General features: G+C 41.1%; 1 protein-coding gene across 1 annotated transcript; it reads left to right on the top strand.

The window, feature by feature from the left end:
* The first annotated feature begins 28,548 nt into the window (after positions 1 to 28,548).
* Positions 28,549 to 114,688, top strand: KCP (kielin cysteine rich BMP regulator). Its single transcript, XM_069979439.1, has 54 exons — positions 28,549 to 29,312; positions 37,023 to 37,579; positions 41,578 to 41,650; positions 48,814 to 49,031; positions 52,068 to 52,251; positions 55,330 to 55,406; positions 58,218 to 58,314; positions 59,088 to 59,155; positions 59,352 to 59,522; positions 60,187 to 60,283; positions 60,365 to 60,447; positions 62,431 to 62,524; positions 67,215 to 67,294; positions 67,896 to 68,069; positions 68,421 to 68,514; positions 69,058 to 69,140; positions 71,999 to 72,092; positions 73,297 to 73,376; positions 73,511 to 73,596; positions 74,028 to 74,118; positions 74,227 to 74,326; positions 74,637 to 74,722; positions 75,201 to 75,294; positions 75,428 to 75,580; positions 76,292 to 76,398; positions 76,575 to 76,668; positions 76,764 to 76,937; positions 77,267 to 77,349; positions 78,600 to 78,693; positions 83,222 to 83,404; positions 85,346 to 85,516; positions 88,532 to 88,708; positions 90,240 to 90,325; positions 91,085 to 91,175; positions 93,049 to 93,131; positions 93,213 to 93,386; positions 93,746 to 93,925; positions 94,192 to 94,462; positions 94,879 to 94,961; positions 98,205 to 98,298; positions 99,795 to 99,968; positions 101,351 to 101,433; positions 101,550 to 101,670; positions 101,757 to 101,839; positions 106,237 to 106,336; positions 106,848 to 106,936; positions 107,275 to 107,377; positions 107,462 to 107,604; positions 108,155 to 108,327; positions 109,431 to 109,542; positions 110,024 to 110,125; positions 110,641 to 110,805; positions 110,938 to 111,235; positions 112,462 to 114,688. The coding sequence occupies exons 1-54, from the start codon at positions 29,195 to 29,197 to the stop codon at positions 112,677 to 112,679; spliced, it is 7,161 nt and encodes a 2,386-aa protein (XP_069835540.1). The 5' UTR covers positions 28,549 to 29,194; the 3' UTR covers positions 112,680 to 114,688.
* The last annotated feature ends 29,491 nt before the right edge of the window (positions 114,689 to 144,179 follow it).

Genomic DNA, 144,179 nt, shown 5'->3' with positions numbered 1-144,179 from the left:
TAACAAGTCTCTAATTGTTGCTTTTAAACAACAGATTGCATATAACTACATACAAGAGAGAAAGAGAAAATACACTTGTCTGACATCCTTTCCTACAAAGGACATTAATAAAAATACATACTCAACCCAATTGCCATGCTTGCTCCGGTGATGTGCCGCTCTTTAGTGTCTGGCGGAATTACTCCTTTGATATCCCATATACATTGTATGGGTATGGTCACACTGAGCAAAATGGTGTCTCTATGGGATAGCTCATGCGCTCCCACCACTCTCCGCTCAAAGAATTTATATGTCAATTCAGAAGCGGAGGCGCACAAGCCATCCCATAGAGACAATGTGTGACACTGAGGCAGACGGGATTCTGCAGCGGGGAGCTCCGTCGCAGAATTCCACCTGTTTTGGGAATGGGCCCTATGAGACCACTGCAGGTAATTACGGATCTTGTTGGCCATGTGCACTGCTGTGTGTAACTGGCCATGTGTAACTGCTGAGGCCAGTGACTGGCTGAAACGGTGAAATACAGAGTGGGGGAGATTTCTCAAAGGTTGTAAAATTTAGACTGGTGTAAACACTCCACAGCAACCAATCACAGCTCAGCTTCCATCTCTGGTGAAAGGAAAGAGGAGCTGTGATTGTGATTGATCTGTGATCTGTGATTGAGCTGTGATTGATCAGCTGAGGGAAAGCATTGCATTCTGGGAACTCCTCAACCAGGAAGGACAGAAACATAATACAGAACAAAAATCCCCAAACAAATGGATTTTTGGTAGTTTCAAATTTGGGATAGACAGGTAATTAATGCAATACACTTCTGCAGAAGTTATATTTTTTTAACCTCTACCTGGAGTTTCCCTTTAAAAGGAAACTGACATCCTGAATATACATATATACCATGCCAGTTTCCAGTTGCCTAGCACATAAGCCTCACATAGCTACTGTTAGCGCTGCTCTGTGATCCGGTGTGTTTTTAAAAAATTATCATTTGGGTCACAGAGGCCGCAGACACTATGAATCCATCTCAAAGGGTGGGTTCAGCTGACATGAGTGTAAAGTGTATGGGCACCATTAAAAGTTAGCTGAGACTTCCTCTGTTCTTCTTATCACCACAGACAGGGATACTGTGACAGGTGACACCAGGCAGTATATAGATACTGCTGCTCACAACTCATCCCCCCTTCCCCGAGGAATGAGGCCACAGAGCATGCTTACAAATGTGTCCCAAACAAGAATAGGGTCTGGAGATGTTCATTGTATTTATGCCCATGAGGCTTGCTGTAAAGCATGCCACTACATGCTGGTAAAAGCAGCTTAGACAATATGTTAGCCCCCATAATAATGTACTACAAATAAAATTGAAAAATTATAATCAGAAAATATAAACAAATTCCAAAAAAAACATCATGTCCCAGCAGGGTCGGGACAAGGAGTTTTGGTGCCCTAGGCAGAGAAGGCAAATGGCGCCCCCCTCCCCACACACACAGGAGCATGCTGGGAGCTGTAGTTCTACCTTAGTCACACAGGTGCATGCTGGGGGCTGTAGTTCTACCTCTGCCACACAGGAACATGATGGGAGTTGTTGTCCAACCTCAACCACACAGGTCATGCTGGGAGTTATTGTCCTACCTCAGCCACACAGGTCATGCTGGGAGTTGTTGTCCTATCTCAGTCACACAGGTCATGCTGGGAGTTGTTGTCCTACCTCAGTCATACAGGTCATGCTGGGAGTTGTCCTATCTCAGTCACACAGGTCATGCTGGGAGTTGTTGTCCTACCTCAGTCATACAGGTCATGCTGGGAGTTGTGCTATCTCAGTCACACAGGTCATGCTGGGAGTTGTTGTCCTACCTCAGCCACACAGGTCATGCTGGGAGTTGTCCTACCTCAGTCATACAGGTCATGCTGGGAGTTGTCCTATCTCAGTCACAAATTCCACTAACACACACACACACACACACACACACACACACACACACAGTCTATTAGTGTACACACACACACACACACACACACACACACACTCCATTAGTACACACACTCACACTCACTCCATTAGTACACAAATACTCACCCACCCACCCACACAGCAGTAGCAGTGGAGGAGGACACTGAGGATGTTTCTGAGGATGCTGATCAGTCTCCTCATCGTTCTCTGTCCGGAGGGGGGGCGGGGGTTGGGGTATCTGCCATTACACTTGTCCCTGCACTTCTCCCCTCTCCTGATTGGCTCCAGAGGTCATGTGACATTAATTAGAAGCTTTTCTTCTGCTCCGGAGCCAAGCAGAAGAGAGGAGGAGCAGCGCAGGTCCTGCCATTGCGGAGCTGGAGCAGAGTGGAGAAGGGATGCTGCTGTGTGAGGTCAGGTGGGGGGATTTTTACGTGAAGCTACATTGCGCCCCCTGTAATTCACCAGGAGATGGCGCCCTAGGCCATCGCCTACCCTGGCCTACCCTTTGTCCCGGCCCTGTGTCCCAGTATCCATCTCTAATCAATAAATCCAAATCTAAGCCATACAATTTTTAAGTAGTGTAAATGCCCTCTTTGCTACTAAAACTAAAGGATTTAGTTCATATATGTAAAGTAGAAGAAAAACAGTAAATCATTTTATACTCTGGTGAAATCGAGACAGTGGCAAACGGACCTGTGTGCAAGCTAGTATACCTTTAATGTTTGGATTATGGAAAGACAATGAAGTGTCCTGTCAAATATCATATATGAATACATAAAACTACATGCACAGGTTGACCTGATCCACCATCAAACCACTGTCTCAGTGTCTCTGTGCCTGCTACTATGTCACCATGTAGCTGACATACATATATGGGAGTTTATATGAATATTTTAGTCAGGAGTCAATTTAGGATTGTTAGTAAACTTTTCTGATAATGTACCATGCAGATTTTAGGTTTGCTGACAAGCCGACAGCCAAGCATAGCAAATTGCCTTGTTTTGATAATACTCTAGATTCGCTCATCTGTCCTGAGTCTGTCTTTAGGCCCTATTCATCCTCTGGTCAAGAGGCTCAGGACTCAGGGAATATGGCTTGTGCAGATGAATGGTAGTATTACATGACATCCTTGGCTCCTAGAGGAATGTCCCAATAGGGCATACAGAAGGTAATTGTACATAAATGTAAAGTGCAGGACAATGGAAATATTACACTATTATTATTGTCAATGGTTATGGCTAGAGACAGCACTTCCAAAAGTAGTCCTTAGAGTTTTTTACACACCAGGGCAACGTTTCGGCCTTTTTTGGCTATCATGCCGAAACGTTGCACTGTTGTGTAATAAACTCTAAGGACTACATTTGGATTTTTGGATTTCCTGATGCCAACCTGGTCCGCTTTAGTGAGGCATGCACCCACATTATCCGCTTTATACTTGTCCTTTTATTGTATGGCTCCCTCATGGTTGTGGATATTTTAAGTGTTTTTAAATAGTGCATAGGGATTATGTTTTGTTCCTATGCCATTGTATTGATTTTTTGCTCTTTGGAACTTTTAATAAATAATTTAATAGTTTTTCATACTGTACCTCTGTTATTTTCTGTTGGTTATTGGTCTGTTATAGGAAGCACCCAGTTTAGGGTTGTGCACCCCCCCCCCCCTTTCAACTTTGTTGTGAATGGTCATGGTTATATTCTCTTAGGCCAAGTTCACACAATGTTTGTTTTTTTTATTAAACATCAGCCGGTTGCAGGTTTGCAATAGCGGCAATTGTTTAATCACAGCAGCCGATCGCATTAATCCATATGGAATCCCAGCCGTAGTGTATACAAACTGACAAATCTATTTTGCGTGGCCGCTATTCAGTGAACAGCAGCCGCACTAAACAGGCTGTGCAGACAGTGTAAAGTACGGCTCCTGGCCGTACTTTACATTGTGTGCTATGGTTAATAGCACATCCGAATTTGCCCGCATTCCAATTAAGATAAAGTTATGTTCACCCACTGATACTTAAGTATCGGCTCTGTTGAACATCTCAGACAGCAGTCTTTTTTATTACACGGCCGTGTCACGGAATGCCTTATGTTTTGCGATGTGTGAACAAGGCCTTAAGGTGAGTTTAATACAACAGATATTTTACTGTGTATTAGCATTATTTAAATTGCTAGTCATTTAGATGCACAAGATATGCCCTGAATGGGATGATAGCATTTCATTCTGGGAATCCCCCACAACACAGAAGAGTTAATGTCATTGTTATTCTATGGAATGTATGAGAATGAGGGGGTGAGATACAGATGTCCCCAGCTGTAAACTGAGACTATAAGGCAAAATAAACTTGGATCCAGAGAACGAAGATACCAACATGTGGGTTGTGGGAAAACAATTCATGAAGGATAAATCACAAGCGGAAGAACAAGATAAGACAATTAGAACTGTTGGATGATTAGACCGTGAGAATGATAGCTGGCAAAAGTGGATATACTGAGCAAAGAATGCTAACTAGGAATGTTGTTTTGAGAAGAATGAAAAGAAACTGGAGATGCTTCCTAAATGTAGCTAAAACAGATTTATGGTAACATCTAGGTCAAGGCCACTCATTGCAGTCCTTGCTTTCTCTATTACCTTACAAAACTTCAAGCAAATCCCCCCCCCCCCAACTAGGCGTCTTAGAGCACGATAAGCCAATATGCCATGCCAAAAATCTCTCCAATAGGAAAGAATACCCCTCTGCAGACAGCTGTTCCAGGGTTATTTCCCTCGTCAGTACAAAGCAGGGTGCTGTCTGGCTGTTAAGAGTCATGAGGATAATAAATCTCCTTAAAGACAGTGCCATAAAGACATAGGGAGACTTACAGGCCAATCATGCTCCACTGGGAATTACGGAAGGAAGGATATGCAAAGTAGCTCTTATACCCCTTTTTCAAGGTAGTTTTCCAGTGTTTCACTCTAACTAGGAGTCTTAGAGCATGACTAGGGATATATGCCAAGCCAAACACTCCTCCAAAAGGAAAGAATACTCATCTGCAGATGTTTAGGGGTGCTTGAGAGGCCAATTTTTTAAGGGACCAAAGGACTAATAATTCTCTTTGAGAGCATCATACAGACTTAAGCCCCTATTACACAGGGCGACGTCTGTCAGTGCTTGCTTGCTCCTCGTTCCCCGCTTGCTGCCAGTGCTATTACACGCATCGGCAGTGAACAGATGAGTACAGGGGGGGGGGGGGGGGGGGGGGGGGCGCTGGGAGCTGTGGAAGGGCTGCCCGGGTGATTGCTTGGTCATCCGGGCAGCCCATAGCAGATAGCAGCGGTCTGCTGCCGCCACTCCTAATCCACAGAGCGATGACAGTAGATCACTGCTATATTATTCATTTGTCTTTCAACATGTTGAAAGACAAATGACAGCAACGATCAGCTGACATTATTTATGTCGGCTGGTCGTTGTTTTCTATTACACAAGACAATTATTAGGAGTAATGGCCGAACACAGCTGATAATCGTTTTGTGTAATAGGGCCTTTAGGGAAGGGAAAGCTACCTTGAAAAGATGTTGGGAGAGAGCTACTTTGCATATCCTTTCTTCCTAAGGTTTTAAAAACATAAACTATATCCTACTGTCTACATACTTCTGTCCTTCATTGTGCAATAAGGCTTCAGAATACTTTTACTATACAATTCAGAAGCTTTTCCAGCGTATACAACAAACAGGAACTAGTGGAGTAGTGTGACAATAGCCTAACAAGCACACATGGTAGTGTCATTCCTTCTGTGTCTGGGCTGTAAATGAGAAAGCACACTTTACACCTGGGCGTAAAACAATGACTTCAAAGATGTACAATACCATGTAGTTACAATAAACACAGGAGTATGACAACAGTATCATTCCATAGAGACATTTATTGTCAGACTTTTAGACATCAAACAAAAAGTTAAGAAAAAGAAAACAAAACAAAAAAATATTCTTAGTCATGTCATTGTCATTCTTTTGTGTTTGCCATGAGACAGGTTCACACCGTCACATTTGGTGGACCTTTCAGATGAAACTTCTGTTTGTTTTACTGAATTTTCAGTTTAAAAAGTTCTTTAATTGGGAATAGTATATGTTTGTGCAAGATGCTAAATCTTTATAATCTTGGGGATATTTATTGGAGTGGTCTGTGATCAACTGCGGCACCTCCTGAAAGCAGAATCTAGTGGTACGGAAGAGTAGACTGCCCTGCTTCCACCCTCTTGCATCCTCTCAGGAACAAAGGATCAGGCATAATGATATCCAACTAGTCCAAACCATCTCCTGACATCTTGTTCACACTATGTAAAAGTACGGCAGGGTGAACAATACCTATTGTTCTATGGGATCCCGGCCGGAGCGTATACATATCGTATACGCTCTGGCCGGGATCCTGCATGGGGCCGCAAATAACTAACATGTCAGTTTTTTGCGGCCGCAATTCAATGAGTTGCGGCTGTAGGAAACCCTGTCAGTTCACACAGTGAAGCGAGCAGCTCCGACCGCTTGCTTCACTGTGTGATATGGGAGGTTCTGATGCGGGCACACGCTGATGTGCCCGCATCAGAACCCTGCGGCCGAAAGATCATCCGGCCGGTACTTAAAGCGTAACTGTCATGTTTTTTTTTATTGCAGAAATCAGTAGTATAAGCGATTTTAAGAAACTCTGTAATAGGTTTTATCAGCCAAAAAAGCCTCCTTCTGTACTCAAGAAGCAATCTCCCAGCCTCCCCCCCTGACTTCTTATCTGTGCATTATCAGGCAAACACGTCTTCATTACAGAGAAGCCAGTGAAGACGGCTCTGCTCTCTCCATTGTAAGCCTATGAAGGGGGGAGGGGCTGAGGGAGCAGGAAGAGGTGACATGAAGGTCAGCTGTTTGTAGACTCTCTGGGCACCTAAAACACTAAATTCAGGTGTCAGAAAGGTCAGTGCTTATCTATGAACTTACTGAGAGAAGATTGCAGGGTGTTGTGCTGTGCAGGACTGCTCCGTGCTCAGTCACTCCTCTTAGCCCCTCCCCTCTCCATAGCCACATAATGGACAGAGAAATCCTGCTTCTTCTGAAGTGAGGGGGGATGCTGGGAGATTGCTTTTTCAGTCCAGAAGGAAACTCTTTTAGTACTTAAAACCTATTACAGAGTTTCTTAAAATCGCTTGTACTGTTGATATTTAATGTTTTCAGAAAAATGACCCTGAAATGACAGTTACGCTTTAAGTACCGTCCGGGATGATCTGGGCAGAGACCAGTTGTTTCGTGACCCGGCCGGTCTCTATACATAGTGGGAACATAGCCTAATGGTGTGTTTACACAGAGAGATTTATCTGACATATTTTTGAAGCCAAAGCCAGGAATGGATTTGAAAAGGGGAGAAATCTCAGTCTTTTCTTTATGACCTGTTCTCTGTTTATAGTCTGTTCCTGGCTTTGGCTTAAAAAATCTGTCAGAAATCTGTGTGTGTAAAAGGACTCTAAGAGTCGCACTCTGTTCAGTCAGGGCTGTACAGCCAGGGCATTAAAGGTACGTAAAATGGAACCAATTTAATTTTGTAGTCTTTGTGGGACAGTACAGAGACAACACTGCATCAGATGTCTGCACTGCTTTATAAAAGATTCTACAGCCTAGGAATGTACATACCATATGTGAAATCACCATCAATTTCTCTGTGTAAAAGCACCATTAGGATGCTGCTTAGGTGGCTGTTGTTGTCAAAATCATTGGTTTAGATAAGTTTGATTTATATGGGCACTTAAGTGTACCTGTCGTTATAACTTTCAAAATCTAAATCAACAGTAGATGTGATATAAAGCAAGTTTGCAATATACATTCATTATTTTTTAGTTATAATGGAAAACACAGCACTTCCTGTTTTTTTTTTTTTTTTACAGAGTCAGAAAACAGGAAGTCCTGTGTTTTTCAGGCCGCCTAAGCGCTCACAGAGGAGGCAGTGATATTGCTGACGAACACATTGAGCCATGACTCTCTGTACTGGCCGGAATTCCTAAAAATCTGCCTTCAGGAGACTGGACCTGAATTTCTGGTAGGTTCAGCTTTGTTTTACAGCATGATAACAACAAAAATAATAAATGTAAATTGCAAACTTGCTTTATATCACATCTACTGCTGATTTAGACTTTGAAAGTTATAACGACAGTGACACTTTAAGTGTTGTGCAGATATCATAAATAGGGATGCATTTGTTGATATGGTTTATATGGTGATGCTGTGATTTTGAGAAAATTTTTATCTGACCTGTATCATTAAGGGTGCGTTTACATAGAAAGATTTATCTGACAGATTTTGGAAGCCAAAGCCAGGAATGGATTTGAAAAGAGGATGGATCCCAGTCTTTCCTTTATGACCTGTTCCCTGTTTATAGTCTGTTTCTGGTTTTGGCTTCAAAGACCTGTCAGATAAATCTGTCTGAGTAAACGCACCAGCTGGGTTCACATATTTCAGTCAGTATTGTGGTCCTCATATTGCAACCAAAACCAGGAGTGGATTACAAACACAGAAAGGCTCTGTTCACACAATGGTGAAATTGAGTGGATGGCCGCCATATAACAGTAAATAACGGCCATTATTTCACTACAACAGCCGTTGTTCTAAAATAACAGCAAATATTTGCCATTAATGACGGCCATCCACTCAATTTAAACATTGTGTGAACAGAGCCTTTCTGTGTTTTCAATCCACTCCTGGTTTTGGTTGCAATATGAGGACCACAATACTGACTGAAATATACGTAGCGTGAATCCTCAAATCCTCATGTTGGGATAAGTATTTTTACCACAGCTGTAGAGCCACAAACACATTACTCATGCATCTACACATCCTTTCATAAGATCTCTCTATTTCAGGATTATGCTATGTGGTCTACTTGTAACATTATCACTTATAATTGTAGAACTTTTTTTTACTTTTTTTTCCAGCTGTAAATATTTCTTTGATTAAGAACTGTTATATGTTACCCCACACATTAAGGCAGATTTTGTTGTTGTGCAACAGACTTGACTTGGAACTGTCTTTTTGATCACTTGGACAAAGTATTTTGGTCGGTACTTTGCATAAAGTATGCATCAATCACTCAAAGTAAGGAGGAAAGCATTTGCAAATAGCAATCACACCACTTAGGCAAAGTGGTGTGAGAGCTATTTGCATTTCCTTTCCTCCCAGAATTCCCTGTGGAGAATGAATGGCCTTTAAAGGGGTACTCCATCTATTTTTTTTTCTTTCAAATCACCTGGTTTAAGAAAGCTATAGAGATTTGTAATTTACTTATATTTAAAAATCTCAAGTCTTCCCATACTGAACAGCAAGGGTGTAACTACCAATGTAGCAGCCATAGGTGCTGCTACAGGGCCCACGGCATCAAGGGGCGTGGTCACCCACCCCTGCAATACATTGGGATCACTGAGCCGTGATTATTTGCAGCACCTGGTGGCCAAGCAGACCTTCAGGGTGCCGCAAATGTCCCTTTATCTGCAAGCTCTCCTGATGAGCATTTGCGGTTAAATGTTAAAGCTCATGACTATGAGATAGTCCGTGACGCCAATTCTGTGGTGTACGGCTAGTGATGTTAGTTGTTGTGACGCCAGTACTAGTCCAGCACACAGGTGAGATGTTGGTACCTGCTTTTGTATGGCCAGCTGTATTTCCCAAAATGTTTGGTAACCTGACGGGTTGTTGTGAGTCCCTTGGCAACCCTGAGTGGCAACTGACCCACCTGGACTGTCAGTACCACCACTCACAGAAGGGGGGGGAAATAACCCAAGGTGAGCGGTGGTGTGTGTGCAGGTGCGAATAGAAGATGAATTATCGTACTTGTGTTTAAAAACTGTCTGACCTCCCAAGCCGTGGTTATCTGGGTGTAGCTAGGTATCCAAATCTTCCCAGTTTCCCGCACTACGCAGTAGGATACGTAGACCTTTGTATACTGGTTGCTTTATCTTACTGAAGTCAGTTCCTATTTCTCCAGGATACTCCTCTGCACTTTTCAGACGTGTTCCTGGCATGAACTAGAGTGTGCAGGAACTTGTTTTTTTGTGTGTCTTCTATCACTGAGAATCTAGGCACAACTGACTGCACTTCCTCCACCAGTGGTGGGGATGAGTGTGTGCACCTCATAGTGCAAAGAACACATTGTACAACACACAATAACCCATTACCTTATTCAGCTATGCACAGAAATAAGCATATTAGAAATACTGACAACTAGTGGGGCAACTTAATACCTCATCGACAGGTGCACAGGAAAAACACTAGCAGTGGGACACCACAATAAGCTGCTGTATGTCCTGCAGGAAATGTTGTTTTCTTCTTAGTCTGAGCAGTGCTCTCTGCTGACATCTCTGTCCCAGACAGCAGCTGTCGAGAGCAGCAGCAAATTCCCATAGAAAACCTCTCCTGCTCTGGATAGTTTCTGTCTCGGACAGAGATGTCATCAGAGAGCACTGTGTCAGACTGAAAATTTCCTGCACACTAAACATTTCCTGCAGCACACTCAGCAGCTGATAAATATAGGACTTCAGATTTTTAAATAAAACTAAATTACAAATCTATATAATTTTTCTGAAACCAGTTGATTTGAAAGAAAAAAAACTATTTTGCCAGAATACCTCTGAAAGTCTCCACACATCTTTATGGCAGATGCTCCTTAAGGAGAATTTGTATCCTTTTGACTCAAAGTATGGAAGGAGATTTGATACTATGATACTTATTTACATATTATGCATGGAACTTTATAGGTGCCATTTCTAACGTATGGATCATTTTATAAAACAGATTAAGGCTTCTATGCTATGCAGCTGCACACCACTAATATTAGACTGTGCCCTCAGATCCAGTTGACAGGTCCATTTTAGATACATTAATGACTTGTCAGTAATCCTTTTGTAGCTCAGATGAAGTCTCCTGCTCTCAGCAAATAAACACTGTATTCTGTATGTCATAGCAAGGATTAATTCCCTCCTGTTCTCCAGCAGCCTGAGTATTCTTCGGCAGACTGACATTAGTGAAATGTCAATAAACCTTCTCGGTTGAAGTTTCCAGTTTGTCATAGTAAGGATTCATCTAGTATTCTCCAGCAGCCAGAAAAATAAATCCTAATAAAAATAGTTTATAATCATAACTTATGATTAACCGACTAACAGAGAGTCAACATATGGTGGCTCTGCAAATACAAATTACAAAGCAGTTTTGGCTGAAATGACTCTTATAGAAAGGTCTTTTGCTTTCTTTATGTATAAAGAAATGTAAAAGAGTTTCTTTTAAAAAGCAGCCTGCTGGCTAGGATGTTCCACAGAGATTGTTGTATGGCTGCCTGCCTGTAAGAACACTGTAGTCTTCATTGTATTACATAATTATATGGGTGTAACAGATAAACCCATAACATTAGGCATTTGTACATCCCTTGTGAACAATGTTTTATAACATCTAGCTGCACTGCTTGGCTACACCTGGGGGAGGCAGATAAAGACAGAACATCTGGGGCATATTTTGTGACCGTTTGTTCTTTAATGTAACTACAGTCTGTATAGTGTGTTCTGTAATGTTAGAAACTGCTGTTTTTGGTGGGGTCGGCCAAAAGGATATACCAAAAATATCTGACTGATGCAGATCCTCTCTTTAAATCCCACCTTACCAGCACCAAAGCAACCCCAGACCATCACATTACCTCCACCATGCTTAACAGATGGCGTCAGGCATTCTTCCAGCATCTTTTCATTTGTTCTGCGTCTCACAAACGTTCTTCTTTGTGATCCAAACACCTCAAACTTGGATTCATCCGTCCACAACACTTTTTTCCAGTCTTCCTCTGTCCAATGTCTGTGTTCTTTTGCCCATCTTAATCTTTTTCTTTTATTGGCCAGTCTCAGGTATGGCTTTTTCTTTGCCACTCTGCCCTGAAGCCCAAAATCCCGCAGCCACCTCTTCACTGTAGATATTGACACTGGTGTTTTGCGGGTACTATTTAATGAAAATGCCAGTTGGGGACCTGTGAGGCGTCTGTTTCTCAAACTAGAGACTCTAATGTGCTTATCTTCTTGCTTAGTTGTGCAACGCGGCCTCCCACTTCTTTTTCTACTCTGGTTAGAGTCTGTTTGTGCTGTCCTCTGAAGGGAGTAGTACACACCGTTGTTGGAAATCTTCAATTTCTTAGCAATTTCTCGCATACAATAGCCTTCATTTCTAAAAACAAGAATAGACTGTCGAGTTTCAGATAAAAGTTCTCTTTTTCTGGCCATTTTGAGCGTTAAATTGACCCCACAAATGTGATGCTCCAGAAACACAATCTGCTCAAAGGAAGGTCAGTTTTGTAGCTTCTGTAATGAGCTAGACTGTTTTCAGATGTGTGAACATGATTGCACAAGGGTTTTCTAATCATCAATTAGCCTTCTGAGCCAATGAGCAAACACCTTGTACCATTAGAACACTGGAGTGATAGTTGCTGGAAATGGGCCTCTATACACCTATGTAGATATTGCACCAAAAACCAGACATTTGCAGCTAGAATAGTCATTTACCACATTAGCAATGTATAGAGTGTATTTGTTTAAAGTTAGGACTAGTTTTAAGTTATCTTCATTAAAAAGTACAGTGCTTTTCCTTCAAAAATAAGGTCATTTCAATGTGACCCCAAACTTTTGAACAGTAGTGTACCTCTCCCCATGCCTCTGCAGGGCTGGCTCCACCGGAGCCGACATCACAATCCTGCTGAATGACTGACCGGCTATCCATTAGCTGGTACGTCATTACAAGTCGGGGGGAAATGCATTCTGGCGGGGGTCCCAGGGCCAGTCATGCTGCTCATCACGGTTGCCTGTTATTTCCTTCCCTACCCCCTCTGCCTGTCAGATTTTTGACAGGGCCAGACTTCTCCTTTAAAGACCTAGAATGGGCACCCCTTGACACTGTCCTCCCTGGGTGCAGTAGCTGGGATTATGGAGGCATCTGAATAGCCTGTTCAATGCTGTCTCTGTAACTTCTATAAAAAAGATAGGTACATAAGCAGTGTGACACAGTGAGTTACATTGCTTGTGTAGATAGTATAGTATTCTGTGCCACACTGTTACAATCACAATAGTCAAATTTGCCAGTAGTCATGATAGACCAGATCAGGATATATCAGGTGATTCTATATCCTAATAGGTGATGCCAGAGATGTACTGTGTATACTGTGTATGGCAGAGGTTTACACTCATGTATTCCTCTGAATGCCATTTGATGACATCCATTATACATAGACTCCCAAGTTAAAAACATGCACCACACAACAGATGTTTTTATACTGTGTCCTTCTCTATGAAAAAGCAGAGGTCTACATCAAGCAAATGATGGGAACCTCAAATGGAGGCCACTCTTTTGACCTCTGTCAGGTGATGTGGGTCTATAGATGCATTTGCCATATGCGTAAGAGCCTTACTTCTGGCTGTTGATTTAAACATAGATATATATTTCCAGAGGGTGTCACAAAGGACCAGTATAATGCAGAGTTCTAAGAATAGGAGCTCTGGAACTATCTAATGGGGTATACAATTTTTTACTAAAACGGCTGTGTCAGGGTGAGCAGCACTAGACTTGTCCCAAATCGTATCTGCATACCAGCTTGGTAAGGAAACCCCCACACTCACACTAAGGGCCCTTTTACATGGGCTACAGATAACATCCACTAATCCTTGCAATCAGCGACAACTACAGAGCCTTGGCCATTTATACTCATCATTATTGCCCACACATCCTTTGTTTTAGATTGGACCTTCTTCTAGCACATCAATCACATTCACAGTCAAGAACTGACTATTCACTTGCTGCCCAATATATCCCACCATGTAATAGATGCCATTGTCATACAAAAATCAATATAATTCATGTCACCTTGAATTTAAGGTCATAGCTGATATATATTTTCTATGTTTACTATACTTATGTGTTCTAGGATGTGTTGAATGTAATGAGGTTACTACACAAGACTCTTGGAATGTAACAAAAGAACTTTCATGAGAATGCTTTACTAAATATAGGCAGTGCTGGAATGATGCGTAATAAAAACAAGACTAAGCATGTTACATCTTAAATCCAAGGCTATCAGTATGAACAATAGTCAGAAAGTGCAAATGAAAGGAAATGTAAACATATATGGACTTAGGGCAGAAATCATTTTCTTAGCAAGACTGATATATGAATGAACTCTGTCCTGACCTCAATACTCAGTGATAACCTTAAAGTCTTAGGACACCATTCCACGGGCCGACCAGGGCCCGATCAACGATGTAAACGAGCGGGCCCCAATGATCATTAAGCGAGGGCTGCAGGGACATCGTTACCGATGTCCTTGCAGGCCTTGTTTCATACATTACCTATAGGGCTGCAGGTCTTCTCCTCCTCCTGGTCCCGCACCGCAGCAGCTTCAGAGCGGAGCTGTCTGAACTGACAGACCGTTCAGCCAATCACTGGCCGCGGCGGTTCCGGCCAGTGATTGGCTGAGCACTCTGTCAGTTCAGACAGCCCCGATTCGAAGCTGCTGCAGTGCGGGACTGGGAGGAGGAGAAGACCTGCAGCCCGACAGGTAATGTATGATGCCGCTGAAATCGTCGGTCGACGCTGTGCACCGCTATTCCACCGTAGCGATGCGCTGGTGGCGAATGATGATTTTAGCTCTGAACCTAAATGAATGATCAGCCGATGACACGATCATCGGTTGATCGTTCTCTCTTTTCCACAAAGCGATAATTGGCCGAATCGGGGCCGATTCGGCCGATTATCGCTTCGTGGAATAGGCCCCTTACTCACCTATTGATTCAATATCCAAATCCAGTATAGGCTGGCTCCTCTCAACCCCAATGTTTGTCTATGCTTCATCTTTTTTCTGCTATCTTTGTTTTATAGCTGTATTGCGTAGATTTAGTTCTACCTAACATTAATAACTATGCAGAACGGTGTAAAATGATATGCTTCATCTTTGTATTGTGGCCATTTTGAATTTCATAGCAAAAACTAGGTAATACATTCTTATAAAATAAACCCCACTGTCTCTTATTGTAGTTAGAACCTTTCCTTTTGGTGAGTAATTTCCTGTGTGGTAACATATGACCCATGTTCTATCATTTTGATTGTTGTAATAGTTGAATAATGCTATGACGTCCGTTGTCCCTAGTGTTACACCATAGTTCCTGGAATTGTTAAAAAGTTGGAACCCTAATGCAGGGACCTTGAAGCCATGCATGGCTGCCTCAACAATAACTGGGCTGTGCAATATTTTGAGATGTGAAACAGCCCTACTATCTCTACTTTGGAGGAAATTTATAATCACTGTATGCCAGAAATAAGGATATAAAAGTTGAGGTTTGAATAAAAAGTTGCAGCTTTTTGCACCCCCTACACCTCTTTTCTGAAACATGGATGGATGGAAGAAGTTTGCTTGGAGAACTTTAACTTAAGGTCTGTGTGACAGTCTTAATAATCTCCATTGCTTTCTTGGCTATATTTAAAAAAAAAAAGAAGTAAAAATTAGAGATGAGCGAACCTGGAGCATGCTCGAGTCCATCCGAACCTGAACTTTCGGCATTTGATTAGCGGAGGCTGCTGAACTTGGATAAAGCCCTAAGGCTATGTGGAAATCATGGATATAGTCATTGGCTGTATCCATGTTTTCCAGATAACCTTAGAGCTTTATCCAAGTTCAGCAGCCCCTGCTAATCAAATACTGAACGTTCGGGTTCGGATTGACTCGAACCCGAACCCAGTTCGCTCATCTCTAGTAAAAATATATTAAATTGTTTTTTCTAATATACTATTGTCATTGTTTTTCTCTCTGGGGTCTTATGACGTGCAATGAGACTGCTTCACTAAAATAACAATCACTTCAGTAAGTAACTTTCACATAAAGAGCTTGTTTCAATATGACACCTCCTGTACAGTGTCATTGATTCCTTAGATACACAGGCGCCCGCAGAGCATGTTGACACAAAGTATCACACAGCAGTTCTAGACTTGTAAAGACATGACTGTACCGCCATGTCAAGTGTGTGTGAGTCTGTGTCACTCTTCTCTGTACACACACAGCTGTGTTTGTGTGGAATGTCTAGCTCACAACCTGAAGTGTGCATCACACTGTGACTCTCCTCCCTCTCACAGCCCCCTTCACTGCCACACAAGCTCTTATATCCACATGGGACAGCAGCGCAGGTCCAGATGTTCCTCCCCATACAATCTTTGTATGAAAAGATGATTGTGGACCAATACACAGTTCTAAAGCAGCTGGTATTTGCTATATATTGAGAAAAGCTTTCTATGCAATGGTAATACTTTATTCTCTGGCTGAACTGGTACAGTGCAGCTATTTTTGTTTTATATGTTTTACTCCTTTACTAAGGAAGAAGGCTTTATATAGAAAATACTAAACTCTACTATATGACGCAAAGCAAGGTGCTTTCTAGGTGGTTTGTTTGCACCACTCTGAGTATAGAGCTTACATTGTGAGGGTATGTTCACACTGAGCAAACCAGGCGGACTCCACTCGAAATCCCACCTGCCTCACTGTGATGTCTCGTGCTTCATCGCTCTCTGCTCAAACAATTGACAAAGCTTTTTTTTTCTGTTGGTTATGCAAGTTACTGACAACCATTCTGCTCAAAAGAAAAAGATCTAATGGATCATATAGAATATATAAAAATACCTATCTATATTATAATGTAGAAGATATACTGTATTATATCTTCTACATTATAGCTATTTGTACACCAACCAGACCACTGCTTTTAGAGCAGAGCGGTGGTCAGTAACCTAGACAATGAGCTGTCAACAAGGAGGGGGATAGAGCAGCATATGACATTTGCTAAATAAATATATATGCAATTTTTTTTTCCAAATCAACTGGTGTCAGGAAGTTATATAGATTTGTAATTTACTTTTATTTAAAAATCTCCAGTCTTGCAGTACTTATCAGCTGCTGTATGTTCTGCAGGACATGGTGTATTCTTTTCAGTCTGACACAGTGCTCTCTGCTGCCACCTCTGCCTAGGACAGATTTTCTATGGGGGTCTGCTACAGCTTTGGACTTTGCTCACAGACAGAGGTGGCAGCAGGGATGGAGTGTCAGACTGGAAAGAATACACCACTTCCTGTAGGGCAAATAACAGCTAATATGTACAGGAAGACTCGTGATTTTTATATACAGTAGAAATAAAATTACAACTCTATGTAACTTTCTGATAACAATTGATGAAGTGGTTAAAGTCCAACTAGCTGCATTCTTAAGTGGTTAAACCCAAGCAACAGTAATCTTTCACAAAGGGGAAGAGGAACTTACCCCAGTCCAGCTTTTCCACTAAGAGGAAGAGAGTTTAGAGTATCCTTTGCAGAGAGGAAGTGAGTTTTGTGCCAGACTTTTTTCTGCTCTCAAGGGGAACCTGGATAAGATGACTACCAGGATAAAGCATTAAAAATTACAAAATGTTGGCCCTATACAAATGAATACATTATTAGGGTGGGTACCAGAATTGCAGTGGATCTCCTGGCTCCCTGATGTCCTGCTCAGCCAATCAGTGCACTGTCCTGCGACATCCACTGATTGGCTGGGCGGTTCATCAGGGAGCTAGGAGCGACAGAAGAAGGCAGGAGCCAGGACAGGTAAAGTATTTACCGGGCCACGGTGGGTGAAGGGGGGGATGTTTACATACTTGCAGTGGAATGAAAATTCCACTGCGAGTATGTAAACCTATTCAAACTGACAGTGTCGGGAATCAAAGTGGAACTCGCAGCGTTAGATCCGCTGTGATTCTAGTAGGTGTGAGCCCACCCTTATTATTCCTATTATTCTATTACCCATAGTTATCAATGATTGCACTTTACCTCTGTGTAGAGCTGTTGAGCCCTACATCAGTTGCTATGGCTGCTGCCCTGGTACTTATAACCATGGTTCTGACTAGGGATGGTCCGAACCGAGTTCGATTCGGGTTCGTACGAACCCGAACTCTCGGTAATGATCCCCGCTGTCTGCCCGCTCTGTGCAGCGGGCGGATCAAGCGGGAGGACCGCCTGGAAAACTGGGATACAGCCATAGCCATAGGCTGTATCCCAGTTTTCCAGGCGTTCCTCCCGCTGTATCCACCCGCTGCACGGAGCGGGCAGACAGCGGGAATCTGATGCCGAGCGTTTGGGTTCATACGAACCCGAACCTCGGAGGGTTTGGACCATCCCTAGTTCTGACCATTGTTAATAACTCAGAGAAAAGCCATCTAGGCAACCTAGTAGAAAATATGTACTGACTGGAATACTGTAATATAGATGACATCCAATTTCGGCTTTTATTTCAGTCAGGTGTTGAAGCATTGCTGTATGTAAAAAAAAAAAAACTTTTGACATGTCACACAGACATGTCAAAAGTTGCAATAAGTAGGACTGAATGGTAGTGATCCGACAGTAACACTTTAGGGCTATGTTCACACAGAAAAATAATACCAAAATATAGCTGTAACTTTAAGTGAAAATAAAATAACGTGAACAGGTATGGTCATTTAATTTAATTTTTATTTTTTTGCAAAGGCAGGTCATTCATTATGAGCATCTTCATTATTTTAACAGGTCATAATTAATTACAGATGTAAGTGATTATGACCTGCTGACCAATTTCTCACTGACTTCAATGGAGTGCATTATGACTTAATGGATTCCCCCAATATCTTTGAATGTAATCTATTCCTTTCAATAATTATGAAAGACTGTACTTTAGTTGCTTATACCAAATAGCTCTTGTTCCATCAAGTCAAGTGACAAACCAGTGGTTTAGAGAGCAGCAGATGTGACCTTTCCCCTGCCCCCACCACTCATGTGTCCCTTGTCAGAGGATTACTACACAATAGAGCACTAAGGTGAGGAATGGCGTCTTTTTGTTTTTAAAACATACAATTAGTTTGGTTTCTTTTACAGAGCCCCTCAAATCATGTCTGCAAACCTGAAGAAAAATGTTTAGAGTGAATGTATCACTTAGAATTAGGGCCAGATACTGAAACGTTCATTTTTTTGTTAATCCGAGTTCTAATTTTTGATTATAGTAGCTGTACTACTGACGCTAAAGAGGTAATTTCACAGGGTGGAGGAAACTGTACGCTTCAGCTATTGTCTTCTCTATCTACTGGTGTCAGATTTCACTGTAAGGCCATGTTCACACATTATAAGTTGTGTATTAATCACGGCCGTTGTTGCCAATGTGCTCTAAAATTGTTAGAGTAAGGGCCCTATTCCACTGGACGATTATCGTTCGCATAATCGTTAACGATCTCAAACGACTGCTATTGCGAAACACCTGAAAACATTTACTCATTACCATGGAACGATAATTGTTACTTATGATCGTATTTGCGATCGTTTTTCTTCACTATTTCTTAACTATTGCGTTTGTATCTACTGCGAACGACTGAAAGACGTCTTATTCAATGTGAACGATTTGCGAACGTTTTGCGAACGAGCAATGATAAAAATAGGTCCAGGTCTTATAAAGCGATCAACGATTTCTCGTTCGGTCGTTAATCATTAACTGCATTTCAACCGAACGATTATCGTTTAGATTCGAACAATTTAACGATAATCTGCTTGGGATGACTGTTATGTTTTAGAAAGATTTTTTGGCGACACTATGTAGTAGGTATCCTTTACGGATATTCGATGGATGTTTATTCTGAACAGTGCGTCCCACATATTGTAGCTTACATGTGCACTCCAAAAGATAAACTACAAACTGTATAGAACAATCAAAGTGACCTATTGCAGGGAAGACTTCTCCAGTAATCTGAGATATAAAAGTAGTACATGGACTGGAGGTATCCAATCACAACATAGACACCTTGCATTAAAACATTTATTGGTTCCTAATAATTTCTCTCCACCACCCTTGCCACTAGTCTGTACAGCGCTATCTGTATCCTTTTTTTAATATTCTGCTCGGGGCCAGATGTTTCCGTAAGCTCTTGGTTCTACAAAAGAATATATTGGGATTTTTATAGATAATGGATTTTAAAATTGGGTCATTCTGAAGAATTGGCCAGTTTTTTTGTAAACAATTCTTGATTTGCATGGCCCCACTGTTATACTCTGTCATGAAACACAATCCAAATTCATTATTGGATGTTTTATTTTTATTTTTATTCATGTTGCTTTTCTCCTTCATCTTTTCCAATATGTTACCTTGCGTAGTACATTTATTTAGATTATACGCATTTTTTAGAATATTTTTAGGATAGCCCTTCTTGGTAAATCTGTCTTTTAAAATTTTTGATTGTTGTATATAGACAATGCGTTCCTACATGAATAAACATCGATCGAATATCTGTAAAGGATACCTACTACATAGTGTCTCCAAACATTTTTTTCTAAAACATAACAGTGATCCCAAGCACCTTACTCTAACAATTTTAGAGTATACTAGAAAATGTACCTGGCGCTGCCCGGGTATAAAGTGTCAGTGTGTTAATTAGATTTGTTCTAAGGTGCCCAGGAGGCCAAGCTAAAGGTATTGTTTCATCTGAGTTAATCAGTGGAATTAGTGTATACCTGTAGTGCATAGTTGGAGGGGTTCTGTATACCCACAATGTATAGTTTTTAGGGGTCTCGCATATCTGTAGTGCATAGTTGGGGGGGCTGTATACCTATAGTGTATAGTTGAGGGAGGTCCTGTATACCTGCAGTGTACAGTTGGTGAAGGTCCTGTATACCTGTACTGTATAGTTTGGGGGTCCTGTATACCTGTAGTATATAGTTGGTGCTGTATACCTGTAATGTATAGTTGGTGGAGGTCTTGTATACCTGTAGTTTATAGTTTGAGGGTCCTGGATACCTGTAGTGTATAATTGGTGGAGGTCTTGTATACCTGTAGCATATAGTTTGGGGGTCCTGTATACCTGTAGTAAATAGTTTGAGGGTCCTGTATAACTATAGTATAGAGTTGCTGGAGGTCCTGTATACCTGTAGTGTATAGTTTGGGGTCCTATATACCTGTAGTATATAGCTGGTGGAGTTCCTGTATACCTGTAGTATATTTGGGGTCCTGTATACTTGTAGTATAGAGTTGGTGAAGGTGCTGTATACCTGTATTATAGAGTTGGTGTAGGTCCTGTATACCTGTAGTGTATGGTTTTGAGGTCCTGTATACCTGTAGTGTATAGTTTGGGGTCCTATATACCTGCAGTATATAGTTGGTGGAGTTCCTGTATACCTGTAGTGTATAGTTTTGGGGTCCTGTATACCTGTAGTGTATAGTTTGGGGTCCTGTATACCTGTAGTATATAGTTGGTGGAGGTCCTGTATACCTGAAGTATATAGTTGGTGGAGGTCCTGTATACCTGTAGTATATAGTTTTGGGGTCCTGTATACCTGTAGTGTAAAGTTTGGGGTCCTGTATACCTGTAGTATATAGTTTTGTGGAGGTCCCGTGCACTTGTAGTGTATAGTTTTGGGGTCCTGTATACCTGTAGTGTCCTGTATACCTGCAGGGTTGTATTTACCCGTATGGCAGTGTTATTCAGTCACAGTGTGTCGGTATTGGTCATGTCTGGTATGGGGGTGTTATCCAGTCACAATATGGCGGTATTGGTCAGGTCTGGTGTGGCGGTGTTATCCAGTCACGGTATGGTGGTATTGGTCAGGTCTGGTATAGCGGTGTTATCCAGTCACAGTATGGCAGTATTGGTCAGGTCTGATATGATGGTGTTATCCAGTCACAGTATGGTGGTATTGGTCAGGACTGGTGTGGCGGTGTTACCCAGTCACAGTTTGCCGGTATTGGTCAGGTCTGGTATGGCAGTGTTATGCAGTCACAGTATGGCGGTATTGGTCAGGTCTGGTATGACAGTGTTATCCAGCACAGTATGGCGGTATTGGTCAGGTCTGGTATGGCAGTGTTATCCAGTCACAGTATGGCGGTATTGGTCAGGTCTTATATGACAGTGTTATCCAGTCACAGTATGGCGGTATTGGTTAGGTCTGGTGTGGCGGTGTTAACCAGTCACAGTATGGCGGTATTGGTCAGGTCTGGTATGACAGTGTTATCCAGCACAGTATGGCGGTATTGGTTAGGTCTGGTGTGGCGGTGTTAACCAGTCACAGTATGGCGGTATTGGTCAGGTCTGGAGGTGTTATCCATTCACAGTATGGCGGTATTGGTCAGGTCTGGTATGGAGGTGTTATCCAGTCACAGTATGGCGGTATTGGTCAGGTCTGGCAGTGTTATCCAGTCACAGTATGGCGGTATTGGTCAGGTCTGGTATGACAGTGTTATCCAGTCACAGTATGGCGGTATTGTTCAGGTCTGGTATGACAGTGTTATCCAGCACAGTATGGTGGTATTGGTCAGGTCTGGTGTAGCAGTGTTACCCAGTCACAGTTTGGTATACCTGTTGTGCCCTGTATATACATGTACTGTATAGATGGAGTAGGGGGCCCTGTATATACCTGTACTGTATAGATGGAGTAGGGGGTCCTGTATATACATGTACTGTATGGATGGAGTAGGGGGTCCTGTATATACATGTACTGTATAGATGGAGTAGGGGGTCCTGTATATACATGTACTGTATGGATGGAGTAGGGGGTCCTGTATATACATGTACTGTATGGATGGAGTAGGGGGTCCTGTATATACATGTACTGTATAGATGGAGTAGGGGGTCCTGTATATACATGTACTGTATAGATGGAGTAGGGGGCCCTGTATATACATGTACTGTATAGATGGAGTAGGGGGTCCTGGATACATGTACTGTATAGATGGAGTAGGGGGCCCTGTATATACATGTACTGTATAGATGGAGTAGGGGGTCCTGTATATACATGTACTGTATAGATGGAGTAGGGGGCCCTGTATATACATGTACTGTATAGATGGAGTAGGGGCTCCTGTATATACATGCACTGTATAGATGGAGTAGGGGGCCCTGTATATATATGTACTGTATAGATGGAGTAGGGGGTCCTGTATATACATGTACTGTATGGATGGAGTAGGAGGTCCTATATATACATGTACTGTATAGATGGAGTAGGGGGTCTACCAGTTATTACTGTGGATGTTGTGAGGCAGCTTCCCTAGCAACCATTGCTCCCTGTGAAAATGAAAGCAGTAATCCTATTGGTTGCTAAGGCTCCAACTGCCGTGTCTGCTGCAGCTAATTATATCACCTGTGTTTGCAGTGAGGAGATTTTCCCATTCATCTCTATGGGGCGCCTCTCTTTCCCCTCCCCCTCCCCTCCTATACATCTGGCGGGGACGGGACCTTTGCAATAACCTTCCCGGGCACCCAATGTATCTGTGTGCCAAATTTGAGGTCAAACGGTTCTGGCGTTTGGAAGTCTATAGAGGACAGACAGACAGACAGACAGAAGGACAGACAGACAGACAGACTTTGATTTTTATGATATAGATGTATGTCTTGTGGACTTTTATTGCTCTTTTTATTGTTCCTTCATTCCCCCTTTCTCCTCCTTTTTATTGCTAATATTCAGTCATCTAAGGGTTAATGCTTTTCAACTTTGTTTTTAATTTGCATATTGATGTCATCAATGATGTAAAGTAGGTGTGTATATATGGAGGTGGAGATTTATGTTTGGCAGATGACATTTGAGAAAGAAACCGGATCGGTTTAGAAACGTGTTGTGTCGCCATGAATGTTTTAACTAGCAATAAATTTTAAATAATATTTTGGGATTTCCTTTGGATCCGCGCCCGAACTTACCCTGGTTGGAGGGAGGTCGTTTTGTTTAGGGCTATGTTCACACTACGTAAAACTATGGCTGTTGTTGCCGATGGCAACAACGGCCGTAGTTTTTGCGGGGTGGAACAATGCCTTAGTTTCAATGGGATCCCGGCCGGAGCATATGCACATCGTATGCGCTCCGGCCGGGATCCTGTGCGGCCCCGCAAATAACTGACATGTCAGTTTTCTGCGACCGCAATTCAATGAATTGCGGCCGTAGGAAACCCTGTCAGTTCACACAATGAAGCGAGCTGCTCCGGCCGTTCGCTCCATAGTGTGCAGGGGAAGCTCTGATGTGGGAGCGCGCTGATGTGCCCGCATTAGAGCTCTGCGCCGGACAGATCATCCGGCCAGTACTTTAGGGTCACGGAACGGCCGGTCTCTCACGCCGTGTGAACATAGCCTAATACTGTACAGATTACTTTCCAGCAGCCTCTTCCTTATCATTAAATCAAAAGGAAAGAAAAAAGGTACTAATAGAAGCAGCGCTAATTCAGATAGACTCATGTACAACAGATAAAATATAAAAGATGGTCCTATCAGTACCTTTTTTTCTTTCCTTCCTATTTACTAGTATACAGGCCCCGTATTAGGAGCAATCCGTTGTATGGTTCTATCAGCTTGCAGACCCTCCTATGACCTACTGTCTTTGAGTACCCCAATATGGGTGGCTACAGGGTGGGCAAATGACTTTCATCCTATGTCATATGCCCCTACGGTATTACACAAGGCGCTATGTTCCTTGTCTCTTTTTTCCTTTATCATTGCATATCCTCCTTATCATCATATACAAAACATGAAGTCTCAATTTAATTTTAGGCATAATGGTGAGAATAAAAACTATAAGGGCCTATGTGAAAGTGTTAGCAATCAACCAATGAGTGTCTGATCTTATCTTTTCTGTGACGATAAAATTTATCCTTATTGGCCACATATCTCTCTGATAGCTGGCGGGCTGATAGCAATGAATTTTAATGGCCACATGAACAATGCAGTGATGCTTTGTGCTGGCTTTTTGCAGCTCATCTCTCCGAGAACAGAAGTGTAAAGCCCCTATTAAACAGGGCGATGGAGAGGAGCAAACGAGCGCTGTCAGGGCTCGCTTCCTCCTCGTTCCCTGCTCGCTGCTGGCGCTATTACACACAGCGGGTGAGCACAGGGAGGCCGTGGGGTGCTGCGGGGGTGCTGCCCGGGTAATTGCTAGATCGTCCGGGCAGCCCATAGCATATAGCAGCGGTATGCTGCCGCCGCTTCTATTCTACAGAGCGGCGGCTGCAGATCGTTGTTATATTAGTCGTTTGTCTTTCAACATGTTGAAAGACAAATGACTGCAACGATCAGCCGACATCATTCATGTCAGCTGATCATTGTCTTCTATTACACAAGATAATTATCTGCCTTAACGGACTATATTGGCTGATAATCGTTTCGTGTAATAGGGCCTTAAGGGCGTTGAAATCCCACATGCCCCATCCTTCTCTTCCCCAACTCCATTTGTCAGTGAAGAGGCCACCATACACAGACTGAGGGGCATAAGCTGAAGTTAGATGGGGAAAGCTCACAAACAACATAAAGAAATATTATTGAGTACAGTGTTACCTTGGTTTAAGAGTAACTTGGTTTAAGAGCGTTTTGGTTTAAGAGCTCCCTGGACTGGGTGGGAGCGCGAATGGGGGAGGGGCATGGGCTGCATAGCGGGGTCTACAGCACTGTCCTGCGACCCGGGAAGTCTCCACCTTCCAAATCATAGCATATCCACTCCAGGCTGGGGCTTACATCAGGGGACAGGACTGTGGGGGTAATCTCTTCATAGCTGTAACCCCTCTCTCCCCAGACAGAGAGTGCTGCCATACTGTGCCCACATCTGCCCTGCTCATTCCTTCATGCTCCCTGCAGTCTCTGTCAGCCCTTGTGTTTTCCATCCTCTCCATTCCTGTACAGTAACTTATAATATCACATATTCGGCTGTTTCTGAATGTTTGTTTCATTAGATTTACCTGTTATTCAGAATAATAAATCATTATTTTTGGGGTGTGGAACCAATTGTCTGCATTTCTTTGATTTCTTATGGGAAATTTTGCTTTGGTTTAAGAGCGGATTTGGATTACAAGTCCCGGAACAAATTATGCTCGTAATCCAAGGCACCACTGTAGTAGGTGTTTGGAGCAAACTTTCGACAGAATGTAAGCATGACTGGGATAAGTGTATATCTATTGTAGGAGAACAATAAAAAGGAATTAATAGCAGGGTGGACTAGATAGACCATGCAATCTTCTATTCTTCTAGCAATAGACTGTTCATGTGTTTCAGGCACTGAATGCTTTCCCCTAAAAGCAAATTTACATCACATTTAGCCTTAGATTACAGATAAGCCTTAATAAATCCTGAAACCTATTTAAAGCTTTTGACCTATCATCAACCCCACAGAATATTACCAGTATTCTTGATTTTCTTAAAATTGGATATTACTGCTTTTGCTTTTCCTTGCCCTATGTCTGGCATACAGCTGAAAACCTTCTTTGATGTATTGTGACTGGAAATAGTCTCCTTCTCTTATGACCTTTGCCCTCAACCTGCTAAAGTCTTTAATTGTCTCTGTACATATATTCAACAGATTTCATATTTTTTTCAATTCTCTTTGAAAACTCTGTTGAATTGATTCATAGAAATAATATATGCTTCACTAATACATTTTATAACAGCTTAAGTTATACCCACAAATCATTACCCGCTAAACCTCATCAATGGTGTGCAAAGTATATTTGTGTATGAAGTTTATAACACTAGGATATATTTCAAAAGTCTATGACCAGGGGTGTAATTATAGGCCTACATAGAAAAATAAGATTGCCCTCCACCGCCTAATAACAGCATAAATAGTAATAATTCAATGAATGGATAACAGCATAATGTACTAGAGAAGACACGAACTAGATAACACAAAGCCCCCAACTTGTCATTCCCTACGAGGTTCTTGCATCTGACTTGGCCCCCTTAGTCTCTGAGCTTTCTAGCAGCTGCTATGGCTGTGGTTACATCCAGATCTATGAGGTTGTCTGTAGAATGGTTACACTAGGGAATGTGTGTGGAACTATATGCAGTAAGTAAGTTCACATCCCTATATGTAGTCACCTGCCTGTTCCTTAAAGAAGTCCCACACAAGGGACAAAATACAGACAGGCAGGGGAGTGGAGGAAAAAAATAAACCATGTAAACGTCCTCTTGCCTCGTAGCACCCCTATGGGTTTTTTTTTCTCAGCAGCCGGTGACCTGCAGCTCTGCAAGCTGCAACATCATGGCCCGCTCAGCCGGCAGAGCCAGATACATGACATACTTGGTTTCCAGCGCCATATGACACCCTGGAACTGGACCCTGGAGTGGCACATGGACAGGTGAGTTTACTTGTTTATTATTTTATCACCACCCCCTGCCTGCCGATTTTCTCTTTTTAAATAGGACCTACTTATTATGAACACAGATTTTAATCATTAAAGTGTCACTGAAATGAAGCATGTTTTCAACTTACATTTATTATTATTTCTATTGTTATCATGCTTTAAAGGGGAACTTTTAACATGTTAGGGCTCGTTCACACAGAGCAAAAGCAGCTGAATTTCTGCGCTGAAATTTCAGCCGTTAAAATAGGTGCAGAGCTAATTTCCATTGTGTTGAATGGAAATTCTGCTCTGCAGTTCACACGGTGGAATTTCCGCACTGAACTAATCCGCTTTCCGCCAGAAGAATGAACATGTTCATTCTTCCGCTAGCGGAAGCCTATACAAACCAATGGGGCTCTGATTTTCTGTTTCAGCGCTGAATACGTGCGTATTCAGCGCGGAATACAAGCGTAATACAAGTGGAAATTACGCGCTGAATCAGCACGGAAATGGGGAAAAAAAGGGGGGGAGGAGGATTCTAGTATATATTCTGGTATAGTCTAGTTTACTCGCCAAATACTCGCTGAATTTCAGCGCTGAATGCATGCGGATGCATGGAGAGTTGATAAAAAAAAAATCACAGATGCATCAATTTCTTCTTTACGAAAACTGGAAAAAAAGTTCCCTATTATTGTGCACTGTCCAGGAACTTACAGACAATTCTGTTTCCACAATGTCTGTGCAAATATGAGTAAACTCCCTTCACCCAAGGACAATAAGGTATGGAATAGGAACTCATGCTGAATTTAGAAGCCTGACTGATTAACTGCCTTGAATCTGTGTTCTTATTATGACTTATAATATGACACCAGCATGCCTTTGGATGAGGTCCAGGAATTGCTATTTTACAGCCTGGATGCATCCTTAGAATGGACATGTAGAGAAATAGAACAGAGAGTTCATGCAAGGGAAACATTTTACACAGTGGCTTCTATTGTAAAGTTTAATGGTGCCACTTCCAGGGGAATGTAAAGGTGCAGGCAGATAGGATTACAAATTCAGTAGCTTCTAATTCTTCATGCTAAGGAAAGTAGTGTACAGTTTCTTATTCACCCCCAACTAATAACTTATACTGTACAAAGATGAGAAAAGGAATCTGGTGTGAATATTAGAGGAGGAACTCTGGACATGAGGAATCGAAAGATAATGAGAGGGAGGGTAGACTATATCATCTGAGAAGTGTGGGATAGTATAGCAAAAAAAAAAAAAAAAAACTAGGAGGGATGAGGGGGAGGAGGGACAGGAGGAGAGCTAGGGAAGGATTAGAAAGACATAGAGAGTGTTGAGGGAGGGAATGAGAGAAAAAATTTGAGAAAGGGGAGGGAGGAAAAGAGGCACACAAGGGAACAAAGTTACAAAAAATAACCAGTGTATTGCTAATGTTTCTTTATTAGCAGAGGCTCTGCAGCTTCTCCTAACAGACAGGAGCTACCACTAAGAGACAGCAGGGGCTGGCACCGGCAACACATCTGCACCTTACTACAGGATAACTTTACCCCATACCAGACCAAACTTGTGAATGTCTGCCCATCGAATCCAAGACAAGCCTCAGTTTTCACTTTTCTGCAAATGGACTGAGTGGGGCAACATCTCTTCTCTCTTCTCTGCTTGATCCTTCAGGTGAAGCTGCTTGGTTGTGGTCCAGCCCAGGTATTCTTACAGAAACCTCACACTTCTGCAGGTCCTCAGATCAATTCTTCTGAAAAACCATTCTCTTATGAGCCCTAATATATACATACTGGCACTGGATGCAAACCCTATGTATTGCCTGCAGCATACACTTCTATAGAGACCTCTGGGCTTCTGGTGTATTAAAGGAGCACTTCGTGTTAGTTGTCTTTACAGCTTATTTCATAGTGTGACATTAATGTGTTCACCTTTGGGCTGCAGCACTTTTAGGTGTGATGCCCTTCAGCTGTTATCTGGGGCCACTTTACCGACTCCATCTCCGGATTACAATAGCTGGCACTTCTCACCATCACAAGGAAGTGGTCCTTCAAGTGGAGTGAGCACTGTCAGTTTGGCATGTAGTTTGCACTGCTGATGCACTAATCTGCACAATGCTGTCGCCAGGATGGACATTTGTTCTGCTGCTTTTATTTATGACTGTTTGTTGCCTGAGCCAAGATCCAGGTGACCAGGATATGGAGCTTCCACTACAGTACTATGATGACAATGGTGAGTATTGGCTACCGTTATCAGTATTGGCTACCGGTAGTATTGGCTACCGTAATCAGAATTTATTGAACTGAATGTACAGTTGGTATACAAATAAATAGAAGATTTAACAGAAATATTCAAAAACCTATTCATGAATTTGTAACAGTATACACATATGTATGTATATAGTATATATAAACAGTTTTTTAAAGTGCTCAAATATCTAGCTATAATGAAATCAGACTTCACAACCACCTTTCTTTATCACAGTACTAAAGAAGTGTGTGTATACTTTCAAATATTTCCATGTTCAGATAAACTAATGTTCTTTTAGATGCCGGGAAGTGTTTCCATGGGTGCAGGGGTGGTCTTGGCATTTCTGGGGCCCCAAGCGAAGTTATGTCTGGGCCCCCCCCCCTCGACACGTGTTCCAAAACAATAGACCGCTGTGTGTTGCCCCCAGTAGTATATACCCCTTGTGCGCTACCACCAGTAATATATACTCCTTGTGTGCTGCCCCCGATAGTATATACCCCTTGTGTCCTGCCCCCAGTAGTATATACCCCTTGTTTGCTTCCCCCAGTAGTATATAGACCCCTGTGTGTTCCCCCAGTTATATATAACCCACCCGTGTGCTCCCCCAGAAGTATATAGACCTCCTGTGTGCTGCCCCAGTTGTATATAGACCCCCTGTGTGCTGCCCCCAGTTGTATGTACCCCCTGTGTGCTCCCTCACAAGTATATAGGCCCTCTGTGTGCTCCCTCAGGGGTATTTAGCACCCCTGTGTGCTCCCCCACTTGGATATAGACCTCCTGTGTGCTCCCCCACTTGGATATAGACCCCTGTGTGCTCCTCCAGTAGTATATAAACCCCCTGTGTGGTTCCCCCAGTAGTATATAGACCCCCTGTGTGCCCCACCAGTATTATATAGATCCCTTGTGTGCTGCCCCAGTAGTATACAGAACCCTGTGTGCTCCCCCAGTTATATATAGACCACCTGTGTGCCTCACAAGTAGTATATAGACCCCCTGTATGTTCCCCCAGTAGTATATAGACCCCCTGTGTGTCCCACCAGTAGTATATAGACCCCTGTGTGCTCCCCCAGTAGTATATAGCCCCCCCTGTGTGCTCCCCCACTTGGATATAGACACCATTCTGCTGCCCCAAGTAGAATATAGACCCCCTGTGTGCTGCCCCCAGTAGTATATAGACCCCTCTGTGAAGCCCCAGTAGTCTATAGCCCCCCTGTGTGCTCCCCCTGTTATATAGCCCCCCTTTGTGCTCCCCCTGTTATATTGCCCCCCTGTGTGCTCCCCCTGTTATATAGCCCCACTGTGTGCTCCCCCCATTTATATAGACCCCCGATGTGCGCTCCCCCAGTTAAACAGACCCCTGTGTGCTCCCCCTCCCATATAGTATATAACACAATAAAACAAACACTTTTACTCACCTGGGTCCGGGCGTCTCCTCTTCTCTTCACTCTTGTGGCCGCAGGAAGGGTTTTCCCTGTGATCACAAGAGACCGCACTCCCCTTGTCCTGGCGGCGATGCTCCAGTGATGTCACTGGAGCGCTGACACCACAAGCACAAAGCTGCCACTTGTGCGGCCACAAGATTGACTGACAGGAAGGGGGCCAATGTCTCCAGCCCTGTCAGTGCTGCTGCATGTAACTATCAGCGCTCATTACGAGTGCTCATAGTTACAGTCCAGATGGCAGCAGTGAGCGGGGCAATGGCCCTGTCCAGCAGTCTTGAGCACAAGAGCGGGGCGTGGGGCCCCCCTAGATGTTGGGGGCCCCAAGCGATCGCTTGGGGTGCTTGGTGCCAAAGACCGCCACTGCATGGGTGTATAACATGTATTAGCTCGGAGGAACCATTCAGAAACATTTCTTAACTAGTGTAAAGTGTAATTATGGCACTGAACTATTCAAGTTTACATATTCCCCAACAAATGATTGTGTCCATAAATCAAAGGAGCCGGACGTGTGCACGTCACACAATTGTCAATGATGACTGGATACATAAAGGGATGTGATGTGGGTTACTTCTGGAGATAACAGTATTATAAAAGAAAGTGTTTTACAGTGGTACCTCTGTTCTCAAACTTAATTGGTTCAGGAGGGCAGCTCAAGAACCAGGCAGTGTTTTCCCATAGGAAATAGTGTAAATGTGTTTAATTGATTCCAGCACCCACCAAAAATTACCTACAATACTCATTTATTACATTAAAAAGTATTTTACAGAACAGCACTATATACTGTACAGGACATTATACACAAGAAACATTCAACAAAACCAGCAATTATAGTACAGTAGTCACCAACTCCTCATTCATCCTTTACTATAAAGAGTCCCCCCATCCAAGCACTGTAACAGATGGGAGATGGTGGTGCACTGACTGTACTACTACTGTACTGTATATGCACTCCAGCAGTCTTATACAGTGCAGGATGGGAGATGGTGGTGCAATGACTGTACTACTACTGTGCTGTATATACACTCCAGCAGTCTTATACAGTACAGGATGGGAGATGGTGGTGCACTGACTGTACTACTACTGTACTGTATATGCACTCCAGCAGTCTTATACAGTACAGGATGGGAGATGGTGGTGCACTGACTGTACTACTACTGTACTGTATATGCACTCCAGCAGTCTTATACAGTACAGGATGGGAGATGGTGGTGCACTGACTGTACTACTTCTGTACTGTATATGCACTCCAGCAGTCTTATACAGTACAGGATGGGAGATGGTGGTGCACTGACTGTACTACTACTGTACTGTATATGCACTCCAGCAGTCTTATACAGTACAGGATGGGAGATGGTGGTGCACTGACTGTACTACTACTGTACTGTGCTGTATATACACTCCAGCAGTCTTATACAGTACAGGATTGGAGATGGTGGTGCCCTGACTGTACTACTCCTGTACTGTATATGCACTCCAGCAATCTTTTACAGTACTGTACAGGATGAGAGATGGTGGGGCACTGACTGTACTTCTACTGTACTGTATATGCACTCCAGCAATCTGATACAGGATGGGAGATGGTGGTGCACTGACTTTACTACTACTGTACTGTATATGCACTCCAGCAATCTGATACAGGATGGGAGATGGTGGTGCACTGACTTTACTACTACTGTACTGTATATGCACTCCAGCAGTCTTATACAGTACAGTACAGGATAGGAGATGGTGGTGCACTGACTGTAATACTTCTGTACTGTATATGCACTCAAGCAATCTTATACAGTACTGTACTGTATGTGAAGCATGACCAGTGCTAAACTCACCCCATACAACCCATGATCCACACTCGCAAAAAAATCCAAATACCGAGCAAAGTTTGAATTCTGAATGTTACTTCCAGGTTAATTTTTGTTCGAATACCAAACAGTTTGAATTTGGAAGCGTTCAAACACCAAGGTATTACTGTATATCAGGGTGGTGTCCACCAAATATGTGTCCAGCCATAAACATATGTACTTATATTGCTTGCTTGGCATGTTACTTTCAATGTTCAGTGTTAATTTCAATAGGGTTAGGGGAGCAAGGCACCGTGACACCTATGGCAGCAGCTTATCTCCCATGGGAACAAAGGATCTGGCATGCTGAAATCCAACAAGCTGATTCCATTTCCCCTAACATCTATCACCAAGAGAATTAGTTGGGTTGCCCCATACAGAATACATAGTTCATAGAAGATCCCACTGAAATTGTAATTTTTAGCTGATGTGTATTAGCAACTGGTGTATATAAAAATTGACCTATCTCCAAGATAGGCCATTAAAAAAAGATCAGTGGGGGTCTGTCTCTTACCACCCCCACCAATCTGTAGTTGAAGAAGACTGCAGCCTTTTTCCTGTTTACATGTGGTCATGCACACACACGCGCGCACACACACACACACACACACACACACACACACACACACACACACACTGATGTAATTTTTTTTTAGGATAGGCCATCAATTGTTCTGGTGATTAGCATTTGTGGACATGTCATCTTTACACTAGATACTGGGAATAGTCTGAGGCAGGAAAACCTAGCTGTCCTTTTGCATTAAATGAGCTTAGCTAAGGTGTTAGCTTATCTCGGTAGCATCAAGCCGAATTGTGAATGCACATCAGGACTATAATACAGGCTGCACAGCAATGATACAGGAGTACAGCAATGTATTTACATAGGTATTGAGTGTTTTATTAAGATTATATTTACACGTCCATTATAAGATTATGTTAAAAGCTAAACATCTACAGTATTTAACAGTAAACCATGTGATACCAACTGGATCTGATTCATGAAAATAGACAAAACAGAGCAGTAAGCAGCAGTATTTTGTCAGTTAAAAAGCTGGACATCTTAACAGAGAACAACTTAGTCATGGGTTATGGTATGCTTCTGACTGTTGTACCAATTTCAGTTGTACTATGACACCTTGTGAGCCACTGCTTAGGAACACTGTGGTTGCAGGCTTACAGTAGGGGATATTATATACAAACATACCCCAAGTTGAAAACTGAAAATGTAGGGTTCTTTTAATCACATTTACTACCTGGTAAAATAATATATGTATCTACTAAAAAGGCTTCATGATAATTTATTACACTACAATAATATACAGCTATAATATGTGGACTCACTAAGGTTATGCTTAAACAATACAGACTTGTGATGTTGTTTTCTTGTTCCCTCACAGAGGCTAGCATTTCCCAAAACCTTACATTAAAGGTCTTATCAGTGGGCTAATAATTGCTAGCAGACTAGAAGGGACACGTTAGTAACATGCACGCCTACTAAGTGCCTCTATTTCCATCCTGCTTTGATCACTGATTTGTAGCATTGTGGGAAATGAATGCCATGACAATGGTGTTTGGAAAATACATGAAGTTTTTTTCAGCCTGCAGCTTTGTCTTGATGCTTGACCCCATATTCCCTCTTAGTATACCCCAAGGAAAAGAAACGCAAACAAACATTAAATGGAACTGTAGTAAAATTCTGAGATTTTGGATGAAACTGATGTGGAATGTTTATAGTAGGGGTGGTCATGTGTGAGGAAACATTGACAGTAAGCAGTTTGCAGTTCTGGGGCTAGAAGATCTATGTTTAGCAGAGTTATTCTGTTTTTAATAACATTTTCACTTCTCATTCACATAAAAAAGCTTAGTTAAGCTACATTCAAATGTTCAGTAGTTTTTCAGGACCGTATATTATGCACAATTGTCGTCTGCAATTCATCCATAGTGCATTCATAGTGCGTCCATAATCTGTATTTTTTTGCGGATTTGCAAAAAATGGGAAGGTAATAGTTAAATTAAGGTGATCTATAAATTTTGCAGACATTGTGAGACAATCCGTGCAGCAATTTTGGCCCATACTAGAGCTTATCAGTAATTTTTGCAGTAGCAATTTTTGCAGATTACGGATCCGTAAAACTACACGCAATGTGCATGGCCTAGTTGAAATCAATAGGCCCTAAATTTGCTCGTTGACAAGCTTATGAATGTGTGAACAAAGCCTAACTTGTATTGCTTGTTCTGATCGGCCCAGTTGTGAGTGTTCAGACCCGTACCGATCAGGAGGGCTGCAGGGGAAGGCTACAGCTGCAGGGCTTCCTCACCCCACACTGAGTTTAAAAAAAGTGTGGAGACCATTATAAGCCTGACTCTTTTTTTTTTAATTCAGAGAGGAGAGTGTACGCAGTGCAGTGTGTCTTCTCACGACTCAAGACTTTTGATATGTCTCTGACACGTCAGAAGTTTTTTTTATAACGACAGGTACACTTTAAGGTTCTAGTAGTCTGATCTATGATAGGTTGCTTGAAGGTTGCACTCTACTAAAAGCAATTTGTGTACAATAAGGTTTTAACAGTAAATTCCTGAGTGGTATGGTTACACTATTTCTTCAAACCAGGTTTTTCTAGCTACCACGTGACATTGGTACCACCAGGAGACCTGAGAACCTGGGATTGAAGCCAAACCCCTTCCCATCATAAACTAAACAGTACTGACTCATTGCAGCTGTGTCATAGACCGCAGACAGACCATACCAAGCAGTTATATGTAAATTAGCCCAAGAAGAAAATAATTATCTTTCTAGTGTCACTTATATGGTAACTATCTACAGTACTTTTTATAGGGTACTTACCTACTTTTTATACCAACTTTTTTCTAGGGAGCATTATTTGTAAGCCTCCTTACACCAGCTGGATCTAGACAAGGAGAACCAGGACCCCCTGAAAGCTGTGGATAATATGGGGAGACCATCTGAAAAAGTTCTTAGCTTATGTAAAGCAAGATACCTGCACAGCAATTCAGTTCTAGAGGCTAGTGAGATCAAGAGACCTTTGTGCATTTAACTGCATTGATCTAAAAGTGTTGGCTATGTTAATATTATATGGAGTGAAGACTTGCTGAATAGCCATAGCTGTAGTTAGTTCTATGCTGTTGTGTCCTTTTTAATGCACAACTAGAGCATTCCTAGAAAACTTTCCCATAGACGTTGCTGAGTCTCCCCAGTCTCTTGTTTCCTATGTCAATGTAGCTACACATGGTTAAAGGGGAACTCCGGATAAGAAAAACTTGTTTTCTATTAAAAGTACATTAAAAGTTATATAGATGTGTCTATACAATGTATTACTGTATCTGTACGGTTCTGCTTTACTGGTAGCTGATAGAAATCCAGGAAGTGAAGAAAAAATGGCCTCTGTGCCAATTCACATTGTCTCCTGCTCCTTCTGTTCTCCCCCCTTAGGAGACAAATATTCCATCCCTTTGTCTCACATTGTGTGTGTTTGCTGAGCACAGGCTGATGATGCAGACAGGAGGCTTGACTAGATGCCCCAATCCCCTGAGTGATCACCCATCTCTGAATAGCCAGAAGCAGATGCAGCACTAAGTTTACTGATTAAGATGGGCGGGGGACTGATGATCAGCTGAGGGAAAGCATTGCATTCTGGGAACTGATCAACCAGGAAGGACCGAAACACAAAACAGAACCAAAACCCCCCAAAACAAATGGATTTTTGGTAGTTTCAAAACTGGGATAGACAAGTAAGTAATGCTATATGCTTCTGCAGAAGTTTCATTTTTTTAAACCTCTACCTGGAGTTCCTCTTTAATCTTTTTACACATAACTATAGTAGCTCAATATATTAACGTGCAATTTTTTAAATTTCCAAGTAAGAGTATATTCATGGTTATATGGTCATAAACTGTGTGGATTCTGATGCAGAAGTGTGACGATTTCCACATAAAAAACACAGTTTCTCCTAAGAAAAAATAAGGAATCACTTTTTTCTGTGCAGTCCTGAAACAATTACTTTACGATTTCACTGTGCTATTGTATTGTAGGATTAGCCGTCAAAAAAACAGCATTATTCATAGAGTTAGGATAGTAAAAGATGGAACAGATGTTGTACATGCTGTGCATTTGGAGGGAATCTATCATTTTCTTATCATCACGGTTGCTTTCTGCGTTGTCTAATGATGACCACAGAGAGAAAGCAGCCAGACCTTACAATAACAGATTTTTTTTCTAAATATGTGTTTCTAAAATCTCCGGATAACTTGCCTGCATCTTCTTGATAAGGTCATTCATTTGTCTTAAATCATGTTTCCCCTTGGGTATATCAACCAGGAACCTTAAAAAAGTCAGTGCAGTTTGGTCATTCATTGATCTACCTTTGTAATGATTGTAATTCTTTTTATTTCAGTTATTGATCTGTTGGAAGCTCTGAACATTACTCGCTCTATCAAGGGAGTTACTAAATCCAAAGGGCGGGATCCTAGCTCTCCAGCCTGGAAATTCCGTCCACGTGTTCCTCATTTAATACTACCTTGGGACTACTCAGTTTATCTTCTGTCTAGCACACAGGGCTCTATTGGCTTACATTTTGTAGCTAAGCAGGCTAAAAACAACCAAGGAACATTGCTAGCCTTTTTGTCTCCAGCAGCCATGAAGAGAGATGGTCACTCTCTTTTACGTCTGGTCTCTGATACTCAGGCGGACCAATTGCGTTTGGAGTACCGTAACCCTCAGACCATGGAACCAGCTTCCCTGTTGCTTCCAGGTGGATCACCATTTTCTGGCTCCAAATGGGCACAACTTGCACTGAATATTGACATCCACAAAGTTACCCTTTTTCTGGATTGTGAGGAGCCAGTAGTGTTTGGTAAGGGTGGAGAAGAAGAATTACTCAGCCTTATTCTCCCTCTGGATCTTCAAATCAGCTTTGCAAGCACACCAGGAGATAAGGAGAGTAAATTTTTGGTAAGTGTCACTCGCATTTTTCAGTATCTTTCCACCATGTATGCCCCATACTGAAATTGTTATATCACCATCACCATCATCAAGAGTGTGGAGGCCTGGAAAGTTATTTTAGGATGGCTCTGGCAGCTACTTGTGTGACTATCTTTGCCAGGAACTTGTACAAGTGTAGGAGGCCACTAGTTACAGTAAGCTCACACCACTTTTTATTGTAATTAAGAGTTAATTATAATTATTATAATGTTATTTGCTGTGAGATATAACTGTAAAACGTGCACACGTCTGCTGTGAGGCGGCCTGTTCAGGGTTAAACATTAAACCAATCTCAACTTTTATTATAATACAATATGGAGAACAGGAGAGTAGCAGGATGCCTAAAGGATATTTTTTTAGGTGTCATGTGAACCAGCTATACTATGTTCTATCAAATTATATCAAACAGGCCAGATACATCTTTAAAGAAGGCCACAACTTAAGATACAACACAATTTTATGTGCAATAGTATAACAACAGATCAGGTTTGAGCTAATAGTGTAATATTAGTAAAATAAATTGATTGTATGAAATAGTTTGATATTGCGTACTTAAAGAGACTTTGTCAGCAGGTTAATGTTGTCCTAGCATGAACTAGTGTCAGAGTAGGTGAACAGCATGATGTATCACTCACATTGTTCTGTGCAGCTGATGCAGAGATATCCTCCGGAATAGCATGGACAATAAGTAGTCCTCTCCATTATGTGCGTGAGACCAGTTGTCCTCAATATTCATGAGAAGCAGAAAACTCCGCCCACCAGCTGCCGATTGGCGGTTATCTATCCATGCTGTGTATAGGCAGTCAACTGTAAATCAGCAGCTGTAGGCCGGGAAGAGAAGTGCAGCAAGAATTCTATTCTTCTGCATATTAGGAGAACAGCTGAACAAAATGATGTGATCTGTTCAGCATTTCTGTCACTAATTTATGCTGCCCTCATTTAAGGTGGAATAAATCTAGTTAGATTCCCTTTAAAAATATAATACTAGACAGAAAGGTTAAGGGCTTACATCATCACCAGAAGCTTAATACTTCATCTGCCAAGGAAACTTCAGCTGTGGGAGCGCTGGCAAAGACAAAGAACTTCTGGGAGATCAACATGGTAATGATGTGCCATTATATATGGGTACAAAGCAACACCATGAGACACGGGTACTACCAACACTGTACAGATGCTCCTGTTTCTGTCAGGACCCCCCTAACTTTTTATATTCATCAAAAATTAGTCACGCAACCTACTATTGCATAAGCTTGGACTACACAAATGTATCTTGTCTATTTTGTCCATTCCTTCAAGGAAACAAGCTCCCAAGTCTCGGACAAGATAGCCAAAACACTCATCCTACAATTAGAATCGCTTGATATGTAAAAAATGTCAAGGGCAACCAAATCCAATTGAAGAAATTAACCCTTATTGACACAACACCAAACAATCAAACTACTTAAATATAATCTTTTTTTAAATCATGATTCCCAAATACCTATAAAAACTTATACACAAATGGACATTTAAAAACAGAGTGAAAGGGCCAATTCACAAAATCATTGCAAATGATATGCCATTCAAGGGGTTATCCAGTGCTGCAAAAACATGGCCACGTTTTTTCAGAGACAGTATACAAGTCTCCAGTTTGGGTGCAGGTTTTAGAACTACACCTGAACTGGAGACAAGAGTGGTGCTGTCTTTAAAAGAAAGGGCCATGTTTTTCTAGCACTGGATAACCCCTTTAATTGTACAGAATAAATATGAATCATGATCACAATATAAATCCACATGTGTGACTAGAATAATCCAAACATGATTATAAAGTTCAAGTGCAATAATTGTCAGAGGTTTGGTCATCCAATTCATTGGGGCACACAAATAGCATCAAATAGTCAATTCCTCTGCCCCAGTATGAACACCACTGCCCACAGCCACAATAGGGGTCATATACCTGAACACAATACAGCCCCTCCAACACTTTTCATTAGACCTTTCTCAAGAAAAAGTGAGCTCCTTGAGAAAGATCTAATGCATTGGAAACGAATTGGAGGGTGAGGTGGAGGTTAAACTGCTGGGACCCTTATCGATGACAAGAATAGAGGATAGCTGTCCCTTGAGTGAATGGAGTGGCAGCAAGCAGGCTGGACCACCTTTCCATTCACTCTGTTTTGGACTTTTGGATTTATTGGCTGGCGCTGAACTTGGCATTGCTTAGAAGTCCTATAAACAAAGAATGATGCAGTGGCAAGAGGAACATTTGACCTCTGTTCTAATGAATGATGGTGGTCCCGACAGTTGCACCCCCACTGATCAGCTACTTACCCCCTATACTTTTGAGATAACAGTCTGCCAAACTTACCCATTTCATCAGAGTCAACTGTCAGTGTAATTTGTAAGGGGACACTCCAACTGTACCTGTAGGTATCAAAGAATTGAGGGATTGGGCATAGGCTACTAGAGGTGTGACAGTGACCTATTCTCAAATCCATGAATGGTAGAGCACGGCATGCTTTGGAGTGAAGAAACATAACTGGTGGCCAACAGCTAATTGTTGTACATGGTCAATTTAAAAGGACTCTGTCACCTTCAACCCACTTCTCTCAACTCTAAGGGCCCTATTCCACCGGACAATTATCGTTCGCAAAATCGCTAACGATTAACAATCTCAAACGACCGCTATTGCGAAAGACCTGAAAACGTTCACTCATTTCCATGGAACGATAATTGTTATTTATAATCTTATTTGTGATCGTTTTTTCTTCGCTATTTCTTCGCTATTGCGTTCGTATCTACTGCGAACGATTTGCAAACGTTTTGCGAACGAGCAACGATAAAAATAGGTCCAGGTCTTATAAAGCGTTCACCGATTTCTCGTTCGGTCGTTAATCGTTAACTGCATTTCAACCAAACGATTATCGTTTAGATTCGAACGATTTAACGATAATCTGAACGATAATCGTGTGGTGGAATAGGGCCCTAAAACTAAAGCCATCTGTAAATCAGATAAACAATGCTGATTCCAAATCTGTAAATTTGTATCTTTCTAATCTTTTGCATTCCCAGTCTGTAAGCCTGCAAACTGGGCTTGTTGATGCATAGAGAGGACTACTTAGCTCAAGAATACAATGGAGAGGACTACTTCCTTTGTGGGCTTATAGCAAAGGAATTTAGGTACATAGAGAAATAAAAATTGCAGATTCAGAATCAACTTTGTTAAATCTATTGATTGATAATTTACAGTATGTTTAGGAAGTGTTTTGGAGGCGACAGAGTCCCTTTAAGGCGACAGAGTCCCTTTAATGCTAGACATGCAAGAAAATCTTTTACCTGCAAAGACCAAATACAGATTGAAGGGGGTATCTAGCGCTACAAAAACATGGCCACTTGGGGTTTTGCTGCTCAGTTCCATTAAAGTGAATGGAGCTTAATTGCAAACCGCACCTGAACTGGAGACAAATCGTGTTGTCTCTGAAAGAAAGTGGCCATGTTTTTGTAGCACTGGATAACCCCTTTAAAGTAATGTGCATAATGTTGGTTTAATCAGATCTACCCATTGCTGGAAAAACCCTCAAGCCTTCCATTATGGAATGATGAGTAATTATTGGGATACCTGAAAGTGTATCTTTTTATACATAAAATATGTAAAAACAGACAGGCCTAAAGCATGCAACATCTGGAGTTATTGTGTCTACTCTTTGTCTTAGTTCTTGCCTTGAGTGGTTCCTATAACAATCTACATCAATATTAATACATATAACATATCCCTATGTCATGGGATGGGCTCAGTCTTAGTACATACAAGAAGCGTTGTCATGGATCAAGTGGTAAACCATAGGCTTTATGCTTCAAGCTTAAAGGACTGATAACCTTGAAATTAAATATCACATTAAAAAGGTTTTAGCAAAAAATATTCACAGTCCTTTAAATAGAATGGGAAAACCAAATAAAATACATGTACTGATAATCATATAATGTTTGCCCAGGGTTATTGGCAGACAGCTGAGATCTCCCCAACTGGATTCTCTAGAAGACCTTGGCATTGTGAGAACCGGTCAGGTGAGTGATAAAATAGTTTTTTTTTTAAATATAGTTTATATATTTTTTTTTTATAAAAATGTTTTATGTTTTACATGTTTGTATATAGATTGATGTTGTAATTCTTCTTCCAGTGCTCTGTAATATTATGTCCATTATAAATAACGACAATCTTAATAATCTGTACAGCTGTTTATTGATGGAAATAATAATGCGCTACAACCCTAAAGAAGTCCGACGAATTGAAAAATTTCAAAGCAGGCAGGGGATTATATAATAAACAATCATGATTTACCTTTACCTGTGCCCGCAAAGTGCTGGTTCACTGGCTCCAGGACTCCCCACCAGAAGGCATGAAGACATTTTCCCCCGAGTTCTTATGACTCGGAGCAAAAGGCCAGTCTCAGCTGATAGATAACATTCAGTTGTTATTAATTCAAGTTCACACAATGTAAATTTTCTATTAACCACGGCTGCTGTTGTTGTTGTTGCAACAACGGCCTTGATTAACCCTTTGAGGACCAGGCCCAAAATGACCCAGTGGACCGCGCAAATTTTGATCTTTGCGCTTTCGTTTTTCCCTCCTCCCCTTCTAAGAGCTCTAGCACTTTCAGTTTTCTATCTACAAGGCCATGTAATGGCTTATTTGCTACAGGAATAGTTGTACTTTGTAATGGCATCTTTCATTTTACCATTACATGTATGACGGAATCCCAAATATATTATTTATGAAGATATAAATAGGTGAAATTGTAAAAAAGAATGCAATATGGTAACGTTTGGGGGGTTCCTGTGTCTACTTAATGCACTATATGGTAACAGCGACATGACACTATTATTCTATAGGTCAGTCCGCACACAACCATATGCAGGTTACCCAGATTTTCTAATGTTATATATATATATTTTTTAATGAAATCCTTTTTTTTGGCAATTAAATATTAATAAAATGGGCCTATTGTGACGCTTATAACGGTTTTATTTTTTCACCTACGGGGCTGTATGGGGTGTCATTTTTTCCGCCATGATCTCTAGTTTTTAATAATACCATATTTGTGAAGATCGGACGTTTTGATCACTTTTTATTTTTTTTATTTTTTTATATATAATGTAACATAAAATCGGTAATCTGCGCACTTTTTTTCCCTCTTTTCGTGTACACCGTTCGCAATGACGCTTGTTATAGTTCGGACAATTACACACGCTACGGTATATTATATGTTTATTTATTTATTTTTATATGTTTAATTTGTATAATGGGAAATGGGGGGTGATTTAAACTTTTATTAGGGGACGGGTTTTGGGGTAGTGTGTTGGTGTTTTTAACTTTTCTTTTTTATACATTTTAAGTCCCTTTGGGGGACTTGTACATACACTAGTTTGATTGCAGACACTGATCATTGCTATGCCATAGGCATAGCATTGATCAGTGTTATCGGCGATCTGCTCATTGAGCCTGCCTGTGCAGGCTCAGTGCAGCAGATCGCCGATCGGACCGCACGGAGGCAGGTGAGAGACCTCCGGCAGTCCGTTTTACCGATCGGGAACCCGCAGTCACACTGTAAGTGACAGGGGACTCCCCCTGTCACTTACACTTAAACGCCGCGGCCACGCCACGATCGCGGCGTTTAAGGGGTTAATGACATGCGGCAGCGCCATCGCTGCAGCGTGTCATTACCGGTGAGGTCCCGGCTGCTGATTGCAGCCGGCCCCCACCTGCTATGAAGCGCGCTCCACTCCGGAGCGCACTTCATAGCTCATGACGTACCGGTACGTCCAGGGTCGTCTGGGGACAGACTTCCAGGACGTACCGGTACGTCCTAGGTCGCCTAGGGGTTAACAGAAAATTTATGTTGCACTGCAGTCAATGGAATCCCAGACGGAGTGTATACACATAGTACACACTCCGTCCGAGATTGCTAGCAGCCGCACGAAAAGCTAACATGTCAACTTTTTGCGTCCGCTATTCATTGAATAGCTGCCGCACAACACTGACAGCTCACACAATGGAAAGTGTGACTCCCCTAACCACCTATATATCAATTGAGCACAAATTAAGTTCATCTGGCCGGTACTGCAGTAACGGTCAGGATGATCTTCACTGACACCGGCCGTTCTGTGCCGGGTCACAGAACGCCCGGTGTCATACAGCGTGTTAACCCAGTCTAAATTCCCCCACAGACATTGCCAACACTATACCACCACCATGTCATAGCAGTTTGTGTTACTCCTTTCAGTACCTTAAAAAGTTTAACAAAGTTTTTTTTTAAATTAAACAATATATGGTAATACATGTGTCAGATACTTACCTGGCCACACTCCAGTGCTGTCCATGGCTGGAGCGCCTCTCCAGGCCTACACCACACAATGGGTGAGCTGCAGGAGCGTGCTCTGTAACTTCTGTGTCTTGCTCCTGGACAGGTGCTGTTACAAATACCTGACAGCGTCCCTAGCAACCTGGGACGCCACAGGTCCGCTATTGGGTGAATTCAAATCAGGGTGCTGGCCCAATCACATTGTGGACCAGACCCTGACCTCCTATATATCGTCCCCTTATTTCCATAGTCATTGCTGGCTATTAGATTTATTCAAGCATGCACATCGTTCTCATACTTTTTTTCTGTATCGATTATCTGGCTTCTCCTTACTTCGGCTCTGTTTCCTTACTACTGGATCCCGTTTTTGTGGTTTGCTGCCCTTTGGTTTTGACCCTGACTTGTTGACTACCCCTTGTATGTGAGTCTGTTCTGTTTTTTCAACATTATTACAGAAAAGGAACATCTCTGTTGTTTTCCACAGTGTCCTATTACTGATGAGGCAAGTAGGCAGGGTCAGCTGGTGGGACCAGCTTAGGGCTTACTGTCCATGTCTTTCCTTGATACGTTCTTTGGTCATATACTACGTACATTGTGATAATATAGTGGGATTTAAAATAGTCCAGAGGAAATTTAATCTTCCTTAAAAGATCTACTGTAAATTATCCACTCAACGATGAATTATTGCTATGGCTAGACATCTACAACACTAAATAATTCACATGGCACATGATAACAAATAACACATGGATGCAATGTTAAAGCAACTGTATGCTGCACAAAGGAAATTCAGGCTCTTTTAAAAATTGATAAAAGATTAGACCATTGAGACATTAAAGTCCTGCATAAGCCTATGAGTTCTAAATAACTCTTTAGATGACCTATGGTATTTATCGCCAGGTCCCTGTCTTACAGTTGCTGAGGCCTTTCTGGTTACGCCTCATTACTCGAATTAAAAAGCTTTAGAAACGTATTCATCTTTGCCAACAAGACCAGCTCATCTTCCCTGCCTACTTCCCACATCAATCAGAATTCCTGCTCATCCCCCATCCCCCGGACCTTTCATTGCCTCATCTCTATTCATCACTTCAGGATGTTTCTGACACAACTACTTGTAGGAAGGTTGGTGTGGGCCTATCTGTCCTACAAAGTCATGCAGTACTTCACAAGGAGGCAGCTGTTACCTGGTCTACACTTTGGTCACTAAATATCCTGAGACCCTGTGGACTGTGTTGGGTGCCTAGCTTTCTGTAGCTGATGCTTTTGTACAAATATGAAACACAAGAATAAAACCAAGGGTGTGAAAATGCCGTCATTTATCTGTTTATCTGAGAGTACAGGAATGCCAGATGTCACTGTGCTGCTTTTAAAGCCTGTTAGAGGATTACATGCTTTTATACTAGTTATGCTAGTTTATACTATATTCTGTTGATATACACAGGGCCGCGTCTGCCATGAGGTGAAGTGAAGACTTTGCCTCAGGCAGCAGATCATACAAACCAAAAATTGTCAGATAGAAAATGCCAAAAAAGCCAAGCATAGCACCCATGGACATGATTTTTTATCTAGTAACAATATGGTGGTATGAAATCATTAGACTGTGGTAATATGTGGTCAGGATTTGGCAATCAGATTTGTCCCTTGTATAGTGTTTTTATTGGCCTTTAATATACTTGGTTTTCTGCTTTAACAAAACAATGATAACTAGCACAATTTGATGGTAATACAGGTTCACGGTCTGGATGGTGTGGTGGTATTATTTTTATATGACATTGCTCTCAGTATACTAGATTTGGCCAGTAAGTATGGTGGCAATATGTATGGTCATATTTTTTGTATACTATATAGACCAGTTCTTCTCAAAGTGTGAGGCAGGCCTCAACAGTAAGGCGCCCCTTAGTTTCTGGTGAGGCACAGCTTGGCAGGCAGTTTTCACATAAGTGACTATAAGGTGCACAGTTCTTTCCCTGACTTCAAGATTATCTGGTTTTGTATCTCATTTTGTACTTATTTAATGTTATACAGAGATTAGGACATAAATGGAGGGTAGACTGAGCAATGGCTTTTATATTTGCATGGACTTCCACCACAGATAGTGAGGCCCCAGCATCCTTTTGGTCAGTCTGTTGAGGCCCAGGCATCATTTTGTCTGTTGGATGAGGCTCTGGTAGAAAAAGTTAGAGAAGCACTGATATAGACTATACACTTTGATGGTACTGTTAAACATGTGACGAAACTAAAATGCAGTTGTTTTGGTGCAGAAATACAGTACAGTAGAAATGCAGCAGGTCCGCAACGTCTGCAGAGGATCTGGTCCACTTATTTATGATCCCTAGTGTGAGAGGGGGGCATCATGTCAATTCTTACCTCAGAAAAGCTAGAATCGTCCCTGGATATACCAATGCTATTGTCAGGCTTAGTGTTCGACTGGTCACTTGCCAGATGGTGCTGTGTGACGACACTACTGTGGTGGTTGGTTGGAGTTTAGCTCAGCCAGATGGTAGGTTGTTGTGACGCCAGTCCCGTTTGGGCACACAATGTATGGAGGCACACCTGGTTTTATTTTAGGATGGCTTGCTATACCCCTTCCCCTGTCGGTGACCTGCCTGGCTGTGAGGGGGTCCCTTGGGTGCTTATCACTGTGGTCCGGAGTGGAGTTATGACCCACCGGGACTATCGGTACCGCCACCCACAGGACAATGTAACTACTGTGTAGGTGTTTGAGCAATAACCAGTGAGTCCTGTTAGCATTAATGAACTCTTCTTTACTAAAGGAACACTTAATACAACAGCTGACGATAGACTTCTTACTTGATGGGACAGAATCTGTGCTGAGAGCTTCAGAGGTAAACTAATAGTGCTGACTTGGTTGCATTCTGAGAAAAGTAGAGAGTTCAGAGTAGTGGAGAGGAGTTTGTCTCAAGAGTTCCAACCCAGTTTAGAAATGTGCTCTGCCGGAACCTTAGAAAAAGAAGAAGTAGTTGAATACTTGAGAGTAGAAGAATACTAATGCCCTTGTTTCGACCTCTGTCGTGATACCACCTTTTGCCCTGCAGTGTCGGGTGACTTGTCCTAACAAGATGACACAAGCCCCAGTCCTTGTTACCTGAGTTGAGCAAGGTGGCCAAAATTACCTGGTTACACCTGTGCGAGATAGAGCAAAGTTGGTAAAACCCTACGTACTCTATCTGGATCGGTTCCTCCACTTTAGGATACTGTCCTAAAGAAAATTAACGGCGTAGGCTGGGATGATCCCTGACTTGTCCTCTCTTGAGTAGTTTAGCAGTGCATAGTTAGAAGAAGGGTTGCTTTTAAGAAAAGAGCCTCTGTGTCTCCCATATGTGTCCGTCAACTACCACACTCCAGACTAGACTACACTGGACTTGCTGGGGGACCTGGAAGAGCCAGGGCCCAGCTGGACTACAGCAGAGACCATCTTGTTTTGCTTCCTCTCTCTACCAAGACTTAGATAAGACTCCCTAAGTGTGGGTGTGCACTTCCTCTCCCCATGTGACAACTTCCTACAGGGTGTGTAATAACTCCTGTAAGTGGTGGAAAAGGAAGTGTAAAAAAAGAAGAGGATAGAGATGGGTGGAGAAAAGAAAGAGCTCTCATTGGAACACAGATAAATAAACAATAACCCTTTGCTTACTACAGCTGTACAATATACAAGTACAGAGATACATACTAGTGACATATAGTGGCAAAACTTAGGCATAACTTCATTACCACTTTTACTTTGAGTACAGGCTTTTGCGAGGGGTGTACAGACTTGCAACACCCGTGGTGGGATACCACACTATGTCCATGCAGTTTGTGTAGATCAGTTAGTAATTATAAGCTATACCCACTGCACATCAAGGCTCAGAATATATTCTGACTTCCTAGGGAAAAAAGCTTTGCAGTTTGTGAACTGTTGCTGCGTCGCTCCCAGTACTGAGTATGTCCCACTGGAGGTATCAGCCCTATTGGTGATTTGAGTGAAGTCAGAGGGTGTGTGAGGAGCCTGGTTATTCTTCATAATGACATGGAACCCCCTCCAGGGCTAGAAGCCTATTATAGACAAACACAAACGTTTCCACGTACTGACACAAAACCACTCTGATCTGTATAAACAGGACACAGTTGTGTATATGGAAACATTCTCTTCTATGCCTAGTAAAAGCACAGTGGTAAATATTGTAGAAGATAGATATATTATTGTTTTGTATACCATAACTTGTCCTTTGCCATATTGTCTTGTTGTTATTTTATGTACAATATGATGAATAACAAACATCTCTGCTATATGCGAATATATAACTTACGTGCAGATGTTTCCTATAGCTCAAACTGTGTTTGCAAATCATGGTATCTAAATACATTCACTAGTTGGTCTTGACATCTTGGCTTAGATATTGTAATACACATCACAAATCTACCTATATCAAGGTTTCACTATACCTGCAGACATATACGACTTTAAAGAATGGAAAAATTAAATATGTCAGTACTTTCATACAGCCTAATATGTAGTGAAGTACACAATTGCTTTCAAGAATTACATTACTTCATCATATTGTGTCACCTTACACTGTGTATATATATATATATATATATATATATATATATATAGTGTATATATATATATATATATATATATATATATATATATATATGCAGCATAAATATAGATGTAGTTCTAATTACTCTATATATTTTTCAGCATGTAAATGTAGGTGTCTTGTCCAGTGCTTATAATATTAATACACTGTCATGCTAAAATAGATGCATGGTAGATTGGTTGAATGATATGAATGTGTTGATTCTCAGTAATGTACTTTATATATGCTATCATAATGTAAGCACAGACCATGATTTGTTCCACAGATTCTCTTCCTCTTCCCTATTCTTTGTCAGAGGAGCGACACATGGATGATGAGGATGTACAGAGGCAGCCTCGAGCTCCAGACATGTCTGACACAAGACATTATCAGCAACAGCAGAGTGAAGTGCCCTCCACTTTCCTTTCTCAGGAAGAAAGAATGAGGAGACTGGAGGAAGTTGTTCAGGGTTTGACTAATATGCTTGACATGGTAAAAGTTCAGGTCAGTTGAATCAGACAGTAATGGGTGGTTTTTCCCAAGGTTTATTCATTTTATTGGTTTTGCCACATCTTCTTATGGTTTCTATTTTGTACTGTACATATTGCTTGTATTCATCAAATTTACGTAATCTGTACTTTGCAACTGAATATGTTGCATCTTGGTGCAGTAACATCTTAGGTCATTGTAAGATCATCTGAAGAAAGAATACAATGAATATAACATGGGAAAGTTCTGTTAGACTGGAATTATTAACAGAAAACAATTGAATACCTGAGTTCACACTGGAACGAATTAGCTATTTGCAGTGAGCAAAAGGTCACCAGAAAACAGGGCATTCTTGGCCTCTACATGCAAGTGGTATTTGTCTGTGTTTTCCGTCCAGGTATTTGAGAAATCCCAAGAGAGAACACATCATTTTATTTCTTTATTTGAAAATATAAACTTCCTAATAAGGAATATTAAAAAATTCCATAACAGAGCATGAATCAATACACAGTTTCATGTCACCACCACTGTTTATCACAGTCCAGGTGGCAGTCAATGGAGATGTGGACTTTGTGATTCCTTACTTGTAGAACACCATGTCCTTCATGAACATCATGAATAATAATAATAATAATAATAATAATTTTTATTTATATAGCGCCAACAGATTCCACAGTCTATGTACATACATAGACAAAAATCAGACATTACAGAGATCTACATATAGTTATTCATACATGAGTAGTGAGGGCTCTGCTCACATGCATGAGCTTACATACTATTAGGAAGGGGTGCGAGACAAAATGGCAGAGGGGCAAAGTCCTTCCTTTTTACCATAGTACGACCATCTTTATAAATAAGGCAGTGCAGGTAAAGGTGGGTAAACCAGTCACCAACCAATGCCTGCCTGCTACAGGTCTAAGTGCTTGAATGCCTGGCGTATGTATTTGGGGGAGGGGGGGTGCAATTTAGGGAACCTGATATGCCTGTTTGAACAGATGTGTTTTGAGGGCACATTTGAAGCTTTGGGTATTGGAGGCGAGTCTGACAGTCTTGGGTAATGCATTCCATAGAACTGGTGCAGCTCGGGTGAAGTCCTGGAGACGGGAGTGAGAGGTGCGGATCAAGGTGGATGTTAGTCGTAAGTCATTAGAGGAGCATAAGGCACGGGTAGGACGGTAGACAGAGATGAGGGAGGAGATATAGGGAGGTGCAGCACTGTGGAGAGCGTTATGGGTGAGCAGGAGGACTTTGTATTGTATCCTGTGTTTAATAGGGAGCCAGTGTAGTGACTGGCACAGGGGGGAGGCATTGGTATAGCGCCTGGACATGGAGATTAGCCTGACCGCTGCATTGAGAATGGACTGGAGGGAGGAGAGTTTAGAGGAAGGAAGGCCGATTAGTAAGGAATTGCAGTAGTCAAGACGGGAATGAATAAGAACGACAATAAGAGTTTTAGCAGATTTAACAGTAAGCAAGGGACGGATTTTAGAGATTTTTAGATGCAGATTACAGGAACGTGAAAGAGATTTAATATGATAAGTGAAGGAGAGATCCGAGTCAAACATAACCCCAAGGCAGCAGGCTTGTTGTGTAGGGGTTATGGGGTTAGGGGTTATGGTTGCACCACAGACAGAGAGGTGGGGGGCAGTTAGCAGAGGGAGGGAATACAAGAAGCTCAGTTTTAGCAAGGTCTAGTTTTAGGAATAGGGAGGACATAGCGTTAGAGATGGCAGACAGACAGTTACTGGTATTCTGTAGAAGAGCGGGGGTGATATCACTGGAGGAGGTATACAGCTGGGTATCATCAGCATAGAGATGGTACTGAAAACCAAACTTACTGATGATTTGTCTGAGGGGTAAAGTGTAAAGTGAGAAAAGGAGAGGGCCCAGGACTGATCCCCGAGGAACCCCAACTGTAAGGGGAAGAGAAGATGAGGAGGAACCAGCAAATGATACGCTAAATGAGCGGTCAGAGAGATAGGAGGAAAACCAGGAAAGAGCAGAGTCCTGGAGAGGAGGAGCTGGTGGTCTACAGTGTCAAAAGCTGCAGATAGATCCAGGAGAATGAGCAGAGAATGGTTACCTTTAGATTTGGAGGTGAGGAGATCGTTAGAGACTTTAGTAAGAGCAGGTCGATAATTGGCAGCACAGGAGGGGGTCTAGGGAGGGTTTTTTCGGTAATGGAGTGATGATGGAGTGTTTGAAAGAGGTTGAAGATTTTAGTAAGGTAAGTAGTGACAACAGGAGAGAGAGACTGGACCAGGTGTGAGGGAATAGGGTCACTAGTGCAGGTGGTGGGACGAGAGGAGGAGAGGAGTCTGGAGACTTCCTCCTCTGTTACAGGTTCAAATACTGAGAGGGAAGAGGAGGAAATACAAGAGGGAATAGGATCAACACTACTTGGGGACTGGGAGGTGATCTCCTGACGGATAGTATCTTTTCCTTGAAGTATGGTGCTAGGTCTTCAGGGCAGAGGTTAGTTACGGGTGTCTGAACTTTGGGTTCGACGAGGGAGTTGAGGGTATCAAAGAGACGTTTTGGGTTATGGGATAGAGAAGAAATGAGAGAGGTAAAGTAAGATTGTTTAGCAGAATGAAGAGCAGAGTAGTAGCTTTTAAGCACATGAGACCGGTTTTATACAGTCTTCTAAGGATTTTTGGCATATTTTCACATTGACCTTAACGTCTTTTTTGAAATCCTAGTAAACTAAAGTTTGAAGATATCCATTCTTGAACTCAGGACAAAGGCTCTTGTTATTTTACTGAATCACATCATCTCAGAGTTGGTTAAAAGCTCTGAGCTGATAAGGTTTTCCTGAGAGATTTAGATAATTGTTTATTCTCAGCCTCAACACGACAGGGGCCAGACACATGAAATCCATTATAGCTTAATGTGATATGATCTGTTAAATCTTAAATTCTATACCTATATATAGAAAAAATACCTTCAGTTCAGATTATTTAACATTAGGCCATGCCTCTACTTCAGATGAAGTTCAGTTGCCAGGTGGGTGTAGAACTGAAGCTGACATTACCATTATGTCCACAGAATGCTGATCTCCAGGCCAGGGTAAAAGCTCTAGAGAGTTGTGAATGTCGCCGACCCACATGTTTATGGGAAGGAAAAGAGTATCAAGACAGTGAAACCTGGAAGAAAGACACATGTAACATCTGTGTGTGCGTTGGAGGTTCAGTAAAGTGCTCACTACGTAAAGATTGGCCGCAGTGTGTGGGTAAGTAAATGTATAAACACTTAACCCCTTCTTTACACTGTGCTCTGGTAAAGCATAATTAGAGAACAGAAAATGTTTAAAATTCTGACGAAGAATAAGTAGAAGGTAATCAGAACAGAGGATTTGTGAGATAAAGCAATGCTTTTGAGGCAGATATTTTTCAGATATTATGCAGATATTTCCTATTAATAATACACTTGTTGAGCAATAGGTCAATTTAATACTTTTAGGATCTGCTGGAACATCCACAATAGAAATCTAAGTTTCAGCCACAGATTTCTGCAGCAGATTCTTTGAAAAAATCCTATGACACGCTATAATGCTATAAAAGAATATAAAGGATATATTTGCTATAGTGTTGCTACTAGTACTTCTCTGTCAAGGTGTCTGAGATATGTCCTTGACAAGGAAAGGCTTAAAGGCTTGATAATAATGAAGAGTCTATGCTTACCTCTCTGCATTCCCCCGGTGTCCTACTACGGGTCTCTGATGTCCCCCCACTGAATGATCCATCCTCCACCTCTGAGACTTACTTATCATGGAGGTGAAAGCCTGTTTAGCCAATCATTGACTGAGTGAGCTGCCACTGTTGAGATGTCAATGCCGTCTCAGAAGTGGAGACGGAAGCATTTAGTGGGGGACACCAGAGACCTGTAGGAGGATGTAGTGACCCAAGGGGTGCCAGTTGTTGTTAGCAAGAGCAGGTGTTGCTGTACCGATGTGGCTACTGTCACAGGGCTTGAGTGGTATATGCCCTCCCTGGGTCCCAAACACTCGTTCAGCCAATCACTGACTGAGAAAGGACATTGATACGGCCAGTGTTTGGCTGAGGGGGCTGTAACTGCCTAGACATGTCGGCCTCAGAAGTAGAGTTGAAGCATTAAGTGGGGGACTCTGGAGACCTATAGGACGAAGTGGTGACCCAAGGGGTGCCAGTTGTTGTTAGCACCCCTCTGTCACGTGTCTCCATTAGAATCAATGGAGCCACGTCACAGGGGGGGAGGGGTGTTCATTACACTGGCCCACCTCGAGTTCTTCAGGCTGGGCTGGTGCCCGGGAATAGACCGACTCCATGCATGGGAACCGGGCCCGCCGTTCAAAGAAAGTACCGCGCCACCAGCATCCCCACGCCAGCGCCAGTCTATGTAAAAATCTTAAAGCGATGTACCTGACAGTACGTTTGCTTTAAGTGTTTGTACACCTGTGCACAGAAGTGACACATACCATAGACATGTAATATGTTCTACCAAGCTATTCTACATGCATATCACATGTAAGCATTTATGAGAAGTTATGTATATAAAATATTTTAATGTGTCACATTTCTAACCTTTATAGATCCACTGAGAAGCAATGATAATAGAGTATGCAAACAGCAGAATCAATGCTAGTTCTTTGACTGAATGAACGCATAGTAACTGGTGTTTCATGGTATCTATGGTTACATTCAATGTAATAACTGTGCTGGAATCCCTTTGCCAGTCATCCTATAAGATATGTATGTGTCTAGGGCAAAGATCATGTTAGTGACTCTCGCAGCCTTTAAAAAAAAGACAAGCATGCAATAATATATGTAAGTCATGTTCCTTGGTGTGCATGAAGCTGTGCTTAAATCTCCTTCATATTCAGAATGAGCGGTTTTCTACAGTGACAGTAGACATCTATGGCTGTTACTTGGGTCACTATAGTTGACTGGAGCCCTGTGGATGGCATGGCATCTGTCGTTGGTATAAGCGTGGAAGAGGGATTCCTTAGTAAGACACTCAGTTGTTGCAGTTTGCCAGTTTTATTAACTATATGTGGTATGATCCTATAGTCATGGATCTCAACTCCGCAGCCTGTTCCATTATACTGCTATGATTCTCCCCACCACATCTGGCCCCACCTCATACTTTTTGTGGGAGTGCATCAACCACCTCCAGTTGACCTTCCAACACCTCCATGGGTTATGGTGGGCACTACCCCATTATCTTGTTTAATCCATAGTAATCTGTTAATATTATCAGAATATTTCCAACCCTTCTATATGTTAGATAAAGTGATCTGTCTTTTAGGGTCCTTTTACACGGCCACATGCTTGCAGTGCCTCAACAAGGCTTAAGAAATCACGTGGCCGGGCTGCACAAACGATCACGGTATCATTCATGCTGCCAATAACATGCATTGTTATAATACACACATCTTTACACGGACAGATGTCTGGACGATAACAATGATTTTTACAGCCAGGCAAAAGATCAAATTAGCTGGTGAACGGGCATTTGCCAGATTATTAGCTCTTTCCTAAAGGGGTACTTAAGGCCGGGGGGTATTTTGGAGGATCGCCAGGGAGGGGGTGGAAATTGAAGCCTGAGGTCACTTACCTCCCCCGTTCCAGCGCCGGTGCCCGGACCACGCCCCCCCCCCCCCATACTCCCGTCTTGCGGCCGCTTCCTGGTCAAAGCTGCCGCATGAGACGGGACATCTCAAGGCAGCTCTGCCATTCAGCGGCCGAGGTGGGACTCCGCTACAGCCGCTGATTGGCAGAGCTGCCTTGAGACTTCACGTCCCATGCGGCAGCTCTGACTATGAAACGGCCGAGAGACGAGAGTAAGCGGCAGCGCGATCCGGGCACCGTCACTGAAACGGGGGAGGTAAGTGACCTCCGGCTTCAATTCCCCCCCCCTCCCCGGCAATTCACCAAAATAGCCCCCGGCCCGGAGTACCCCTTTAATAACTGACCCATGTAAAAGGGCCTTTAGACTGCAAATCTCCAAGTCAGGAGTTGTATAGTGCAGAGAAAAATTTTAAAAAATTTCAATATCCCTAAGAATCTAACATTGTAAAAGTCTATGCAGTATCTATTTAATATATCTGCTCTATCCAAATAAAAATATTTTAGATGTACGTTGTACCTTAGAAAATTACTTCAGCCTGCCTCAGAATAAGCACACCCATAACAATAGTGAATGCTTTATAAGTCAAGACCTTGCTTTGGCTCTGTGACATGGTTTTCGTTTGTTTATACAACAATGATGTCCAGCATGTAGGTTTTTTTTACTTAACTTATAATGTTTCCCTTTTCATTTCCTGCCACAGCTTGCTCTTATGAGGGGAGGTCTTACAATAACAAGGAAACATTCTCTGTTGGTTCCTGCACATCATGTGTCTGCCAGGTGGGAAATCTCTTATTGACTTCCATAGTGTTATTGGTTTGTACTCTGCATTGTTATTCTGTTATTCCTGCTGTAACTGTGTGAAAAATTGACAACTGGTGGGGAGATTCATCAAACTGGTGTAAAAGTAGAATTGTCTTAGTTGCCACTAGCAACCAATTAGATTCCACCTTTCATTTTCCAAAGGACCCATGATGAATGAAAAGTGGAATCTGATTGGTTGCTAGGGGCAACTAAGACAATTCTACTTTACACCATTTTGATAAATAACCCCCTAGGTTTTATCAGAACAGGACATTATTAGCACTTGCCAAATGTATCAGAATGTGTAGGGACATGCCTCATTGGCATATGGAGTATGGTAACACCCATTTGTCAAATAATTTAGTTTTAAATATTAGACAACCAGCACATTGAAGATATTTTATTTATACTTATTTATGTATTTATTTATCCAAAATTTTAATTATTGAAAGTTTCAAAATATAACCAGGGATAAATAATGAAATAAGAAGAAGTTGTTTGAAAAGATAGTGATCTTTTACCAAAAGAGGACATGAAGAAATGTATTTTAGAAAAAAGACCAAACATGTAGTATTAGTAAGCAGTAGCCTCTTTTCACATTTTCTTTCTCCATAAAACCTATTGCGTTTATAGACTTTTCTTGAAAGAGGGATTTGCATTAAGAATAAGGAAAAATAATGGGTATTGTCTGTTTAGTCTAAATTGTTAATTTGTGATTTGTATCATTAATATTTCCATAGCACCGCAAACTATATGGTAATGTACATAGCACAATGTTGGAAAACACATAGTAACAAGGAATAGGGAATCAAACGATTTGTCAGGGGAATGAGTAAGCAGCTCTAGACATGTCAGATGAATGCATTGTTGGAATACCAGATGATGGGATCTTTAGACCCTGAGAAATGCTTGATGGAAGAGAAATTTTTAGTGACCATTTAGGTTTGCAGCGTTGGAGACCGTCACATTGAATAAGAAAGAAAGTGAAAGAGGTTATCCAAGACTAGAGAAACATAGGTGACTTCCTCCAGAAACAGCACCACTCTTGTCTTCAGTTTGTGTGTGTTCTTGCAGCTCAGTTCCACTGAAGTGAATGGAGTCATGTAATAGAATAGCACACACAACCTGAGGACGGGTGTGACAATGATTTTGGAACAAAGCAGCTAGGTTTTCCTAATCCTGGATAATCTCTTTAGAGAAGAGAGACAAGTTTTGTTTGCAAGAGTGTGAAGAAGTGATTAAAGTGGTAAAGAGGAGATTGCCATTTACTTAGATTGTATGTTGGCCAGTATCTGTGGGTTACAAGAGGGAGTTAGGGTTCTATTCCACAGGCTGATGGGGGACTCGATCAATAATGTAAACAAGTGCCGATCTACTAGATCGGCGCTCGTTTACTGGGCCTATTCCACGGCTATCCACAGCCTTGACATCATGATCACATGCATACATAGGCCTGTGACCAAAAGTATACCATGCAGTGTATTGGAAAGCACTGTCTGCTGCAATTTCCTAAACAAATGAAAAAGTTCTGCTGATGCATCCAGCCCGGTGGAGGCTACGAGCCCTCTGTTAGGTCAATGTGAGTCTTTATATATTCTGCTTATGCATTGAGACATACACCAAATTTAAGCATTAAATGTGTTGTGATCATAGGCTAAGACTGGTATGGAAATGTAAAGAAATCTGTATGTTGGATAACTATACAAACTGATGTGTTGGATAACTATACAAACTGATCTTTTTCAAAAGCAAATGGCTCTTCATAGTTTATGAGCACGGCCAGTGCCTGTGAAGTATGTACGCAGCATGTTCAAATTCTTTTTGGACAAATTGTAAATGTTACTTTCTATGTTTGTTTCTAACTGCTAGCAACACTGCTATTTTTATTGTGCGATGCAAGGTAAACTATCATTCCGCAGATAGTTTTTTACCAGTACATCTGTTTCTTATAATGCTCTTGTGTTATATGACGTTACATGAGGACTGATATTTATTACTGCTTAACCTTTTGGAGACATTTATCATAAGATGTGTTATAGATAATCATTATCTTATGCTATAAAAGCAATTGGAAACCAAATGTGGCTTGACAAGAGTCCGTGTAGTGAGGGGTTTCTTATATATTAGTGGGCAGTAGAGGCAAGAGACCCTGAAGCAGATTAATTAAGTAGATTACCTATTTTTATTTTATTTGTATGGCGCACACAGATTCCGCAGCGCTTCACCTATCTGTATGTCTTTGGGTGTGGGAGGAAACTGGAGTACCCAGAGGAAATCCACGCAAACACAGAGAGAACATACAAACTCTTTTGCAAATGTTGCCGTTGGTGGGATTTGAACCCAGAACTTATAGTGCTAACCACTGAGCCACCATGCAATGTCTGTAACATCTGCAAAAAAAATGTGGATCCTCAAAAAATACTGATCTGCAAAAATATCCTGATGTGTGAATGAAGTCTTAGGGCTTAGTCCCATAAATTACGGGCCCTATGGATGGGGAAGCCCTGTCATGGAATGTTTCCCGCCACACAGCTCTGTCACTACATTGCCGCGGAGATTCAAAGAGTTTCCCCACTCCTGGCATCATATTGATACATCATGCCAGGCGGGGAAACATTCCATCACAGGGCTTCCCTGCCCGTAGGGCCCGTAATTTGTGGGATGTGGGAATAAGCTATGCTGTTATGAGCAAATTTACTATCCTTGATATACGGTAATCCTTCAATGAAAATATACTTAGTCACCCATCAAAAAATTATTTTTCTTATTTTTGCTTGTTCTTTTTAGAATGGAGAAGTCAAATGCATCCAGAAGACTTGCCCACCAGTGGAGTGTAATCATCCGGTGACACCACCTGGTGAATGTTGTCCTCGCTGTCTAGGAGGTGGGTATTGTCATCTTCAGATTTAAAGTTATTAGCAAATAAATGTTAATTGTTCTTTACTCAAATGTTAGACAATATTCCAATATTGATTCCTCTCAGTTTTAAAGATCTCTGTCCTATTCATTCAATAGGAAGCTTAAGGGGCAGATTTATCAAACTGGTGTAAAGTAGAATTGTCTTAGTTGCCCCTAGCAACCAATCAGATTCCACCTTTCATTTTTCAAAGAATCCATGAAGAATGAAAAGTGGAATCTGATTGGTTGCTAGGGGCAACTAAGACAATTCTACACCAGTTTGATAAATCTTCACCTTATTGTTTACTTCTAGTGGAAGTAATCAGTCCTTTTCATGTTAAGAAAACATTGGTGCTGTACTGTAAGTAGCCAAGCACATGTGATAGCCCATTCAACATGATGTGGTTCAACCTCACAAAGAGCTGTGTACTGCAAGAGGCCCAAGTGAGTGGTATCAATCAAACCATCAGTACAGAAACCTGGGTAATTCCACATGGGTTTGGTTACTTTATCTCATTGCATTTTAGGTGTTTACTCAGTAAAATACATGAACTGTACATTTGGTTAGCATATGTTACAGCTAAATCATCTTAATACACCTGTTTTCATACAATCAGTTATATTATAGGATTTACATTTAAATGAATGTAATGGATTCCTTTGGTGCGTGCATTAGCTTTGGTGCTCCTGAATCACACATCTTGTGAGTACGACCGCATAAATATTTTTTGGCAACTTTTAAGCGTTTCTTTACATTAGGCTGCTCTGATGGCCACCTGGATGGAGATACATGGAAGAAGGATACTTGTATAAGCTGTACTTGTCAGGTAAGACATAGAGTAAATCTTTGTTAAAATACCTTATGTGTTTTACGGTTTACAACGGTTTAGTATATATTATATTTACAGATATGCACAAACTCTATTGTAATAAAACTGTGCACATTCGGAGCAAGTTTCATTTAAACGTAGAAAAAAGTGTCTGCATTTAATATAACATTTTGTTGTACTGTATTTTAAACAGGGAGGCACAGTGAAATGCGCCTCTAACATTTGTGAGGCTATAACCTGTGAACATCCCTTCACTCCACCTGGAAGATGTTGTCCAGAATGTATTAACTGCCAGTACCATGGGCGGATTTTGAACAATGGAGAAAGGTTCCAACCAGATCTGTGTACCACTTGCACATGCAAGGTAGTTGCAATACCAAGGTCCTATTTTTGGATTTAAGCTCTAAAAGGAAGTGAAAATGCATTTATGAAGCCTTCACGGAATTTAATGATAAATTGGTCTTCAACATGATTCAAAGCTCCCTCTAGTGGTGACTGAAGACAGGAGGAAATGTATCATTTAAAATGAGTTTGTCAGCAATTTTGACCCCTGAAAACTTCTGACAGTTCTAGATATATGAGGGGTAAATTAGTTAAACGCAACTTTCTGAATGTTCATTTTATTGGTCTTGCAGGACCAAGAAAAATAGCTTTTTAGTGCTGTACAAAAAAACATGCCATCTTTTTAAATGACGGGGACACCTTAGTGGCTTCTTCCTTTTTATAATTACACAAAACAAGATTTATACAAACCCTGGAAGAAAAGGAACAGGGCAGTTACAGACATAAAGAGAAAAAGACAGACGTGGGTTGTACTGTATTAAATAGGACTGATTACAATAATCGGAGGGCACAAGTATAACAATAACCTAGAAGGACGACTGAGATACAATTGCTATCCTTTTTTGTGTTATATTTATACATGTCTTTTTTTGCCAAGTGTGCTTAGCGGCAGTTTAAGAAGGCCAGGCTTAGCTGAAAATGCAAAAAGAATTGAATATATAATATATTCTAATGTTTTTTGTAAGAACGGAACAGTCCAATGTGTAAGGGAGCGCTGCCCAGAAATGACCTGTATAAAGAAGTATACCCCACCTGGACAATGCTGTGCAGTCTGCAAGCAAGGTAAGACTAAATCCTGAGCTGAGTAATATCATGATCCCTTTTATCAGTCATAGGGTTGACGTGTGACTCTGTTTATTCTAGGATGTGAATATGAGGGAGTATCTTACAAAAATGGAGACTACTTTCTTTCACAGAGCAATCCTTGTGTGAACTGTTCCTGTTTGGTGAGTGACCCACTTCAGTCTTGTGACTCCTATTACATAATGGTCACACTCTGTGATCTCCAGAATACAATATATGTGCAATCCTAGGACCCAGAGTGCAGACATGTCCCTTAGTATATTGAAGCCCCAGCACTGAACGGTATTTTTTCAAATTTTAAATTCTAATCATAAAGGTCTTTTGTAATGTTATGTTCTTGTTAATGGCATGGTTCTACACAATGTATGGAGTGAATGGGTGCACTGTGTGGTGGGAATAACTAAGAGGATAAGGGGCGGTGTGCGCTTAGTGCAGATTAGCAAACTAAACTCCTTTAAGAGTTAAAGCGTAACTGTCAAATTTTAAGAAACTCTGTAATAGGTTTCATCAGCCAAAAAAGCCTCCTTCTGTACTCAAGAAGCAATCTCCCAGCCTCCCCCCCTGACTTCTTATCTTTGCATTATCAGGCAAACACGTCTTCATTACAGAGAAGCCAGTGAAGACGGGCTCTGCTCTCTCCATTGTAAGCCTATGAAGGGGGGAGGGGCTGAGGGAGATGAGGGAGCAGGAAGAGGTGACATGAAGGTCAGCTGTTTGTAGACTCTCTGGGCACCTAAACCGCAGGATTCTGGGGTCAGAAAGGTCAGTGCTTATCTATGAACTTACTGAGAGAAGATTGCAGGGTGTTGTGCTTTGCAGGACTGCTCCGTGCTCAGTCACTCCTAACAGCCCCTCCCCTCTCCATAGCCACATAATGGAGACAGAAATCCTGCTTCATTTGATGTGAGGGGGGAGGCTGGGAGATTGCTTTTTCAGTCCAGAAGGAAACTCTTTTAGTACATAAAACCTATTACAGAGTTCCTTAAAATCACTTGTACTATAGATATTTATTGTTTTCAGAAAAATGACCCTGAAATGACAGTTACGCTTTAAACAGTGGTTGTTATCTGTTAGGCAATTATACTGGCTAAGTGCAATGGTACAAAATACATGGAACCATTTAAAATATTGTAACTTTTACAATGTTCGAAATAGAAAAGGGCAATTAGCTCCCCTGGCATGATTGTTTTAGCAAAGAACTATATTCCCATTAAAATAATTCTGTGCTGGCAATCTTCTGTTATTTCTCCTGTATTCTTGCATTATCAATATATGGCCATTTTGATCCACAACAAACACATTTCAGACACGAAATCTATTAGCTCAGTTTCTTACATGTTAGAACAGTCTCAAGTTGTGCCAAGTGCACATTCAGGTCTACTGTTGGCATGTAAAGTGTATTCACTGCTGCTCACACTGGGATCCTCTTGCTGTTGTCCTCAAGAAAAGGTGCAGGATCCAAACTTTATTATAAGTAGTAATCAGAACAACGTTTTCTGTTCAAACTGGGACCTTTGAGCACTTCTGGACCACAACCACACTCTTCGCACTATAATCAGTTGTGAAAAAGGTCCCATAACAACAGGCAGAATTATTTATTGAAAATCAAGGAACATTTTTTGACGCACCACTGGCTCCACTGAGACCTTCATCAGGATAACTTATAAAGTGTCAATAAATACTGTACTTGAAAGTCTATCTATTGTAATGTGACCTACTATTATAATGGAGCATATTGCAAAGGCCCCAAACACCATGTAAGTCTCAATTATTCAGTTAGAACACTGTGCCCTGGTTGCTATCCTGTACATATGCACAAAAGGGGCTAATAAAATGGCTGCACAGCCAGTTTTTGCTATGCTGCCATGCATCTCTCAGACGTTACCTACTGCTACATGCTGCCCATGGGAGTGCACCAAGAATCCTGCTGGGCTTTGTATGTATGTATGTAGCCACAGCCAAATGACACACTTATCCTGAAACTTTCTTCTTTTATTACCCTTTCATGCTCCTGCCATCCCTGTTATTTTAGAGAGATAAAACTCCAAAGGACTCTCTTTTAGTACAGTGTAAACTTCCTTTTTTGATTTTCCTCCTTCATTTAATGTTTTTGGTTTTTTTTTTAGAATAATCTGGTGCGATGTTTGCCTGTGCAATGTCCAGTAGCTGCTTGCAGAAATCCAGTACCTGCACCAGGCCAGTGTTGTCCCACCTGCCCAGGTAAAGACAAGTCTTTTAGTGATCAATCTAATGGTTATCACCTATCCAATAACCAGACAATAAGTTATTATAAATGGAATCCATTAGGCTATGATCCCACACAGTATTTTTGCTGTGTGTACTGTATGTACAACCCTAATTCCAAAAGTTGGGATGCTGTGTAAAATGTAAACTAATGTAAATAGAAACATAATGCAATGATTTGCAAACCTAATTGAAAACTATTTTATTCACAATAGAACAGATAACACGTATCAGATGTTGAAAGTGAGACATTTTGCCATGTCATGATTTTTTTTTTTTATAATTTAATACCCGAAGGCAGCAAAAAATGTAAAACAAATATCTCTGGACAGGGGCAACTAAAGGATGGAAAAGTAAGTGATGGTAATTAAAAAGAAGAGAAAATAGCTATAAAAGCAAGCTGCAACAAAGTCACATGACTAGTTATAAAAAGAGAGGTAGAGTCTCTCAGAAGGGAAGATGGGCAGAGGTTCATCTAAAAATTGTTGAACAATTTCAGAAAAAAAATTCTCAGTGTAAAGTTGGGAAAGACTCTGAATATCCCACAATCTACAGTACATAATATCATCCAAAGATTCAGAGAAGCCCGAGAAATTCAGGTATGGGGTTGCATTAGTGCCTATGGCATTGGCAGCTAACACATCTAGAAAGGCACCATCAATGCTGAACACAATGGGGGAGATCAAACAAGGTGTAAAGTGAAAGTGGCTCAGTTGCCTCTAGCAACCAATCAGATTCCACCTTTCATTCCTCACAGATTCTTTGGAAAATGAAAGGGGGAATCTGATTGGTTGCTAGGGGCAACTGAGCCAGTTTCACTTTACACCATGTTTGATAGATCTCCCCCTATATACAGGTTCCAGAACTAAATATGCTGCTTTCAGACAAAGCCTTGCATTGTTCAGCAAGATAATGCTAAAGCGCATACTGTATCGATCACAACAGCATGGCCTCATAGAAAAAGATCCCAGGTGCTGAACTGGTCTGCCTGCAATCCAGACCTTTTACCAATTGAAATCATTTGGAGCATCATAAAACAAAAAGGACCCAGAATGAAGCAACTAGAATCCTAGATCAGGCAAAACACAGGATAACATTCCACTCCCAAACTCCAGCAATTGGTCTCCTTACTACCTAGAAGTTTACAGAATGTTAGTAAAGGAAGAGGAGGTTGCTACACTTTGGTATTGGGAATCTAACATAGCTTTTGAAATCTGCAAATCATTAGATTTTTAATTGCATTTATTTATATTTTACAGACATTTCACCCAACTGTTTTTTTGGAGTTAGGACAATAGATGTAAAAACCTTTTCACAATTACATGAGTGTTCTATTTTTTTTTTTATATCAGAACTTCTGTTAGCAAGGAGGCATACAGAAAAAGTTATTTTGTACAGTATGTGACTTGTGCATCTGCATAACCCAATTTGTATTTTGCTCAAATGTCAATAGTCTTAAAAGCTAAAGGCCCTATTCCACGGAACGATTATCGTTCGTTTTCGGACGATATCGACCGCTACGGACGATAATCGTTCCGTGGAATAGAGTGCAACGATCAGCCGACATCGTTCATGTCGGCTGATCGTTGCAGTCGCTTGTTTTTCAACATGTTGAAAAACAAGCGACTGATATAGCAGCGATCTGCTGCCGTCGCTCCGTTGAATAGGAGCGTCGGCAGCAGATGCTGCTATATCCTATGGGCTGCCCGGACGATCAGCGATCCCCCGGGCAGCCCCCCCGCAGCTCCCCGCCGCCCCTCCCGCACTCACCCGCTCGCTGCAGCCGCGTTGAATAGCGGCGGCAGCGAGCGGCGAACGAGGAGCAAACGAGCGCTAATAGCGCTCGTTTGCTCCTCTAAAACGACCCGTGGAATAGGGCCATAAGTTCACACACAGTAAAATAAAAGCTAAATACAACAGTAATTTTAAGTTAAACAACATAAAACCATATATGAACAGTTTAAAACAAAAGTCTGTATTTTTCAAAAGTAGGTAGTAAATAATGAGCATGTTCATTATATGATTGGTTGTGATCAATTACGGTTGTTAGGCTATGTTCACACTACATAATTTTTATTTAAGAAATGGATGCTGATTGCAATGGATTCAGCGTCTGTTCTTTACTGCAGGGGCGGGATTGCATTAACCCTTTAAGGACATGGCCCATTTTCGTTTTTACGTTTTCGGTTTTTCCTCCTTGTGTTTAAAAGGTCATAGCACTTGCATTTTTCCACCTAGAAACCCACATGAGCCCTTATTTTTTGCGTCACTAATTGTACTTTGCAATTACAGGCTGAATTTTTGCATAAAGTACACTGCGAAACCAGAAAAAAATTCAAAGTGTGGTGAAATTGAAAAAAAAAACGCATTTCTTTTATTTGGGGGAAATGTGTTTTTACGCCATTCGCCCTGGGGTAAAACTGACTTGTTATGCATGTTCCTCAAGTCGTTACGATTAAAACGATATATAACATGTATAACTTATATTGTATCTGATGGCCTGTAAAAAATTCAAACCGTTGTTAACCAATATACGTTCCTTAAAATCGCTCCATTCCCAGGCTTATAGCGCTTTTATCCTTTGGTCTATGGGGCTGTGCGAGGTGTCATTTTTTGCGCCATGATGTGATCTTTCTATCGGTACCTTGATTGCGCATATACGACTTTTTGATCGCTTTATATTACATTTTTTCTGGATTTGATGCGACCAAAAATGCGCAATTTTGCACTTTGGGATTTTTTTTGCGCTGACGCCGTTTACCGTACGAAATCAGGAATGTGATTAATTAATAGTTCGGGCGATTACGCACGCGGCGATAGCAAACATGTTTATTTATTTATTTATTTGTTTACTTTTATTTAAAACCTGGGAAAAGGGGGGTGATTCAGACTTTTATTAGGGGAGGGGGCTTTTTACTATTAACAACACTTTTTTTTTTTTTTTTTTACACATATACTAGAAGCCCCCCTAGGGGACTTCTAGTATATACACTTGGATCTCTCATTGAGATCTCTGCAGCATAGATATGCTGCAGAGATCCATGAGATCGGCACTCGTTTGCTTTCGGCTGCTGCAGCCGAACACGAACGAGTGCCGAGCCGAGGACGGCGCCATCTTGGACGCGTCCCCGGCCGGCATCAGTAACGGAGATCGCTCCTCCGGGACAAGGTCCCGGAGGAGCGATCTCCCCCACTAGACCCCAGGGAAACGTTGCCTCCGGTAATCGGAGGCAGCTGTCAACTTTGACAGCTGTCTCCGATTAGCTAATTAGCGGGCACGGCGATCAGACCGTGCCCGCTAATAGCAGCGGTCCTGGGCTACTCGCGGCACCCGGGATCGCGGCACTTCAAAGCGCTTTGAAGTGCAAGTGAGGACATATGACGTACGCATACGTCCTATGTCCTTAAGAGGTTAAATTCAAAACAATGCAGCCACTGTGTTCATACATTATGTTAACGCCTATTCTTTAAAACGGGCATTAAATTAATGTACCTGTCTATTATTTCCGGACCCTGTTCAGTGAACAGCATCCGGAAATAATAGCTGTTCACACAATGAAATGTGCGGTGGGGGCCGCACATTACATTAAAGTGAATGGCTAATTGATTTGTGGGCACACCCGACAGTGCCTACAAATCAATAATAAAAAGAGAATGTTCCTGCAGCCTATACAGAGGTATTGGCTGTGGGAACACCTCTAATGTGGCGCAGAAAGGCCGGTGTAACTGTAGTACAGGCCAGATGATCTTTATTTCTGATGAATTGGAATGTGAGCGCATCCGTGTGCACCCGCATCCCAATTTGCCGCTGCACATAATGTAGCATGCGGTTGGAGCCGCACGCTAACATTGTGTGAACTGACAGGTTCTCTGCGGCCGCTATTTAATGAATAGCGGTCGCAGAAAACTAACATGTCAGTTCTTAGCGGCACTTCTAACGATCCTAGCCGGAGTGTATACACTCGGCCGGAATTCACTCTAACTGCACTGCACATAGGTTGTGTATTAATCACAGCCGTTGTTGCACATCGGCAACAACGGCTGTGATTAATACACAATTTATGTTGTGTGAACATATCCTAATACTGTATCTACAATGTCTCACAATGGCAGGATGGACAGAATCACCTATCTTGACATTGTACTTAATGTTGGAGGCTAGCTTTATAATCCATTTGTAATTCATTTGGGTTTTTGTTTTGTTTAATTTAGTTTTTTTCTTGAAAGTGAAAACATTTTACTTTGTCAGTTTTGAAATTCTTCGAATGAACAAACAGCAACAAACAAGATCTCTGATATTTGATATTTTTTGTATGTAACTGATTTATTCTGAAGATTCCTATGTATTGCTTTTTCAAGATCTAGAAAGAAAGAGTCTCCATCTTTTATATCTCATGTGTTATTTGTAATGTTCATGCTACAAAATACAGAAAGGCTTTATTGCTTCAATAAAATTTACTGGAAATGAAGTATTATCAGCAGCTGATATAGCAACATTTTAGCCCCCTATTAATTAGGAAAATTAAGGGATCAATAGACCACGGTGTCTGTCCCTCTCACCACAGGTTGACACAGTGACAGACGTCACAGAGGTCTATGGTCTGTGAAGACTTTCCTCAAGATGGCAGTGACATCACCTATATGTTGTTCCCTTTATTCCTCCTAGTGTGTGACTTTCATGGGCATCCCTTGTTACCTGGTCAGAACATTACCACTGCAGATGGTTGCCAGCGCTGCATTTGTCAGGTTAGTATTCAGAGTCCTTAGTTCACACAAGTAAGGACGTCCCTTCTTTGTATATTCACACACTTTCCCTAGCAGTGAAGGTGCACCTGCTCCTATGCATGAAGATATATGTATATACTCTATATCTTATATATCCTTGATAATGGCTGACCAGATTTTTTAAAAGGAAAACAGTGTTGGAATCAGGGTTACATGGGCTACTACATGAATAAATTAGGTTAGTATGCATTAACCCAATGATAAATTCCCTTGGAATGTTTCAATCATGCTTCCCCTTCCTTCTTTTCTCCAGACAATATGGATTTAGTTCCTTAAGTCTTTCCTCAAATGTTTTATGCTTGAGGCTATTAACCATCTTTGCGGACCTGTTCCTTTTTATCAATATCCTTTAGTAGGTTAGGCCTCCAGAATTGGATACAGTATTCCAGATGTGATCTAGTAGTCCAGCTATATAACATTTTATTTGAAGGGGGAGGCCCCAAATTTGACAAACATTGACTATATAAACAGCACATATAAATGATAGCAACTTTGTGTTAAACCTTTTAGATGTTTACTCTTTTATTTCCTCTTTATTATTAACTCTCTCTGTGACGCTTAGGACGGTGAGGTGAGATGTACTGATGTAATGCGTTGTCCACAAACCTGTACTCATGGAGTAAAAGGAGGTTCGTGCTGTCCAGATTGTTCAGCCTGCGATCTTCAAGGGGACATTATACCAAATGGTGTCACTTTTGAAGGCAATGGTGACCCATGTGAAAGCTGTATGTGCAAGGTAGTTTTCGCTTTTTTTCTTTCTATACAGTGTTAGAATTTGCAATTTGTATTCAACAAAAATTTTTTTTTTGATGTGTCGCACAGACATGTCAATGTTTTGATTGGTTGAGTTCTAGATATTCAAACCCCTATGAGCCGAGAAGTGAAAAGCACTCAGCCACATGCTTCTCCCACCTCTATCTTATGATTGGTGGAGGCCTGAACACCCGCACCCAAATAATCAGAACCTTTTTTTTAAACTAACAATAATTATGCTGTTTTTTTTTTAAATTCTAAACATAAAACTCTGTTCTATGTCGACCACGTGTGTTAATTCTATACATACTGTGTTTTTTTTTTTTTTTTGCAGAATGGTAATGTCAATTGTATACGAGTATCTTGCCCCAAGTTGACTTGCGTTCTTCAAGAAGAGGTTCCTGGAGAATGTTGTAAGAGATGCCAAGGTAACTAGCAGTGTTGAATTGTCTCTTATATTAGCAAGTAACATAACTTTTTTTTTATTACTATATAAAGAGCTGAGGTGTGAAATAGTATGATAATATCTCTAAAAGAAAAGGAGCAAGGCCTCCCACAAGACAGGGTGACGACTGTTTCACAGGTTAACGATTCAACACAGTAACCCACAAAGTGGCTGTCATTCCACGCCCTGTAAAACCCTGCACTGTATCCTGCAATAAAAAAAACTGTTTGCACAAGTATTAAAGCACCCATGCTGTTAAAGGAAAAAAGATCAGGTTAGCTGAAGATTGAGTTGACCTAAGATCGGGTGGGTATACCAAAGAAAAAGGTAATTAGGACATAATAGACATTTTGGTACATAAAAACCTTTAAAAAATGCAGTGATATTGCCAATGCAAACAATGACCTGACTGGTCTCTAAGGAAAATATTTTTTCTAGTTGTGAATTTCCAGAGTTTGTCTGGCTCTTAACCCAATAACATCTTGTGTTAACTGAACCATACCTCATCCATTCCTTCCACCTGTAGGCTGCATTGATGGAACAATAACACGCAGACATGAAGAGGAATGGAAACCACACGGAGAGCCATGTCATAGTTGCCGTTGTGTGGTATAAAACTAAATATTTTTGTAATCTGTTGGGACAGCTGTACAATCTGCCCCTAGATACTCCTTTTACACTGAAATTACTGAGCCTCCACTGTTCTTTACCTTCTGGCTTTATTAATTTCATGGCATATTAACTTTCTATTAGGGATGAGCGAACTTTTGAAAAGTTCGGTTCGGTTCGATCTGGCGAACTTTCGTGAAGTTCGGATTGGTCCGAACCGAAAACGAACCTTGCTCTAACGGCTGAATAATTGCAGCTTCAATAGTGGGAGTGTGATAGGGTATAGTTTCGTTTAGTTGCAGTTGATATTACAATGAAAAAAGTGTGGGGGGGGGAAAGTGCAAAAATAATGACAAAAAAAAATTAATTATAGAAATAATAATAAAATATAGTAAATAAAAATGCCAAAATAGTGACAAAAATATTGAAAAAAAAAGTTTACAAGGAGGATGCGGCAGCACTTGATTGCACCCAGGCCAGTATTGTTGAGAAGAGACAAGTTGAGCAGCAGGAGGAGGCAGCAGTTGATTGTTCGCCTCTCAGGCCAGTATTGTTGAGAAGAGACAAGTCGAGGAACAGGAGGAGACAGCAGTAGATTGCTCGCCTCTCAGGCCAGTATTGTTGAGAAGAGACAAGTTGATCAGCAGGAGGAGGCAGCAGTTGATTGATTCCAGTCCAGTATTATTGAGGAGAGGCTACTTGAGGAGGAGGCAGCAGTTGATAGATTCCAGGCTAGTATTATGGAGGAGAGGCTACTTGAGGAGGAGGAGGCAGCAGTTGATCGATTCCAGACCAGTATTATTGAGGAGAGGCTACTTGAGGAGGAGGCAGCAGTTGATTCCAGGCCAGTATAATTAAAAACAGACTACTTGAGCAGCAGTAGGAGGAGGCAGCAGTTGATTGATTCAAGGCCAGTATTACCGTGGAGAGGCTACTTGAGGAGAAGGAGGAAGCAGTTGATCGATTCCAGGCCAGTATTATTGAGGAGAGGCTACTTGAGGAGGAGGCAGCAATTTATTGATTCCAGGCCAGTATAATTAAAAACAGACTACTTGAGCAGCAGTAGGAGGAGGCAGCAGTTGATTGATTCCAGGCCAGTATAATTAAAAACAGACTACTTGAAGAGCAGGAGGAGGCAGCAGTTGATCGATTCCAGGCCAGTATTATTGAGGAGAGGCTACTTGAGGAGGAGGCAGCAGTTGATCGATTCCAGGCTAGTATTATGGAGGAGAGGCTACTTGAGGAGGAGGAGGCAGCAGTTGATTGATTCCAGGCCAGTATTATTGAGGAGAGGCTACTTGAGGAGGAGGCAGCAGTTGATCGATTCCAGGCCAGTATTATCGAGGAGAGGCTACTTGAGGAGGAGGAGGCAGCAGTTGATTGATTCCAGGCCAGTATTATAGAGAGGCTATTTGAGGAGGAGGAGGCAGCAGTTGATCGATTCCAGGCCAGTATAATTAAAAAAAGACTACTTGAAGAGCAGGAGGAGGCAGCAGTTGATTGATTCCAGGCCAGTATTATTAATTCAGGCACGATTCATCTTCACAAAAGTCAGCATCTCAACACTGTGGCAAGAGAGCCTCGTTCTTTGCGGTGTTACGATGTTACCAGCTGCACTGATTACCCTCTCTGACGCCACACTACTAGCTGGGCAGAACAGCAGAGCCAAGGAAAACTCTGCAAGGTGAGGCCAAATCTCCAGTTTCTCTGCCAGAAGAGCAGTTGATTGATTCTAGGCCAGTATTCTTAAAAACAGACTACTTGAGGTGCAGGAGGAAGCAGCAGTTGATCTATTCCAGGCCAGTATTATTGAGGAGATTCGACTTGAGGAGGAGGAGGAGGAGGAGGCAGCAGTTGATTGATTCCAGGCCAGTATTATTAAAAACAGACTACTTCAGGAGCAGGAGGCAGCAGTTGATCGACTCCAGGCCAGTATTATTAAAAAAGTTTTTTAAAACTTTTTTGGTTGCGGGCAGCTAGACGGGGTTGACGGCAACCAGCAGAGCACAAACGGACAGCTTTTGTGGGGCGCTGACTTAGCGTCACCTAGAACAGCTTATCAAAAACAAACAAACAAACTTTTTTTTAAAAGTTTTTTTAAACTTTTTTGCTTGCGGCTATACGCGGTTAACGGCACCCAGCAGAGCAGCAACGTCTAGCGTCTCCTCTCTGTCACGGAACAGTAGCTGGTTCAATGCTACGTGTCCAGAGTGACTCTTCTCACTTTTCTCTCCCTATTTCTTTTTTTTATCTCCCTATCTCTCCCTAGATATCACAATTTTTGAGTTAGATGCCTATCTATCTCTCTCTCTCTACCTAACTCTTGATTTCTCAGCCTCTTTCACTATGTATGGGCTTATCAAGCTTTCCCTGGATCTTGCAATTTTTTTTTTATCTTCCTCTCTCCTGCTTCTCTCACAAACAATATATACTCCTTCTCTATCTCTCCCTGTACTTATCCAGTTGTTTGGATATGTAATCTATGTGTTTTCCCTCTCTGCCTAACGTACACACACAATGAGAAAGAGCATGGACGCTCAGGCACTTCCTGTTCCTGTAGTGACGTCACACACCTTGATATTCACATAATAACAGGATAAAAGGGATTATAGGAGTAATAATTCCTTATATCCTCTTCCATTCTGTGAAAACAATACAGTTTTGCGACGCCGTTGGGGTTTTAACTAACTTCGTCACAAACTTTTTGCAAAGTTCGTAACGAATCTGGTTCGTAACATATCGGTTCGCTCATCCCTACTCTCTATCCTTATGACATGCAACCATATCACTCATTTCTGAAAAGCAATGTTAATTTATAACTTTCTCTACCACTGACCATTCATATTTTCTCAATGTAGGAGGGGAAGGTTCAATGTAGAAAGCGTCACTGTGCCTCTCTGTGTAGGAATCCAGCTCCACCAAGGCCAGGAACCTGCTGTCCTGTTTGTGATGGTATGCACCAACCAGATTTCTATGGCTCTTTAGCGATAAATGTCTTGTATAACATAGATAGAACATTATGCATAAAAAGGTTAAACTATCAAGAATAGATGAAGGCTATGCACATATGCACGGTAAGTCCAGCTACTTACACATTTTTTTCACATTTTTTATTCATATGTCACTCAATGGACTACACGAGCACATTTCCATATTATTATCAAGTTTACTAACATGCCTTTCCTGCATTTTTGTGTCAAAAACATTAGTTCAACTATGTTATAAACTATGTTATGGCATTAAAATAGAGGTTATATGTAGTAGTGTAAAACACCAGTCCTCAAACAACCCAAGAAAAGGAGAGTTGGTGCTTGTCTGATCCATTTTTCTTTGAATAATTTCTTAGAAGAGTAAATCTTTCAACATCCTTGTGTTCTAACAGTGTAGACCAGGGGTGTCAAACTCAGGTTTCAGAACTACAATTCCCATCATGCCTGGACAGCCAAAGCTAAAGCTTTGGCTGTCCAGGCATGATGGGAATTGTAGTTTTGTAACAGCTGGAGGGCCTGAGTTTGACACGTCTGGTGTAGACCCTTACAAAGAAAATTCCTGTTTGTCACTGCCCATTAGGGCCCTACTATACTCCAAAAAGGGTCTATATCACCCTGTGTAGTAGGGCCAGTGATCGGCCAAAGAACACCAAACACTCATTCATCACTCAATTCCAAAACACTTAAAAATGATCGGCCGCATATCTTTCTGTGTAATACAGCAAAGGGTTTTACGAGCACCAATCTACAAGATCAGCACATCTGCATTTACTAAACAGCTCAGGCCATGTAATATGGCACGAGCTGGCGATTTATCTCCGGGGGTCTTTTATCTGACAAAGGGGATGCCTTAGGGATACTTATACCCACAGGAGTGTGTCTCTGCTGGATAGGGATGAGGTATATGGTATATGGGTATAGGTATATAGTTATATAACAGTTCAGCTCAACTTATTGCTTAAAGTAGGGAGTTAAGGGAATAGCCCTAGGTGTTACTGGTTTTCCTAAGGGGAATACCCCTTCAACTAATTCATCACAGGTCAAAGGGTCTGGGAAGTTTGGAGTCTGGTGACCGACTTTTAAGTCTTGTCTTAATATGTTTGCCCTTCAATATGAAAAGATAACAGCTTTGGAAATTGTCTAACCATTTTATCTTTCTTCTTCAGGTTGTTCACATAATGGTCGAACTTACCAGAATGGGCAAGCAGTAAGAAGCTCCGACTCTTGTACACGCTGTGTCTGTGAGGTGCAGCTTTCTCTTTATATATGGAATACTTACCCTTGAGTATAACTTTTTATTCATTTATTACTTCTAGATTCGTATTATGTATACATTTTTAATACCAAGCTCTTGTGTTTTGTACACCTATTGTTTTGCAGAATGGAAATGTTCAATGCAGTCCAATACCATGTAGCCCCACGCTGTGTAGAAACCCTGTCCGAAAATCAGGAGAATGCTGCCCAAGGTACGCTGTAAACTGTTACTTATGTGGGGGTATATGGTTTTCATGTTGCAGTATATATAAAAAAAAAAAAAATTTCAACGGTTTTATTGTGGCTTGTCATTTGGGTGATTTGAAGATTTACTAGTATTATATGGGAGATATGGACCTGAAATCGGACTAACTTGCCCAAAATATACAGTACTTTTGGCTCAAAATGTATTCATGATTTCAGGTGTAAATAAACACAGCACATTTGTTACAGACATTTCTGTGAATAAAAAAAGTGTATTTCACTCAAGTCAGTGGGGTTGTTTCTGCATCATGTGCATTGATTTCTGTAAGGCCCATTCAGATGGATGGAGCAGTCACAAGAGTTTCCGCAGCAGATTGGCAAGGTTTGAACAAAGCCTTCATATTCTGCCAATGCAACCTCCGCTGTCTCCTCTTATTAGGTGTGAGGGATGTGAATTTGATTCTCGCTCATATGCAGAAGGTGACGTTTTTACAGCTTCCCATGACCCCTGCCTGAGCTGTACTTGCTCTGTGAGTATGGTATATTCTTTAGACATTACAATTAGTATTATTAGAAAGATCTAAATATATTATTTATGTTAAGTAACTGTTTATGATACTTGTCTTTTCATATGTAAGGCAGGGGAGGTGTCCTGTGACCATCTAGACAGACGGTGTCCTCCAGCACAGTGCAGTCACCCGGGCAAAATCAGTGGACAATGTTGCCCAAGTTGTGAAGGTAAGAATAAATTAATAAAAATAAAGTATAACAAAAAGCTGGTACTGCCTTTAGGAAACATGTAAAAGCTAGAGCGAGAGCACAGAGCAACTAGTGTATAAAATACATGCAGCCAGAGAAAGTATATAAATGTAATGTAATGTAAAAATACAAGGTATATTTTTTTCCCTTTTCTTTGCCCCCCCTTTCCTGTTAATTATGTATTTACTTTTGATGACATTCTATAAATTGATATAACTTTTATAAAAATTTTACACTGTTTAAGCTTATATTGAAATAAAATACAGAGTGTAATGTTTGTTTAAAATAGTGTGTGACTTTGAGCGAAGAATATATTCTGATGGACAAACATTCCAACCCCCTGGACATGGACCCTGTCTCCAGTGCACCTGTTCAGTGAGTATAAATGCAACATCTCAGTTTCCAAACGTGTTTTCCCTTGCTACTTACACGCCATAGTGTCTGTGGAATCTAGGAGGTGAGTTGTATGGCTTGTTTTTCACTCACCTGCCAGTCAGGGCTGTACAGCCAGGGCATTAAAGGTACTTAAAATGGAACCAATTTAATTTTGTAGTCTTTGTGTGGACAATACAGAGACAACACTGCATCAGATGTCTGCACTGCTTTATAAAAGATTCTACAGCCCAGGAATGTAAATGCCATATGTCAAATCACCATGGGGGGCCTCCAGGCCATGAGGCATATTGCTAACTAAAAATAATAGTGTCAAATAACCTGTAGAGGGCTATACTAATTCCTATTCATATCCTAATAATTATTGGTAAACCTCTGTGGTGGTAACAACAGACTGCTCCACATCTTTACGTATGAACATTTTCACACTCTTATAATTGACACATCTTTGATGACACAGAAAGGAAATGTCCGTTGTGTAGAGGAGACCTGTCCCCCAGTGTCCTGCTCCAATCCAGTGAGAGAACCAAACAAGTGTTGTCCAGTCTGCAAAGGTAAGTACTGTGGAGGAAACACTGGGTTATGTATTTATGTATTTTTTGCATCTGCACTCCCTTCACATTTCTTTTTACCCTGACTTAGTTTATTGTGACTATGTTTATATGTTGTATCCCTGTTTTGCTGCAGTCTGTGTTCAGGATGGAGTGGAGTTCTTACAGGGAGTAGAATGGGAACCTGAAAATGATCCATGCAGCACCTGTGCTTGTTTAAATGGTGACACAGTGTGTGGGGTCAGTCAGTGCCCCCCATTGTCCTGTCATCACCCAACCCACAATGAAGGTAAATCCCTCGTTTTTATACCACGTGTTTAGTGGAATACAGGACCAAGCTTTAAGAAGTGGAAAGAAGCTTTAGTGCCCAGGGGAGACACGGGTAGAGACAATTATACTTAGTTAAAAATGCAGGTGGGGGTTCCTTTTACAGATTTTGCATTATAGATCAGGAATTTCAAGTTACATCTCTAGTAAAATATATATCATTTTACAGATCCCATAGTTGACCACTAATGTTAGTAGACATTAGAGCAAATTTAAAGCAAATTTACATGCATAGTAATTTAAATTGGGTAACATTTATCTTTGGTGGTGTACAAAACAACTCATAGAAGTCAAGGATATCAGCACAGTCCTCCTAAAATTTGTCAAGACAATGCATGATAGGTTTGGTGCAAACTACCAGGTGTACTGGACACATTATCACATGCAAAGGTGCATGTAACCCAGCAATTTTGTCAATCACAACAAATGCTTGCAGATTAATTGTGATTTATTGTAATTTAGTTTGACAGAATACATACAGCATAGATGCTTTAAAGGGTTATTACTATAATATAAATTAATGGCATATCATTAGCATATGTCGTCACTTTCTGAGTAGGGGTTTGTCCTTTAGGACAGGCACCAACCCTAGTAATGAAGGGTCCAAAGCACTGGGTCACTGGCCACTGTGACGATCATATTTTAGCAGTAAATTTATTTTCTCAAACATTAGGTGAGTGCTGCCCAGTGTGTGATACATGCACCTACAACCAGAGAGTTTATAGTAATGGACAGGACTTCACAGACCCAGACAACCCATGCCAGAACTGCCACTGCCAGGTGAGAACGTGGATTAATTTTTTTTGCCTTTGTAGGGTTGGCTATATATATATATATATATATATATATATATATATATATATATATATATATTTCTATCTAATAAGTAAATAGCTTTGAGGAACAGGGGTATATAATCTTACACATCCATTGCTAACATATTCATTTACATTCAGGATGGTACTGTCCTATGTACTCCTGTTGTTTGCCCCCCTGTGTTATGTTCCAGGCCAGAGACAAAGCCTGGCCACTGCTGTGCCACATGCCCAGGTAAGAGTCAGGTTGATGTGTATATTAGAAAGCATGCTGTTATGCATGTGGTTTCATGTTTTAAATAACTGTATATGGCGGCTGATGCTGCTCAGATTGCAGGTATCATGAAAATCTTTTCCTGGAAGGAGAACAGTTTTCCAACCCAGACAATCAGTGTCAGGAATGTGGATGCCATAATGGACATGTGACCTGTGCAGACCGTGGATGTCCAGGACCTCAGTGTTCATACCCGCTGCCAGGAACCTGCTGTAACAATAACTGCAATGGTAAGCTTGGTAAATAGTACTGAACTGAAAAAAAAAAACAACACTTATCACAGTGTGGTAGAAATATGTTGCAGGAAAGATTATTTTACAGAACTATCAATAGTACAGAAAGGTAAGTCAGCTTAACTTTATATAACCTTTACCACTGGGGCTAAAATTGTAAGTGAGGCAATGATAAGTAGTACTACTGATATATAAGGAATACATTTCCCCATTGAATGACTCTTAATTAAAAATGGAAATAATTTGAGAAGAAGAATGATATGACAGACACAAATGCGTCCCTGAGATGACACTCACTGTGGTGACTTTGTGCCAATTTGTAACAGGTTGCAACTATGCTGGAAAAGAATATCCTAATGGTGCGGACTTTCCCCATCCTACTGACAAGTGCAGACAGTGTCACTGCATTGTAAGTATGAAAAAAACCCTGAGGGACCAACATTTAGTCACAATTTACCTTACTCTTATTGTGTAGTCTAATCCTGCAGTCATACTTCTTTCACTTGCCCACTACTTCTTGTTTTAAAGCGACTCTGTACCCCCAATCTGACCCCCCAAACCACTTGTACCTTCAGATAGCTGCTTTTAATCCAAGATCTGTCCTGCGGTCCGTTCGGCAGGTCATGCAGTTACTGTCCTAAAAAAATACTTTTAAACTTGAAGCCCTGTGCCAAACGGGAGTATCTGTGCCCTAACTTTACACAACCTCTCTGTCCCTCCTCCCCACCCTCCTCATCATTAGGAATGCTCCAGGCAGATTGCCTACTATTCCCCACCTGTGACAGCCCGACAAACGGGCTGGATCGTTAAGGACCTGTGCAATGTTCAGCATGGAGAAAATGTTTCAGTGGCATTCCTAATGATGAGGAGGGTGGGGAGGAGGGACGGAGGGGTGATGCAAAGTTAGGGCACAGATACTCCCGTTTGGCACAGGCTTCAAGTTTAGAAAGGATTTTTTTAGGACAATAACTGCATCACTTGCAGAACGGACCACAGGACAGATCTTGGATTAAAAGCAGCTATCCGAAGGTACAAGTGGTTTGGGGGGGGGGGGTCAGATTGTCGGTACAGAGTCGCTTTAAGGAGTCTTCCCACCATTGCAGCTACATTTATAGACATGGAAAGCTATCAATTGGTAATGCAGGCAATGCACTGTAGTAAAAGTCTTAGTATTGCATCTACCATGTTATATCGATAGTTTCTGTGGATCTGTAGACAAAGTTCCCAGCACTCCCTTATAATGCTAGCATATGGATCATTTATTTTAAATAGTACTGTTGTAGAGAAGCAGGAAGGAAGGTTTTCAGGTTATAGCCTTTTTTAACTACCTACTACAGTGCATTACTAATACCATTGCAGTGTTTCTGTTACAAGCTGCCACCTTTACCTCCCGTTCCATCCTCTCTAAAAATCATGTCTAATGTTCAGTATATATTTTCATAACAGATTCTAAAACTAGACCTTTCTTACTTAAATTGTGGTGAATTGATATATCTAGGGATAAAGGTAACTAGCATAACGTATATCACATATAATGTATAGCACATATAGGCACATCTACATTGCATTAAAAGCAGCGTGCTGGCTTTTTGCATTATTTTTCTGTATGTTCACTTTGTCTAATCTAAATCGTATTCTCATTTGTGAATATATCTGTAGAATGGCAATGTCCAATGTCTTACAAAACGATGTCTACCTGTTCTCTGTGCTGAGCCATTTCCAGTCCCAGGAGAGTGCTGTCCCCAGTGCCCCGGTAAGACAGGATATGGAATTAAGTCAAACACATATTTTTTTCCTATTTTTGTAAAGATGCATGTAGCCATACATTTTATAGCAAAATTTTGTTTTCTATGATTATTATATGACCTATAAAAATATATATGTTCATAATGCACTTGCTACAAAGTAATATTTTATTCATAAAATCAGATTTGTGTATTCAGGGTATTTCTACAAACATTGGCGTAAATGTTTTCCCTATTTTAATTTCATCCAAATGGGTTTTTTCCCCTAGATTTACTAATTTGGTGCATGTCCCATGTAGCACTCCAGTAGGATTTAAATAAAGCATTAGCAAAAAAATAAATAAAAAAATAAAAGTTTTTTCTACCTGCACAATTTTGTTAAATTTTTCTGACCACTTTAATATTTGGGGATAAAACTGCAATTCTGTGTGCCTAAATTGTGTTGCAAAAACCGACACTAAGCTGTATAATGGGAATAGTACATACACTTTTTTTTAGGCTGTGGGGCTCTTCTGACCATCCACCGACAGATAATGTTGGTGGAGATAGGGGATTTTTGCCTGGAGTCTTTCTATTTTGGTGAAATAAGTTGCCACCAGAGCAGTCTGGTGGCTTCTTACCCCTCCTCATAGAGAACTCGCTTAGCCGCACCATACATTCCTGTGTTTATAGGAAGGACATCAGAGATAACTGATGGCTGGACGTCAAATAGTGAAGGATTATATAAAAATATACATAGTAAAATGCACACATGCATTCTTAGGAAATATATATATGTAACATCAAGTTTATACTTTTTTCGAAAAAAGTGCAGAAACACCATAAGTATACATAAAAAACCATATCCTTCTGTCGTCAAAAAAGTTAACTATGCTCAACTGCACTTCATATGTTCATATTACACTTGTCCTTATAGTAAAAATAACATCACAGCGACAGTGTGTGAGTTTAATACATGACCATACATTGCCCAGGGCAAGCACTTTTTAATGGCTCCCACTGAGTATAGTACATTTTAGATAATGAGACCCAACCTGAGCATATATTTGTATAAGCCTTGTTACCGCCCTTTTATTACTGTAGTATAGTTGCTGTTGCACTCATTACAGACTTGTTTTTATATCATGGTTACCAAACCTCACAAACATCACTGACCCCTTAGCTTACCACATTAGCCTCTGCACCACTAGCTTGTTCTTTAAGTGGTCATCCAATTTGTCTCCTGTCCATACGACAATCATCAGGGTCCTCACTGACAAGCAGACATGGAAGTAAAAGACTACATGTCCCTACGGCTGTGCTTTTGGCAGCACAGTGAGAGCGCTCAGTGGAGCTCCATATATATATATATATATATATATATATATATATATATATATACAGTGAGTCCAAGAAGTATTTGATCCCTTGCTGATTTTCTTTGTTTGTCCACTAATAAAGACATGATCATTCTATACTTTTAATGGTAGATGTATTCTTACATGGAGAGACAGAATATTAAAAAGAAAATCCAGAAAATAAATCTAAGGAATATATATTAATTGATTTGTATTTCATGGAGTGAAATAAGTATTTGATCCCTTGGTATTCATTAGCAGTTCTGGCTTTTACAGACCAGTTAGACACTCCCAATCAACTTGTTACCTGACCTGAAGCCACCTGTTCTCACTAATCACTTGTGTGAAAAACAACTGTCCACAGAATCAGACAGATCACACACATTTCAAGTCTCCAACATGGGTAAAACCAAAGAGCTGTCACAGGACCTCAGAGTCAGAATTGTTGACCTTCACAAAGCTGGAATGGGCTACAAAAAGATTAGTAAGGTGTTGGATGTGAAAGTAACAACTATTGGTGCAATTATCAGAAAGTTTAAAGAGTATAACATGACAATCAACAGACCTCGGCCCGGTGCTCCAAAGAACATTTCGCCTCGTGGGGTGGCAATGATGCTGAGAACAGTCAGAAATCGTCCTGCAACCACTCGGCAGGAGTTAGCAAACGACCTGAAGGCAGCTGGGACCACAGTTTGCAAGGAAACAATTGGCAACACTTTGCGCAACAATGGATTCACATCCTGCAGTGCCCGAAAGGTACCCCTGCTGAAGAGAGCACATGTGGAGGCGCGCCTCAAGTATGCCAATGATCATTTGAAAGATGAACCAAGTTATTGGGAGAAGGTTTTGTGGTGAGATGAGACCAAAATTGAACTTTTTGGCCTCAACTCCACCCGCCATGTGTGGAGGAAGAAAAATGCTGCCTATGACCCCAAGAACACTGTGCCCACCGTCAAGCATAGAGGTGGAAGCATAATGTTTTGGGGGTGTTTCTCTGCCAAGGGTACAGGGCTACTTCACCGCATCACTGGGAAGATGGATGGAGCCATGTACCGCACAATCCTGAGGGACAACCTCCTCCCCTCTGCCAGGTTTCTGAAAATGGGCCGTGGTTGGGTCTTCCAACATGATAACGACCCTAAACATACAGCAAAGGCAACAAAGGATTGGCTCAAGAAAAATCACATTAAGGTCATGGAGTGGCCCAGCCAGTCGCCAGACCTCAATACGATCGAAAATCTATGGAGGGAGCTGAAGGTCAGAGTTGCTAAGCGACAGCCCACCAACCTTTATGATTTAGAGAGAATCTGCAAAGAAGAGTGGGCCAAAATTCCCCCTGGTGTGTGTGCTAAACTTGTGGTTAACTACAACAAACGTCTCACCGCTGCGCTTGCAAACAAAGGCTTTGCCATTAAGTATTGAGTGTGTTTGGCAAGAGGGATCAAATACTTATTTTCCTCATTGAAATACAAATTAATTAAAATATATTCTTTAGGGTGCCTTCACACCTACAGAATCGCAGCAGAAAAATCTGCTGCGGATCCGCAGCAGATCTGCAGCAGATTTAACTAAATGGATGAACACAGCATTAAATTCGCACGGATTTGTAAGTGCGGATTTGATGCTGTGTTCATTCATTTAGTTAAATCTGCTGCGGATTCGCAGCGGATTTTCTGCTGCGATACGGTAGGTGTGAAGGCACCCTTAAAATTATATTCTGGATTTTTTTCTTGATATTCTGTCTCTCCATGTTAGAACATATCTACCATTAAAAGTATAGAATGATCATGTCTTTATTAGTGGGCAAACAAAGAAAATCAGCAAGGGATCAAATACTTCTTGGACTCACTGTATATATATATATATATATATATATATATATATATATATATATATATATATATATATATAGTACCCCATAACCACACCCTCTGTAACAGAAATGGTGCATGGCGCTTCAACTGGTCAAGTACGCATATGTCATATGTATTTATACAATTTGCCAAGAGGAGCTATAGCCAAACATTAACTGATCTTGTTCTCCCATTACACTGGACACTGATCTGATGTCCAACCTGAGGATTTTGCAGTACCTGGAAATAATTAAACTAACCTTTTTTGCTTTTCAATCATAGAAACCCACAATATGAGTGCATACTCTTTGGCCAAGATGTTAGTTTCACAATAAAGCTCGATAAACAGTGTAAAATTAGGTACAATGAAGCGCTATGATGACATAAATTCACGGTTTTAGGCTATGTTCACACTACATAACCTACATAGTAATCACGGCCGTTGTTACAATAGCAGTGATTACTAAGTAGCTTACGTAGTGTTGTCTTCTATGGAATCCCGGCTGGAGTGTATACACTCCGGACGGGATCCCTAGCGGCACCGCAAGAAACTGACATGTCAGTTTTCTGCGGCCCCTATTCAGTGAATAGTGGCCACAGAAAACCCTGTCAGTTTACACAATGGAGTGTGCGGCTCTAGCCGCACACTCCATTGTGAGCAGCGCGGAATTCGGATGCGGGCATGCACAGATGCGCTCGCATCTGAATTTAGCGGCTGTAAAGATCATCCAGCCGGTACTGCAGTACCGGCCGGGTGATCTTTTATGACAACAGCCGGGTCACGGAACGAACGGTCTCTTACTACATGGGAACATGGCCTTACATGAATATTTATGGTGATTGTGCACTTTTTGGTATAAAGCATGAATTTTATTTATTTTTTTACATATGTTTCCTATGAATGCCTTAGGGAAGTAACCTAATTTAAACAATACAGTTACAATTGTAATACAGTTACAATTTTCTGATGACAAGTTCTCTTTAAAGGGGTTATTCTGCCTTAAAAAATCAATAACCTAACTGAAAAGTAAGTCATCACTATTAGATCAACAGAAGTCAGTCAGCTGTTGAAGAGGCTATGGTGCTCATGTTCGGGCTACAGCCTCATCTTTGCTTACATCAGTTGCAAGCCTCTTTGCACTTGCAAGCAAACGGTAGCAATGGTGCAAGGTATGGCAGCATTTTTCCGCTTGGTTTCCTTATGACATAGAATATGTCCAGGTATAACTTTTTACTGAGAATTACAGTATCTGGCTTCTAAAATTATTTAGAATAAGCAGTAGTATTGAACATTTGAATGTTATTTCTTGTTTTTTTTATGTAACCAGTGAACTTCTGTTTTACAGTACCACCAGCTGACTGTCCTTACTCTGGAATCACTTACAGACACATGCAGCGATTCTATGACCCATCAGACAAATGTCGTGACTGTATATGTAACAATGGCACAATCACCTGTCAACGCAAGCCCTGTGCTCCTATAGCTTGCACCCACCCTCTTAAAGGAGACTGCTGCCGATCCTGTGATGGTAACTTCAAATCCATACATGGCAAATCGAAACATCTATAAAAATATGTATTTACTTTACACAGAAAACATACAGGGGGAAATTGCTAAGACCAGTGGTTAACACAAATAAACCCCTACCAGTGTTATATAACATGGAATTTATGCACACCTCTGCATAAATCCAGACACATGTGGGGTTGCCCATGTGGTAGCCTCAGAAATCTATGTCAGCTTAAGTGTTTACAATTTTTAATATGTTAGCAGGTGTAATTTAGGTGTCAATTTAGTGAACAGGGTGACAGCGCTCCCTTTACGTAAAAGACATGTCTCCTTAGTGGCTAGCCCCACTCACTCGTGGAATGCAGTGCAGATCGGCCAAAGGTCACAATGTTGTCAATCCAGGGGCAAACCGCGCTGGGTACAGACCTTAATAATCCCCCCCCCCCCCCCCCCCCCCCCCCCCCTTCAAGTTTAGTTAAAAGGGTATTCCTTTATCAAGTAATACTTATTCTTGTATGGCTCCTCGAGTTAAATGTGGCTGCTGGAGAGGATGATGGCAGAGGGATGCTCAGTGTCCCTCCAGTGCCCTGTGTCCCTCAGTGTCCCCCTCCCATCATCCTCTCCAGTCGGGTCGTGACATCACCATGTTATCCAGGAAGTGAAGCCTTGATGTAGTAGTAAGTGCAGGGAAAAAACACTTTGGGCCACATGTATCATCCGGCGAACGGATGATTTTCGGCAGAAAGTGCCGATTTGCGTATCTTTTTATTCGCAAATGGCCGATTTGCGAATAAAATATTCGCAAATCGGCACTTTCCGCCGAGTACGCCAGGGGGGCGGAAAGGGGGTGTGTAGTGGGCGGAACGGAGGGCGTGGACTCAGAGTCCGCGCGATTTACCATCCGTTCCGCCCAAATGTACGCCGAAAACCTACTCCAGTCCTCAGCTGGCGTAGGTTTTCGGCGGTGCACACCGGCGCGCACGGGATTTATGTAGAGGCGGACTGCCTCTACATAAATCTCCGTAGCGCGGGGGCATTTATAAGTCCGGCGTAAAAAACGCCGGACTTAATAAATGCCCCCCTTTATGTGCATTTCCTGTAATAAGTGTATATTGGTGATTTGTTTAACTTTTGGGGGGCAATACAATACTTCAAAAAAAAGTTTACAAACATTTGTATACTTTTTCATTCAGGCATGCAATCACATATACAGGATCTGCTGCAGATTGATGCATTCAAACATACAGGATCTGCTGCAGATTGATGCATTTAGTTACATTGATATCTACAGATTTGCAGCAGATCCTGTATGTGTGACTGCATCTTTAGGTCCCATTCACACATCAGTAACCCTGTCTGTAATTACGGACCCACAACTGAGGACAGCATTACGAATGTGTTTCAGTAACTGTCCGCATTTGCAGGGACCCACTGTCATGTAAGTGACACAGATGCACGATGACTTAATCATTGTTTTGTGCCATGGATCATTTCCCCAAACAGATCCGTAACACCTACAGATGTGTGTATGGGGCCAAATAAACTTCATGTGTGAAATGATCAGTGAAATGGGCCATAATGTCACATAATTCATCTGAATATAACAATTTTTAGGATCCAACTTGCGCCACATGATAGAATAATATGCAAGTTTGGGTCTATTGTACAGTAAGAAACCAGACACTTTCTAGAGCAACATAAAAAAAAGTTCATTAATGCAAATGCAATTCCTAGATCCAAAAGAGGGACACATACTGTAAGGGGCAAAGAGGGACAGGGGGACGTGGGTCAAAAGTAGGGACTGTCCCTCCAAAAGAGGGACACTTGGGAGGTATGCTAGACTAAGGCTCCACAGCCTATGGTAAATTCCACTATTGCTATATTTTGCGACTCAATATAATATATTTGAAGACTATAACTATATACTGTTACTAAGATGTATTTTCTATTCATTTTTTAGGATGTCTTGTGTCTGGAAAAGAGCTTGCCAATGGGGAACAGTTCCTACAACCATCAGATCCCTGCTCGGTTTGTGTTTGCTGGGAGGGTAGTGTGAACTGTCAGCCTAAAACTTGCCCTGTCCTAAACTGCCCCTATCCAGCTCCTGGTCAATGCTGCAAGGAGTGTCAAGGTGAATATTTTAAATTTTTCCTAAATTGAAGCTTAAAGAGGACCTGTCACCCCCAATGACGAGGTGACAGGCTCCCGACCCCCGGTAGAGCACCCTATACTCACCTAATCCCGCCGGGTCCCGCTTCTGGAGATGGTCGGGTCACGGAGATATCGGCGCCCGAAGCCCGGCGCGCACGCTCCTCAGATGAGTCCAACGCTCATAGAGAATGATGGAGCGCTGGACTCTCCTGCCATTCTCTATGAGTGTTGGACTCATCCGAGGAGCGCGCGCACCGGGCTTCGGGCGCCGATATCTCCGTGACCCGACCATCTCCAGAAGCGGGACACAGCGGGATTAGGTGAGTATAGGGTGCTCTAACGGGGGGTCGGGAGCCTGTCACCCCGGCACGGGGGGTGACAGGTTCCCTTTAATGGATCTCTGTTGGCACCATATGACAAAATATCATTTATTTATTCTGTACATTAAACAATAATAGCTGTCTTGCCTTAAATAGGCATTGTCACTTTAAAAGAAAACAACAAAAAAAACATTAGAAATGTTGTAGAGATGTGTGAAAAGCTTTAATCAGGATCTTAGTGCTTAGACCCAAACCGAATGCTAGAATGAGCTGGGACACGTGCAGCAAAGTGCTTTGTTTTCCAGTTCTGTGTCATGTGGCTGAGATGGACTCCCAATGTAAATCTATAGAACTGTCTTGTTGGGTGCACAGAGAGCGAGGAGAGAAGCATTCACCTGCACACTTCTCCCCACCTAGTTCTAGTCTGAATCAAAACACCAGATTTTGAAGCCAAAGCCAAGAACAGACTATAAACAGAGAACAGGTCATAAATGAAAGACTGAAATTTCTCCTCTTTTCAAATCCAGTCCTGGCTTTGGCTTCAAAAATCTGTCATGTTGTCTGTGTAAACACATCATAAGCTCACACTCATCTGAATATTCCCTGCAATGTCAGACAACTTTTAAATCCACATATCATGGAAATGGGAGGGTTTATTAAAGGGAAACTAACAGCAAATTAGAAGACTCTCACCTAGTGTTATGTTTCCATAGGGGATTCTGAGAATCAAGGTAATTTTTGTGATCCACTACTGGCCAGCCCCTTCTCCTGAATATTGAGGGCTCACCCTGCAGTGACGTCACTCCTGCAGAGCGCCAGATGAATATTCATGAGGAGGAGTGGGAGGGTGGGGTGGCTTAGTGCACTGAGGCAGGTAGTCCAGGTCCCAGTGCACCAAACCATTTGCATAATAATTTATCTGAAGTTTTGATGAAAAAGGGGCTGAGGTAGGTAAGAATATTACCTTCATTCTTAGCATCCTGAGTGCTATGGAAGCATAACAGCAGGTTAGAATTTTCAAACCTGCTGTTAGTTTCCTTTTAAGAACCTGTAAAAAGGTGTGTAATCAGGGCACCCTATGCTATTGAATAATAGCAACATCCCACTTTTTTTTCCGATTGGCTACAGGTTCTCCTTCAATTCCTTTTCTTACTTTCCTTGTTACTAGTAGACCATCATTAACTTTTACTGAAGCATCTGTTTACTTTGTCTCATTTTTATTGTGTCTCAACCTTCCATTGGCTTTGTCGGTTCTTACCTTCTTCTTCCATCCAGTTCTGGGACAATGCTTCTCTCTGCATAGTGTTACAATTTTCTTTAATAATTGATAATATCTTTAGGGTGTGAGGCCCTGAGGGAGCCTTGTCATGTGAAATACAGCAGTAGGAGTGAGAGATTGTGATCCTGCTGTATAGAACTCTAGTGGGACCACATCTGGAATACTGTGTCTAGTTCTGGAGACCTTACATAAAAATAGATATTGATAAAATAGAATGGGTCCAAAGATGTGGTACAAAAATGGTGGAGGGTGTCAGACATAAAACATATCAGGAAAGACTTAAAGTGTACCTGTCGTTATAACTTTCAAAATTTAAATCAACAGTAGATGTGATATAAAGCAAGTTTGCATTCATAATTTTTTTTAGTTATCATGGAAAACACAGCACTTCCTGTTTTTTTTACTATTTTTCCCCCACACAGAGCAAAAGCAGCTGAATTTCTGCGCTGAATCAGCGCTGAAATTTCAGCCGTTAAAATAGGTGCAGAGCTAATTTCCATTGTGTTGAATGGAAATTCTGCTCTGCAGTTCACACGGTGGAATTTCCTTGCTAAAAGTTCCGCGGCTAATCTGCTCTCCGCTAGCTGAAGTCTATACAAATCAATAGGGCTCTGATTTTCTGTTTCAGCGTGGAATACGCGCATATTCAGCGCATAATACAAGCGTAATACAAGCGGAAATTACGCGCTGAATCAGCGTGGAAATGGGGGGAAAAGGGTGGGGAAATCCCAAGACAACCCAAAGGAGGTGATACCAGGGGCCAACAAGAAAGAAATTACAATGTCAGCATGCACACAGCATATGACCTCAGCAAAAGGGTCCCCCAAAAAACATACATACATACTGTACATACATACATACCTCTGAAATTAGTGCATCTCCATCAATTGCAAAGCGGGGATGTTTTGCCATTTCTGCTCAGTTCTGCTCGCGTAATCCGCCCCTTTTGCTCTGTGTGAACGTAGCCAGAGTCAGAAAACAGGAAGTCCTGTGAAGACACAGTGAGAGGTTAGTTGGGGGAAAGAGGAGAAGCAACATGAGAAAATATTACTGTACTGAAAGGGTAGTAGATGCTTGGAACAAACTTCCAGCAGATGTGGTTGGTAAATCTACAATAACTGAAGATCCTAAAATAAGGGAAATACTAAAAGGGCAGACTAGATGGACCAAGTGGTCTTTTTCTGCCGACAGTCTGCTATGTTTCTATGTTAACCCTTTATTAACAATATACCAAGATGATAATACTTGTCATAAATGTTTAATGTTTTGTATGTTTTTAAAAAAAAATGTACATTTCAGAACAAAATAGCTTACACATTATTTTAACATATGATATGTATATAACATTGTGTGAACATCATTGAATTTGAATCAATCGCTTGTGCTTAATCCACAGATTGCCAGTATCTGGGGGAGGTGTATCTGAATGGTCAGGAGTTTTCATCACCACAGGATTCGTGCAGTCGGTGTGTCTGCGCTGATGGATTTGTTACATGCAATAAAAAGCCTTGCTATAAAGCTGGTTGCACTCACCCTAGTACTCCACCAGGAAAATGCTGTCCCATCTGTGATGGTTTGTGAAAAGTTTAGGTTTTTTTATATGGCTTCCGCTATTTGCAATTATATATCCCTGCCACTTTGTTGCCTCATTTTTGCATGTATATAATATCTCACTAAAACCAATAGAGCTTGTTTTATATCAGTGTATTGCATCAGCCGGCAACTGCTACAGTACATATCTATGTGTTGCACTCTTTGCATCATAAAGTTACACTGTCTGTGTAATAAAGCATGACAGCTTTAGACCCTATATTTACACATCCAAAAAGGAATATTTTGTGATGGCTTCTTTGAGTTTATTATCTGTATAAATGGGGTTCTCCGGGTATAAAAAATATTCTTTTTTACATCAACTATTGCCAGAAAGTTATACAAATTAGTAAATTACTTCTATATAAAGGAGAAGTGCAGCCTCCCAGATAGGGTATAAAAAAAGGCAGTGACACGGGAGGAAAGTTACAGATTATTAACTCACCTCTCCCCGTGCCTCTTCAGCCCCGCATCACCACTCCAGGACTACCTCCAGGCTCCGGGATCCCCGGTGCTGCTCACATCAAGACCTGGCTGATGGGCAGGCTGCTCACCCAGTCAGTGACTGGGGTGGGACGGTGTTCCAGTCACTGATTGGCTGAGTGGCCAGTCCATCAGCCAGGACAGGCATTTTCAGATAGATGTAATTTACAAATCTGTATAACTTTCTGGCACCAGTTGATTTAAAGAAAAAATATTATTTTTTTAGCCAGTGTCCCCCTTTAATGAAGTTTTTCCACTATAACATCTATTATAGTTAATGAACATGTTATGCTGTAGATGATAGATGTGTATGAATATATATCTATTGAGGCCACTATTAATGAATTAGGAATTAACCAACATTTTTCACCACTTAACTGACAGAGAAGAGTAGTTACAGTGGACCTGGAAAGCTTGCCTGGGCTTTTACTGTGCTAGGGAACACCCCCTGGGCACATGGACCTCATTTACATATTAACAAAAAGGCTTCAGAAAGGGTCTGTAAAGATAAAAAGAGGTGTCTAAAATCAGGATGACTAGCCTTATCTATCCATGGGTTGATTTACACCCTGTTGAAATCCTGCCCAATGTTACGCCAAGACTATCACTTGACAGAACAGCTAAGGCCCCATATTCATCACAAATTCAGTTCTCTGTCACTGGTATACATTTGGATAGTGTCAAAAAGATATGCCAACATAAGCTTTATGAGATCACTGTTTACTAGCATAAAACAAACCAACTGGTACATATAAACCTATGGGTATTTGTTTTCACAATATTCTGATGTATACCACTGGCAGATACCTAAAACAAAATCTCCGAACAACTGAACTCAAGTAGTGACCTTGCTCTGCATTGCAGTGTTGAAGTCATTCTGGTCCTTAGAAATCTCTAAAACCCTTTTTTATGCTGCTCTAGAATATCTTGATGGTGTCACAATACTTGCTTTACCTACTTTACCACTAATTTAATTATTCTGTCCCCCCCCCCCCCCCTAATACCTTTTCCTTTCATGTTTCCTATAACAGGATGTACATATAACGGATTGGAACTGATTAACGGACAGTCTATTCCTGACCCTTTAAATCCAGCATGTTCAGAATGTACTTGTAGGGTAAGTTGAGGTCCCAGCACAAGGAATGTGTACAGTCTCATCATATCATAAAGAGTAGATGCAAGCTTATCCCCCGACTCCTTATTTACACCACTCAACTAGTACTTTGTTTTTAGTTTAACAGTAGAGCATTAAACTGAAATTCTTAAGTTCATTACAGAACAGTAAGGGAATATATTGTTACTGAAACTATAGAGCATCTTTCCTGACTGAGGCTTGGTTCTCATAGGGCACTAGTACAGTTACATTTGTGTATGGGTAGGGGCCCAAGGGAACAATGTGGAGGGGAGTTTCTCTGCATAGTGTTCTCTGAATTCGTTATAGTTAATACAAGGATTCATTGTACGTCCACCAACGTCCACAGCTCTCCTGGGTGAAGTTAAATCAGTCAGTCACCTGTCCGATTACATCAGTTGGCCTATTATTAAACTGTGTCTGGCAGCAGAATAAGTGTCATTGTCAATGACAGTTATTCTGCTGCAGGACACGGTTTTACAACAGGCCACCTGACATAACCTGACAGGTTGCTGACTAACTTAACACAGGAGAGCTGTGGACAGAGTATACTGGCAACAAATTTTTGTCCTTAAACGTAATCAACTTTCAGTGTGAACTTTTAAAAAATTTGGTTAGTTGCCAATTCCGTAATGAAACGCAGTTTGGGAACTTCGGTTTGCTCATCTCTTCTGTAAATCTTATTATCAAATGGCAGAATTGAACATGCAAAGTGCTGAGTGCAATGTCTTCTGATTTATTCAGGCAGGATCTGTACAGTGTGCACGCAAGCTTTGCCCTCTGGCTACCTGTCCACATCCAGTAACTGGACCTTGTGACTGTCCTCTGTGCCACGGTGAGATTCTAAATGCAGTGCATAGATTTTATTTGTCTTTAGGTTATATTTACTGTAAATTTAAAATGTAGTACATATATCACAGATAATAACAATATAAAAAGAACACATATAGTATATATACTTTCTGTTGTGGGAAATACACTTTTTGGATTTTTATATTTCAATAGAGAGTCAATATATATTACATGCAATGCTTGTGCAATGTACAGCACATTATACTGTAATTTAAACCAGTTGCCACTGTATAAGGGATCAGTTAAAACATACCTCAAGTAATGACTATGAATAATTTAGTGATACTTTAAATTTTGTGAAGTCTTGTATTGAGAAGCCCACATTATAACATTTTTCTCTGTAAATGATCAGGTGTATTCTCATCTCAACTATTGTAAACTTGTCGAACTTGTCAAAGCCCTACAAGTTTACCCATATTAGTTGAGATGGGAATACTCATTTAGGCTATGTTCCCACAATGTAAAAATAAGGGCAAATAATGTCTGTTGTTGCTAAATAATGTCCATTATTAAGGATCATGATCATTAATAATGGCTGTTATTGTGCAATAACGGCCGTTATTTGTTCTTATTTTTACATTGTGGGAACATGGCCTTAAAGCATTACTTTTATTTGTAGTAACTTTTGATACTCCTGAGACCTGCTGCAAACCCGAGATACAGCTGGGAGGGGGAGTGTGCAGCAGTATGCTGTCAGTCAAACCTGGCTTGTTATCTCTATTACAATCTGTGGGGCAAATGTTAACACAAATGACGGTGACACTTTAGTTCACTAAAAACAGTAAATACAGACATGGCCTATAGGTGGGGAAAGCAAAAAGTATTCTTTTCGGTCATGTTCCAACCTTTGAGACTTGAGACTCATGTTGTGAGTGGAGATGCATGAAAATGGGGGGAGGGGTGACACCTGAGCAGAATTTCAACACCACACCACGAAAAGCCAACCCACTACTGTACTATAAGAGATAAAATGTACATTTACAGAAACTAGCTTTGAAAAGCAGGCACTAAAAAATTAGCCAGGAAACTCCTTTAAAGCCAGGTTCACACGCAGCATGACAGCGGTCGTTCAGTGACCTGGCCTTGTCACAGAATGGCCACTGTCTGTGAACTTCATTTCTTTTGAATTGGAATGCGGACACATTCGGGCGTGCCTGCATTCCAATTAACCATAGCTGACAATGTAAAGTGCGGCTGGGGCTGCAATTTACATTGTCTGCTCTGTCAGCCTTGTGTGGCCGTTATTCAATGAATAGCAGCCACACAAAACTGACATGTCAGTTTTTTGTGCGGTCACTTGAAATCACTGTGGCCGGGATTCCATAGACTTCAATACGATTGGCCAATTCAATAAATAACGTCCGTGGTTGCAAAACTGCAACTATGACCTTTGTTTAATGAATTTTCACATTGTGTGAATTTATCCTTAGACTGATGATAGGAAGGCTACCTTTACCAGAAGATAATTCAAATCTTAAGGCTGTATTGGACTTTAGTTACTCAGTAAGCAAGCACCGATCTCACTGATCGGCACTTGTTTACTGATCTTATTACATGGCTCAGCCATTTAGAAGTGCCCGATTAGCTGCTTCTTCTGCTGATTGCTGGCCCTATTACACTTGATAACTTGATAATAAACCTGTGTTATAGGGCCTTATTTTCCAATCTGCATATCTACACCAAATTATGCAAATTTGTTACCAATTTTTTACTGTAGAATTTACTTCCGATTATCTTAGTTTAAAAAAGTCAACAGGAAAATCTGCAACAAACTTGCAGTGTATGTGCAGCAGACTTTCCACACAGCAAAAAATTTGCAAAAAAAAAAACATTTTTTTTGTTCTTCTCGCTATTAGGATGCCATTTTCAAGGTCATAATTACAATGATGGTGATTCTTTCACTTCACCACAAAATGAATGTGAGCAGTGCCGATGTATGGTAAGTAAATGAGCACATAGACGTCAAAGTCACTTAGTAGACAAGAACAAACAAAAATAAGTTGATGGTTTTGCTTCTCAGAGAGGCCATGTCACATGTGGTCCTCGGCCATGTGATATAGCAAACTGTCCTCATCCAGGTGAAGACCCCTGCATGTGCCCTGTGTGCGATGGCTGTAATTATAATGGACGGGATTGTGTCAATGGAGAGAGCTTTCCTGATCCCGATGATGAGTGCAATCGCTGCTCATGCAAGGTTAGCAATCCACACTTCTTTATCACGCTATGCTGTTATACTGCTAAAACTCTAAACTAAAACAAAATGCCATCAGAAAAATTGTGGAAATATACTAGTAATAGAAGAGACATATCTCTTACTATACTATTATTATTACTATTTTTTTGATAGAAAATGAAACTAAATATCAATGATAAAAACATTAGTGTGAACAGAAACAAATATAACTGTGTGACCATCATCAAACCGTTATGTGCAGTTTACAGTGGCCCAGAATTGGTTATATTGAAAGCACCTGACTTTACTATATTTTACATCATGTTCTCTTTTTCACTTCAAGCCGTGTAATGTCTATTTACGTTCTTTGTGTTTTTCAGAAAGGAGAAGTGACCTGTGTGTCTATTCCTTGCCCACGAGTGTCTTGTTTGCACCCAGTGACTCCACCAGGGGAGTGCTGCCCACGCTGCACAGGAATATGTAAGCACAATGGACGGGTGTTTCAGAATGGTGAAAATTTCCAACTGCCTGGAGATATTTGTACCCAGTGTTCTTGTAGGGTGAGTTGATAGTATAAAAATGTGACTGCTATGAGAATGTTTAGAGGAAAAAAGCTAATTTTATAACTTGCCTAAAATGCTTAAAGTGAAGGGTGCAGGGTCTTATTAAGAACATAATATACCCCTCTACCCCTCTATATTAACTATACCCCTTCTCTATGTATCTATTGCACAAACAGAGCCTAACATAGGCCTAACCTAACGTAGCTAAATGTAGCTAAAAATTTGTAATTTCTATAAAACTGAAATGCTTCTTCTCTTTTTAGAATGAGATGGTTACATGCCAACGTGTCAAATGTGAAAAAGATTGCAGCCATCCAGTGCCCTCCAAATTGTCCTCCTGCTGTCCTGTGTGTGATCGCTGCCTCTATGAGAGCAAAGAATACTCTAACCATCAGACATTTCCCTCTGTGTCTGACCCATGCCTCCGTTGTGTATGTGTGGAAGGCAGTGTTACATGCACCCATGTAGTGTGTCCTCAAGTCTTCTGTGCCAACCCAATCAGCAAGCCTGGCCAATGCTGCATGGAGTGCCCAGGTAAAGCTGAGCCGCAGAATAATAGAAAAAAGTGGCATCAATGAACACCTACTAGTGATGAGTCAGAATGGATTGAACATGTTTATAAGCCTCAAAAATAGTTCATTGCTAATAAGAGAACCTTCCTCAGTTTTTAGGATTTATTCCTTTGGGTATCCCGTCTTTAATTTGGCATGTGTCTAATGGGAGAACATGGCAACTTGAAGGGGTTAAAAGGGAAAATGTTTTTAAGTCAACTGGTGTCAGGAAGATTTACATATGTAAATTACATATAAATTACTTCTTTAAAAAAAAAGAAAAAAAGGCCCAAAAAGCTTGATCGATGCTCCACAATGTATATAAACTATCAGAAAAGTATTGCTCTCATTCATTAACATTTGCACAGTAATACATTTGTGCTTGTAATTTCTTTTTAGTGTGTCACTATGAAGGAAAAGAGTATAGTGATGGTGCTCGCTGGGTTCCCGCCTCAGATCCATGTCTGCAGTGTATATGTACAGTAAGTACCAGATAGGTTGTCCTATGCTTAAATCATATCTATTTGTAGCTGAAATAACTTCAACTGAATTACCAGTAAACATTAAGACGTTACTTTATATAAAAAATGAAAGATGGATTACAGGAAGCACTGTAGTACAAGCTGTATTCTTAGGTTTGTAAATATATTGCATATCAGTTTCCACAATATAAATAATAAGGAAAATATTATGTATATTTTACGGAAAAAAATACTTCTATATCAGTCCATATAAAATTGGATGCATACAAGAGATACAGTGAAGTCGTGGCCCCATGCACCTTGTCTTTTGGCTGCTATGTTGTTAAAGGGGTTTTACCATCTGGCAAAGGTATCCCCTATCCAGGGTCAGACCTCACACTGATCTTAAGAATGGGACCCAAGTTTCTTGTTAGAATAGAGTAGCAGGTAGGGCATGCATGCTATTGCTCCTTTCACCCTCTATGAAAGCTGCCAGCAATAGCTGAATACAGAATTCAGTTGTTTTCCCCGGCTGCCATAGAGAATGAAGGCAGCAGCGGGGCACATGTGCACGCCACCGCTTCATTCTAACAGGAAACTCGAAACCCCCACGGTCAGATAGTTGTCCACTAGTCACACACATTGTACTCAATCTTATGTGCATTTGATGCTGCATATTTGATGGTGCTGATTTGTTGCTGCAGATTTCAGCAATATGATCTGATCTGAAGCATCCACAACAGATTAAGTACATGTGAATGTACCCTTTCGGTGGATGGTCCTAATCAATGACCGACAGCTATTTTTGTGTGAATGCTCATATAGGTAAGACTGACAGCCATTTGGTGGCATCACCCACTGGACTCATGAGCGAAGATTTCAATCATGTTATACTGAATGATTTTTCTATATCAATCTGCTTATCCCTTCTCTCTCGCTCTGTGACATACTCCTAGTGTATTGGATAAAATGGGCTTGTATGAGGTTGCCCAATGTCCCCCCTTCTTTTTGATTTAGCATTAGAGCCCTTAATTAGATTTCTTCCCCTGACACCTGAATTTAAAGGCATTCAAGTAGGCAGTGAAGAAGTACGTATAGCTTGCTTCGCTGATGACACCTTATTATTCCTAGAAAATCCCACATCACACATCCCTGGTGTTTTAAAAATCTTGAAAAACTTTGGCTCATTTTCTGGTTTTAAAATTAATATTACTAAAAGCCAATTGTTACCCTTAATACCACACTTGGCTCCCCATATTTACCCTGAAGGTATAGGTATAGCAAAACAACACCTTTTATATTTAGGAATTAAAATTGGACATACCCCTTCTTCTCTCTACTCATTAAATTATATCCCAATCTTCCAAAAAATTGAACAAGAACTTGATAGGTGGAAAAATTTACCCCTTTCAATCTTAGGCCGTATTCATCTTATTAAGATGATGTCATTTGCTAAATTATTGTATCCCTTACAAATGATCCCCTTACTACTAAAACAGTCGATATTTCTCGACTCAGATCAGCCTTCACCAAATTTATTTGGAGGTCAAAACGACCAAGAATAGCATATGATACTCTCAGCCTCCCCAAACATAAAGGTGGTGCTCAATTACCTAATATCAGATTCTATAATTTGGCCTCCATTTTCAGACACATCAGAGACTGGATTAACGGTACTTCTTTCTTTTCTAATTATTCCTTGGAGTCTGCTCTTTCTTCTCCTTGGCCTTTGGCTTCGCTTCTTCACTTCTCTATTTCAGAACTACCCTCACATTTAAAACACAATGTTATTATCACTGATACCGTGGCCACATGGAAAGCTTTAAGAAAATTGTAAAAACTTCCATTTAGTCTTTCTAAGTTTTTCCCATTATGGGACAATCCCCTTTTTCTACATGGTAACATCAATCCTGACTATATGGTATGGAAACAAAAACAAATCACTGACTTAAGTAACTTACTGGACTCAGATAAGGGAGAGTTGTTATCTTGGGAAAAATTTAGAGACATGTATGATATCCCTCCCCATCACCAGGTTTTATTTGAACAACTGTGTTCTTTTGCTATTAATAGAGTTAAATCTTGTGCGAAGGCAGAAAAAACTAATGACTTTGATTTTCTATGCTCCAATTCTTCTCCCACCTTATCTCTTTCACAAATATACCGTAGGATATGTGTTGATTCCTTACACAAATCTCCTCCCCCTTTTCTTCGGAAATGGGCTGCAGAAATACAAACAGATAATTTGGAACAAAAATTGCTAAATAGCATCCAATATGTTACTGCAGCCACTCCCAGTGTGAAATTGAGAGAAATCCACTTCCGGCTACTCCATAAGGCAATTTACGCTTTTAACTTTTCTTACTCCACCATGCCAGATGATTTCTTGACATATTGTCCAAAATGTAAAGAACCTAGCGCAGATTTATTACACTGTGTTTGGTCTTGTTCTCAAATTCAGACATACTGGCAATTAGTACAAACCTTTATTCAGAATACATGGAATGAATCCATACCTCTAACTCTACTCAGTTATGTTTTTCATGTTGTGGTGGCCGGGGATGGAGATCCCTCTGAAAAACCTATAGCCTCAAAATGTATTCATCTTACTCTGTTATTGGCCTTAAAAGGCTTACTAAACCACTGGATCTCTGACACACTTCCCACTATTTCTGAGCTAACAACCTCGCTTAAAGAAACTCTTCATTGGGAAATGCTGGATGCAATCCGCAACAAAGATGTTTCCACAAAAAATTTCATTAAAAAATGGAAATTTTTTCTCATAAAGGTTATGTCGCAGGAGGAGAGGGAAGCTGTTATGAAACACTTTTGTAATACTGTTTGGTATCAGACGGCGGAGGCAAGGGGCACCCTAGGAGTACTCAGAGTTCCTTAATTATATTAAGGATAGAGATTCTTTATCTACATTTCTTTCTATCCTGTAGAGCATTAATTTTTGTTCTTTAGATTCTATTGTTGTTTATAGCAAAATTGTTTTCAAACTAACTATATTGTATCCTATTTATGTCTTCCTTTGATATGTAACTGTAATTGTTATAGATAACATTTGAAAAATCTAATAAAAATATTTTTTTAAAAATGGGCTTGTATGTAACTTCCTATTACTAAATATGTCACAGGAAAACTTCTGTTAACAATCCAGTGACAGGATATACAGTACTGGAAGGCAAAATGCAGTACATGTAATATTCCTCTGAACACATTATGGATAGCTTGCTGATGCTATCTGCTATTCCCTTTCAGACAGGAAACGTACAGTGTGATCCTCCCACATGTCCCCCACTACCTTGCACCCAGCAGGTGACAGACCCAGGAGCATGTTGTCCTCGCTGCAGAGGTAAGTCTTATGATGAGGCGGATTAACTTTACCATAGGCCCCGAGTTGTTCACCAAGCCGGGCCCCCCCCCACCCCACTGTAGCTATAGCAACGCTAGTGTGTTGCTCATAGTATGGGATAGATAATGTTATATTTTATGTTTTGAGAAAAATGATTATTAAGCAGCACTGTGCTCACGTTTCACTTTCTAAATTACTTCAATTTTGTATTTGGTGCCTAAATACCTTAACAGAGGCGCCATCGTCTCCGCTCCCCACTGTTTGTACCTGTGAATTAGGAGGCGGAGTTTCCTGATCAATCTCCAGCTTGAGTCCCAGTGTAAAGTTATTCTATGGTGCATGTCTGGAGATGGGTGTCATCAAGGGGATAAAGTATAAAATAATGCACTACCCCCTCCCAATTCAGTTGACAACAGTATTCCGCACCTCAAGCATACCCCTTAATACCCCCTGTCCTCACACATACACTGCTCATATGACTCTGTTCTGTTTTTTTTTTTTTTTAATTTGGAATGTGTCTTCGTAGCGCTCTAAGTTTGGAATGTTTCTTCGCTGTGTTCTGATTTTGGAATGTTTCTTCGCTGTGTTCTGATTTCGTAATGTTTCTTCGCTGTGTTCTGATTTCGTAATGTTTCTTCGCTGTGTTCTGAGTTCGGAATGTTTTTTTTTTTGCAGCATTCTGAGTTCGGAATGTTTCTTTGCAGCGTTCTAAGTTCTGAATATCTCCTGCCCCACCTTAAACTGGTCCCCCTCTGTCCCCAACCCACACTGGTCACCGTGTATCCTGCCCCCTGCCCCACCCAGACAGGTCACCCTGAATACCCCTGCCCCCACCCCAGACAGGTCACCCTGCCCCCCTCTCTTCACTGATTGTTCTACCTGTCGCTTTTCCACGTACCTGTAGTTTATTATTCCTCCTCCATAGTGCAGACTCTACAGGACCTGTGATGACATCATAGTCACATGCTAAGGTCCCTCAGTATGTTCTCTTATGTTACTGAATTGTCTCTTGGCTGTAGTTTTGCCCCGATTTGTGCAAAATCACAGCACCTCAAAGAGTTGTCATAAGAGTGTAAGCGTTACCTTGATCCTGTCCTGATCATGTAATTGTCTATAATAAACATATTAATGTATTAGATGAAGCGTATTCAAAAATGTTTAGTCACTAGCATTTAATCAGAAAACATATTGCATTTAATATAGGTACCGAAAGATGACATGCCATGACATAGCTCAGTCTGGTGCAGGTTAAATTGTTGTTATAGAATGGCATCTTCTAATGTTTTATATTAGGGGTTTAGAGTGGTTTCACACAAGCTTAATATGGTTGTATTTTTGTCTCTATTGTATGGCCAGAATCCCCAGCCCAAATGCAGGTCTAATGACCCCAAATGACAGTAATCTGTCATTTCAACTCTCTAGACTTGCTCCTACTAGACTAGATTTGCTGCTGTAATATAAGAATTTTGCCTAAAAATGATGATTGTTTATTGCAGGTTGTGTCTATAATGGCCGAGAATACAAAGACAACAGCAACTGGATTTCCACTGTGGACCGTTGCATGTCCTGCATGTGTGTAGATGGAGTTACCACCTGCTCCAAGGTGCAGTGTATCACTTCCTGCACTAACCAGATAACACTGCCGGGAGAATGCTGTCCACTATGTGCAGGTTGGAGACGCAGTGTAAACAAAAATTGTGATGTGAAAAGAATAAGCTGTCGAGTTATAATTCTCTGACACCTTTTGTATCCTCAATTCAAAGTATCATTAGCAAAATCATTTGGGGATGAATTTATACCACTGGTCTAAAAAAGCCTCACCTGCACCTTACCCCATCAAAAAGTTGCTTAGTAAGGTTAGGACATGGTCTACCATAGGCTGACACACTTAGTATAATCTGGGCAAGAAATTGGCATACATTATAACAGAAAACCTTGCTAGTTTGAGTAGTGTGAGCCCGCAGGGCAAACACAGCAGATTCCACTTTGATTTTGAAGTTTATCAGAACATGCCCTTAGAATTTATTAGCTCTGGTGCAAAAATTTGTCTCCTAGTTGTCTGTAGGTGTAGGTCACAAAGCTAAAGCTTTGGCTGTCCAGGCATGATGGAAATTGTAGTTTTGCAACAGCTGGAGGGCCTGAGTTTGACATCGCTGGTAGATGATGGCAATTTACACTGGTCTAGAGAAGTTAAGTGGTTAATGGTGACAGCTCTATTTGTCTGAGAAGATGGGATTAAAACCAACATCTCCAATGGTCCCAGGCAACGAAGGAATTAATATTCCTGAGCAGGGGGAGTTTTCCTGTTTTAGGCAATGTTCTCACAACGTAGGTTCCGCAGTAATCGCGGCCGTTGTTGCAACGACCATGATCAGTACGGAACTAACGTTGTGCTGAAGGCTGAGGAAATCCCGTCTGGAGTGTATACACATAGTATACACTCCGGCTGGGATGCCTAGCGGCGCCGCAAACAACAGACATGTCAGTTTTCTGCGGCCGCTATTCATTGAATAGCGACCGCAGAAAACCATGTCAGTGCACACTATGGAGCGAGCGGCTCCGGGCACACACTCCATTGTGTGCAGTGGGGAGTTCTGATCTTTAGCGGTGTTAAACATCATCCGGATGGGATGATCTTTTCAGAGACTGGCCGTTAGGTGACCCGGCCGGGTCAGGGAACGGCCGGTCTTTTACAGCATCTGAACATAGCCTTATTGTACATTCACACTACCGAATCCGCACAGAAACTTCAAGCAGATTCTGTCGGATGGCCTACGCTTGTAGCTCTGCAGTCTATGGAATGGGCAGAACCTCAAGTGGAGGCCGTCCCCGCGATCTGCTTGGAGTTTCCGTGCAGATTCCGTAATAATGTACCCTTACTGGTTAACAAGGAAAAGTCAGATGGAAGAAATACACATGTGGCATAGAAACACATCATTAGTACAGCATTAGTACAGATGTTTTATATTTACTTCTCTATCATTTGTTTTGTGTTATCATTTGTTGTGTTATAATCACAATCTTTAAAAATATCTTTTTTTTTGTCCTTTAGATTGTATATCAGGCAAAAAAGTATATTCTCCAGGAGACAGTTTTCATCCATCAGATGACCCTTGTGAAATCTGCACATGTGAGGTGAGAGGAGGACATATTATATGTTTTATTATTACAACTTCAGCTTGATTGGTTTATATAGCATGCTTAGTTACAGACTGTTATAATGAGCCCACTTTATTTATTGCTGTATTTAGCGTTTACTAGATGGTCGTCAGTATAGGCGATGCAGCAAGAAGCAGTGCCCCAGCTTGGTGGATTGTCCTCGACATCAAATTCTTCCTCCTGCTTTTGGCCAGTGCTGTCCTAGCTGTGCCCGTAAGTCTTAACCACTACCATACCTTACTTGATGAATAATTTGACAATCTGAGTTTTTGAATCCTTTTATTTTATCTAATTTTCAGAGGCTCTGAGCAATTGTACGGATCTACTTGTGGGCAGTGAGATACAAGCTGTGAACGACCCTTGTTACATGTGCCAATGTAAGGTGTGTAAATAACATTCCAGATAGCAATAGTATTTATAAGCCATTCTTCAGTATGCCAAAATTGCCACAATACCTGGGGAGGTCTGAAGAATGTCTATAGGGCAGGAGCTACTACTCTTATAGGGTAATGCTTTCATTTAGGTTAGGTTCACACTATGTAACTGTGCGGCTGTATTTTTTATGCGGCTGTAAATGTGCGGATGAAACTCCGGCCGTGGGAAAAAATAGACATGCGGCTGAAAACATACGGTCATTTACTTGGAAATCTGGTTCAACTAAAAATAACAAATAAAATCTTAAGAAAGTGATGCAAACACCTCTGGATGCATCTGGGAAAGCAGGGAACACAGTTTACATGAATTGCTATTACCGGGGTTTGCGATCCTCTGCACTATAGCCGATGTCTCTCATGGTTAATCTATTAAAATAATAAAACACATTTTCGTTGTAATAAAGTGCCTTTCGTTGTTCAATAATTAAATTTAAACTAATCCATCATTTTGCAATTAAATATACTGTTAAAATAAATATATATATAAATAAATGTATATTTATATATATATTTATTTTTTGACAGTATATTTAATTGCACAATGATGGATTCGTTAGAATTAAATTATTGAACAACGAAACTGAATTTATTTCATCGAAAATGTGTTTTATTAATTAAATATTAATTAGTACAGGAAGCTCCATGAGCCGTTAATTCATATTGCCGGCAAAAGAGCATTCTGTACTAATCATCACTTTACTTTAATGAAAACATCAAATGTTTCTTCTAATTATGTTATCACAATAGCATTATTAGAAGAAACATTTAGAATTATATGTGCGCTCAGCTGATTGGCTGATCGGCTGAGCGCACATATAAAGAGCCGGTCCGCAGTACAGTGACTTCATTGTGCTGCGAACCAGCGAAGAGGACACATCGGGGTGAGTATAGAGCTCTCCCCTCCCCCTCCCCAGCACTGCACCCCTCCCAGCAAGGAAGGGGGGTCACTTAACCCCTTCCTTGCTGGGATGGGTGCAGTCTGACATCAGTCTGGCCCCCAAGGGGTTAAGGGGGATGCAATACATCCTCCCTTAACCCCTTGGGGGCCAGACTGTAAGCAGCGATCTGTAAAGATGCTGCATACTGTAAGGTGCACAACACCGCTCACAATGATGGGTGTTGTGCTCCTGTTTGTGTGTTTTTTGTGTGTTTCTCCCTTTTTGTTTTTCAGATATCGGTATCCTGGGGATTACGTCGGATTCCGTGGACTACGTCGATGACCAGCGTTTTTTTTTTTTGTTTTTTTTTAATAAAATGGTCAATGAGGGGTGTGGGGGTGTTTTTATTTGAATAAAAATTTTTTTTTACTTGTGTCTTGTCTTTATTTCTTTACTTTATAGACTTAGTAGTGGAAGCCGTCTAATAGACGGAATCCATTACTAAGTTGGGGCCTAGTGTTAGCCGGTATAAAATGGCTAACACTAACCCCCTATTATTACCCCAGTACCCAATGCCACCAGGGGTACTGGGAAGAGCCGGGTGCCAGTGGTCCCGGAGCGTCAAAATTGGCGCTCCTGGACCGGGCGGCAGCAGGCTGGTAAGATTTAGGCTGGGGAGGGCCTAAACCAATGGCTCTTCCCACCCTGGTGTTACCAGGCTGCTGTCGTTTGGTTTTTAACCCGGCTGGTTATAAAAATAGGGGGGACCCTATGCGTTGTTTTTTTTTTAAATAAATAAATAATTTAAAAAAAACGCATAGGGTCCCCCCTATTTTTATAACCAGCCGGGTTAAAAACCAAACGACAGCAGCCTGGTAACACCGGGGTGGGAAGAGCCATTGGTTTAGGCCCTCCCCAGCCTAAATCTTACCAGCCTGCTGCCGCCCGGTCCAGGAGCGCCAATTTTGACGCTCCGGGACCACTGGCACCCCGCTCTTCCCAGTACCCCTGGTGGCATTGGGTACTGGGGTAATAATAGGGGGTTAGTGTTAGCCATTTTATACCGGCTAACACTAGGCCCCAACTTAGTAATGGATTCCGTCTATTAGACGGCTTCCACTACTAAGTCTATAAAGTAAAGAAATAAAGACAAGACACAGGTAAAAAAAAAATTTTATTCAAATAAAAACACCCCAACACCCCTCATTGACCATTTTATTAAAAAAAATAATAAAAAAACGCTGGTTATCGACGTAGTCCACGGAATCCGACGTAATCCCCAGGATACCGATATCTGAAAAACAAAAAGGGAGAAACACACAAAAAACACACAAACAGGAGCACAACACCCATCATTGTGAGCGGTGTTGTGCACCTTACAGTATGCAGCATCTTTACAGATCGCTGCTTACAATCTGGCCCCCAAGGGGTTAAGGGAGGATGTATTGCATCCCTCTTAACCCCTTGGGGGCCAGACTGATGTCAGACTGCACCCATCCCAGCAAGGAAGGGGTTAACTGACCCCCCCTTCCTTGCTGGGAGGGGTGCAGTGCTGGGGAGGGGGTGGGGAGAGCTCTATACTCACCCCGATGTTGTCTCTTCGCTGGTCTGCAGCACAATGAAGTCACTGTACTGCGGACCCGCTAATTATATGTGCGCTCAGTCGATCAGCCAATCAGCTGAGCGCACATATAATTCTAAATGTTTCTTCTAATAATGCTATTGTGATAACATAATTAGAAGAAACGTTTGATGTTTTCATTAAAGTAAAGTGATGATTAGTACAGAATGCTCTTTTTCCGGCAATATGAATTAACGGCTTATGGAGCTTCCTGTACTAATTAATATTTAATTAATAAAACACATTTTCGATGAAATAAATTCAGGTTCGTTGTTCAATAATTTAATTCTAACAAATCCATCATTGTGCAATTAAATATACTGTCAAAAAATAAATATATATATAAATATACATTTATTTATATATTTATTTATTTTAACAGTATATTTAATTGCAAAATGATGGATTTGTTAGAATTAAATTATTGACCAACGAAAGGGACTTTATTACAAAGAAAATGTGTTTTATTAATTTAATATATTAACTATTAGAGGCATCGGCATTCGGCATCATTGCCGGCTAATTTTGAAGTACTCCGTACGGACCGCCTGTCAATCCACGGCTGCGTTTCCAGCCGCAAACAATGGTCTTGTTCATTTTTTACGGGTCCGTTTACGATCGGGCCGTAGATTCATACATAGTGTGCACTGTGCAGCCGTATATCCTATACTTTCCAGCGTACGCATGAACCACCAAAAATACCGCCGCACAATTACAGCCGCAAATACAGCCGCACAGTTACATAGTCTGAACCTGGCCTTAAAGTGGATCTGTCATCAAACTGTGCTTTTCTTTGTAAGGACAGCATAGTATGCGGACAGGTCTGCCCAACTGTGCAAGGCCACATACCTGGCATGTGTACGCACAGATGGCCAGGCACAAAGTATATAAAACAGGGACGGGATAAATATGGTAAAAATAGAGTTTTGTAACAATATTTAAAGTGAGCTGAATTAATAAGAATTGACCTCCAAGAAATAGCATTTAGATTTGTGGTAACACACATAGGGGGCATTTATCAAGTGTTTTGTCCGTGTTTTTTGATGAATATATGGTTTTTGCTCCCATTTTTTGAGCTAAGTTCTATTAATAAACCAGTATTCGAGGGGCGAATATTTTTTAGATGCATTTTTTTTAAATCTGCAAAAGTATTAGCCCCAAAAATTCACATATTTTGTGATGTGTGCTAATATGTATCATGTGCGAATTAAGTTTTATTAAATTAGTCCTATCTGGCTGGGTAAAAAACAAAAGAATATTCTGAAGAAAAATGGCATGCTTAAAGTGACTGTACCACCAGGCCCAGAATGAAGCACTGGAGGCGGGCTGACCCACCCTTAGTGGGAGGAAACCCTAGCCCCTCTATGATAGGGTTTCATTTATTCTAATGGAGTCACGTCATGGAGGGGCTGGGGTTTCTTCCCACTAAGGTTGGGTTGGCCCGCCTCCTGTGCTTCAGCCTGGGCCTGGTGGTACAGTCACTTTAAGACTCGATAGTAAATGTCCCCCATAGTCTTTACAGATCAGTGCTACAGAGCCATAAGCACTCGGTGTGCCACCATATGAATCCTCCGCACAGCACTGTATTACAGAAATTGGTTTTCCCATGAGCAATAAAATACACGCTGTTATATAACATCCAATAGAGGATGAATTCTGAGATACAGTGGGATCATATAAACTTGTGAAGGTGCCATTACAGACCCTGTAATTACATGCACCTGCCTACTCCTATGGACTATACCTGGGACTAAAACAGGCATGCTACAAAATCTCTCCATATAGCCCCAATATGGTAGTATGAAAGCTACAATAGCATAGTTGCTAACTTCTGCTATTGCTTCAGGATTTGACATGGGTATGTGAGCACAAACCATGCCCCGTTCTCAGCTGTCCCCGTTCAGAACAAATCATCCCACCAAGATCATGCTGCCCTGTTTGCAAAGGTAAGAACTAGGCGATGAGACGTAGCTTTTGATTATCTATCCTACTGCATACTTTTATGGTTGTTTTATTGATTAAGGCAACTTTGGCTGCAACATGGGTCACATAACCAAATATCACCATGTCGCACTGCAAGGATTGGCATGCATCACATTTAATATGGGGTTATATTACAAACCACAAAGAAATCCATCTCAGATATATTTTTTTAGACTGTTGAGCTGTGGCAACTGCATGGATAACAGTCCGACCCCAATTGCCTCCGTTGTATTGCAGCATGATGCCTGAGGTGTAACACAGCATTGTTTGTTTGTGCAACCCATTTACCAGTGTAAACCTGGTAACAGTTTATTATTGCACTATAGCATGTGCTGTATTCCCCCAAACAGCATACACTGATTGGGGAATATGATGCACCTACTAACTTATCACCACTTTTAATCACTGAAATAAATGTTGGAAAATGTAGCAAAAAAGATTGATAAATCTGTCACTCTTTTTTTTTTCTTACAGAATGTGTGGTTGAGATTGAAGGGCGACGGGTTCCAGATGGAGAAACATGGACAGACAGGCAGGATTCATGTATTACTTGTACATGTACTGTAAGTATTAAAATATGGGACTAATGCTAAAATCAATGGGTTCTATGGTTAAGGATTTGTGCTGTGGTCCCTAGCACTGAGGTCTAAGGGAACACTGTGGGTTCGTTCTTGCAACATTATAATACTGGCATCAGCACTTTGGGATCTTGCTAACAACATTATAATCCTGGCATCCGCACTTTTTAGAACATTGCAGGAAATTTACTAACTGCCTAGTTAAAACAAGGATGAACAGTCTTCAAATGCACCAGATCTAAGGTTGTCTGATACGTTTGTGCTGCCTTATCTGGGCCATTGTTATAAGATCCCATAATGTGTCCATATTCTGTTTTTCACAGCTAGGGCATGTTGACTGTCAGATACAGGAATGTCCCCCTATTCAGTGCCAACCAGGGCAGCTCAAAGTCAAGACGTCGGGCACATGCTGCCATGTTTGTCAAGGTGAAAACTGTTATTTGATATCTGTTTTAGCAGACAAAACTCTTCAATCTATATTAATAATAAAGTATTCTCTTGTTATAACAGCTCCAGCTGTAGCCTGTTGGTATCAAGGCCAGAGATATCTTTCTAATGAACATTGGCAAGTGGATGAATGTACAGCCTGTACCTGTGTTTCTGGGGAGGTGCACTGCCATAGTGAGAGGTGTCCGCAAGTATCCTGCACTGCCGTGAGTACCAGCATATGTTCCCAACATGAAAATGTGTTGATTGCTCAGTGGTTAGCATTGTTGCCTTACAGCACCAAGGTCTTGGGTTTGAATCCAACCAAGTACAACATCTGCTAGGAGTTTGTATTTGCTCCCTGGGTTTGCATTGCTTTCTTCCCACAAACCAAAACATACAGATCTGTGAATGTGGAGTTTAGGGGGGCAGGGACTGATCTGAGAGATGACGAGCTCTGCAGAATAAGTTGGCACTATATAAATAAAGAAATTATTATTATTATGATTATTTGTCTGAAGCAAATAGGCCCCCTACTTATTTGAATTTTCTTTACAACCAAGGTAACAACATGTTCTGCTTGAGAGCCCATTTAGACACAACAGGCCGTGTTTCAAGGCATACCACTCAAATGTTATTTTGAATATTATCCTTTTATTGTCATGTAATCCAAGAAATAGGAATTCAGTGCAGAAATTTTTATTTCATTATTCCATCTCTTTCTGAATACATTCTAAATGGTTCAAGATAACATAGCTGGAACTTCCTCTCTCTTAGGATGAGACTCCAGCCCTGATACCTGGTATGTGCTGTCCACACTGCATCCCTCGTCCAGCCACTTGTATTGCTTTTGGTGACCCACATTACAGAACTTTTGATGGAAAGATGTACCATTTCCAAGGTAGCTGCACATATGTCTTGAGTGAAGACTGTGAAGGAGGAGACTTTAGGTGAGTGATAGCTTCTGAGCAATGAGGTCCAGATTTAAACAGCCCATCGTGTCAGTATATAATTTGTCACTTATCACCAATAAATTCCATATCTATGTTCTTTACATCCCATGTCAAGGGTATCATACTCTTATTCTGCGTTTACATGGAACGATTATCGTGCAAATAACGATCTAATTCGAACGATAATCGTACGTGTAAACGCAGCAAACAACGAGAGAGAAATAGTTCATTTTGATCTTTGAACATGTTCTTAAATCATCGTTCGTCATTCACAAAAAATTCGCAGATCCTTCCGTGTAAACAGTCGTTCACCGATTTTACCTATGTGCGAGATAGGCTTAAGCGATCGCAAAACGATCGCAAAACAAATTTTCTGTACGATATATCGTTCCATCTAAATGCTGATCGTTATTAAAAAAACTTTATTTCGAAATCGTTAATCGTACGATCGGGCGATTATTGCTCTATGTAAACGAAGCATTAATGGTATCAATCTAACCAGAACAGCAGTACAAAACCCCAAGGGTTTTTCCTTATGCCCCCTAGTCTGCCCCCGGTATGTCCAAACTCTAGTCTTATAAGTCACTTTATGTAAAACAATAATTACTTGTTAAATTCCAATGTAATATATATATATATATATATATATATATATATATATATACTGTGTTTCCCCGAAAATAAGATAGTGTCAATTTAATATTAACTTTTGCTCCCAAACATGCGCTATGTCTTATTTCTACAGGATGCCTTATTCTTCCATGAAGAAGAATAAAAACTTATAGTTGAACAAGAATTAAGAAGATTTATTATATACTGTATAGTAGTTGTTATCACAAACCAGCATAACCAGACAAAACAAACCTACTCCCTCCTACTAACCCCCCACCCCGGAGTGGCAGCGGGGGTCTTACTTTTGGGTGATGCCTTATTTTGAGGGGGATGCCTTTTTTAAGCTTTCCTGTTAATCCTGCACTATGCTTTATCTTCGGAAGATGTTTTATTTTCGGTTAAACAGGGTGTATATATATATAATTAAAATATACCATACAGTTTACATGAAGAGGATCATTCTAACAACTCTTGTAATGTCCTCATAGTATCCATGTGACAAATGATGATCGTGGACAGCGAGGGGTGTCATGGACAAAGGAAGTGACTGTGTTGATTGGTGATGCAGTAGTGCAGCTCCTTCAGGACTGGGTAGTAATGGTAAGTAATGAGATCAAGAACATTTGACTTTTTTTTTATCAATACTAATACCTTTGTGCAATATTCCCTATATGCCATCCAACACTACACCCGCCACAAATCTGTATTTTCAAAGGGAAATCATTCTTCTTCCTCAATGCCCCATGTACTGTGTTAGATTCGTCTAATCTGCTGATATCTCCCCACACAGCACATGGGGTGCTGAGGATAGGTAAGTATCTGTGTAATTTGACATTAAATCACTATGCTAAAAAAGTGGTTTGTTGCCGTGGGGCGGGCCAGCAGGTGAATTGGTGCACAGGCAGACTGGTAGATAAGGACAAAAGACCCTGCCAATTGTGACATAAACTATGAGGAACTCTATGAAATATACTTTTGATGCATTCTTATGACATAAGGTCCTTTAGGGTGTAATGTGTATATGGGAAATATCACTGACCACTTTTGTGAATCTTTATTTACAGTCTTTTTGTGTTCACAGGTTGACTACCAGACTGTAGAGCTGCCATTCCTAAAAGAGCCATACATTTACATTGAGAGGAAAACAAACACTATTCTGCTGAACAGTAACATTGGAGTAAAGGTATTGAAACAAATGCTCACAATAAAGAATGCCACCATGTGCACATACTGTGCATTTCTTATGTAGCTCAAAACTAGTATAAGCCAGGAACTGGCTCTTAAGATGGAATCATGGTGGAATCAAAAGGGTATTTTACACTTAATATGTTGCCGCCCTGGCAAACATAACAAACAGGCTATTCTTACCTCTCCTTGCTCCCCTGATGTCCTACGCTATCTTCGGCTACCCAGGTGAACAATCCTTCCTCCACTTCCAGGATGTTCTTGTCTTGGAAGTCACAGCCCGCTTAGCCAATCACTGATGAGCAGACTGTTCCTGCCAAGTCAAGTCCGTCTCAGAAGTGGAGGCAGGATTGTTTAGCCGGGGACCCAAAGATACCGTAGGAGGACAGGTAAGAATATGAGGTGTAAGAGTAGCATGTTTGTTATCTTTTCTGCCAGGGTTGCAACATATTAAAAGTTTTAAATGAGTGGAATACCCCTTTAACTACTGTATTTTGGATTCACATTTACCAGGTGCAGTGGAACGGACGTTCTCACCTAGAGGTCAGTGTTCCAGGGACATATCGTGATCATTTATGTGGTCTATGTGGCAATTTCAACAATTATCCTCAGGATGATATGCGTGATCGTAGGGGCCAGATCCTCCTTTCAGAAGCTGCTTTTGGGAACAGCTGGAGGGTAAGTTTATCTAAACTAGACATAAAAAGGGTGTTGTCCAAGTAGTTACATTATCGTAAAAGAAAACAAAACAAGTGAAGTATTACAGTTGATATCCTTAGTGTCACAATCACTGCTGTATATTGTGCCCAGGTACAAAGTGGTAATGACTCTGTTACCAGCTGCTGGGATGGACAGGATGTGGATCCCTGTAAACAGGCTGGATATCGTGCCAGAAAAGAAGCCAATAGCCGCTGTAAATTGCTGAAGTCCAGTGTGTTTGAGCCATGTCACAGAGTTGTGCCTCCAGAGATGTTCTTTGCCTCGTGTGTTTATGACCTGTGTGCTTGCGGGGCTGGAGATGAGTGTCTTTGTGATGCTTTGGAAGCCTACGCATCAGAGTGCAGAGAGGCCGGAGTCATCCTACAATGGAGATCTCCAGCATTATGCGGTAATTACATTTTATTTATTTATTTTATTTCTAAATCTCCAAAAACAAAGGAATAAGGTTTGGTTCATGTCTGAATTGGGTGCACAGATTGGGGCCTCTAACGCAGATTACATTTAGCAGCACAAAAGAGAGCCAACCATCTTGCTGCATAAAGGATTTATCAACGGAGCGACGAACCTTGTTGACATTAGTGGGGTCTGTCAGGTTTCCCACTAGCATCCATTATTTTACTGGATTATGACAGGACAATAAAATACGTCTGGGTCTGGTTCCAGTTATTTCGATCAGTAGTCTGGCAGAAGTAGTACTAATGTGACTTTAACTTGTGTAGCTAGGAACAGGTAAGTACAAAAAAACAATGATTTCAGTGCTTTAGAGTGCCCTTACAGGTTCAGATTTTGACCAGGTGTGTGCCAGCAACCTCTGATTGGCTGCTGCACTCCAGCAACATGGGGCTGAAAGCCTTTGTGTTTTCAACCAATGAATTAGATAACAGAAGGAACAGGTGCTATTCTTTTTTAAATAACTCTTGGTGTGGATTTTTTTATGTATTTTTTTTACCTGGCTTTGACTTTAAAACTGCATCACAAACAAGCCATAATTGTGTAAGAGCACCCGAAAAAAACCTGAACGTGTATGAGCACATTTAGGTGAATTGTGTTTTGTCAATAATTCTGGTATGTATTAAATCCCCTCTTAACTTTACTGTGTAAAACGGCATGTGTTCTTGAGGCAGTTTTTTTTTTTAAACCACAGTAAAAACCTTAGCTGTGTAGAGTACCCTTAAAATGACACTATAAAGGCCCTTATTCTCATTGTGGACATCCAGCTAAAGGTTGCAATTCTTTCCGGAAGGAAGAAAGCTTTTACCTATTTGTGACTGGTATCTTATAAACTACAGATGGCAATACTGTATAAGCAATAACATAGACTCTGTTACTCAGGCATGCATTTTACATTTCCCTGTCCACACTACTCTGTCTACGGAGATTGGATCTGAACCCTATGCATGTGCCCCTTAAAATATTAGGAGCTGATTACTCCATCCCACATTAGCTAAAACACCAGGCTTTAGTAAGTCCGCTCCTCTATCTTTCTTCTCTTAACCATACTGTATACAGAGCATATGTTTAAAAATAATGTCCACCATAAGAAAGAATATAAAATTGTGTTTCAATTATTACATTGACCGTATCATTTTTAATTAAATTTTTTTTCTTTTCTAGCTGTTGGCTGTCCCTATGACAGAGGATATGTGTTCGATGAATGCGGCCCTCCTTGCCCTAAGACTTGCTTCAATAAAGATGTTCCGCTTGGTGTTTTGGAGTCTCACTGCTTCAAACCATGTGTTCCTGGCTGTCAATGCCCAGCAGGCCTAGTGGAACATGAGTCCCACTGCATCCCTCCAGAGTCATGTCCGAAAATCATTCATGGCAACCTGTGAGCTCAAGGAGTCTAAATTTCAGAAGTCAATGTAAACTAGTACTTTTGTATATCTCTCTGCAATACGATCCAGTTAGGACTGTTGACTGTGTTCAAGTTATGCAGAGTTGAGTTGAGAAGCAATGAGAGTTGAGTGAAATAAATCTCCATCACCTAATAATTTCATTATGTTCCTATAGCTTGCCACTTATCTGCTCCTACTTTGTGCCCTTTCCCGTTTGCTTCTTGTTACCAAATCCAGAAAGAATGGAAGTGGAATCCATACAGCAGGACATATTTATCTTTTCCTAAGGACTAGTACTATAGCAATGGGACAGAATTTTATGGTATTCTTTTATGTGTCCTAAGGATGTTGTAGGAGCCCTCATTTCTTGGATTACTACCAGAAGATGTATTATCAGGACACTGCTATCATTTATCGGAAGACACAAATTTATACATGGTGCTATGAAAATAAATGGACGTTTGAACTTATATTATTGGCAGTGCAGATAATCACATATTAAAGTTGTTAACCAATGCTAGAAAAACATGGCAGCTTTCTTCTAGAGACAGCACTGCTCTTGTCTCCAGTTTGGGTGGGGGTTTTGTAACTCAGTTCTATTAAAGTGAATGGAGCTTAATTACAAACCATACATGACCTGGAAACGAGAGTGGTGTTGTCTTTGGAAGAAAGTGGCCATGTTTTTCTACTGCTGGATAACCCCTTTAAGGGTGGTGCATAGCCTAATTATTCTGAATGGACAAGAGTGGAATAAGTGCAATTACTAATGTACACAGAATAACAAACCTCTAGGTTTAGATGGGGAAAAAGCTTCATTGGCTATAATGTGCATTTTCCATTTCTTTAATGCTACTTTCTCTTCTCTGGTAAAGCCTGAAGGGGATCAAACACATTTTAGGCAGTGATAGAACAGCAAACCCAATGATATAAAGTATATAGAAGGAAACAAAGCAAATATATGCCCTTCTGTTTCCACTGGATTCAATTCACCCATTTCTGAGTTAGTAATCTCGTGACTGCAGTTAAGATTGCCAAATCAGCTGTGTTAATTGAGTTATGGTGTTGACCCCCTGAAGGCTATGTTAGACTTGGCATCACCCCACATTTGAGCCTCATGTTTGGCAGGAGTATATACAAATGCTGAATGTGTGCCACAGAAGTATCGAGCTTTGTGACCATACAGATGAATATGTCTCCCATTAACTCATAAATTAAAAAGCAAAATGTATTATGTTTTTTGATACAGATTACTCAAACTTATGCCAAAAGGATAAATAACCTTTGGGCAAGAGGATTCATACATATGGAGAAATTCCTTTTATATATGATAACGTGACACCCAAAAGTGCTGTGAACCTAGCCTTATAAAGGCCTGAAAACTGGTGCATCCAGTAAAAGTGCATTGACTACCACAGGGTTTTTGTGATTTTTGTACCCAAAACCCATGAATTCACTGTATTATGTGAATACAGCCTAATCTGAGCAATCATTCTGGTCCATCATATGTTTCTCTTACTTTATCATAACATACATAACATAACATAGGTGTTTATACATACACCTTCAATAACTGACAGACAAGCAATAGTTCAGCCAACAGTTCTGTCTGCCTACCTTCCCATACACATGACTGTCTGGCATGGGAAGGGGATGGGTAAGTCACCACCAGACTACTCATCATGCCATCATGCCTAACCGTTCTCTCCCTTTGGCCAACTTTAGTATAAAGTGTATGGACACATTTATTGTTAAACCAACAAAGTCACTATCCAGCTGAAGCTGGCTGCTGCCGTAATGATGGTAAGTATATTGAGTCAGATGACATAGGCCTTTCTCTAATGACATTGGAATCAGGACCACCCCTGTATTATTACTGTGAGAGGAACATAGGCTGGAACCTGTTGCTCACTATTTTCTTCTAACGTGAAACCACTGTTTTAATACATGTAGATTTCTATATTTATATACTGTATTTACTTTTTATTGCTGTATTCTGAGAATTGTGCCATGGGCCAATTTATATTTATTGTTCTGTATTCTATAAATAATAAAGAATATTTTAGTTCAGTTTTTTTGTGTTTTATCATTAGTTACTGGTATTTTGTTTAGTGTACTACAGTCATGGTCATGGTCATGTGATAGTCCACACATTATGGCTATGTTCACACACAGTAAAGCGAAATACAGCTGCAATTTTGAGTGTAAATAAAACAATGTGTAAAGAGGTAAAAAACAAGTGACAATACATGACACTCTACCTCCTGTATAACACTACACTGTGCTCAAGCACTGTTGTTTCAGCAAAATTTATTACAATTGTATCAGACAAAAATACTTTATCAAAATCAGTTTAGCAACAATTTTTGTTTACTGGTTAAAACTTGTTAACTGATCACCTAATAATAGTGAGATATAGTGCTACTCTTCATGTACACACAGCAGCTTTTCTTAAAAAGTCACCAGAAATGAAAGAAGCTTTTAGGCTATGTTCACACACAATAAAATAATACCAAAATTTGGCTGTAAATTTGAGTGAAAATAAACAATATTTCAAAATGTGGACTATTAAGGCTATGTTCAAACGCAGTGAAATAATACCAAAATACAGCCATAACTTTGAGGTAAAAATACAACCGTACTTTTTTAATATAATAATGCAGTACATTGGAGTCAATGAAAACATTAAACATTGCTTCATTTTCACTCAAATTACATGTGAACAGGTCGTAAAAAAAATCAGCACTTTGCAAAAGTATGTCATAAATAATGAGCATGTTCACTATTTTGATTGTCATAATCAATTAGAGCAGCTGTTCTCTACTGTGTGTACACTACTGTTTCAGTAATACGAAGTGCAGGCGAATTACTGCTGACGCTAGGATTAAGTGAAACAAGTTTAAACTTTACTAAACAGTTCTTGTATAGAGATAAGCAAGTATACAGTAAGTCCTGGTTTACGAAACCTCAAAAGCCTGGCATTTACACACACAAATATGTAGTTCGGTATACCAGCAGTAGCCAGCACACGAGGACGCGCCCCCACCAGGCACCTCGCACAGACAGTAGATGACTCAGCATCTCTGAGACCTCACAGCAGACCCAGTGCATGCTCCACAGCTCATCACTCTGCAGGAGAAAAACTATCTGGATTAAACTAACTACATCTGTCTACTAGCACCATCTGGGAACTGAGATTGCTGGTTACCTATCTACTACAGCTCGTATTAATACTACACAGTTGATCATACTGTAAAGGCAGAAAACAACTAACACACAAGACCAGACACAAATCTGGATAAAGTGACCACAACTTATCCACCAGACGTATCTTTATACATACAACGGTGACCCCCTACAACAGACTTGGGAACACCCACAACATTCATCTGTAAATTCAACTTTTCCTGGATCAGACTGAGACATGTATCAAGGCACCTTCCTACTCCCTGAGGAACTTGTCGCCATAGAACAAGGGAAACGCGTTGGATAAACGGAAGAAGGGATATCAGAACCACGACTAAAAAACATCTATACCTGCCTTTCATATGCTACACACTTTGTATATTACCAGACACAGTGACAACTGACATCTGTGACGGGAAAGACCTACACAACCCTAGCACAGGGTCAGTCCCTCCTGTTGTTTGGGGACGCCTAAACCAGGGGGTCCCACTTCAGCAATAGGCAGGGTTAAACTAGGGGTAACCCATCTCGTACCTTTACCCCGTACCCCCTATATCTTTACCTATAATCATCTAATTATAAAACCTGTCTTTCATGTTTGTGTTTAATGTACATATTAATAAATACATGCTATAAGACGTATTATAGCATTTTCACCACAGTCCCTCCACTTTGTTTATTTATTCTTAAAAAGCCTAGGACTGTGGGAACTCTCTACCTAAGTTTAATCATTAGGTTCCCCGACCCAACTGCTAAGCTCGGTATACCAGTGGTCAGCATGGGAAAGATAGCAGAACCACGCACAGTTTACATGGTTACAGAAGCCAGCAGGATACTTAAGTGTTCAACTGATATATTTCTAATTAATCTGTCAGTGTTTGATTGTACAGTGGTACCTTGGTTCTTGAACTGCTCGGTTATCAAACTGCTTGGAACTCAAACTGTATTTTCAAGAAAAGTTTGCTTTGGTTCTCAAGCTCTGCTCGGTTCTCAAACACTTTTCGGGCACCCAGTCTTGAAGTACTCGTTTTTTCCGTGCGTGGATGGTGGGTTTGTACCTGGTGAGTTTAGCACTGGTGATGTTTCTCATACAGTACTATATAAGACTGCTGGAGTGCATATACAGTACAGTAGTAGTACAGTCAGTGCACCACCATCTCCCATGCTGGGATGTGCTGGGATGGGGGGGACTCTATACAGTAAAGGATGAGTGAGAAGTTAGTGAATTTTGTACTATAATTGCTGGTTTTGTTGAATGTTTCTTGTATGTAATGTCCTGTACAGTACGTACTGCTGTTCTGTAATGTACTGTAGAGATTACACTGGGTACTTATCAATGTAATATATGGGTACTGTAGGTAATTATTGGTGGCTGCTGGAACCAATTAAACACATTTACATTATTTCCTATGGGAAGACACTGCTCGGTTGAAAACTGAGCAGTTTGAGAAACTGCCTTCCGGAACCAAGGTACCACTGTACTTAGGGGGCGTTAAAACGATAGCTAACAGTGATCCGACTACAAGGTAAATTGCGCAAAGTGAGCAGATACAATTAAAACCAGAAACAGAAGAAAAACAATGAACAAGAGAGAACAAAGGTAAATCGCCTGTAAATTAATTCATAAAAGGCAAGCAAGATTAGTATATATAAACTCAGATCCTGGGAACATATATGTATATATACAGTATATATATATATATATATATATATATATATATATATATATATATAGGTCCTTAGAAGGGATGCCCAGTAGAGATAGACGAACCTGCTGAAAGCTTGGGTTCACACGAACTGAAATGATCAGCATTTGAGTCCTGCATGGAGAACATGAGTGCTGTCTGGAAAATATAGATATAGCCATAGGGTGTATCCATGTTTTCCTGGCAGCCCTAGTGCTGCATCCAAATTCTCCGGACAGCGGGAGTCAAATGCCAAGTGTTTGGGTTCAAACAAACCTGAACCTTCAGCAAGTTCGCCTATCACTAATTATAAATGGAGATTTTACAATAATAATAACTAGAGATGAGCGAGTAGTGAAATATTCAACTTTCGAGAATTCGAATCGAATAGGCACTGATATTCGACTATTATAGTCTATGGGAAAAAAATTGGCGGCACTTGCAAATCAAACTTCAACCACTTGGAAGTCACCAAGTCCCCCATGAAACCTCCCTAAACGATGCGAACACCTTTGGAATGACACTGGGACATTAGGGGGAGCATGCCTGGGTGCACCCAACACCCCAAAATCGCAGTATAATGCCACTCTCTGCAGTTGCGAATGGAAAATATTTGCCAACGCTTTACAAACATTTATGGCAATGTTCACACATTTCTTTCATATTTTTTGCGCAGTATTACATACATGATTCCAATGTGCGTCCGCAGAGCGTCATGTTATTCGTGCGTATCACACGTAATGCTGTATGAACGTTACTGGAACAGTATGTATGACATGCCTTTTTCTGGGCTACTGGAACAATATGTATCACGTGCCTTTTACTGGGCTACTGAAACAGTACAGTATATTTCAAGTGCCCTTAGTGGGCTACTGGAACAATATGTATAACGTGCCCTTAGTGGTGTTAAACAGGGACACTATAAGTCACTTGTACACACAGGGTACTGGAATAAATACAGCTGCTGATGCTGATGATGCTGTTATATCATCTATTTCTTAGCACTGAGAAATGCTTTTGATTGAGATTACTTTTTCGCTTGATCTTAGCCCTGAAAAGGACTTTTGGGTTCTGTAGTAATCCTGCCTAACCAAAACGCTACTAAAACCTATCTCTCCTTGCTCCAAGAACTCTCCCTGACTAGTTGAAAGCTCATCTGCGGTCGAGAGGCGGGAGCCAAATATTTAAGATTCGAGGTCATGTGGTTCAGCTATCCAATGAGGGTAGACGCCGTTTTCATGCTGCGTGCGTACTCCCAAAGTCCCTCACGGCCTCCCTGCATGATCATTGGATTAAAAAGAGCGCCAACTGCGATGGAACGGCTTTCGAATGTTTGCCGCGTATTCGCCTCACTACTCCATTGAATTCGAATCCATAGAATATTCAATCGAATACCTACTTGATCGAATCGTATTCGCTCATCTTTAATAATAACTTTAAAAGGAGTAAGGAATACCATGTCTGTACATCAAGATGGCTGGATTGGGCAGTGGTCAATTCATCTAAAAAGACCCTGAAGTTAGTTTCACACTGCCGTAAATCTTTGAAAGATAGCCCCAAAAAACCACATGGCATTTATTTTTGCAAAAACACCCGCAGCCAGATTTTAGCTGTAAGTCAATGAAATATTAGGAAATGCCATTACGTACTTGGCGCTTTTTTTTCCTGTGGTGTTTTATTTCCGCTCTATGGTGTTTTTGGGTTTCTGTGGCAGTTTTTCTAAAACGTAGCATGTTCAGGGTGTGGCTAAGGTGGGACACCGCTGCATGAGATGGGGGGTGTTTTTTTATCAATATAAAATATTTGTCAATTGTGTATTGTCTTGATATCTTTACTTAGTAGTGGTAGCTGACTGATAGATAGGTAAAACGGCTAACACTACCCCCCCCCCCCCATTATTACCTCAGTACCCACTGCCATAGGGTTACTGGAAAGAGACTGGTAGTCTACTGGAAGTAGTCCCAGAGCGTCAAATAATGGCACTCCTGGCCTGGACAGGCTGGTATTATTAGGCTGGGAGGGGCCAAAAAAATTGCCCTTCCCACCCTGGTACTACTAGGCTGCTGCTGTTTGGTTTTTTACCTGTCTGGTTATGGAAATGGGGTGAACCCTACATGTATTTTTTCCTGGCTCTGGCTCCTGCGATGTCTACTGAGCCAATCAGTGGGTGAGGCAGACACTGCAGGAGAGCCAACACGGCACACAGCAAGCTCAGTGTGCGGGGTCTGGTGTCCGCCCTAGCAGGGAAGGGGGTCACTTAACCCCTCCTTTTTGATGTGGGTGTGTCTGGCTCGGCATTCACACTTGAACACAGAATTCAGCGATGAAGTTCAGGTCCGAACACCAACCAGAAAAAAAATAAGAAAATAAAAACACAATTCACACATAAAAAAAGCCAAAAAACACATTGAAAAAAGGCAAAGATTAGTGGGCAGTTTTTCTTGTGTTGTTTTTAGAGGCCAGAAACTTGTACCCTGAAGTATTGTAATGATGCAATATTAGAACTTATATATATTGTTAAAAAGAGGAATTAAGGTGGCAGGTCAGCAGACAGAGTAGTTTAAGGACCCCTATTGTGATGTCTCCTGTTTCATTTCTATAAAGGCTGACACGTATACATTAGCCTCATTGTGTTGCAGTGCTCCTCTAGAACATTCTGGCTGATAAACAGGAGAAATACTTACATTAATTACCACTGAAATAGTAATGTTCTTTATAGTGAGAGTATCCATGAGATAAAAAGGATTCAGTTTCTCAGCTCAGAGACACCACTGAATAATTCAGCAGCACAATAAGGAACCAGGTGGAAAGAGTGTTTGCAGGCAGGTAGAAAGACAGCTCAAAGGACGTGAGGAGAAAGTCAGCCAGAGACAAATTACAAAACTAAGAAGGCAAATCCATATGAAATTGTCTTCTTAATGGGACAAACATGTAGAGAGCCTTGGAAGATAGAGCACACAACAAGCAGCTATCTACTGTATGACAAGTAAGTGACCATTCATACCTGTTTTTAATCAGACTGGGGGTATATTACTTTATTTCAAAGGGCCCACTTTCCATCTTTACAAAACCATTGCATGTTAAAGGGTTTATCCAGTGCTACAAAAACATGGCCACTATCTCCCCGACTCTTGTCTCCAGTTCAGGTATGGTTTGCAATTAAGCTCCTTTTACTTCAATGGAACTGAGTTTAAACCCCAAGTGTGGTGCAAAAGTGGCCATGTTTTTGTAGCACTGGATAACCCCTTTAAGGTTTGTTATACAGCACTATGCTTGCTTGCTTCTGTTACTTCTTATAGCATTTAAATTGAGTGTGCTGCTCCATTCAGGCTGCTCCTCACCACTGTTGTGTAGATGAGGATTATTGGGGGAATCACCACTTATCCATTCTAGTGATGACCAGGGGACCCAGTTGTGGAGTGCTACCCAGATGCTATCATTAATTTATTAGCTATCTTGCATATATATGTGATAGATGTATGTGGTTGAAAAATCCTATTAATTTAAATGGGTTATCACAATATCATAAGTATACAGGATAACAAATACACTTTATTCAGAGACCCCTTAAAAAATGAATGGAGCATTGGCCATGCATGTGCGCTCTACTGCTCCATTCATCCAGGGGACCACTGACTTCCCATTTGTGGGATATGGGAAAAACATCTGATCTTGGATGAGCACTAGTCAGACTACACAGTATTTTTTTTTTTTTAAATAGAAGCCCTTGGCTATACATGTAACTGTATATGTTTGAGGAAATGAAAATGGAATGTTTCTATGGTTGGACTTTAACATGAACATATGTAGTACATGAAAAAAATAGCTCATTCAGTGTGTTCTTGTGACTTTGTAGCTGTTTACTCACCATGGACCCACACTCAAAACCTCCATGCTGCAGAGTCTCATTGGCAGAGATCTGCTCCCTATACCAGAAGCTTTTCCACATCCCAACAGACATTAGACATGTACAGGCTGCTGTGGACAAGGTAAGATGAAGGAAGACTATACCTGACTGATATCTATCTATCTATATCTATCTGTTTATAATTATACCCCATCATAAATATCCTGGGCACTGCAAGAAACTGAGCTAGTATAACGAGTATATATTTTATATGGTTTTATATAACTCTTTGTATTGACTATAATACAAGCTTATGCATTAACTTGCACAGTACAGTAGATACACATACATAATTCTTTATGCTGACTTCTAAAGAGACTCTATTCTATTGAGTAGCTACACCTACAGTACATCATGAATTGCTCAAAAAAACAAATTTCCACCCAAAACCTTTGTCTAAGTTCATGTGTCCCAGTAGGTATGCGGAACAAGGCCCCACCATGGTTTCTGCTGTTCTTCCAAGCTGCTCGATGTGCTGGTGGAAGTAGAGAGACAGCGATGGGTGAAGGAGCAGGTGAGAGATACTAGAGTTCTTGTAGAATAAATAAACATCCATACAGCATACAGTACCTAAGGCTTGTTTCCAATATTTTACAGTTTATACTTGGGGAAAACATTCGTTTTGACGAATGAAAATCTATGTGGTTGAAACACTTTAAGTTCATACTTCACATTTTAAGAGAAAATTGCATGTGGCACAAATTGCCGTCCATATTACATAAGCTGTTCATGAATATTCCTTTCAGATTAATTTTTTTAACTGTAAAAATGAATAAAATAATCAGAATGTTTCAGATATATCAAGCAATATCTAATGGCAAGCTGATATATCTGGGTCAAATCGTTACCATATCAACATACTCTTAGAAAGTGACCTAAATAGTCATCAGTACTCCTAAAAAAAAAGGAATTAGGGTACTCATTGCCCTTAAAGGGGATGTCCTATGATTAACACTTATTCCATAGTGAAAGTAAAGGAAATACATTCTAGGAGATCGAACTGCTGGGACCAACAACAATCTGGAGAACAGGGTCCAGAGTCTCCCATCTGAATGATATGGCAGGGTCATTATGTTACAAATTGTGAAAATACAGCAAACACTAGCTAACAGAAAAATCTAGTAATTACTATTAAGGATATGTTCACACAACGTTTTTTCAGCTCCGTTTTAAATGTTATTTAGCTGTCTGGCCTCACCTTAGTGCAATGACTGTTGTTTGTACATTATTCTAGTTTGGGGTTACTAATTGGCCTTTGGCTGTGGCTTAATTGAAAAGTCCATTGAATTTAATAGTAGAAATGGAGAAAGAACGGTGACAAAAGAAAAACTGTGTGTGAACAACTAATAAAAAAACGTCCGCTGTTTGCAAAAGACGTCCGAAAATAATCATCATGTTTATTATTTTGACGTTCGTGCAAAAACGTCTGTTATTCAATACTTTAGAACAGTGAACAGCCAGTTACAATATAATGTATATATCCCATATAGTGTATATATCCCATATTCTGTCTTTGTAAACAAAGGTTGGTAAATGGGTTCATTGCTAAGGACAAATATATGTTTGCCCTTACACAGGATATAAAGATTTAATAATAATGACACTTATTTCACTTTCTGTCTAATTTAAGATCTACTGGGATTTCCAGCTTTTGGACTTCAACAAAGATTCTTCCCTCAGCTTAAATGATGTCAAGATCCTTTTACAAAAAGCTCAGGAATCTCAAGTTACCTCTATGTCTTGGGTTGATTTCTTGACCCAGCGCCAAGAAACCTCCAACAGAGTCACTTGGTCTGAGCTAGAGGTAAATGCCTGATTGTAAATGAACATGACAATGTAGCAACGATCAGTTGTCGATTACATTCACCCCACAGTAATATTATATCATGAAAGTAGGGCATTTAAGTAGAAGCAACTAGAAGTAGAAGCAACATTAGAAAGTCATTTTCTAATCGTAACTAATTTGTTGAAAGACAATGAGCCTTTAGTAGTGGTGGTGGCGGTAGCGGTATTACAGTTTGGGCAGGAGTCTCTAGTGAACACAGAGCTGCCCTACACTTTGTGTATGGCAGTGACAAGCCCATTCTACTTGAATAACGCCATTGATCCAGTCATTATGCCTCTGCATGAAAAATACAGGCCTAATTTCATGGATGACAATGCTTAAGCTCATCAAGGTTGCATCAATAGGCAATAGCTGCTGAAGACTGGGGTACCTCAAAGGGAGTGGCCTGCTTTTGTCCAAACCTATGGGATCAGCTGAGTCGCTGTATAGAGGTTCATAACTTTGTACCACATAACCTCGATGACCTTCAAGAAGAGTAAGATGTCATGCCTCAGCAGACAGAAAGCAGACAGTTATTGAGATATTGCCATTTTTGTTGGGGTATACCCACCTCTGCTGTTGGCTTTTGCTTTATGAATCCCCTTCTGCAGAGAACAAACAGCAGGACAGATACCTTATGTGTGCCTCTCCAGCAGTACAAAAGATCTGTCAGCTGTCATTATATTCCTGGCTGTCTAATAAACAAAGATGGCTCTGAAGCTCCTACCTAGACACAGCTAAGCTGCAGACTATTATACATGCTACTGAAATAAATAAAAAAATGCTGTCTAAAAACTACAATTAAAGACCGCTCTGTATGAGATGTAGCTGTGCAGACAGCAGGACATGGGCCATAGAAGAGAAAACCAGTGCAACATTTGTTTTCTGCACTAGGCATTTATAACATTATTTTCTTGTACAGCTACAGCACACCTCCTCCCTGCCTTGCCCCACATGACTAATATACAGGGCTTGGCTTCCAGCACAGGGCCCATGTAAATCAATCAAAGAAAGCAGAAAAGTGCTGCTTCTCTGTACTCTGTAGCTGTACAATGAATTATAAGGATTACAACTTTCTAAACACTCATCATAGTAAAAAGGGTGCAGTTAGTTTTATGTTACTACAACCAGGGCCGTTTTAATACATTGGTGAGCCCAGTGCACAGCCCTCAAGAGTGGGCCCCCCCTTACCTTTCTGCACATTGTATAATGTACTGAATTTGCCCCCACACTGTATCAAGAGCCCCAATACATACAGTAGTTACCTTATAACACTATTTCCACCATACAGTGATTACATATTACATGAAAACTGCACTGAACAAAACAAAGATATCGCCAATGATACCTTTACATAATACCGTCACACCATGACCCCTAACACTACAACCCTATAACAGAGTGCAGTTACATCCAGTGACTCACCGGGGGCGTCTTCTCCGATCAGAGTCTGTCACCTTTTCTTTTTCTCTCCATCCAGCCTGGGCCACCTTGAAGTCTTCTCCTGGCTGTGAATCTTCTCTCCAGAATCTGCCAGACAAATATTTTAGGCTCCAACACATACAGTAGTTAGGTCCCCTGTACCCCTATATAGTAGTTACACCCCTCCGTGCCCCTACATAGTTACACCCCTCTGTGCCTCCATAGTTTTAAGGTGTCCCTGTAGTATATAGCCCCTCATGTGCTCCTCCAGTTATATACAGCCCTCCTGTGCGCTCCCCCATTAGTATATAGCCCCTCATGTGCTCCTCCAGTTATATACAGCCCTCCTGTGCATTCCCCCATTAGTATATAGCCCCCCTGTGCTCTCCCCCAATAGTATATAGCCCCTCATGTGCTCTCCCCAATAGTATATAGCCCCCCTGTGCTCTCCCCAATAGTATATAGCCCCCCTGTGCTCTCCCCAATAGTATATAGCCCCCCTGTGCTCTCCCCAACAGTATATAGCCCCCCTGTGCTCTCCCCAATATATAGCCCCACTGTGCTCTCCCCCATAGTATATAGACCCCTGTGCTCCCCAATAGTATATAGACCCCTGTGCTCCCCAATAGTATATAGCTCCCCTGTGCTCCCCCATAGTATATAGCCCCCTGTGCTCCCCCATAGTATATAGCCCCCTGTGCTCCCCAATAGTATATAGCCCCCTGTGCTCCCCAATAGTATATAGCTCCCCTGTGCTCCCCAATAGTATATAGCTCCCCTGTGCTCCCCAATAGTATATAGCTCCCCTGTGCTCCCCTATAGTATATAGCCCCACTGTGCTCCCCCATAGTATATAGCTCCCCTGTGCTCCCCCATAGTATAAAGCCCCCTGTGCTCCCCCATAGTATATAGCCCCTGTGCTCCCCCATAGTATATAGCTCCCCTGTGCTCCCCCATAGTATAAAGCTCCCCTGTGCTCCCCCATAGTATATAGCTCCCCTGTGCTCCCCCATAGTATATAGCTCCCCTGTGCTCCCCCATAGTATATAGCCGCCCCCCATAGTACATAGCTCCCCTGTGCTCCCCCATAGTATATAGCTCCCCTGTGCTCCCCCATAGTATAAAGCCCCCTGTGCTCCCCCATAGTATATAGCCCCTGTGCTCCCCCATAGTATATAGCTCCCCTGTGCTCTCCCCAATAGTATATAGCCCCCCTGTGCTCTCCCCAACAGTATATAGCCCCCCTGTGCTCTCCCCAATATATAGCCCCACTGTGCTCTCCCCCATAGTATATAGACCCCTGTGCTCCCCAATAGTATATAGACCCCTGTGCTCCCCAATAGTATATAGCTCCCCTGTGCTCCCCCATAGTATATAGCCCCCTGTGCTCCCCCATAGTATATAGCCCCCTGTGCTCCCCAATAGTATATAGCCCCCTGTGCTCCCCAATAGTATATAGCTCCCCTGTGCTCCCCAATAGTATATAGCTCCCCTGTGCTCCCCAATAGTATATAGCTCCCCTGTGCTCCCCTATAGTATATAGCCCCACTGTGCTCCCCCATAGTATATAGCTCCCCTGTGCTCCCCCATAGTATAAAGCCCCCTGTGCTCCCCCATAGTATATAGCCCCTGTGCTCCCCCATAGTATATAGCTCCCCTGTGCTCCCCCATAGTATAAAGCTCCCCTGTGCTCCCCCATAGTATATAGCTCCCCTGTGCTCCCCCATAGTATATAGCTTCCCTGTGCTCCCCCATAGTATATAGCCGCCCCCCATAGTACATAGCTCCCCTGTGCTCCCCCATAGTATATAGCCCCTGTGCTCCCCCATAGTATATAGCTCCCCTGTGCTCCCCATAGTATAAAGCTCCCCTGTGCTCCACCATAGTATATAGCCGCCCCCCATAGTACATAGCTCCCCTGTGCTCCCCCATAGTATATAGCCGCCCCTCCATAGTACATAGCTCCCCTGTGCTCCCCAATAGTATATAACCCCCCATAATATATAGCTCCCCTGTGCTCCCCCATAGTATATAGCTCCCCTGTGCTCCCCCATAGTATATAGCCGCCCCCCCATAGTACATAGCTCCCCTGTGCTCCCCCATAGTATATAGCCGCCCCTCCATAGTACATAGCTCCCCTGTGCTCCCCAATAGTATATAACCCCCCATAATATATAGCTCCCCTGTGCTCCCCCATAGTATATAGCTCCCCTGTGCTCCCCCATAGTATATAGCCGCCCCTCCATAGTACATAGCTCCCCTGTGCTCCCCAATAGTATATAACCCCCCATAATATATAGCTCCCCTGTGCTCCCCCATAGTATATAGCTCCCCTGTGCTCCCCCATAGTATATAGCCGCCCCCCCCATAGTACATAGCTCCCCTGTGCTCCCCCATAGTATATAGCCGCCCCCCCATAGTACATAGCTCTCCTGTGCTCCCCCATAGTATATAGCCGCCCCCCCATAGTACATAGCTCCCCTGTGCTCCCCAATAGTATATAACCCCCCATAGTATATAGCTTCCCTGTGCTCCCCAATAGTATATAGCCGCCCCCCCATAGTATATAGCTCCCCTGTGCTCCCCCATAGTATATAGCCCCCTATGCTCCCCCATAGTATATAGCCCCCTGTGCTCCCCCATAGTATATAGCTCCCCTGTGCTCCCCCATAGTATATAGCTCCCCTGTGCTCCCCCATAGTATATAGCCGCCCCTCCCATAGTATATAGCTCCCCCATAGTATATAGCCACCCCCCCCATAGTATATAGCCCCCTGTGCTCCCCAATAGTATATAGCTCCCCCTCCCATATAATATTGAAAAAAAAAAACACTGTTACTCACCTAGGTCCACACGTTCCTCTTCTCTTCCCTCTTTTGGCCGCACTTCCTGCAGTCACAAGGCTGCACTCCCCTTACCCTCGCGCCGACGCTCCAGTGACGTCGGGCGCTAGAGGGAGAGTGCGGCCTCTTGTGACTGCAGGAAGTGCGGCCACAAGTGTGACTGACAGGGAGGGAGCCAATGGCTCTCTCTCTGTCAGTATCGCTGCTGCTGAAGCGCTGAAGCGCCGCAGCAGCAGCGGGCGGGCGGGGGCAGCGGCGGACGGGGGGCCCTGCAGGGGGCGCCATGGAGGGGTAAGTAGATTACCCATCCATGGCGCTCCCCCCTGACAGGCTGGTGGCCGGAGCCCTGTGCGACCGCACTGGTCGCACATAGCAACGGCCGGCCTGCTCGGGGGGGGCCCCTTTAACCAGTGGGCCCGGTGCACGTGCACCATGTGCCCTCTGGTTGAAGCGGCCCTGACTACAACCTACCTGCAGGGGTCTACAGATCTGCACCTGATACAGAGCTGAAAAACTCCCTTTAAATATTCACTTTTTTTTTACAGATAATACATTCCATCAAAATTCTTGCTTGACTTTACGCTTGAAACACCTAAACAAAGAATATCAAGATAAGGCTTACCATAATTTTAACACCCCCCTCCCCCTCTTCTTTTCTTTAGGCATGGCTCTTTGAGACACCTTCACCCATTAGACATGAGACAGCTGGAGCCTCTTCTCTGTCATCAAATGCTCAGATTTCATTCCACGAGGTTTGTTGCCTCCTTTGCTGCATTTTCAGGGCAACCAAGACTAGAATGATTACCAAGTACATGGTGACTCATTTGCTGGAGGGCTGGAAAAACTGATATTTGGCAGATAAATTTTAGTAACAATTTTACAAACATTTTTAGTGTTAAGTGTGTTTTCCTAAGGGCTTATTCCCACATTGTGTGAAACATGGAAAGCACGGACAGGGAAACCCTATTGTGGATTCTTTCCCCACATGGCAAGATGTACCAATATTATCCCTGGAATGGGGAAAGTGTATTTGAATATTCATGGCACGGTTATGACACACCTATAGAAAAAGGTTTTTATTCCCCATAAACTTTGCTTTTGTGGTCTGCATGGTGATGTTAAGAAATGTACAGTATGTATTATGTATTTTTTAAATATTCACAGAATATTCAGTGCTGAGTATAGGCTTCTAGAAGTTCCTGAATTCCTGAGATGATCAAGAAGCCTTTAGAACTGTTCAAAATTGTTATTAATTGAGATTAACCTGAACATCTAAAAATTCTGTTACCTGATCTAAAGCTTGACTTGTTAATATCATATTATGTTCATTATTATTTATAAAGTAGATGAATGCAGAAAAATCTGACACCATGCCACAGCAGACGATACTAGAAATTTTGACAAATGGCTACCAATGGAAAAATATATATCATCATTTTATATTCAACACCACTCAGGATTAAAATTTTGAAAGACTACTGTACAATAATTGAAATGATTCAGTAGCTTATTTTACCATTTTTAATAGACTGACCAACTGCAGTACCAAGAAGAGCTGATGGATGAAAGCAGAAGGCTGAAAAAAAAGTAAGTGCAAAATGAGAATTCCTTACACAATATGGGATTACAGGATGGTTGATCACCACATTAGAAATAACTTAGCTTTCCTTGGCTGATCTTTGTCTTTATTACATGATTACATTATTACCTGCCTGATTCTGCCTGATTGGGCAGATAATCGTTGCATGTAATAGGACCCTAAGTCAAAGTTTACCTCAGAATTAGTGAATTGAAATTCTTCAGTTTTTTTTTAAATCTCAGAATTATGGGTACTAACAGGGGCGGATTAACTTTACCATAGGCCCCGGGCTGTTCACCAAGCCTGGGCCCCCCACCCCACTGTAACTATGGCAGCACTAGCCTGGCGTTTATAGTACAGGACAGATAATGTCATGATGTCCTGATTTGTGCAAAATTGCCATAAAAAAACTGTGATTTTTTTGCAAGTCATGGCGGAAGTGTAGCCAGGAGTCAGTACAACACTGAAAGTATAAGTCTTTTTGGGTGGTCATGGGCCCCCTAGGAGCTCAGTGCCCCGGGCTGCCGCCCGAAACGCCCCATTATAATCCACTACTGGGTACTAACTAAAACTGGACATTTTTTTCCCATGACCCCAGGGATCAAGCTGTTCTGTGTATGTGAAGGGCAGTTGTGTTATATAGAAAAAGTTTTATAGTAATAAATGTATGTAAGTAAATAAATCGTAAATTAATTTAAAAAAAAAGGTGAAGAAATGTGTTTTAGAAATTTTATTTTCAACATATTATTCTCTGTTCTTTTCCAGATGGGATACTGGGGGTCTTGATGTCATGGTTAAAACTGCAGAAAATACAGTGAATGAAAGAGGCTATCTCCTCATTAATAAAATGGACCTGAGGGGGGCTGTAGACCACAAATACGCTGCACTAAATGAAAAGCTGTTTTGCGATATGTTACAAGCTCACTATGGTATGTTCACTGACTGCCTAGCATTGCCAGAATATTACAGGAGCTCATCACATGAGTAATGGTGAGCCACACTGAATGCCCTTACTGGCCATGTGTATAATATTTGCTATCAATGGCAGGATCACAGGCCTGGGCTTCCATGAATAATGAACAAAAAGAGCAGAGTATGAGTGAGTTGAAGACGCTGGCAGAATTTGGTCTAAAGAGGAAGAGTGAACTAGTACTGTCGCAGCTACCAGGGGCAACACACAATTTCAGGTGAGCGGAATAAATGAAGCAAGTAATACCAAGATATATTATAACAGAAATTGTATTTTTAATCCCAGATACTCATTTTACCCTGTGTTTGTATTTACTAAAAGCAGTTCTTAAGAAGGAACTCCAGTATACTACTAGAGTAATAAAAACTTTAAGCCTTCTGAGCCCAGGCTATACATTTTTTCTCCATGGCAGATTGTGAGTGAAGATCTGGAATACATACCTCAAGGCCTTCAAATACAATTCAAGATCTCCTTAAAAACGGAGGCTAGTTGGTTTGTTTGCTATGCAACAAACCAGGCAAAGTGAGACCAGTGCCTAATAAACAACCTAAAGAAACTAAATATTATTAGGAATGTAAAAATCTTTCTACTGGGCATTTTCTACTGTATCCAATACCCCTGATGATGAAGCTGTGTCTGCAAAATTTTAATGTGTAGTATCAGTATTGGCGAGCTGCACATACAGGGTGTCTAGCCAGTGGCAGAATTCAATTAAATTTTAAAAACCTCAGTGTTTTTTATACCAATGTGAATATCCATCAAGGATCATGTTGTAACAATTTAACCATACAGCAACACTTTTTTACTGTTTTAAAAAGGACCTTTGGTCAGTATAAAAACCTCTAAACTTTACTGTCTATGTCTTCAATATAAGTCATATACCCCTACTAAAGACTCAGTCCTCCACTAAGCAGGCTATTAAAACTCTCCTTACCATCAATAATAAAAATATATAGCGTATTTTTCGGACTATAAGGCGCACCGGACTATAAGGCGCACATTCAATTTTAGCCTGCTTAGCCATCTAGGTTCATATTTAAGGCGCACCGGACTATAAGGAGCACCAGACTATAAAGCGCACCGCATTATAGTGTATAAGTTTGAACGAACGAAAAACGTAAGTCACCTGCTGATCACAGTACTGTATTTACTGAAGCTCCTTACTATGTCACAGTACTGAGGCTCCTAACTATGGTGGCCATAATGCACCAGGCAGGATAGGAAGAATTCTGCCAGCGAGTCCCGTTGGCAGAATTCTGCATGGAGCATTGTGGCCACCATAGTTAGGAGCCTAGGTACAGTACAGTGTTGCTCTATAACCTCCGGCCACTAGGTGGCGCTATTGAATGAAATTCTATGCCTGAAGCCTAATGCTGAGCCTGTATCCGGGCTGCGGAGAGCAGGGAGAGCGGGACAGCGGTACAGTGCTACAACGGGAGAGCGGTACAGCGGTACAGCGCTACAGCGGGAGAGTGGGACAGCAGGACAGGCCTGCGGAGCCATGGGCCGGGAGTCCAGGTGAGGGATCGCTGCGCTGTGTGGCGGGGAGATGTGAGCTCAGCAGCCTATCTGCGCCATGGAGGCTGGAGCTGTCCCGGTCCATATATAAGGCGCACTGGACTATAAGGCGCACTTAAAATTTCTTAGAAAATCATAGTATTTTAAGTGCGCCTTATAGTCTGAAAAATACGGTAAATAATTGGGTCAAGTATGAGACTTGCTAAAGAGATCTGTGGTTGGTATAAAACATGCTTTTTGAATCATTTTGTAGCCTTGGATGCCTTTATTCCAGTGCTGTTTTTATTTTGTTGCTATACACTTTCTCCACTTGTCATGAGATATAGGGGATTTACTATCTTGGGAACAAGTTACATAGAATCTAAATAAAAAAATAGCTTTGGAATTAGGGTGATTAAGTCTATAAAATAGTATAAATCAGGTGGGGTTTTTTTATTTTTATAATGACCACAGGTCCTCTTTAGCAAGTATTATACTTGATGCAATCACATGTTCTTTTATAGGATATTAATCCTATAAAAGCAGAATTTCGATTGCCTTCTATTCACTAGGCTCCAATGTTAGTCTGCCTTTATACCTTTTGTGATATAATAGTTCTATAAATAGCTAGGTCTGTAAACATTATTGAATACCAATTGTCATAGATCTATAATTCTTTTGGATCTCAAATTGTTCTAGTAATACATGTTACATTTCAGCCTCTGCTAAATATCCAGCCCAAACCTGAACTTATTAATATTGTTGCAGAGATGAAGACAGCAGCTGCACTTGTGAAGAGCCAAAAAAGACATGTATTGCAGTCCAAGGGTTAAGGGAACTGCAAAGACGACTAGAACTGGAGAGGGATCATTTGATCAATTATGATGAGGGACAAAGGTGACTTTTTGTAATTAAGTCCAGTGAATAAATATCCAAAAATGTCAGTAAATGTAATAAAAAAATGACAAAGCACGTCCGCTTATATTAGTAGAGGGTAAGGATATTGCTTCATTTGGTTTACAGGTGTTAAAGAGATTGTAACTCAATAAAGTGATATTCCCATCCGGACAAGGTAGTCCTATCCACAGTATTCACTAAATTGGACATAACTAAGAAAGCTCTAGAGTGGTCAGCTCTATCCATTCTATGCAGATATGCTGAAGCTGCTTTTGTTTATTCCTGGCGGCTCCATAGAGATTGAATGGAAAGGCAATGGCCCAGAGCTCCATACAGCTGGGATTTCAGGGTCCCCATACTCTATTATATATATTATATATATTATTATATTATATATATTAAAATTTATGGGCTGTCTATGTAACGTAAGGACATGTTTAGTAAAGGATGCTCTTCATAACCATTCTTAGTCTAGATGATAAATGAGGGATATGAACCAGGGACTGCCCCATTAATGCAATATTAATATATTCCCTAGTAAACTATTTTAGAATGAGTAACGCTGAAACATTTTAAGAAAAGTTTCTTGTTTCCTAATCCCATGTTTTTTCTCCTAAGTGACTCAATTTGCCATGCTCGCCAATATCTCCTGTTATTTGCTCAGAGAATCAAAGTAAAAATGGAATGCAACTTCAATGCCGCTTTGCTGGTGGTTGAACCATATTGGAATCAGAGGTGAAACGTATTTCTCATATTATATGAAACATAATAATAATAATTTTTATTTATATAGCACCAACAGATTCCGCAGCACTTTACAATTCTGAAGTACATACATAGAATCAGACATTAAAGAGATATACATATAATTATCCATACATGAGGAGTGAGGGCCCTGCTCCCATGCATGAGCTTACACACTATCAGGAGGGGGTTTGAGACAAAATGGCAGAGGGGCAAAGTGCTTCATTGTTCTTATGGTCCGGCCATCTTTATAAATAAGGCAGTGCAGGTAAGGGGGGTGAACCCGTTAGTAACCAATACCTGCATGCACAGGTCTAAGTGCTTAAATGCTTGGCGTGTGTATAAGTATGTGTCTGTGTGTGCGTGGTGGTGGTGGTAGGGGGGAGGGGGGGTGATGTGAAGAAGTCTGCTTCTAAAAGAATAGCTCAAATAGATATCTATTGAAAATTAGAAACATTAATGTCTTAACGTATTATACAAACGGGCACGTACGGCAAAGCTCTTTTGTCAATGAAGTGATTTATAACAGACTGAAATAGGCCAGTGATACTCAATATCACCTTTAATATAGATTCTGGGATGAAAAACCAGTTTTATTGGAAACCTGCTTTGAGGAACTTGCTCATATTCGGCTTACAGGCCAAAGGATAAGGCAAAAATTGGAAAGAGAACAACTTGGTTCTAAAAAACTGACATTGGAGGTAACAACATTATTTTCTATTCATCTCTAGAAGTGTTTTTTTCTTTTAATGGAACAATGTTCATTAGAGCATTACATTTCAGACTTTACAATAACACATAATGTACATCGGCATGCCTTTTTGATGGGTTGTCAATGTATGTACAACCAAATGTTAGAGCAGGACACAAGGTGTGAACTTATCCTCTTCATGGTTGTAAATGTTTCTGATGATGAACCCGAACGATCGGCATTTGATTAGCGGGGCTGCTGAACTTGGATAAAGCTCTAAGGTTGTCTGGAAAACATGGATACAGCCAATGACTATATCCATGTTTTCCACATAGCCTTAGGGCTTTATCCAACTTCAGCAGCCACCGCTAATCAAATGCCGAAAGTTCAGGTTAGGATGGGCTCGAGCATGCTCCAGGTTTGCTCACCTCTAGTAGCTAACCAATCGTCACCCATTTGTAGGTCATTTTACATCTCTTCAGCCAGCTTTAGTTGTACATTTTTCATATAACATATTCTTGCAGGAAGACAAACTGCTGTCTCTTCTTAAGAGACAGGAAGAAGCAAGAGACCTCTTATTTCAACTCTTACAAAGCTGCAGCCACGAGGAACTACAGGAGCCTTCATCCAGCTTGCTACACAGTACATCAACAGAAAATGTCACCATTGTAACACAGGGTAAGAGCTCATGAAAATGCTTTGGTTAGGTCAGTGGTGGGCTGAAATAATGGCATATTGTAGTTACTGCATTATAGGTGAGGAAAGGTGACATATGTTACTCTCTGGGTAAATGCTTACGGGAAGAGTTTATAATTATAGTTGCATTTAAATAACTATTACCTGATTACCTTATTAGACATATAGGTTTGGGATGTATTGGCATGTTCTATACAAAATCAGGCACTTTTTTTTATGTATTTATTATCTTCTTCCCCAGTTTCTGAAACTAAAGTTGAAAGAAACCCTCTACGGCAACTTTTCCTCCTTGCCATGACAGTGACTAAGACATGTTTATTGGATGATCACGAAATGGTGACTTGGGGTGACTGTGCCGTCAGACTCCTTGTTCAAGTGCAGCTGAAACAAGAGTTAGAGCTAAGGGAACTCATCTTGGAGCTATCTAGGGGGGTGAGACATTTTAAGATTTTTATTGCTCATTGCTCAAGTATAATAAAAGTAAGGTAAAAAGCAATAAAGCATGTTATCTCTAAAATGTACAACTAAACAGTATAAAATGACTATGATACTAGTTGACTAGGATAAATTAAATTATTAACTTGGTTACATACATACCCCATTAATTTATAGTAAGAGTCCTATTTTAATGAGACTTAAAGGAAAGCTTCTGTCAAAAAATTAAGTGCGACTATATATATGTATGCATAATAAGGCCATGTTCACACAACGTAAGTTAAGTATTAATCACGGCCGTTGTTGATGATTTGCAACACGCTTGTGATTAACACCTAACTTACATTGTGCTGCAGCTAGAGGGAATCCAGGCCGGAGTGTGTACACATAGTATCCATCCCGACCGGGATTGCTTGCGGTCACGCAAAAAACTGACATATCGGTTTTCTGCGGCCGCAATTCATCAGAAATAAAAATTAGCCGGCCAGTACTGCAGTACCGGCTAGAAGTAACTTCTCAGACTCCGGCCGTTCTGTGACCCAGCCTGGGTCACAGAACGGCCGGTGTTTTAAAAAGTGTGAACATGGCCTAAGACTGTAAATATGTATGACTCATATTTCCTACTACAGCATGGTTTATGCAGTACTACATTTCTACTATAACATAAACTAGAAATGTGCCATTATGTGTCATGCCGTACAAAGAAAACCGTTTCTTGGTGTTTATTACGCTGTTTTTGTATAATTTATGAAAATTAGTTCCTTTGGTGCAATGGGGTGTTCCCCAGCCCCTTAATGCACTGGTCCACCTGCCCACCAGCCTCCTTTGCAATGTAATGTAGTGCACGGATTTTCAGCTGGGAAAAGGAGGCATCAATAAATATCCATAAGTAGGCAGCTCAGAAGAGACTAGCAGACGGGTGGACCGGTGCACCGAGGGGCAGTGGAACACCTCTAGTGCACCAAAGGACTTCACTTACATATTTGGATTTTTAGAAAGAATAAAATAACTGTGCATTGTGAAGGGGCTTGATAACAGCAGCGAGAGCACTAAAATCAGCTTGTCCCCACTCTGAAGGTTTAATGTAACAAGACCATTTAGGTTTTAAAAATCTTTTGAAACAACAGGCAGATTATGAACTGACACAAGAAGGGGAGATCGTTTAGATTCTTGTAATATGTCCCTTTTATGTATCCTTCTGACTACACAATACCATTTGCTAATTTAACCCTTAGAGGACCGGGCCAATTTCAATTTTTGCATTTTAGTTTTTTTTCTCCTTGTGCTTAAAAGGCCATAGCAGTTGCATTTTTTCACCTAGAAACCCACATGAGCCCTTATTTTTGCGCCACTAATTGTACTTTGCAATGACAGGCTGAATTTTTGCATAAAGTACACTGCGGAACCAGAAAAAAATTCAAAGTGTGGTGAAATTGAAAAAAAAAAAACGCATTTCTTTTATTTGGGTTTTTTTTCGTTTTTACGCCGTTCGCCCTGGGGTAAAACTGACTTCTTATATATGTTCCTCAAGTCATTACAATTACAACGATGTGTAACATGTATAATTTCATTGTATCTTTCATTGTATCTGATGGCCTGTAAAAAATTCAAACCACTGTTAACAAATATATGTTCCTTAAAATCGCTCTATTCCCATACTTATAGCGCTTTTATCCTTTGGTCTATGGGTCTGTGTGAGGTGTCATTTTTTGCGCCATGATGTGTTCTTTCTATCGGTACCTTGATTGCGCATATGCAACTTTTTGATCGCTTTTTATTACAATTTTTCTAGATTTGATGCGACCAAAAATGCGCAATTTTGCACTTTGGTATTTTTTGAGCTTACGCCATTTACCGTGCAAGATCAGGAATGTGATAAATTAATAGTTTGGGCGATTACGCACGCGGCGATACCAAACATGTTTGTTCATTTATTTATTTATTTTTATTTATAACATGGGAAAAGGGGGGTGATTCAAACTTTTATTAGGGGAGGGGGCTTTTATTTTCACTTTTACACTTATACTAGAAGCCCCCCTTTGGGGACTTCTAGTATAAGTATACTGATCTCTCATACAGATCTATGCTGCATAGATATTGATTGCATTGATTGCTTCAAGTGCCGAGCCGTAATGGCGCTGACCCCGGATGGGGTAAGATGTGTGGATCGCTCCTCCGGGACGATCCTCCCCACTAGATACCAGGGAACAGCTGCATCAAGTAATCGGATGCAGCTGTCCAATTCGACAGCTGCATCCGATTACTGTATTAGCGGGCACGGCGATCGGACCGTGCCCGCTAATAGCCGCAGTCCCGGGCTATGAGCGGCACCCGGGACCACAGCGGTTCAGAGCGGGGCCGCGCGGCATGGAGGCAGACACATGGAGGTCGTCTAAGGGTTAAAATAATGACAATAATGCCTTTGACACGGTTGACTACCAGCTATTCCTCACTATGCTCCGCTAAAACTCTAAATGTCGCTCTGATTCATTCCAATCTTGACTACTGCAACTCACTACTAATAAGCCTTCCCTTCTCTAAAGATACAATACAAACTCCTCCTACTCACCTACAAAGCTCTCCACAGTGCTGCACCTCACTATATCTCCTCTTTTACCTCTACCTACTGCACTACCCATGCTTTACCCATGCTATACCTACACCAAACCTTCTCCATAATCCACACTTTTCACTCCTGTCTTCAGGACTTTACCCGAGTTGCACCAGTTCTATGGAATGCATTACTTAAAGGGACACTGTCACCCCCTTTTTGCATTTTGACTGCTCTCCATAGGTGTAAAAGGTAAATGTTACAGCTTTTATTACTTATTTTATATCACACCTTATGGTGCTTGTTCTTGTAAAAAGTTGTTTTTATCACCTGTGGATTGGTATATGTGGGCGGGGCCTCGCAGGCTTTGTGCCATATCGCCACGCCCCTAGCACGTCTTAGCCCCGCCCGTGACGTCATCGTCGCATAGGCCCCGCCCTCAGCAGCCATTGGAAGGGCCAGTCTAAAGCTCTAGGCCCCACCACCTTTATTGTCCCACACCAATGGCCGCTGAGGGGCATGGCCTATGCGGCGATGATGTCATGGATGGGGCGGGGTAAGGTGCAGAGTAATGTGGCACAAAGGCCGTGAGGCCACGCCCACATGTACCAATCCCCAGGTGATAAAAACGACTTTTTACCAGAACAAGCACCATAAGGTATAATATAAAATAAGTAATGAAAGCTGTAACATTTACACCTGTGGAGAGCAGTGAAAATGCAAAAAGGGGGTGACAGTGTCACTTTAAGACTGTTAGACTCACCTCCAATACCAAAAGCTTCAAATGTGCCCTCAAAACTCATCATTTTAAACAGGTCTATCAGTTTCCCTAATGTGGTCAACACCACCCCCTCCCATAAAGCACTTAGACCTGTACATGTAGACATTGGTTGATGACTGGTCCACCCACCTCTAGCTGCACTGTCCTATTTATATAGATGGCTGGACCATAGTAACAGCAAAGCACCTTTGCCCCTCGGCCTTTCATCTCCATCCTGTCCTCATAGTCTGTAAGCTCCTGTGAGCTGGGCCTCACTCCTCATGTATGGTTTGATAATTACATCTGTATGTCTTTGTAATGTCTGATGTTTTTCTATGTATGTACCCCCAAAATAGTACTGTGCTGCGGAATCTGTTGGCGCTATATACATAAAAATTATTATTATAAAAAATAAAACTATGTTTTAAAAAATATGATAGGTTGATAATGATGATCCCAGTGGTCAGCAAACAAAGGAACCAGTCCTAGAAGGAAATGATCCTGTGTCATACCTCATCCACTTACTACAACCTTTCACACCCAAGGAGCTGCTCAGTTTAGAGCAGTTTAAAGCTGAGGTAGGGGGCTGCATTATTCATCCTATAAAAGCAATGGTGCCTCATGATCATATATATTTTATAATGTATTCGCTCTGTATTGTATAGCTTGCCTCTAGCCTACAATCTACCAAAATACACAAGGAATTAGACAACAAGAATATTAAAGAAGCACTTGACAATCAAGAAATGATGGTAAACAGTGGCAAGCAAGGAGAAAACCAGTTGATAAATGACAGCAATTACAGAAACGCAACAACTGTGGATCAGCAAGAAGACGCTATGAAAAATGGTCTGCACATAAAAAGACCAGAGGGACATTCTATCAGAGAAAGTGCCCAGGAGAAAATCCAAAGACGACAAATGGCTATGGTTTCCTCAATGTTAAAAGGACACAATAAAGAACAAGAGCGCCAATGGGGAAGTAGTAGTATAGAAAGGAACTCACAGCTAGAGATACCAATCAAGGCTTCAGAAAGGGGAACACATAAGGTGGCGACATCTATGCAGAAGGAGTGTGAGCAGGCAAAGCATAAACATATTGAACAGGTAATTAATAGCCTGGATTTGCTGAGTTTCATATTTGTCGAGTTCCTAGAATAAAGTTTCGCGTTTCATTGTGGAGTACGGGCGTAACTAGCAATCCTGTGCCCCATATTTAAAAATTATGTTTATTATGATTATTATTATTATGGTTTATTATAGTCTTCATTTTGTCACCCTTAAAGTTCTAAAGGTGTTTTTACTATGTAACTGCCCACCATGTCTAGTTATGCCCCTGAGACTGAGCCATGGTACTTGAAGTGTTTCTAGATGCCTCCTGTTTTTAATATAGTCTGCAATCTATTTAGAGAACTAAGACCATACAACCATACAATACATCCTGATGGTTGATTTTTACACATGCGTAATCTGCTGCACATTTTATTCTGAGGATTTCAGTTATTTATCTAAATCTATTTTAATCTACAGTGTTATAGTCACAGTAGATCAAGCATTTGTATCCTGAGGCACTGTTCACACTTAGTAAGGCAGCGGACATTCTGCGACACAGCCGTGTCACAGAATGGCCGCCGTCATCGAAGTTCACTCCGGCCAGTATGGCCGGAGCTGCACTTTACATTGTCTGCACTGTCAGTTTTGTGCGGCTGCTATTTAATGAATAGGGGCTACACAAAACTGACAAGTCAGTTTTCTATGCGGCTGCATGGAATCCCGGCCAGAGTGTATACACTCCGGCCGTGATTCCATATAACACAAGGTTATTTTAATTTTCAATAAATAGCAGCTAGTGTTGCAACTATTATTTTCAATCCCTATTTTCAGTTCAGTTGATAGATGTCAAGATTCAAGTTTAGATGACATGTATTTATCTATACCACACTGCATTTACTATCCGAGACACATTGGGGGAGATTTATCAAAGGGTGTAAAATTTAGACTGGTGCAAACTGCCCACAGCAACCAATCACAGCTCAGCTTTCCTTTCAGCACTGCCTAAAGCTGAGCTGTGATTGGTTGTTGTGGGTAGTTTGCACCAGTCTAAATTTTACACCCTTTGATAAACCTCTCCCATTAACTTTATACCATGTAAATTTTGGTTCTTCTTTTTTAGGCCCCTGCAGATGAACTCGCTTCATCTGTGATGGAAGCTACAGAGAGTCTGATAGCAGGCTTAATAACACTTAAAGCAAGAGTGGAAGAAGCCTACATGAAAAGAGGAACAGATCGACAAACCCCATCTAGGCCACCAGGAAGTGACACAGAAGCTGTAAGTGTTTAATATTGTGAAGGAAGTGGATATTATATTCTCAAAATAAAGATACGAAAGCATATAGCTTTGTGCAGTTTTCATGGAAAATTGGTAATTCCGCCATCTTGCTTGTTTTCATCTTAACGACACACAAGTCTTGGGGGCACATTTATCAATCACCGGGCATACATGGCAAGGCAGAGAGAAGGCATGACATCCTCCCATGCCTGGTTTATCATGGTTTACCTCTGCAAACAGGCGTAAATCATGACAGAAATCTGCACCTGCTCCAAAGACTTCTGCGTCCTCCATGCACATCTTAGTAAATCCAGTGGGGAGAATGGGGACGGAGCTTTATTCAAGACCGGGGTATGAGTATCTTGATAAATGTCCCCCTAGATTTATATCCTGCTTTTAGCTCGACCACTTCTCATGTCACATATTTCATTTTAATCTAATTTATCTGTAAGAAACTTAAAAAATATCAATGTTGTTATAATGTGAAAACATGATTTTGTAACTTGTTACAATCATTAGTCCAACCACAGTCCAAAAACACTACAGACCAAACCCCCAACATTAACCCAATAGGATATATTTGTAGAATGTCAAGTCAATCACTGCAACAATTAGAGGTTAAAACTGTGTCTTCCTAACATCATAACACATGTATAGACACATAGAAATGTAAAAGTACATATAGAAAATCCAGTATCTGCATTCATACAACGGTCATACTGACTGGATACAAGGCACAGTTCACTATATTTTCCCATACATTTTTAAATTAGGATATCTGCCTGTCTATAAGTCTAGCAAGGGTTAATTTAGGGTGCCCACTGACAAATTTTTTGAACTGTATGGCAAAGAAATGCCACAGTTTGCAGAGAAAAATGCCAAACGCTCACCATGTTGCCACAGAGCTAAAAGAAAAAAAAAAAAAAAAAAAGAAGGTGAGAGAAAACGCCACAGAAAAAACAATGCCAAGTAAGTATGGCATTTTTTAAAATTTCATTGACTTACAGCTAACATACATCTGGCTGCAGTGTTTTTGCAAAATGCAAAATGTTTAGCCAGTGTGAAACTAGCCTCAAGAGTAAAAAAGCCCCACATTTTTCTTTACTACTTTGTGGTGCTTCCTTTAAATTTCTAGTCTGTTGAGGCTATTTACCCTTGATATAAACCAGGGGCGTTAACTGTGGTCTTTCCAAACAATCAATATAAAAGCTTGGTAGACAAGTCTGGCTTTACCCACTATATTACATGAAAACCCACTAAACTACATGACTAGGTTCAAGGAAAATACTATTTTCTGCAAAAGATTTTAGGGTGTGGGATTTCTGCTGGAGATATTCTGCTGGTAAGTTAATTATTACAAAATAGCTTATATTTTCCCATATTAACCATTTTCTTATTTTTTGGTGGTGAAATGTTCCTTTAAAGCTCAGGCAAAATGTAAAACTGTCCATATGTTAATGCTAAAGTTAGGATATGTTAACGCAACTTTTAACAGCATCCATTGTATAGCAACAGACGCCCTTAAATTGCTTCTGTATCAGCTGCAGAAAGGTCCTTTTTTTAGTACTGACTTGAGGGCACCGTCGGGTGTGCCCCCAAATCATTTAGCCATTCACTTTAATGCCGCCGCTGCACATTGCATTAGGTGAACAGCTATTATTTCCGGACACTGCACGGTGGACAGCGTCTGGAAATAAGCATGTACATTATTTTAACGCCCGTTCTAAAGAACAGGTGTTAAAATAAGGATGTGTGAACACAGCGGGCAACATTGCATTGACTTTAATGCAATGCCGTCCCTGCAGTAAAGAACGGATGCTGACTCTATTGCAATCAGTGTCTGTTCTTTACTGAAATCTAACGTTGTGTGAACATAGCCTTAAAGAGATTATGGAAGATTAGAGGCATATTGGTTTTCACTTTTAAATTTGCATCTTAAAAAAACAATAAACAAGCTGCCATTTTATTGATGTACTCAATTAATGAAATGTTACTAGAAGCCAGTATGATTGTACATCCTATTTTTAGTTTTGTACATGTGACAACAATTAAATATTGTAATATAGTAATTTATGTAAAAAACAAATATAAATGCCAAAGCATGGCTACTGCTCTTACTTCTGATTTACTAACAGATGGCAATTTAATTTTGGGTAGAAGCGCATGGAACTCACTAAGCTTTCCAATGTCTAATGTCTAGTGATGAGCGAATAGTGAAATATTTGAATATTCGATATTCGTACGAATATCTCCTGAATATTCGAATATTCGATCCCATTAAAGTCAATCGGAACAAGTATTCAATTATTGAAAAACATCTATTTGACCACTTGGAGGTAAAAACCGGAAGCTGGGGGATTTGAACGCTTATCGAATATTTATCGAATATTCGGCGAACTATTCGATAATATTCAATAGATCGAATACCTTACTATTCGATCGAACAGTATTTGCTCATCACTACTAATGTCTAATGTAAATGTCCGCTATACATCCACCCCATTCAACCCCTGTAGTCTCACCACAGATGCCGCCAGTATCATATAGGGCAGCATAGTAACTCTAAACCTCACAGTTAAAGCCATAAATGTGTAACATAGTTGTAAGTAGCTGTAAAGTGCCGACTGTGGAACCAAGAGGTTTACTTGGTGTTTTTAAGCACAAACCCATTGTTAACAGGACAAGGCTTTATGGGAAATTATTAGCAGGTAGACTGCATTCAGCTAGTCAGGGATGATCTGAATAAATAATAATGAAGTAAATTAATATTTGAAATAAGGATATATAAACTTCATACTATTCCTAAATCAAGAGGTTCATATGACACCTGTCAAATTCATCTTTAGCTATTTAAATTTTGTTGACCTAGTCTACCCCATTTGGATTGTTATATGCATGGCCGAGTGGCACCATTGCTATTTCTGGAAAAGTACAATCAATGTTTAATCCCACCATGTAAAATATTCCTAATATATCACAGAAATAAGCATTATTTCAAATATTGTCAGAGAAACATATGTTTTAGTATTGTTGCTATACTCCATATGCTTTCTGGATGGGGATGAACATACAGACAGCACCTAAAGCAATGGAAAGGCCCCCACTGAGAAACACAGGAGAAAGGCTGACGCCTAATAATACAGACAGCTCTGACCTTTCTTCTTGCAATGATGGTGAACTTCTTAATAAAGGAGATGTTGCAAAAAAGGGGATACTAGATCAAAGATCGATTTCACATGGAGAAGGAAAAGAAAGACAGAAATTCTGTCAGCGACACAGAGAAATAACAGAAGAGGCAGAAGACAAACTTTTTGAAAGGAAAGACCAATTACAACTATCCTGTGATGAGAGAGTGGCTAATAATAAGAGACTTGGTGGTGAAATGAGGTATAGCATTCCTGGTGACTCCTTACAAGTGAGTACAGTACACACAGTCTTGGAAGTACAGTAAGTACATTCAGTAGTCAGCATGCAGTGTTTTTTC

Source organism: Dendropsophus ebraccatus, chromosome 1 (genome assembly GCF_027789765.1).
Source record: "Dendropsophus ebraccatus isolate aDenEbr1 chromosome 1, aDenEbr1.pat, whole genome shotgun sequence".
In the NCBI taxonomy this organism is placed as follows: Eukaryota; Metazoa; Chordata; class Amphibia; order Anura; family Hylidae; genus Dendropsophus; species Dendropsophus ebraccatus.
The sequence above is the reverse complement of the archived record's forward strand: the minus strand, read 5'-3'. Positions and strand labels throughout refer to the sequence as shown.

What these genes read in the sequence shown, in the direction of transcription:
- KCP (XM_069979439.1), top strand. Translation starts at nt 29,195, where the DNA reads ATGCTGTCGCCAGGATGGACATTTGTTCTGCTGCTTTTATTTATGACT. An exon ending in TTGACATGGTAAAAGTTCAG is followed by an intron (nt 49,032 to 52,067) that starts GTCAGTTGAATC and finishes TTATGTCCACAG; the next exon opens with AATGCTGATCTCCAGGCCAG. An exon ending in GTCTGCAGTGTATATGTACA is followed by an intron (nt 94,962 to 98,204) that starts GTAAGTACCAGA and finishes ATTCCCTTTCAG; the next exon opens with ACAGGAAACGTACAGTGTGA.